The 111,210-nt window shown below is 42.4% G+C and overlaps 4 protein-coding genes and 1 long non-coding RNA gene across 12 annotated transcripts in view; 3 read left to right on the top strand and 2 right to left on the bottom strand.

Moving 5' to 3' along the window:
* Nucleotides 1-32,723: 32,723 nt before the first annotated feature.
* On the bottom strand, nt 32,724-35,672 carry s1pr4 (sphingosine-1-phosphate receptor 4). The gene is made up of 2 exons (XM_053847284.1): nt 35,623-35,672; nt 32,724-34,950 (listed from the first exon to the last, which is right to left on the bottom strand). Exon 2 carries the CDS (start codon nt 34,868-34,870, stop codon nt 33,662-33,664), a length of 1,209 nt encoding a protein of 402 aa, XP_053703259.1. The 5' UTR covers nt 34,871-34,950; nt 35,623-35,672; the 3' UTR covers nt 32,724-33,661.
* Nucleotides 35,673-39,365: 3,693 nt separating this feature from the next.
* Nucleotides 39,366-88,749, top strand: LOC128758674 (unconventional myosin-IXb). Of its 8 annotated transcripts, none has more exons than XR_008414535.1 (43): nt 39,366-39,678; nt 55,296-55,514; nt 55,687-55,906; nt 56,444-56,953; nt 66,657-66,751; nt 69,178-69,240; nt 69,821-70,138; nt 71,445-71,574; nt 71,642-71,731; nt 71,805-71,921; nt 72,018-72,152; nt 72,781-72,902; nt 72,981-73,122; nt 73,194-73,389; nt 73,768-73,843; nt 76,247-76,360; nt 76,971-77,010; nt 77,186-77,308; nt 77,394-77,474; nt 77,549-77,659; nt 79,147-79,272; nt 79,365-79,514; nt 79,604-79,764; nt 79,837-81,024; nt 81,096-81,165; nt 81,244-81,362; nt 81,862-81,980; nt 82,274-82,461; nt 82,909-83,016; nt 83,096-83,266; nt 83,335-83,376; nt 83,459-83,570; nt 83,636-83,709; nt 83,829-84,021; nt 84,109-84,237; nt 84,358-84,463; nt 84,535-84,666; nt 84,739-84,862; nt 85,272-85,322; nt 86,448-86,563; nt 86,653-86,789; nt 86,890-86,977; nt 87,443-87,590. XR_008414535.1 is itself a non-coding variant. In XM_053864913.1 (43 exons), exons 2-43 carry the CDS (start codon nt 55,360-55,362, stop codon nt 87,955-87,957), a joined length of 6,852 nt encoding a protein of 2,283 aa, XP_053720888.1. In that variant the 5' UTR covers nt 39,366-39,678; nt 55,296-55,359; the 3' UTR covers nt 87,958-88,749. The 8 variants fall into 8 exon arrangements, 7 of the variants coding, with proteins under 7 accessions (XP_053720888.1, XP_053720896.1, XP_053720905.1 ...); XM_053864913.1 differs by lacking the exon at nt 86,890-86,977 and having other exon boundaries at nt 69,821-69,920; nt 70,038-70,138; nt 87,443-88,749; XM_053864921.1 differs by lacking the exons at nt 76,247-76,360; nt 86,890-86,977 and adding an exon at nt 74,148-74,240 and having other exon boundaries at nt 69,821-69,920; nt 70,038-70,138; nt 87,443-88,749.
* A 381-nt stretch (nt 88,750-89,130) lies between these two features.
* use1 (unconventional SNARE in the ER 1 homolog (S. cerevisiae)) lies at nt 89,131-92,493 on the top strand. The gene is made up of 8 exons (XM_053886826.1): nt 89,131-89,260; nt 89,738-89,787; nt 89,887-89,965; nt 90,037-90,189; nt 90,276-90,291; nt 90,365-90,395; nt 90,468-90,630; nt 91,287-92,493. The coding sequence occupies exons 1-8, from the start codon at nt 89,162-89,164 to the stop codon at nt 91,467-91,469; spliced, it is 774 nt and encodes a 257-aa protein (XP_053742801.1). The 5' UTR covers nt 89,131-89,161; the 3' UTR covers nt 91,470-92,493.
* A 9,209-nt stretch (nt 92,494-101,702) lies between these two features.
* LOC128752436 (uncharacterized) lies at nt 101,703-103,871 on the bottom strand. The gene is made up of 3 exons (XR_008413669.1): nt 103,615-103,871; nt 103,214-103,317; nt 101,703-102,107 (listed from the first exon to the last, which is right to left on the bottom strand). It is a non-coding gene; the product is annotated as an uncharacterized LOC128752436 (long non-coding RNA).
* Nucleotides 103,872-105,829: 1,958 nt separating this feature from the next.
* The window catches only part of insrb (insulin receptor b), a 54,089-nt gene continuing 48,708 nt past the window's right edge, over nt 105,830-111,210 (top strand). The window contains exon 1 of the mRNA XM_053854806.1: nt 105,830-107,021. Within this exon, the coding sequence (XP_053710781.1) occupies nt 106,931-107,021 (91 nt within the window). The 5' untranslated portion in view covers nt 105,830-106,930. The remainder of the gene's footprint in view (nt 107,022-111,210) is intronic.

The raw sequence follows: 111,210 nt of genomic DNA, 5'->3' as shown, positions 1-111,210 counted from the left end.
TCCAGTGGCGGCAGTGTATAGTCATGTTCTCCCCCCCGGTGAAGAATGCTACGGCGGGCGGCTCAGATTCAGGGCACACCAGCAAGAGGTGGCGGCCATCATTGAGAGCATTGTGATCACAAGTGTAATGACCAGTGTGGTTCAACGTCAGCGATGGAAACATCAGCGTGTCGTTGTGACTCTCTTCTTCATCACCCCTGACTGAATTGAACAGCCTCCAGACGTGTGGTTGATTTCCACTGTCAGAACAGTTCAGCTCCAGACTGTCTCCCACCCAGCGCAGAATAAAGTCCGTCACAACATTAACAAAGTAATGTTTCAGTATGTCACACCTGTGCAGGTTCTTCTCCAGACAGTAGTAGAGGAAGTCATCAGGAGGTCCGCTGAATGTCACAAAGAGAGATGACGTGTTCTTCACCAGCTGGAGCCGGTGCACTGAAGATGTTTCATCATCTATTAAAGTCATTTCCCAGTTTCCTGTTTTCTGGTTCTTATATTCAAAGGCCCATTGGACACTCTGGTTTGGTCCCATACCAGAACAAGTCAGCTCCACTGTTTGTCCCACGACGAAGAACACTGTTTGCTCTCTCATCTTCCGGTCGTCACAGATGAGGAGAGTGGAGTTCCTCTCTTGCGTCACGTTGCCCTGGCTCCAGCACTGCTCCTGGTACTGACCCGAGTGGGAAACATCTAGCGTGGATATCGAGTAAGAGGCTTCTCTCTCCAAGCTGGAGTTCCAAATGGGCTTCCTGTCTTCGCCAGTCCACCTTGAGATCAAGCAGAAGTCAGCTGCTTGGTCGAGGATGAACTTATGAGATCTCCCTGCCCCCTGGATGATGGTCCCCAGCAGCAGCACCTGTACAGCCACAGCCATGACTTTGTCTTTGTAAGCGGGAGTGAGCTCTCACTGCCTGTTAGTCTCATCTGCAGACTGGCACCAACGATTCATGTAGCAGGACATGTTCATGATAAAGATACTAAAGATGCTCTGCCTGCTGCTTCCTGTTGGCCTTATCAGGTGTGAGGAGTCGGAGGTGTGGAAATCACCATGAACTAGTAACAACTCAAATGTTAAGAAGCAAAGATGCTTGCTAAATTAAAAGATAAATGAGATAGAAAGGATTAAAAAGAGTGTTATTTAAGATCATCTGCAAAAAAGACAGAAACTGTAGGGAGGAATAGATGAGGCACAAATAACGGTCACAATCCACCTCACAGACTGAATTACTCCCAGCAGTTTTTGCCAAAACAGAACTCAGGGTGCGATCCTGCAAAAACCTGTTTTTCATGCATGTACCACAGGACTGCAGCCAATTTGAATCAGTGCTTGTAGATACATAATAATGCAGGATGCTTGGACACATAAATGGCGTTACCTCAATTGGATTAATCTCAAAGAAGGGAACAAAATATTCCACGACATTGTTGGCGAGAGGCTCATGTGCAGAGCTACAGATGAGGATCAACATCTAACAGACGTCCTGTGATTTTAGTGGAACCTCCTCAATGTCTACATCTACACTACAATGTGTCCAGACTTTACACTGTGTTATCTTTTTGTCAGTCCCTTCACCATACCAGCGTGTAGTAAGATGACATTTAAAAAAACGTGCTTGCTTTGGCGCTGTATACATCAGCGGTGGGCAATTACATTTCCTCAGGGGCCACATTATATTCTATAACTGCTGTGAGGGGCCATCAAGACCAAAGGCAGGGGGTGACGTAAAAAAAAAATGTTGACGTAGTGGTAAAACTAAATGTGAAGATATTATGTGTGATTATGAAAATACATCATAAATGATACACATAAAAAATGTTGATTATTTTATTTAAAATGTATTCCATTGCAAGAGCCTTGTTTGTGTCTCACACATTACAGTTTTCTATCGATGTATTTTAAGGGACAAGAAATAAATAAAAGAAAATTAACTGAAAAGACAAACAATTTAAAAAAATTATGTTATGTTTCAGTTGCACTCACAATGGAAACAAATGGTCATAAAATTACAATGATCAGTTTTATAGTTTTGCGCTGACTCCTGGAGCGCCACATAAATACAGTCAAAGGGCCACACTATACCCAGGTCTGATCTACAACAATGTCCGGTTGTTGTGGGATCGGCTGTCAGAACTAGTATTCTAACCACGGACTAAAATTCTACAGAGTGGACTCCCACAACATCCTCTGTCCATACAGGTCTTGGATCCTTTTTCATCCACCAGTGAGAGTTTTTGCAGACAACAGGCATCCGTTGCCAAAATGCATGTTCCCTCCTTTATACGTCACCACAAACTCGGCACAGGTTTATCGTCTCATTGTAGCGCTCATCGTAGACACACCTTTTGACCAATCATGAGTGACTTTGACAGAAAAACAACAAAAGAAAGAAAGAAATCTAGCTGACTCCCCGTCATTCACTTTAAACATCCCTCTCTGAGAGCCTCTACCTGTGACAAATACCATTTCAACCAATGGTGAAAATGCAGGTGTCATACTTTGAACGTGTGAGACCTGAGGGTGAAATAATACTTAAATAATTACAAATAATTGTTTACTATTTAATGTTAAATCAAAGTAAAACATTTACAGAATTTACAAACTATTTGCTAATAAGTGCCTTTTTATAAAGGGCTTTTAAAGATTTTGAATGCTGTGTGCCGTAAGCGTCGTTTCCTCTGACGCTGGCTGCACTGAGGAGAAACATGTGGGTTTCCAGCTGATCAGTGATCCACAAAGAAAGCAGTGACGCACCTCTTTATTAGACGTCATCTTTAGTCAGCAGTCTGGTTTCATGCAGTTTTATCAAAAACCTTTCTTCTCGAGTGCACTAATAGTTCAAAGTGGACATTCAGCTGAGTGACATATTTCAGAGGCTGCCGACTCACTGCTGGCATTAGCGCGCTCAAATGTTATTTGATATTTTGTTAACAGAAAACTATTGATTGGCGCTGCAGAGATACTGAGTTTAGCTTCCGTCCTCTCATTTAGTGAAATGGAATATAGCTGAGGAGTACAGTTACCGCTCAGCCAGTCTGATGAAATTAGGAGATGCTCACCTAGCCATTTGTAGGAAATGGAGATTTGGGTATTATACCACCCTGAAATAGGTTTTTATGTGGAGCTTAGCCTTTAAGCTCTTGGAACATGGGAGATGATGTAAGATTATATTGCAATTTTCAAAACTCAGAAAACAATGGCGTCAGTAATAGATTTGTTATATTAGGTAACATTTAACTTGAAATTAAAAATCTACTATATATATATATATATATATATATATATATATATATATATATATATATATATAAATTACTATCGTGATTTATTGTGCCATTGTAAAACTGATGCAAAATAAACAATATTATGTCCATCATTTGATTCAGGAAAATACCAAATTCCTTCAAATTGAAAAATGTGGCTTCTTGTTGCAAATATTCTTATGCGAATAAACTGCGATTAATTGAGATTAATCAATCACAAATTTTGTAATTCATTAGATTATTGTTTTTAATTGAATCCCACCCCTGTATATATATATATATATATATATATATATATATATATACAGGGGTTGGACAAAATAATAGAAACACTGTAAAGCTTTTTTTAGGTTTAAGGTGTATGTATATATATATATATATATATATATATATATATATATATATATATTTTTTGGTCATAATATTCCTAATCAGATAATTTCTTGTTACACTGTGTCATTACAATTCTTCCAAACTTGGTCATATCATTTACTTGAAAAAAAAGAATTATGTATTTTGGCTCAGTGCTGCCCTCAAAGGGAAAATGCTTGGCGGCCATATTGGAGTGTTTGATTCCCTCAAAGTCAAAGTTATTTTCCTGTACAATCGGGACCATGGAAATCAGTAATGTATGTGCGATGTGAGACACACAAAGCTCATGTTAATGTCTCAGCCAGACCTTCTTCCGCCGTAGCTTCCACTTCTGTCTGGACCTGCCCATGCAGCTCCACAATGGATGCTTGTGCTCGCCCTGACCTTTCTCCCTCACCCCTCAACGTCTCTTGCCCTCAACTCGGCGGCGGGAAACGGCCTGTGCCAGTCGACTAGATAGAAAAACAAATTGCGGCAGGTTGGAAGTATGCAGCGTAGGCGAGAGCTGTTAACGTAATGAACTGGCCTTCATGGAAACACCAGGCAATTAAACTCCCACGGTGCCTCCCTGTGGCCCGGGCCCACTGAGTGACGGGAGGCGCTCGGGGACGCGCACGTGAGGACGCTGACGGCAAGAATAGAGGCATTCAGTGAGGCCAGCGCGGTAGGAAGTGTGCTGCCTGTGATTGAGCTTAAAGGCCAATTAGTCAGGAGGCCACGGTGTCCCGAGGTCAGGGCGGGCCTGCGGCAGAGCCGCGTGGCCATCGCTCACACTCGCCCTGTTTGTTTGGCTTGTTTGGCTGCCTGATTGCTGGCTGATTCGAAGCCACTTTCACGGTCCTTCAGATGGAGGGGAAGAAAACCAAAGCCCAGACCGAGTCAACTGTCAGGTGCTCAGTATGTTTTTTCATCTGGGTTGTTTTCCTAGTGCAATGCTTTTTTTTTTTGACAAGCCAACTCTATATGAAGTTGCTCAGAGATACTGTCGCTGTGGATGTGGTTGGACTTAGACAGCAGTTCTCAGGTCCAGGTAGGGAGGACCTTCGCTCACCAGTTGGGGAGGAATGGACCGTGAGATAGGTTCAATCATTTTGACAACTCAGTCACACAATCATGGAAAAATCGTCCAGACTGAAGTAGAAGACGCTTCTATTCTCACCATATGTTTATTTAAAGCTCCAGCTATTCACTGTCAGATCTTCATCTGATCAATATTCATGTCCAGATGGCGGCTTTATTGTTTCTCTTGCACACATTTGCACCCTCAAAACCGAAGCACTCAATGGCTGGTTTTCAGTCCGCTTCCATTCATAGGACGGGCCAAATGATTTTCACTGCTTCAGTCGAGGCTTATTTACCAATTCCATATCCAATGGTGTTTCTTTTTTTTTATTTGAAATTAGTGTGAGAAAGAAGAAACTTTGGACTTGACCAGGAAGCTCTTCCCTCGCTCTGCACAGTAGCCTCAAACTCAGACCCATCTGCTTGCCGCATGCAGGAAATGAAGACACCGTTACAAAAGCTGAGGGTGTAGAGTTCAAGTCCTATAAATGAGAAGGGATCCAGTGCGTGAAGTCCGAGGGTTCCAGCATGTGAGGCGACGTGCGAAGAAAAAAAACGAGACATGCTTATCGCAAAGCTGCTTATATGAGGGATTCCCTGGAACACATGGACACAATTGTCACAACTTTATTAGACACCCAAACCCACGTGTCAAACCCAAGGACCAGGGGCCGAACCCAAACAGACATGCAATGTTAAGCGGCAAACAGCAGTGCTGCATTCTGGAAGTTGAATTCAATGCTAACTTTGGCCTAGTCATCCACACAACTCCACTCCCCTTCAGAGGTTGATGAATGTCTTTTTACATCACCCTGATGATACTTGACCTCTGTTGACTGCAATTTCTCATGATCCTGATCACCTTTATCGATTGAGTCAATAAGGTTCAACAACTAAATAGTCTGTTGGCAGATCTTGCATCATCTATCAAACATAGAGTCTCTTAAAATAACCATTCCTAAACACATAAGCAGTCGATTCTGCTCTGAGTGGAGGAGAAAAAAACACAATTCGAGATTAAGGACCCACAAAAAAAGTTGGCCGTGCAAAAGCTCATTTCACAATCAAATAGAAAAGGAGTTATGACCTTCAATATCAGATCTGGTAGTGTTTGCTCAGCAAACACTGATGGTGAAAATGTATAAAGCACATTTCTTTCGATGTTGCAAGGGCAGTGTGTTTCACTGGAATGTCTGCACATCTGCACAGTGTGTGTCTGTGTGCGTGTACACAAGAGGAATTGCGAGAAAAATCTGACGTGAAAGAGTAAAAACGTCTGAGATAATTTGGGTGTAAGTAGTGAAACCATAAGTGCAGAGTTTACAAAACAACCCAGCTCCACGCAATATCCCTCTTAGTAGCTGTCAGTGGAGGTGATTTAATTTCAGCTGCTCTTATTCTGCTATATAGAGTTTAGATGGGGTTTAAGGAATGAATGAATCACACGACTAGATGAAGTCACACTCACTTTCCTCATGGAATATGGCCTCAGTCCTAATGGTGTGTGGCAGCGAAGCACCTCTTTACTTCACCACCGAATCCCAGATGTGGTTGTGACATAAGATGATCCCACAGAACCCTTCAGAACCAAGAACATCTGGGCACCCTTCAGCTGCGAGGGCCACCGAGTGCTCGCAAGAGACATGGATTAATTTTTATAAAAGCTCTCAGGGCCTCTTCACTATATTGGCTGCGTAATTATAAGGGTTGAGAAGTTCATTAAAAGTGGCATCTTGTTTTTGCTTACCAAGGTGGGTGAATTAAAACGCATCACGCAGGTAACTCAGGTTTCCTCCGACCATCCAATAAACAGGGACATACAATACAACATACAATACAGGGGTTAACTGACAGCTCTGAGTTGTCAGTGTTTGTCTTGCTAGATCCCCTGCTTCTCACCCCGACTAGCTGGTTTGGCTTCATGGCCCTCATGACCCTTTAAAGGGGAATAAAGTGAAATAATAATAAAAGGCTTTCACTCTCATCGTATGTTCACACCAAATGCAGCTTGGCGACGCTTGGAGTAGTTTCTGGTTCCCACCACTGGAGCAACTTCCCCCTGCCGATAAGCGTTAAAAAAAATAGATCAGTCAGTTGGAGGCAGGTCTGAAGTTAAGCAGAACTTCAATGTGTGGCCCTTATTACTATTTTAAAAAAGAATTGCACACCAACGTCTCTTGGTCCCTCACATACTTGAGAAGTGCCATCAGCTTGGTGAGTTGTGTGAATAAAAGTGTTCACGTACTGCGACCAGGTTCTTTTCCCCTCCCTCCCCTGCATATGTCACAGTAAAATCTGAGCTCTGATTGGTTCATGAACCAAAACTTGCTGCCAGTACTCACACTTTTCAATGTCAGAGCTTGGCATGTCAAATATTGCTCCATGTCGCACCCCGCTCCCTTATTGTGGCACGATACCTTGTAACCTTACCTACCTTGTGTAAACCCAGAACAGGGTTTCAAGTGTTCCCGATATGAGTTCCCAAAACGGCGTATGGTCGATTTAATTCTCTTTATGTCAAAGCACCACCCATCCCATGAACAACAATACAACTTGAAAATATGCTCCAGAAGTCTTTCCAGACATGAATATTGACTGGTGTGTTAGGGGCTGCATCGACTCTAGATTTGAGCTTTTGAGTAGTTATTAGCGCTGATGTATAAGAGTAAAGTGTGAACTTCAACAGTGAACTTCAGGAAATTCAAGCAAAATTTCCCCCTCAGGATCACATAGTCCTGAGAGGAGCAGTGTAGGATCCCTTCATTTCTCAGTGTGCCGCTCCTGTAATGCAATACAATCAAAGGTTTAGATTTCTTTCCTTATTTTTTTTTGCAACTGCCCATCATTGTTCTTTTGTGATTCCGTTTGATCTGCTCCAGTGTCTTCCTTAAACAGAACAGAACCACTTTTACAAGACAAGATATTTATTTTTAAATAATTCTAATTAAAATAAGTCTCCACTTGCACATCGACAGTTAGAGAATATGGCTCACTCTGTGTGCCCGCTGCTTGCTGCCCTACCACCTACCTGGCCACCGCTGCGCCCTGGTGTGTCTTCCAGATGTGGCATCCAGAGAGTGAAGAGTTCACTTAATCCACCTGGATCCCGCTTCTGAGCCACTCACACATCCAGATTCTCCATCTGCTCCTCTTCTCAGACTCGTCTTCCTCTTGCCAGCTCCTGTTTTCAATGCTGGTCCTTCTTCACTCACCTTTGTCTTTGTGAATCCTCACTTCATCCCTTATTAAGGTCACTATTGTCATCGTAGGGTGGACAGACCCTATAAGTGTGGATGGCATGGGCATGTCATTGATGCAATACAGAAGCGGACATAACCTTCATCAACTCACTTTCTTTTTCCCCCCATTGTGACCCTTGTTGTTCTTCTTCATTTGGTGTCAGTCCCTTCAGCTCACTCAGGAACGCTGTACTGTTACAACACGGATGTCGTGTACATCCTTGTCCACTGGACTGTGTAGACAATTATAAACCTAACAGTCTCTGTCTCTGAGAGGTAGATATGTTCTGGGTTTCCTGCACATCACCTTAGACAGGGTGATGGTCAGAAACCATCCTAAAGTGAAATGCTTTTGGCTTTGGGCATACGGCCAGGAACTCTGTTCTGCGTTGGAGTCTTCAGGTGGTTTTGGAAGGATTGTGCGGACCATCTTTTGGACCTCAGGACTCTGGTGTTGTGTTGGCGCACGTCCTTGTCTTGGAGCAGGTATCAGCTAAAAGTCAGATTTGTATGTTGTGTGGGATGACAGGAACTCCGACCTAATCCTGCTTTTAGACCTAAGGTGATCACATCATCCCTCAGTTCTAGACTCTTTTCTTTGCAGGCTTTTTATCCTCTGCTTCACCAAGACAAAATAGCATCCCAGATGCATTGGCTGTGCCCAAGTCGGGCCTTAAGATGTCAGGCCCATAAGTTTGGGCACCCCTTCTATGAAAGCAATGCTATGTCAGCAGTGACTCAATGGAGGACATTTGCAGGTGCATTAACAAGCCCCCTGTATGTATTATCAATACTTCTTGGTGGTCCATGAAAAAAAAAAAGTGTTGTGTCATAGTTGCCTTCAGTGAGAATCTATGATGTAAATAGTTGTGGAATTTAAGAAAACCCACTGAATGAGAAGGTGTGTCCAAACTCATGGCCTGTACTGTATATATATTAAATTCTTCATATAAATAAACCTGCTGACTCACCAAATAAGAAGGCCTAGCGTCCCTAATGCCTGACATTAAAGACGAGCTCTGTGAAAATGTACACATGTGACTCTCGTTTCAACCCAAGCTGCGTATTAACGTAATTCCTGTGAGGAGGAATATAGGTGGAACTGCACCAGAAGGACCCGTGGGCATAAGGCTTCACACACAATCCTTCTCTTTAAGAGCTTCCAGCTATATGTCTCCAGAGTTTTGAGGGAACATGTGCATCCATTTTCACTCCCAAAAGAGGCATCCGTGTGTATTTTCATGCTACTTTCCCACTTTATGCGAAGTTTACCATCTGGGGAAGCGACAGAACTACTCCTCTCTCTCTCTCTCTCTCTCTCTCTATATATATATATATATATATATCTATATATATATATATAGATATATATATCCTAAAAACAATTTTACAACAGGGCAAATTTCAAGAGAAAGACGTGGAAGAAGACGAGCGCTCTGGTTTGCTCTGGAGAATTGTAGGCAGGAAAACTGGCATCTGCCTCACGAGACCTCCCGAGCTGCATAGTTCACTTGCTGGTGTTTCTATTCTCTGGGTGGTTTGAGCAGGGTGGCCACATAACTGGCTGCTTGTCTGAGTGATTGTCTGTAGGTGCAGACAAGTGTGTGTGAATGTTTGAGCGTGTGTGTTCCCGCCTCCATATCTTGCGTAGGCTTCTTTTCCCGGCACAACACCAGGCATGGCATCTTGACTGGCACAGTGTCTTCGGCCCACCCTGCTCGAGTCAAAGACCAGCAGCCAGAAAGTCTGTCTCGCTCAGCTGGTCATCTTCTGACCTCTCCATTTTTTTTCTTCTCTGTGGCAGCTCATGGTTTAGCACAGAGTTCCTTCAGTGTGTCTGTCTACACCAGGCAGTATAAAGCATCAGGACTGTTTACTATGAAGGAGTCAGTTCAACATGAAAGATTTACATTGTTTTCTTTGAAAATGGCAACAAAAGGAATGATTTTGGTCCACATAAACCCAAAAGTTGACACGGATGAAAGCGATAGACTGAGAGTGGAGACCAGTTGATAATTTCAAGTTAACTCTGCAGGAGCGATTAAATGAGATTCAATTCTTTTATCTATTGACAGTTCTAAAACTGAATATGTCAAAACAATACAAGTATGACCACAGCTATGACTGTATTCATCCGCACATCACACATGGAAAAATCACATGGGTAGAAAACTAAGTGAGTCACAAAACTATGATGAAATTATTTCTCAAAATTTAAAAAAGCATATTTAAATCTTTCACTTTAAACACTCCCAATTGGTGATGCAACTTGAGTCTGTAGCCATGAGTGCAGCAAAAACAAAGCAAATATTCCTGCTCGACTCATTGCAGGCCGGAACACTGTTGTATAATACTTCCTTGGACCGTCTTCAGGATTTTTCTCCGATTGTCCCCGGCTGCTCCGCTCACTTTCACATCATTTGTTTAGTTTCCAATGACTCAGTGGCAGTTTTAACTATGAGCTCAGCAACGAGGAAAACCGGGCTCATAAAGTCTAATTCTGCTCAGCGAAAGGACAGATCACGCTGATAAAGTCTCTCTGAGTTATGGGAGGGACAGACGGCTCCAAGAACATTGCAGCCGCTGCAGTTCTGGCCCTTTAAACGACGTTTGTAAGATACTATCTGGCGTCCAAAAGAACACAGCCGCTTAATGAATGTTGGTTATGTCTGGACATCTAATACTCTTTGAAATAGAGTCTAATCTTTCCTGCTAATGATTTTAAATTCACAGTGGAGAGCAGCAGAATCCAAAGATGGGTGTGATGTCTTTGTTTTTTTATGAGCCTCCAATAGCTGCTTTGGCTTCACTTTATCATCAAAACCATCTTTGAAGAGCAAATGACCAGTAGAATCTCCAGTAGTCTCATTTCGATCATGGCGACTCCCAAACCCCCTTTTCAGAAAGAAAAAAGCAGGGCCTGCCTCATGAGCCTGAAAACATCCCCTGCTGTAAATATCTCACGCTGCTTCTTTTTCTATGTGCGGAAGAAGCTGGATCTTCGACTAGAATATCTCACGGACACATGAGCTCCCCATCACTCAAGGCTTTCTAAACAAATGCAAACCGATCCCGACCAACACACGATGGAAATGTTTGGACTCCTTCTATGATCTATACATCAGACTTGGATGTGATGAACTCTGTGTTCCATCAAAAGTCAGATCCGTTTACCCGAACATCGTAGGTTAAACAACCAAGACACTATTGAATAAAGATGTTGGCCATAAAGAAACATCCCGCTCGTCTGATCCAGTATAGGATTTTGTTTCTCTATATGTTCCCTTCATTTTCAAGAGCCAACTTCTCAAGCTGCAATTTCCAACATCATAGTTTCTCATCTTCTAAATTGTTTACAGGTTACAACATACACTTTTTTGTGGCTCCCTGAGTTAGTCTTTCTCAAAGTAAGATTTTATTCTCCATCTGGCTCTCTTTCCCCACTGGGTTCACAGTCACTATGCAACGTCAGACGTAAATGTCAAGTGCCACACTGCTGAATTGGGCCAGAATATAAAGCAGACTGCTCCTCTGCTGGGTTTTTGATGGAGGGGTGGGCTCTGATGACATTTACAGTCACATTATGATGCTAAAATACACGTTTATATATATATATATATATATATACTTTTTTTTTAGATTTTTACAAAAAAATTGCCTGAATTTTCAACTTTTTTGATTCATCTATTTGTATGTCAAACTCGCAATATTTTTGTCATTGCCTTATTAAACATTTTGCCTCTCTGAAATCTGGTGGCCCTAAAGGTACTACAACTTAGATATTTATATGATGTGAGCATTCAAACAATTTATTTAACACAATAGAAAGCATCAGGGACAACAGAAAGGGAACATGAGGGTGCCACCAAACTGGCAAAATGAAACCAAGAATAAAGTAGGAATCAGAAAGCAAAAAGTAAAACCAACAAAATGCACAGGGCAGTCAGCACACACTCATGGAAAATACACTCATGTGTTGTCAATGGACAGGTGTAAGCCTTTAGTGAAGAACACAGAAGAGACGGGACAGGAAGTAGACCAGCAAAATAAGGCCAAAACAAACGCAGAACATGACATAACCAGAGTGTTTCTAAGCTTTTGTAACTTTTTGTCATGACAGTGAGCTAGTGTCGTGGTCAAGACCACATCAACAGAGATCAAGATGAGAGAGTATCAAGACGGCAAGCTATTTGGAGATCAAGAACAAGATTTGATATTTGGAGGTTGAGACAGAGACAAGACTATGACAGTATATATAAGGCGTCTTAACCTGAAATCCAGAGTCTGGAACCAGACCGAGACTAGGTACAAGACCACAGTGAGCATGTCAGGGCAGATTGGGGGGAGGAGTCTCTCCACAGTTTGGAATGGTGGATATGGCCGCGTCAAGATTTGTGGGGAATTTTATCCAAAGAAAAGGACTACCGTGCTATCGGCTTCAATCCAAAATCATTGAAAGGACGGGGCCACTTTAAACCGAATTGTGACATAAAACACCCTCATTATTCACCATTAAATTCCCCAGTACTTTGAGAGTGACACTGTAGTTTTGAAGTCATGATCAGGACGGCATGTGTTTACTTGCAGTGCTCCTGAAGGTAAAAGCTGGTCGGATGAAAGTTGATGCCATTAAGAGTTTTAAAAACTAGCCTTACCATTAACTGAAATGAAATGGAGCTAGTGCAGAGATTTTAAATGGGACGTATGAGAGCGTTAATATTTCATCACGGCATCCGTTGGACTGTTTGTTCATCAATATTTCCAGGTGCTCAAGGTTTTGTAAGCTGAAGTCAAGTCCGCAGTTGTTTACAACAAGGCAAACAGGACGACTGGGAAACCTCAGGGAAAGACTGTTGCTTTAAGAAAGAACTCATCAAGGAAGAAGAAAAGCTGCCAAGCATGTGTGTACGCAGACTGATAGACACTTGAGAGAGGAGGAAGAGGAGAAAGACACAGAGCGATAAGGAGAAAGAGAGACAGAGAGTGAGAGACTGAATGTTGCATTAGGCACTAAGAGCCACTGGGCTCTGCAAAGACTAATGCAATTGCTACAATCAGAGTCTCAGCGGAGGCTGTAAAAAACTCGAGGGGAATGAAAGAGGAGAGGCAGGCTGGAGGAAGGAGGAGGAGGAGGAGGAAGAGTGAGAGGAGGGGACGGAGGAGAAGTGGCAGCACAGCTTCTAGACTCTCATGCGGGCAGAAGACCTCTTGGGACAAGTGGCTTTCGTCCCGGTCTTGCTCCTCCTGGTCGCCTGTTTGAGTGAGGAGAGTGAGTCTCGGTCTTCTGTGACAGTGAGAGAGAGTGTGATCGCGGGGAGACAAGTTCCAGCAGGGAGCAGTCAGCTGGACTTCGTATCTGACCTAGGTGGGAGGAGAGCTGACTCCCCGTCTGGCACGAGTCCACCAAACCACTTCAGTTTTGAACCTACAGCCACTTGGAACCGGACTGGAAGATCTGGCAGTTGGATCTGAAATGGCACCTGAACCGTGAGCCGCTGACCTTAGTTTGGTCAGCGGGGTCCTGTAAAGAGTGATTCCTGTATCCTCGCCTGAACTTCCACCTGCTGTCTGAAGAAGGGAGGACATGAGACAAGGGTGAGTGTCCTGCTCTATTTTCTGGAGACTAAAATCACACATCCGACCAAACATGTACACAATACTTACTGATGTAGTGACAAGCCATGTGTCAACTCTGGAGCCAATAACACAGTTCTCAATTTTATTTAACTTTTTAAAGTACAAAAACATTTATAACAACAGAACTTCAGAAACAACTTGGTTAACTCTGACCCTGACATATTTTGTTGTTTTTGTTTGTCCTGTTCGTCCATCCTTTGCTATAGTTAGGGAACCACTTTCCCAGAAATCTGGTGTACGTTTAGATTATTCAACAAGTATGATATCTTTCTTTCAATGACAAAAAGTTAGAATTATGAAAAAAATGAACCCATTTAAAATTCAATGTTCATAGTGAAGAAGGACACTGTTGAGAAATCAGTTGCTTGCAAGTCTCAAGTTTCTATCTAAAGTAAATAATGTCATTCTATTTGTGACTCTTTCATGTGCCTTTCCTGTATGTTTACATGACAAACTAGCGCCATGACCGCCAGAAATGTTCACTCTTTTACGTCTAACCATGATAAACTATTCCATTACACTTCACCTGTGTCTTGTTATACAACGGAATACCCATTAAAACTCTGCTGAACTCTCCTTAAAGACACCCAGATTCTGCTGTAATCCCGCCACAGTTTGGACATGGACTTGATAAACTGACCCAGAAGTCAAGCGCACAGAGAATTTATCAGAGTGATAGTTCAAATATTTGAGAGAACTCCAAGTCTTTTCTGGTTCTGCTGAATCTGCGCGTGGTTCCCTGGTGAAAAGCATGTTTGATATTCAGATGAAAAAAAAACGTCTCACAAGGTTTGCTTGAGTTGTTTTGCTTCTTTTCCAAAATTGACACTGAAGGTATCCATTTCGGCAAAAAGAAAAATGAGTTAGGAAAAAAAAGCCATCTGAAATGCAATGTGTTTTTGAGACAATACTGTTGATAAACATCTGCACACGCTGCCATCCAAACGTTATGCTCTCTGGTTATGAGTGAGGACGTCTGATTGTGCTCCAGGGTCGGCAGATATCATCACTATTAAAATGTCACAAAGCTCAATTGCGTCCGACTCTGCTGAGCGAGCAGTGAAGCCTCAGTGAACACAACGCTGTGTGGCACGCCAGGTTTTAAAACCAGCCATTGTGGGCTGAGGAATTATGATATCTCATGTTAACTCACGCTCAAAGAGGCCCCTTACGTCCGCTTCAGTTTCAGATGGGGTCGGCTGAAATATACAAGTGTATATTTCAATTATTAAATTATAAATAACCCCCAACCCCAACTCCGATGCTAAAATACGGGATTGTTGAAGAAAGGAAAGAAGCTTATGACGCCTTTCAGCAAAAGATCAAGGTGCCGTCAGGTGGGCGGTAAAACGCTCCATGTGTGTCATTCCTTAATCCCACCCCCGTCGCTGTCGCTCCTCACCAGAAGCCAGGCCCCCTTGATGTGGCCTAAGAAGGACTCGCATAGCAAAGCCACCAGATGTGTTTGATGACGACAAGGGCGGCGTCTCTAAAAACATTTGAACAGATGTTTGCCATTCAGCTCCGGCTACTAATTTTGCTGTCAGCAAAGCTTACGCGCGGTTGTGTGCTCGAGTGTTCTGCACGTCCACCTGTGTCGCGCTACAGTCGCCTGTTGTGTAGGTGGCTCTCCGGCGTGCCACCATATGTCTTCCCGACCTCCTCAGTTCGGTTCGCTTCCACTCCGCACGACGGCCAACTGCTCTGAGATCCACTTCGGAACGTTCAAGTGCGGCGGATCACTCGGTTTCCCGCATAGATTTCCATCAAGACGACTCTATGTCTCTGCTGCTGCAATTATAGGACATCTTGAGCTTCAGAAGGCGAATGAAAGAGGCTTTGAAAAGTCTGTGGCTCTGATGTGTTTTTACTTTTTAACTAGTAAACAGCTCGACGTGCTAACGCTGGACTGGACTCAAAACACCAGAGAGTTCAGGCTCGAACCTGCACGCTGAGAAAAAAAATGTTATAGAGCAGAGTGAAACAAAGATTTCTGTTTTGGCCCTGCCTTCATTTGCCTGGTTCAGTTTTTAAATAAATAAATACATTTTCTTTTGTTTTTCTAAAAATGGTGGAAAATAAATGACACTTTTTCTAGTTAGCTCTTTCATTGGAATGTTTAAAAACATACCCAACAGAGTCCACCCCTCCATCAAATACAAAACAATTTCAATATGAAAATAATTCTCAGAAGGAAAAAGAGTTAAAAATATGAACAGCATACAGACGTAGCATAAGAGAATCCAACTTATAACGATCAATTGCATGTATGTTAAAAATAAACTTGGAACTGGAAAAAAAAACTTTAATTTTTAACAACTGAAAAAGCAAATGAATACTGTGATGAGCAAAAAAGCTAGATGTTTTCAAAGATGCTGTGATTAAACTAAAGGTCTTACATACGTTTCTTCCCATTTTATTTCAGTGAACGTCATGAAATCTGTTATAATCTGTTATATTTCTAATAAATAAAATCAACTTCCTTCCTTCTCAAACTAGTGAGACGTCACACAAATAGTTTTCAAACAACATTAATGATGTTGTTGATCATGATCAAAATATCTGTGTGACAACCAGCTCCACGGTGGTGAAGTTCACCATCAGGTTTTTCCAGCTATGTCTGGGTGTTTTTCTGTTTTCTCAGTGCTGCAGACACAGCAGCGGTAGCCTCCAATTGAAGCCATGTGTGGTGGAAAAACAGGGCCGGGTTTGTGGACCGATCGCATGCTTGCTGTGGGAGGGAGCCCGACGGTTACAGAGGTCACCGTCCAAACTCCAGCTCTGCCTTGTTGCCGCCGCGCATGCAGTTGCTGACGGGTGCATCTTTACAGGCAGTGAGGAATCTCAAGCCTGCCTCTGTCTTGGCTCCTCATTAACCCCGGTCTCGTATCAGCAGATTCACCCAAACAGCTCAGCTTAATTTCTCAGCCGTTTAACACCAAGATTAGAAAATTAATAAGGGATGTTTTGCTCCCCGATAAAATAAATAAAAAGTCAATGACGTCACTGATAAATACAACAGAATGTCAAGGGAATTTATAGAAGCTTCTCCATTCCTCTGTGTGACTGGATGAGATCTGCACTTCTGCCTCCATCAGTTTAGCATGGTGACACCAGCTCATGAATCCTTCTGCTTCCCTCGACTTCACCTCAGATATGAACAACCCTGCTGGGGGTTATGATAAAACATCAGCTGCTATCAGTTTCAGGAACAGCCAACACGCGGCCTAATGCACCTTTGCCATTTCCTCCCCGACATCATCATCGATCTTGTTCCTGTCAGAGTTGTTTATTGTTTGTTACGTCTGTGCTCCGACGATGAGGTTAGAGAGAGATAAGCCGACGTTCAAATAATTCAGGATCAAGTTCGATTTTACCTCCCAGAATATAGAAAATCCAGTTAGTGTCCCCTTTAAGAAACGGCTGGTGAAGACTGGTTTGGTTATGAGATAAGAGATGAGGTCTGATGAGCTCGATGATACAGACACAACAAGCATGAGCTCCTTAATGTTCAAGGAGTCTGTGGGGCCTATGTTTGCTCAGGACTTTCCACACGGACAACTGAAGCTCTCCTTTCTTTAAAATTATTTTTACGTAAATTTTAAAGGCTAATCATTTTTTTCAAGAATACAGTTTTTAGAATGATGTCACATACTTTCATTGACTGAACGAACTTACCGATACTTATTATGATTATATCCTGAACTAATGACACTTGAATTCAGATTTGACATTGACATGCCAGAGTGGCATGAAACTTTCTGAAACTCCATGAGACATGAAAAAGAAAGAAACATAATGAAAGACATTCTTGCTCACTTATTTGACAGACACTTTCAAGTTTATAAGAATCATAAAAAAATACTTATTTTTTTGCATTATTTTGGTTCTTTCATTGCTTATTTTGTCCTTCTCCCATTTTTAACTGATTCATGTACTAAAATGTAACAAATTGATTCATTATACTGCAATTTTTAAATGAAAAATAAAATGTTTTAAACTATTTTATCTACATTTATTGGGTCCTTTTAAAATTATTATTATTGTATTCTCCTTTACTTTCTTTTTTTAAGCCCATAGTAATACAAAAATGACATTTTCATGACAGGTGTCTCTAGTGCCAGTACACAATGATGTGGTATATTTGGATGTTTAGCAGTCAGAACGGCAAGAAAAAATCCCAGCCTCAGGTTCTGTCTGCAAATCTCAAAATGCCAGTTGAAGTTGACAGTGTGTGAGTGAAATACATTACAGATACGTGGATACTTCTAATTCATGTCATCGCTTTTCTCGAGGGCACGTCAGAAGATCCTGCCTTCTAAATTCATTGTACTGCCATCCCTTGTTGTGTATGGATTGTCGCCACCTGTGTGTCGATGACTCGGCATATTTGTGCGGCGTCATTGAGAAATGGGTGTCGCTGTCAGATGATTAGATCTGGAAGGGGATGATCCGATTTTCCAATCAACGCACCATCAGCATCAATTCCAGTAAAAGCAGAGCTACAGCCGCAGAGGCGCCGGATGAGACAGACTCCTGCGTGTGAAGCAGGAGCGACAGATTTCAGTGCCGCTTCTCATTCAATGGCCGGTCGTAGGAAGGAGTTTCAGTCGCAACGAAATGTTATTCCTACCCCGCACCAACACATTAATAAATCAGTCAAGTATCCCCAAAATATACATATTCTCAGGGAAGGTTTGAAACTAGGTGCTTTTTCTCATGATGCACGCCTTTGCTCTTCTATTTTTTTTTCTAAAACTTCCCTTTGTCATTTTTCTTCCATGTGACTGTGTCATAAACCTTAGTTTTTCTTCAAATGACATTCCAAAATTTCTGTTTATTTGCATCAGTTCATTCTGTTACTCTTAGAATATGATTTTTTTTGGTAATAGCTCACATACATACATCTACAGTTAACCAGGGCTTAGTCCTGTTCAGGGTTGTGAGGAGTGCTGGAGCCTATCTCAGTGGTCATTGGGCAAAAGGCAGGTTGTCAGTCCATCGCAGGTCACACAAACACCTCAGGGCAATTTTGTGTCCAAGCAACCTAGCGAGCATGCCTTTCGGCTGTGGGAGGAAACCAGAGTACCCAGAGAAAAACCCACACCCACCCTGGGAGAATTTGCAAACTGCACCCAGAAAGGACCCAAACTGGATTTGAACCCGATTATAGCAAATGTTTCAAATATGTTCTTTTATTCATTTAGTTTGTTTTTCTTTATTTTTTAAATAAATTTTCTTTTTCTTCAGTTTACCCGCCCTGCAAACACTTCCTTCACTCGTTTCAGCAAACACAGCCGGGTGTCACTTGCTTGAGGCATCTTTAGGTTGAATAAAGCCATCACAAAAGCCAGATATCTAGTGAAATTTTATTTAACAAAAAAAAATCTCTGATGTATCAAGGGAGGGTGAAACGCAGTCTGATGAGGATTACATGTCATAGTCAGATTTTCCATTAAACTGCTGCGTCGTGAGGCGTCACAGCTGAGTCAAGCACCCACGCCTGCTCTTGACTTCAGTCCACAGCCTGGTTTCTTCCCATGTTACCATTTGTAGGTCAACGGAAAGTTCCCATTCAAGACTGCTCTTGCTCAAGTGCACTTCAAAAGTCTTTTCGCAATTATGGGATTGCACCAGTCATCTCTAAATACCCACTTGGGATTCTGTACACACAGCAACTCAATGATAAAAGCTGTCCATTAGAGATCAACGTATGAGCAGCTGTCGAGTAAAGCTCACTTCAGGTCAGTTCAACAGTCACTGACGGAGCCTGGGATCACATCAGTGACCCACCCCACGTCGCTCCTTTTCTCCTCCACCCTTAGGTCATGTTAAAGCAGCCATTCAAAAACAGCCGAAGCAAACAAAGCCAAGTGGACTCGTGCAAGTGTCAAAGTGAGGGACACTTGCCTGTCTCTGACTTCATTATGGAGATGATGACACTTTCTCTCAAGCTGTCACTGATAATGTTATTTATTGATATTTTATTTTTCATCTTATTCTATTAACACACGGATTGGTGGGCGATTAGATTTCCTCACAGACCACTTAATACACTCAGACTGTTCTGAAGTGTCAACAAAAAAAAGGAAAGTTGACATGATGGGAACATTAAAAAAAAAAAATCAATGAAGATAAGTGCAAATATGAATTTTATATTTCATAAGATACGCACATAAATGTGAGTTGGTTGTCTCTTATTTAATTTAAAACACATTTCATAAAAAAATTCTTGACTTGTCTCATGCATATTCAGTTTTCAGTATTTTTAGTATTTTAAGGACAAGAAATACTCCCAAAATAGTTAACTGAAAAGACAAGCAATAAAAAAAGGATGTTGTGTTTCAGTTGCATCATAAGGAACAAAAAATTGCACAAAATAAAATTGTAAGAAAATTTTGGAAGTAATCACCGCAGGAGGGCCACATTAGTGCAAACAAAGGGCCCCATTTGGCCCCCGGACTGCACTTTGTAAGGAATAGACAATGTTCTCTAAAAATGATTCTTTTTGTGCATTGTCATGCACTTGTTTTCAGGCTGGCCAGAATCTAAACTCACTAGAAGCAGGGAGGAAACCTGAGGTCACCAGTTCATCAGATAAACACTCAACTTCACGCCTACGGAGGGTGTGAGTGAATGAATAGTTTCAGTTGTTCACTGACAGCAGTGTGAACACTTGGTGACAAATCCTTTGGGCACCTAGGTGCAACGTTTGTGGTTGTGTTGGTGCTGGTGCAGACACGGTGTACCAGAAGTCTTGTGAAGCAGCTCTGGAACGGATGGTGTTTTTCTTGTTTGGGGTATTTTTTGACTGCACTAACAGCCAAATAAAAAAAACAACAACTCATGGTTCGGGAAGTAAATCGGGCAGCTGTTGCAATGGTGGACTGGAAGCACGACTTATCTTTCTTTTGGACAGTGACTACCCTTCGGAATTTTGCCCGACCAGCACTTTGTCCCGGCTGCATGAATGAGGTCATTTGTTGAGCTCAGAGTGCAAACTTGCACTTTCTAAATGTGGCGACTTGTTCACACCTTCTGACGTGAGTACGATAAATAGCCTCCGTATGGCTGTAAATCATCTCACACGCTCGTACCAAATCTCACGATTCGCTCCGCCTGTCCCACAAATGGCCCCATGAGTTTGTCGCTCAGGCGCTACGCACGTAGGATGATGGCATGTCTGCAGAACTGCTCTTTACATGGTAATTCAGGGTCGTGTTATTCCCTTCATTACCACTCGTCACTCACATGTTGCACCTTGTCATTAGGGATTTTTGCCAAGAATATGTCAGACAGACACTCACCATGGTTCTCATGTCACCATTCATTGTCTTCTCAAACCAAACTCTCACGCCCTGCGAGCAAACACTGAGCCAGACATGTCGGAGGCACGGACCACTCCCTTGGATTCATGAACGTCCGCTCCAACACTTCACTCTTATGCGTCTGCCAAACACAGTCCCACACACAGGACTAGCAACCGCTCTTCCCACTCTCCTACATATCTTTAGTTTATCAACTCCACAGCGTCACTTTCAATACCCTTCATCTTCAAATTTACGTGATCGTAATTCCTGTGCAGGGAGGCGTCGCTTGTTTGTACGGGTCGGCAGATTCCTCTGGAAAAGATTCTTCATGTCTTTGCCTGAGTGCTCCACGTGCCATTTAGCTCGCACTGAACGTCTGCAATAAATTCTTTAGTAAAACTAGCTTTAATAACTACATAATATTTCAGACACACGCTGCCCTGTAGCTGTAGTTATACGTGCCCCATAGGGTAGGTGTGAAAGTGCTTAAACATTCCATTGTGTTGAGTTCTGAAACAATTTCACAGTCAATATGTTTTAATGTTGGTGTTATTATTATTTGTTTCATTTTTCATCATATTTATTTTATATTCCCTGACAATTTTGAAGTGTGTGAACGAGTGCAGACGACTGTCAGGGGTGATCTGCGAGAAGAGAGAATCAACTTTATTGCCATGGCCAGTGGGGATCCCACCAACTAGGAAAGTGCTTCCGAGTAAAGTGCTGTCAACAAAATAAAATAAAATAAAAAAGAACTCGAACGCCCCCGAAAAAAGCTGAAAAAAACATAATGTGTCAATCAGCTGACCCACGACGCGCTTTGTTATTGTGTATAACGCAGCCTCTGTATGCAGACGTGTCCAGTTAGCAACATTTACTGACTGTTTTTTCTTCATATTGAGGTGTAAAATCTTTCCTGTCTCCGCACTGGACCGTGGTAGAGTGTCACAGGGGAGGTGCTCTCGGCACCTCCGAGGCTGGAGCGCTCACTCCAGGGTTTGATGTCTTGTTGTGGGCTGGAGCTGGGACAGGGATGAGGCGAGTCTCGGACAGAGCGTGACTTGGTTTATGACTTTGTCACAGCCAAACTGCACAGAAGCGCACATTCAGAGCTGGACACGTACCGGGCACCTCTTCACTTCTGGAGAGACGTCACTCACTCGGCAACCCCTCCCACATGCAGCGGCCACACACATAGAGGAACAGCGCACCTGCAGACACTCTACATTCACTCCTACAAAAGACTATTTTAAGGCTCGGAACGCATTATTTCTTTTTCCATTAATTGTAATGGGAAAAATCGATTTGTATTTTGAACAATTCGCTTCTCGAACAGTTGTCTGGAATGGATTGTGGGTGAGAACCGAGGTACCACTGTATTTGACAGAGGCAGATCAGCAGTTGGTTGGTCTTCAGACTCACTAATTCAGGGAAAACTGAACTTTCCATCTTGGTGATCTGGCTTGGCTTCCTACAGCCGACAATGTTGCTATCGAAGCCACACTCCAGTGACTTTCTGCCCAATAATTGTGTATCCAACTCTCGTATCACTGGAGCGTCTGATTCACTGATTCATTACTGATAGCTGCGGAAACCAAACTGTGTTATCTGCCAAATAGCTGATGCTGATGGGTCTTGAAAAGCAAACCAAGCGAGACAGTTGAGCATCAGTCTGGACTTCCTTCTTCGGCAGGCCTCCCACGATCCTGTCATTACGGCTTTAACTAGCGGTGATGAAATCTTTGGGGAAAACAATAAGCAACGGCGGTGATTGAGGCGTTTCATAACCTCATCAGACAATCCCACTACTTTAAAAACTTGCATTGTTATGGTCGACTTTTTTTCAGTTTCAGTTCCAGACTATCCTGTTCCTATAGCATTCATTGTCTTAAGCTACGGCCGAGAGTTCTGCATGTACAGACCGGACTGCACATCTGCAGCCTCATGCTGACGTCGGCACTGCAAAAAACGCAGAGTCATTTCTCGAGTGCCTTAAATCGACTCGACCGTCTCCGCCGCAGGACTTTTACATTCAAAGTTATACCATATCATTAGATATGTCTTCCTCACCACCCTCTCTGGCTGTTGCTTAAATTTAACTCACATAACTCCTAAAACATCAATTTTCAGGCGCTCTCAAATGACGGGAAACACTCCAGTCCAGATGATGGCAGATGATGCCCATGTTCCTCTTAAACTGCACCATTCTGTCTTCTTTTGAGGCAGCTACAGGGAAATGGAGACTAAGGCACGAACCAGGAGAAAAGTGGAGCCTAGATGCTATTGTCCCTTAATGCCAGTTTGACATTCATTCTTCCATCACATGCATGTCTTGATTTTATTCCCCCCTTAGACTTTGCTCTGTTATTTCATCACCCTGTCGTGTTCACCACTCATCCAAAAATAGACATTTTGAATCACGAATGTGACTGTGTATTTAGCATGTCTGCTCTGTTTTTAATGCATATCGGGTCATGTGGAACTATATTGTATCCTGATTTTGTGGTTCTTGTGCTTGTTGATAACACAATCTCATCAGCATCAACCCAAGTCCAAACTTGGATAAAGTGGATTTTTCCACGACATCAAACAATTGATAACCAGTCAGGGTCAGAGTTGATGGTAGTTATTGAATAAAAATTATTATTATTATTATTATTATTATTATTATTATTATTATTATTATTATTATTATTATTATTATTATTATTGTCATAAATGTTTTTTTAGACATTTAGGATAGATAATTTGTTCAAAATATTTTTTCCAAAAATAACAAAATATTGCAATAAATATTTTCCACTTAAATAAATCAGGGGAAATTTCAATCCTGACTTAATGACGTCTCTTGTCTTTCGTTCAGGTTTTCCGTGGACGTGAGGAGCCGCGGGACGCTGGAGCCCGACCTGCTGTGGCGGGGAGGGTTCCTGGCATAGTGATTTGATGCAGAACGACAAACCAAAATCACATTGCCAGGGATTTCCACTCCTCCACAGCTCCGCAGGTGACTCATCAGTCTGCAGGCTTCAAATCCAGCGCTCATTTTTTGTTTTTATTGACGCTGGAAGTTGCTATGGAAAACACATTTTCAAGGCTTAACTTTCTGAAAACATGTCAATGCAACCGCACTGTACTTAAGAGTGTCTCGAGGTTCGGTAATTGAGTCTGTCAGTGGGATGTGTAGGACGCACATCCAGACAAATGATACGATTTGACTCCTTGAATCCTGCAGCTTCACCAGCGAGCAGTCACGTAAAGGTCTCCGCCTGCTCTATACCCTAAAACCCAGCCAGCCATTTGCTAAAGGCACAGAGCTTAGCTAATTGGTGAGCATTGATCCCTGCTATGTGTTGTTCACAGTGGCTAAGTTCAGTGCCTGAGGTGAAATAGTTGATTTAACGGAGACGATTTGTTCCAGTGAATGAAATGAACTTAATGATCTCAGATCTGTTGGAGTGAATGAGTTGAGAGATTAGGTGGAGACGCAGAGTCAGCTGCCATTTCATGTCACGTTGTGTTATTTAGTCCAGACATGCAAGCTGTTTTGATTTGGTTCGCCCTGAGCAACAAGTGTCCTGTCTTACCTCAAACTTCCACCTGGAACGGCGGCGCATACCTCAGTGTTTGGAACTGACGGAGACGTTTTGACAACTCAGTGAAACTGAATCCACTTGTGCGTGCCACGTACGCGATCATCCTCCACTCTGGTATGTTCAGACATGGCTCATGGAATTGCCTGAGAAGATTGGTTACTGATGGTCGTCCTGCCAGGGTCACCTCCTCCTCACTCAGACAGGACACTTTTTACTGTTGCCATTGAACCAACAAAAATGACAGTGACCTCAGGGCACATTGCTCACCCATCAGTTCTGTGAGCTTTAAAAGAAAGTGGAGAGATGTCACACACTCATCTTGCTGCTCTTCAGCAGGTCCAACCTCCGCCTCCTCAAGTCTATCCCAACCATCAAAAAGTGACTTCCCCGGGCTTCTCAAGGTGTTAATAAAAGTAGGCTAATACGCTGTGGGCAGATTTATCACCAAGTAAAAATGATGGATGGGAGCAGCAGAATTGCAGCCCTTTTATCCACTCTTGCTTTAAAATTAGAAAATGGATTTGGTCGTCTCTGGGTTGACCAGATTCTCAAGAGATGTGACCAGCCCGGTTTCACTTCCTTCTTTCTCTTCTCACGTCACAGTAATCTGGTCCTGAGTTACCATGCCGTGACTGGTCGTCCCATTACTCCTTCATTGTAGTGCCTTAGTTACATTGAGTTTTCAAGTACCCTTTCTTTCAGAACATCTTCAAATGAAACACCAGGACAATCGGTGTTGACAACCATGATGTCTCTTCCCGATGCCCCATTTTGTCTTACTACAGACGTCCCCAAAATGCTGGTACTCAGCTCAAGAAAACTTACTGTGGTACAAGGCACCGCTCCAAAACAAACTGCCTATCTGAAGGCCTCTGTTCCTGCCAAAATAAGGCGACAAAGCATCACCTATTGCATGATCACAGTTTTCAACACATGAAGTGTTGGGCAAAGTAGGGTTTGGGGGCCACATGCGGCCTTATGTCTGTATTTATGTGGCCCTTATGACCAAAGCTACATCAGATGTACGTTTTTCATCATTCATTACTTTTCAAATTCTAAATACAACTGTTGTAGTCAGTTATTTATGTTTACATACATCATATTTACATGTTTCACCTGTAGTTCTACTAAGATAGTCACTGAGCACTCGACAATCTTTTAATAAACTATGTAAAATTAAATAATGTACAGTATAATCAAATAGATTTTCTCTATTACAATATCATGGTGAAGTTTCACTTTTCCTTACGTTATTATATCAGTATATAATTCAGTTATACACATCATTATTATTCATTATCATTGGGACCAGACAGGAACCGTCAAAGAGCCGCATTTGGCCCTGGACACACATCATGTCCAGGTTGATCATCCTTTCAGATTGTTGTAAACGCACACATGACTTTATAACAATCTTGTAGAAATGAGAAGGGAAATTTTACTTACTGCATTTCAGTGCCATTGCCACATGACATTAGTGAGTGTTGCATGTTGCTTCCGTCACTGGGGCTGTCCACTCCCGTGCCTACTGAACTGGTATCAGTGTTTGACCTGAAAACTGGCTCAGTTCAGCAGGAACAGGAGTGGAGTCCACTGGCCAACACTGTTGATGATGCGGCGAGACTCTCAAACCTGCCCTCATGATTCAGCTACATGCGCCACATTCCGACGGTTCAGAGCTCACAGTGAACAAGACGTGTGTTTAAGAAGTGAATAGTCCACTCATTCACCTTCACTCAATTGCAAACACGTAGTCGGGGTTCTTATGGCAGACTCCTTTGAATGACGACTGCCTTTAACAAGTGACTCTTGAGATCAAAGACGCCGCCGCTAAATTCCTCTGTGCATGAAAACGTCAGTGAGATATTTTCATCAGTGACAAATTCAGGATGACATCAGAGAGTGAGTCATTGGGGCGGGAAATATCATTAGAATTGTTCATCATAACCTCCTGCATGAGAAACCATTTGAATTCTGCACAGGTTTTAATAAAATGTTAATACTAAATTGGATTCTATTGGTTTCTTTTATTTTGTGTGATTCTATGCCCTTCATTGTTTGACTGGTTGAATACAGTCCATTCTTTTTTCTTTCATCTGCCTTTTTGAGTTGTTCAATTTAATTTCTCTCAGTTAAAATACCACAGGCCTCTAATATCTTCCTTGATCCTCTTTCTTTTTAAGTTGTATAATTCCTATTCGATCTCATTTCACAATTTTATCTGTTTGCAATGGGTGCTGGTTTCCATTTTAAACCCTTAAAGGATCAATATTTACATGTTTTCCAACTCACTCATGAGCGACTCATATTCCGCATTTCATAATTTAATGTGGCTGCCATGTTACTGCAGGATGGCAGGCCGGCCCTGGGTGTCTATGATGGTGCCTGGTACACATTACAGCAGGACTCGACAGGAGAAGTACGGATGCAACACGTCACATAACTGAATCTCACTGCCACAGTTGCAAACGTAATCCAGATCGAGCCATCGAAACATAGAACAACTTGCAAGGCAACATTAAAAAGAAGGACGTTAGAGCTGGAAACAACAAGTTCTGAGTCTGAGTCTCAAGATCTTGGTTCTGACATCCAAATCTTGAAGAACATCAACCTATAAAACCTGTTTCTGTAATCTTACTAAATGTGCAAAGTTATATCAGAGCTGGTATACACTTGGTCAGCAGACACTTCTTCATTTACCTTGAATGTTGGCACTGAGAATGAGTTCAGTACCATGAAAACCAATCGTGCTCTTGCCTTGTGTACACATAAGCAACTTCAGGATAAACATGCAAAAACACCAAAGGTATTTGTTTATATCCACACGTTTCATTGGGTGTGTTCAAGATGACCAGGGTGGACGCAGCAACAATTGGCAAAGGTCAGTGCACAAAGAACTGTGCTGAAGCGGACAGTGGAACTCCAACTGAGAGAGCAAGAGGCCTACACTTGCTTCTTCGTTCATTTTTACTGAAGCTGAATATATTCTGTATATTGATTAATATTTTCTCTGTATCATGAACATTTGTAACGGATGTATTAACACATCTACACTGAGGAAGTACAGTATACATGGTGTGCACTCTGTCAAATCGAACCTCACATACTAATAGTGTAGCTTTGCGTCACCAAATACAATTTACATTGACTGAGTTCTGATTTCAATTAATTATAAGATACAAAAAAATACAAAAAGTACAAAGGTAATGAGGGCAAAATAATAAAATATTTTTTCATTTGTTATGTGACTTTTTCATTTATTTGGTGAATATCTTTGTACAATAAAAGAACATCTATGGAAAAAAAAAGTACTTTTATTTGAGTATTCTAAGGGTCAATAATTATAAAAATATGTGAAAAAGGGCATGAGTTGCTCTGAGTATACAATTTAATTAAAGATAAAATATAAACGTTAACAGCGGTTGGGAAAGTGATCCACATTAAATAATAAATGAAATAAAATGTTAAAAAAGTACAAACCAATTAAGTCAGGGAATTAAAATGGTGTTAAAACTTCATATGGGCCAGATAAATAGGAGCCACACTTTGCCGGAAGAAGTAGCCTGGTTGTGGCCTGGAAGTAGTAGTATTCTTCTCAGCCTCAGCAACAGTGATGCCGAACATCTGTCAGCGATCTGTTGAACCACTTCCCCGGACGCTTAATTGGATTATCCTCTGTGGATAAAATGACCTCACCTTCAACTTGGAGGCTGAACTTGATGGCGATTCTGCCTTTCTTTATAACCAGGCTCCTTGACTTGCCTGCCTTGGACAGCATATCTACCCACGAAGCTGCATTGCCTACAGCTTCCAATATCCACCTTACAGGACTTGGACATATAATGTGCATATAATGTGAACAACAGCAACAGTTGGGGGACAATACCTGTCTACAGTGGGAAATGCCCTCCGTTTTTGCATATCAGAAGTTTCATTCCTAGTACGAAAAAGGATGAGGGAGATGATGCACCCAGCTCGCATCCCGCTGTCTTCTGGAGGTCCAGCCTGCTGGTGGCAAAAAAAAGAGTTGATGTTTCTCGGAGTTTGACGCAAACAAAATGGAACTGAATGACTTCAGTGTTTGATGGAAACGTTTCTGGTGAGTCAGCAGCTACAGAAAAATCAACTCACTCGAAGAAACGTTTCCTGACGTCTCCGCTAAATACTGCTTCTACTTGACATGTTCTACTTACTGGACCATGTTGGCTTCTGGTTTCATGAATCAAAGTCAAAATCTGACGTAAGGCAGCTTTCATAAACCAGACTCAGGTCCAGGTCTGAAGCCTTGAGCTCTTATTTGAATCTCCATGGTGATGTCAACCCGCCTTTCATTTCCAGGACTGCGAGCTCTGCCAGATCTCATAACGTGGCTGTTATTGAATCTGATCTCTCTCTGTTGCTCCTCTATTGTCACATCAGCATCTGTGTGGTTCTGGCCCGTGGCTGTGTGGCTCAACTGTATCACTGAGTGAAGAGCTGAGAGAAAACATCTGCTCCGCAAATATTCATGAACTTCCGCTCTCAGACGCCTCATATACAGAAAATGATGGGCGAAACCTTTGAAACACTGGGGTCAGGATGGAGGTTGTGATGAAGAAGACTGTTTATCCTAAATCCTAGTGGAGAAAAAGTGTGTTTTCCCTCTAGAAGGGACTTAAATACTGCAATGAAGTGCTGAAAATGTAAGCAGCAATTTAGCCACCAGGTATTATAGGATGTATGTATGACAACTAATCCTGACTATATATGAACTTGCTGCTCTGAACCATTAACAATCTTTTTTTTTTCAGACCAGAGGTGAGCAATTGAATTTTCAATGGTTCCTCATTATAATGTGTAACTGTTGTGATGGCCTGTCAAGCCACGACACAGAAGGACAGAATTAAATGAAGATCTAATAAGACAGAAATCTTGAAAAAATACAAAAAAAAGGCAAAATAAAATAATATATGTATACAATTGGTTTTTTTTTCATCAATATATATTTTTGATTTACTAAATATTTATGGTAAAAACGTTTTAAATGTGTTAATGTGTGTACTTTTATTTGAGTTTATTTTAACGGTCAGGAAATATAACAATCTATGGAAAAGGGCATGACTTGCTCTGAGTACACAATTTAATTAAACATAAAATATAAATGTTAACAGCGGTTGGAAAAGTGACGCACATTAAATGACAAACAAAATAAAATGTAACACTTAAGTCCAAACCAATTAAATCAATGAGTTCTAATGGTGTTAAAAGCTCCATGTAGGCCAGATAAATAGGGGCCACATGTGGCCCCCAGGCCACACTTTGCCATGGTCTGCTGTGGACGAATACTCACCAACATCTGCATTTCCAGAAGGAAGTTATTTGCCAACCCACTCTGCCCTCTGGGCTCTAGTTTCACTTCTTAATCGCTTAAGTGATGCTGTATTTGCCAGAATTACAGCAAGAGAGTGAGAAAAGACGCCTGTTCCCACAGTCTTGAGCAGCGACAAGCTACTGAGCCAAACAGCTTTGTGTTGATCGTTCGTTTTCTCTTCCAGGGGAGAAGAGTAAAACAGAATCGTCGATCAAATCAGAATCCATGGCTTGAGTGAATTCAGCCCCACTGAGGTCATACGGTTCATTCAAAGTCCTCCTCCTTTACCCTGCTTCTCTGCTGCCTTGGCTGCTGCACGCCGCTACTTCACACTGCGCCACACTAACAGGGTGTTTTGAAGAATGCTCTGCTTGGTGTAATTGTGATACACAAACAGATTTTACTATCTTTAAAGCCAATGACAGGAAGGAAGGACTAGTTCCATGTTACAATAAAATCACCCTGTCATCTTCATTCTTTCTCTTCCTCCGCCACAATAAAAGTGAACATTGTTTTACACACTTGTTTAACAGGCACGCATGTGACCCGCATGCTTGTATGACAACACGTCTGCACGACAAGAATGAAAATCCGCTTCAAGATGGTAGAGTTCACCTTTACTGAAATCCTCTGTTTATGTTTGTTTTTCCAGCATATTTGCTTTCTCAGCATACTCCATCATTTTCTGGAATGACTTGAAAAAAGCTGATATTCTGACAAACTGTGCAGATTAAATATGAGGCCACGGCAATACAAAAAAGGGGAAACCAGCTAGTGGTGGAAGTGGAAAAAACATTTGAATTTTTTTGTCCGCTGTGTCTTGAGGAAGACGTGAGCTCTCCTTTCCTCTCCTCTGTGGCATCGTGACTTGAGCATTTAAATGAGGCCCCGAATGTCCCATCAAGCTGACGTGGCGCTGTTGGCAGCGTGCGTATGACTGCTCCTCCGCTGCCTGCCCTCTCCACAGACAGCACATCATTAGCTGTCTGCTCGACACCTGGAGGCAAAGCCAGCGAGGTAATTATGGAGGGCACAGCCACGTCTGCACGCAACTATCATTAACCCATCGTCCCTCATCGTGAGCCCGGGGACGGCTTTGTTGATGTAAGAGGAGGCAGTGGAGGGGACGAGTCAGACACAGGAATCGATGATTGGCACTTGATGTGTTCGCTGTCATTCCAAAAGCTAATAATGTCTGGAATTTCAGCATTTTTCAAATCACTCATCAAAACCTGGAGCCAAGCCAGGACTGTGAGCGAGACAGGTGTCGTGGAGTGGGGTGTTGCACAGTCAGTGTTCTACTGAACACTCATGAACACTCTTAAACGGACCGTCCAGTATTAGTGTCTGATGAACTAACTGTGAGCGCATTCATTCTGGCGTCTTTGAACGCGATCTTTCGGGTGCCAGGCAAAAACCTGTGTCACAGCAGCAGCAGTACAGACATGAAGGACATAGCGTTACCACAGAGGACACCTGTTGTCGGTAGGATGAGGAAGAAGACACTAAACAACAAAGATAAACACTGAGTGACAGTATACATGTCACGCAAAGCTGTATCACATAGCATATATTACCACATTAAATGAATGAATGTTAGACAATGAGCACGAGTGCTGTCAGAGTTTACTATCGTGCAATCTGACAGCAGTGGGCAGGAAGGAGCGACGAAATCGCTGACAACTCATAGAAAACGGCTGACACAAATGGCCACCACAGAGTCATAGAAGGAGCGTTCCCTGCGCCCCAAAGGACCTCAACCTCCTGAGCAGCAACAGCTCTGCCCTTTTTTGAAAGGAGCATCCAGTGTGCTGTTCAGGTGAACACCCAGGTTCTTGTATGATGCCACCCTCTCGATGGTCAGTACCAAGGATGTTCACCGGAGCAGGTGGAGAGTGTTGGCGCCTGCAGAGGTCCACCGCTAGCTCCTTGGTTTTATAAACAATATACAGGAAACAGGATACTCTGATGAGGTTGTGGGATAAAGCAAATGTGGGAGAAAGTTAATAAGGTAATGAATTCTTACAAGTGCATTTTTCGGAGATTTCTCAGATTGTCATTTCAGTTATTTTTGATGAGGAAAACTAATTTAATGTACAAGTAATTTTTCATTCAAGTCAATTAAACCATGAATGTTTCATCACAGTGTGATGAACAGTTCAATACATTATTACTTGTATCATAAAGGGGTTAAAATCTAATATATGTAAGTCTTCAAAAAAAAAAAAGAATCAGAAATTAGAAAAAAAAATTAGATCTGATTAGGGGTGGGGTTCAATTAAATAAATTAATCTAATTAATTAGAGAATTTGAATGAATTTGGTATATTACTGAATCAAATGATGAACCCATACATACATTTACACAACAAGATATTATTTATTTTGCATCAGTTTGACAAGAGCACAATAAATCACAATGGTGGTTATATAAAATATTTGTATATGTGTGTATATATATATATATATATATATATATATATATATATATATATATATATATATATATATATATATATAATGTATGTTCATTTTATTTATGTTGACCTTGACCTCTGTGATTGAAGTGACATTAATGTGATACAATCCACATTAACTCAGATGATGAGTGTGTAATTTCAGGAAATGCAATGTTCAGAGAGAAACAATTGCTTCAGTTTCCTTTTCACTGCTACGTTCTCATTTCTGACATAACATGCAGATGCTTCAGCTGACCAGAGTAACTAGTTCATCTGTAGATCACAGCGGTCATCCTCATATTTGTCCTATGAACGTCAGCCATCCAAGAGAGAAGAAAACTTGTGAGCAATCTCTGTTGATGTAGGAAAAAAAAACATTTTATTGCAGCATTACAAATATGACAAAGAAATCTGAATATGAAATATGAATTCATAGTCCATGATTGGTCTGAGAAACCAACAAAAATGTACAATAATAATACCGATAGGTTTATTTATCTAACAATGCATTAAACCATGGTCTTAAATATAAACAACATATGAAACAAATTATGACTGTTTACTAATATCATACAAGAATTTACAGCAATTCACATTTACATTCTCACACAAACAACACTTTTTGTCAAGAGCCTCACATTACTCCAATGTCTTCCTCTAGAGGCTGAACGTGAAAATACACCCGCTGGTGCGCTGCAGTCCAGCGCGACTCAAGGACATTGCGAAGGTCACAGACGAGTCGTCACATTGTTTAAAGATGCTTGCGTTAACTTGGTTAATACTATTATCATATAATGTTTATACAGTGGTGGAAAAAAAAGTTTTCAGGTGACCATTCATTGCACTTTGTTCAAATGACAGGTCTACTGAATATTATTGCGATCATGTGATGGTTTATTTATTTATTTTTTGGTTACGTTTTGAACGCATTCTCTGACAATAACATATTGAAACTGTCAAGAGTTTAGTTTTGTAAGTTGTTCTTGTAAACAATAAAAAAAATACATATCAATCATATTTGTTTGTTTCTGTATCATGCCACCTCAACTTCTGAAACACAAAAATTGTTTCCATAAATTGTCATGATAATATTTACTTTTTGCCACTGTATACGTTCACCACCTGCACTGCACTCTTCACCAGAATTTAAAAGGTATCCAGCCCAACACTATACGTTATTGACCATCAGCGTATATGTACATAGATGTATATTTGATGTTTGATTCTCCTTGAGGACAGGGCACTGAGGATGAAGAGTTATTGCAAGAAAAAAAGTCAAATTTTAAATTCTGTAGTGCATGTATGTGATCATGAAATCAGAAGTCGGTTTCTTGCAGGCATGAGCATCCTCTTTGTTAGGGAGGGGAAGACATTGTGGTCTAACCACTTGAAACTGAGAGGCAGCTGGTGGTGGAGCTCAGCCTATTTTTTTTCATGACTTTACGTGACTTTTTCAGCGTCGATGGAGGAGAGGCTACAGTCAAATTTCTGGCCTTGCTGAAGCTGTTCCTAAGTCCCTCCTTCCTGTTCTCTGAAGTGCTGCTGGTCTCTTTGGATGTGAACTTGTCTGGGCCACAGACTCCAGCCCTCAGGCAGCAGCAGCACAGCAGCTCCGCAATCGCCCTCCTCATTTCACTGCTCCCCAGAGCATAGATGATGGGGTTCAGGCAGGAGTTGAACACTGCCAGAGAGATGAAATAATCGGCCTTGAACAGGATGCCACACTGGTGGGACACGCAAAAGAAGTCCACCAGTAGGAGCAGAAACAGAGGACCCCAGCAAATCACGAAGACCCCAACAATGCAGATGACGGTCTTAAGGAGAGCCAGGGGGCGCTTGCGAGTCCGCTGAAGACCCAACCCAGCTGTCTTGTGAACGTGGCAAAAGATGGCTCCATAGAGGACACCTATTGTCAGTAGGATGAGGAAGAAGATGATGACAGCAAAGAAGATGTAGGTCTTGGAGTAGAGAGGCAGGAGTGTGGAGCATTGGTCCAGGCTGCATACACAGTTCCAGCCTATCAGAGGAAGGAAGCCGATAACCAACGCCAAGACCCAACACAGCGCCACCAAGCCGTATATCCTGTAGTAGGTCCTCCTGCCTGACTTCTCATGGTGCGACTTCATCATCGTGATGTAACGTTCAACAGCGATCAACAACAGGCTAAAAATGGAAGCAGCCAGCGCCACAAACAGCAAACCCTCCCTGAACAGCCAGAGTGCCGGGCTGAGGCTGAACGTCCGGCTGCCGGACATGCAGATGTTGACCAGGTAGGCCACTCCGGTGAGGAGGTCACTGAGCGTGATGTTGGCGACGCATACGTAGAGCCATCGTCTGCGGTGTCTGATGTGAGAGATGACCGCCACCAGCACCAGGAGGTTCTCCAGGATGATGAAAACGCTGATGAGGAGGAAGACCACTGAGGTGACGCTGAGGTGGCCCGGCGTGTTTGAGACGGTTCTGTTCTGTAGACGGCCCGTGTAGTTGTAATGAAGCAGGATCACGGAGCTGATGTTGGTGGGGTAGTCAGGGGTGCGGTACAAGTGTGGACAGGCGGAGGGGGACGTGAGCGAGGAGAGGACCTCCATAAAGACTGCTCTGTCGGGCCCGTGGTTCGAGGTCGCTAGTGTGAAACTCCAGCGGTGAAGCAGGCTATCATCACTGGTTCCTGAAAACACCACAGTTCAGTCAGTCAAAACGCTCACACCTCTTCTGTAGAGGATTTTCTCACAAGTGTCGCAATCACATTTAAAGTTCTCATTTAAATGTCTCCCACACGTGGAACTTGAGTTCACCTCACCATGGCTAGCACACTTCACACACTGAACACGTTCTGAAGTACATATGCACAATTGATATATCTTGGTGACCGATTTGAACAGCAAGCATTTTATGGCTCTTTAAACCATTCTGGAGGATGTATTAATTATACGACATGCACAATAGTAAACAATAGACTTCATATTTTAATATTTTTTCATTGTCTTTGCGACTACAAAAATACAATGTGATTTCAGAGAATCATGTGAATGTCCGGTTTCCTTTCTGGTGTTTTAAATAATTTACTAATGTTAACTATTGAGCCTATTGTATTTGATCTTCAAGTAAGTAAATCCACAAGTTATATTTATATCACAATTAAATTGCAATTCAAATCTTTGTATTGATAATTAATAGAGGATTTACAAAAGATATAAAAGCACAACGATATTTTCTACTATTAAAGTTTCTGCTAAATAACAGCTTTCATTTTTCCACCATTAATTAATGAATTACTTAATATTGTGATTAGTTTTCGGAACTTATCTCACGACCAAATATGTGAAAGTAGAGCACCTACTGTATCTGCTGCTGGGGAGACTGCACGTGAGGTGAAGCTGTTGTCGCTGACTACATACCATATTGTTTTGTAGCGCAGCATATATGAGGAAGTTACCCAAATGGTCCTCATATTGGACACACCCATGCACACACACATGCACACATGTAATGTGTTTCCTCACAAGCATAACTTCTTATTTTCAGGTTGATATTTTCCTCTTATTGATTTACTTTTTAACTAGAACTTTTGCTTACGCACAGCTGATGAAGGGGCTGATGTTTGGTTTGACAGTGCTCTCGCTTTCTCATCATCTAATAGGTGTTGCCCAAGTTCATTCCTGGAAGTGTTATTTCTCAACATAATGCACTGAGCAATTTGTAAAGATTATTGTTAAGTAATACGGATGCATGTTCTTGAAGAAATGAAGCAACCATCCCACTTTCACTGGTGAGTCAGACAGGAAGTTGGAGAATCAAGGACCCTTTGTGGTCTTCATGAGCACATATAACAGAACCTTATCATGTGGCTGGTGAAGTCAGGACCCCTGAAGACAGTAGTCAATATAAAGTTCAAAAGTTCAAGATGGTGGAATTATGTTGGACTTCCTGAATAAAGTATCTGTGTTTGCTAGAGAAAAACTTCCCTGTTGATGCTCATTTAAAAATGCGGCCGCGTGTCTGGGATCCTCTGCTCTTCACTGGACAGCATATCATCATCTGGAGAGGTTTAGGTTAGTTGGACGCACAGGAGATCACAGAAAAGGGTCAGCGCTGCTGTTGACATGCGACATAGCCTGCACATTCTCACTAGCTACCCCTGTAGGTCAGCATACAATGCACTGCTATTTTGCATTTCAAAGTTTTCTCACTGCGCTTTGTCATCACTAGAATGGCTCAGTGATTGAGAAAGAAGTTCACAGACTTCACTCACTGGTGAAGCTGTAGGTCAAGAGGTTGCCATTGCTCCTCTGTGTAATCTCAGCTCCCGGCTCTAGAGTCTCAGCAAGCAAGGAAACTGTTGGAAAAGTGGGGTCAGTATTTGACGGATGGCCTTAAAGGTGGTTATGGTTGTACTCATGCACGTGTGTGTGCGTTGTACTTCCACCTCCAAGAAGTAAGCAGGATGTTTTAATCAAACAGAAAGTGCCACTCCCTGCTTTCACACATCTGAAACTGATACGTGAACAATCACTTCACCCCAGTTTTTGTTGTCGGTCCCTAACCGTACCATACCATATTTATTTATAAGGCACTTAAAAAGCAATACAAGATTGTCACTAAGTGCTGTATAATTGTAAAATCAGGATAAAACAGACATTAACAACAAATAAATAGATAAAATTAAAAGAGGGCAGATACACGAAAAATTACAAAAAAGATCAGCTGTGCGGTTGTGTAAAAGCCAAAGAGTAACAGTGTGTTTTAAGAAGTGTTTTAAAAGTGGACAGTGATGGTGCCTGTCTAACATGGGGAGGGAGGGCATTCCATAGCCGGGGGCCACAGACTGAGAAAGCCCGGTCACCTCTCATCTTCAACCATGCTTTGCTATTGTGAACCACTCTGAATATTATATTTGGTTTTGTAATTATGAACTATTTATGTTGCAGGTGACTGATGGAATGATCTCAAAATAACTGAATTAAGACACTGACAACTGGAGAAAAGCAACATTCTGTGCATGAACAATAACAAAACATGCAGCGGTCTGAGAATTAGAATTGTAATTCTTAGTATGTATGGAGATGTTTCGTAATTTCGAGATGTTATCATGGTGCTCGCGCATCTATTTCTGTCTCAGGTTTTTGAGGTGTGGTGCTTTTAAAAAGGAAGTGGCACAGGGGAAATTAAACCTGAAGCTTGACATACTTTATCAATATTTGTTGGTGCTTTCTGCATGTTGAGCAGAAATAGAGCATATTTGACACGATTTCCCCTCTGGGATTGTAAGACTACAAATATTTAGCATTAGAATGACCAGAAGAGGAGAAATGGCAGGGATGTTTTCAAACCGCCGCCTAACGGTTGACGACGCCCTCATTCTGAAGGTGTAACTTCACCCACCCCACTAACCACAAGTAGGGCATGAAAACGTTGTTATCCAAATTAGTCAACACTTAGTGACAACGGCTGGACAGTGAAGAGGCGTGAGCTTGTCTGGGAGGCTTGTGTGAGTGGATGAGTTTGCATGGACGTGAGTGAGTGTATGTGGGTGTGTGTTTGTACGTGCATGTCTGTGTGTACTTTTTTGAGCTGTCCTTGTGGGGGCCAATTCTCGATAAAACACCTCCATGTGGGGACCTTATGCTTTGGTGGGGATATTTTTGCTGGTCCCCACGAGGTAAAGCCTCAATTACAAGGTTGTAACTTCAACTTGGTTATTATCATTAGGTTTAAGTTTGGTTGAGAGTCCAGGTTAAGATGAGCCATTTGTTTTGGATGGTTAGGTTTTGAGAGTTGACCTCACAAGGATGGAGATACAAACGAGTGTGTGTGTGTGCGTGTGTGAGCTACATAGCTTCACTAACACTTTTTTTCATTCATCACTGGCATCTATTGTTGTTGTGTTAATAACTTTCATAGTTTATTATACACTTAGGTCAAGAATTAATTGAGAGCACGACAAACCGCCGCCGCTCAAAAGACTTAAAACATAAAATATCAGTGTGTTTTTCTGCATATTTACCCGAAGTCCAATTGAAAACGTAAGGGTCACTGTCAGGCATTGGCCTTGAGGCGCCACTTCAGAATGAAAACAGAGGGAAGGTTCAACTGTTGCAATGCAACATCAGTCTTTTTACCTTTACTGACCCGTGTAGAATTTATGGGGCGGATTATGAACAAAATAACAATGTCGAAATCGTGTTACGATGAAAGTCACACGGCTATGAATTAACATGATACAAATATTTGCATTATGCTGCCACCGTGAGGTTGAGTGGTGCCGTCACTTCAATTTTAACTCAATACTCATGCGCAATTTGGTCCGTCTTCAACACATGTCCGCCAGAGATCGCAAAAAAAAAAAAAATAAATTAAAAAACAAAATAATAATAATAATTATATATATATATATATATATATATATATATATATATATATATATATATATATATATATATATATATATATATATATATATATATTTTCGACAATACATGCGTAAATACGCAAAGACGATAAAATAAATATCTGGGGAATCAAAACAATCCATCAAGATAGTGAACTCAGATACATAGATATGTTTCTTACTTCATTTATGCTGCATATCTCACAGCTGCTACACTAACCATCTACTTTTTTGTACTGTAGACCCAAATCGGAGGTTTAATGCATGATACTTGATTTAGAACTTGTTTCTGGTCCTGCTCATGGTATTTTTCATTTAAACAAATAGACATATTTCCATACGATTGAGTGGACTAGTAGCGATTTGCATGTTACATTGGGACAGGCAATAATTTAAAAGGTATGTTGAGTGACAAATATTTATATCCTAAAACACCATTGCGTCACAGATATTGGCGTCTGTCTGCCAAACACATTGTACTCGTGTTTTATTAATCTCTATGTAGACGTTCACCAATAAAACCAACGGCTTAGATGCGACGGCCACCGAGTCACCTTTCATTGTCAGAGAAGGTGTAGTACCACCCCCAGTGGTCCTGCAGAGGGCGCTGTTGCCCCTCATATGTGCGGCAGCAACAGGGTTCTTTGTACTGCAGCTTTTTCTTCAACTTTGTTCCTCCAGTCTGCCGCTGCTCTCCTGCTCTCTCAGAAGGGAAGTAGCGACAGGCTAGCCAGCTAGCTGCCCTCTCACCGCCTCCCCTGGGCGACTTCAGTGAACCTCTTAGCCTTTTAGAATCCCGCATATTCCCCTGTTTTACTCTAAGTAGGCCGTCCGAGTCGCTTTTGTCTTTCACGTTGTCGTTTTCGAAGGCGTGAAGTGAGCGTCGCCCGCCGTGTGTTAGCTTCACATCCCTCAAGGAAGCTGGAAAAGTACACCTTGGTTTGTTCTGTTCCGTTGGGGATATACTTGAGGTTTCCACTGGGACCATGCGGAAAACGGCGATGAAAGGTAGGTTTGAGTCGGTGCGTTCAGTTCTCTAAAATATGGTGACTCCCAAGCGAAGCACTCAGCTGGTGTCGCCATATGTATCACCACTAAACAGCTGAATTCAGTACGAGCTGCTTCGTTATGACCCAAACCGCCATGAATTGTGACAAAATGATTCTAAAAACATGACCTTCAAAAATCTTCTCTGACTGTCACAACAAGAGTTGAGATCCGCGGGTAGTTTGGTCAGTGAAATGCACAAATACAGAAGGTGAACATGACAATGAGGATGAAGTCAGATAATCCTAACCTTTATTTGTCTACCAGGTTAAACATACAAGACTGCAGTGCGAGCACACTGGCATGTAATAAGGCTGATATAAAAGCTGGCGAGCCGTACGAAAATAAGGGCAAGATTAAGGTGACTAGAATGGTGACTTGTATGGGTTTCCAGAGGCCTGCTGACTAACACAGAAGTCACAAGTCAATATGACCATTTGTACTTTTCCTAAACAGGAGCTCTCTTCTCTACAGTTGTGGACAGCTGAGAGTGGCACTATCACGTCTTTCTCAACTTTTTTAGGACTGAAAAACCTCCATCATTTTACACGTCGTCCGCACTAAGCTACTGCTTTGCTTTTTTCCTTTTTCAAAGCGGGATTTAGACTTTTGACTGCTCTTTCTGGAATCCCTCAGCTGCTCTTCGATGTTACAACATACAGGTCCTGAAAACCCCCCTGCAGCTGAACTCCTCATGACTAATGTCTCGCTGCTGGAATATAGTCATCGTCATCTATCTGCACTAAAAATACACGCATTTGTCCTTCAGCTTCCTCCGTCTTTCCATTTATGTGGTTGGTGCTTAATGGGTGTGCATTTTCCATGTGGTGAAATAAGCCCTTCATCTGTTTTAATGTGTTGTCCAGTATAAAGTTAGGTCACGTAATGGGACTGACAGTGGGGTGTAACTAAACATGTTCCAGTGACAGTCCATTGTAATGAGATGTGACATTGCAATCTTATTTAGGCTGCAGTGTCAATGACAAACACTTGTTTTCTTCAATAATTAAACACAAACGTGTGATGACATAGTGAAGAATAAATTATTACTCTCTCTGCATACTATATGAGCTCCCTTTCATTTACCATTAGGATAAGCGCTGTATGATTTAAAACGATCTTTAAAATCTCATGACCCTATCAGGTCAACATAAAATGATGATGATAGTAATAAGTCTCATGTTAGGATGGCTCATCTTTCAATTGCAGGTTTGATATTTCAATACAAATGTCTATGCAATATCTCTGAATCCTCCCGACTTCAGAGGGAAACCCGATTAGGGTGCTGTGAACGTCCAGTTTAAATGCATTGAACTGAAGTGTCTAAACGTTCAGGCGGTCACCAGCCAGCCATCTCCATATATCTGTTTAAAAAAGAAAAAACGGCCATATGTCCCCCAGCTAATGGTTGATATTCTGCCAAACCCACCTCAGAGCTTACACCGGCTTTGAAAAAGAAGAGGGGGAGGGTGGAACCTATTACCGCTCCAGCTCAACCTTGAGTGGGAATTGGTCTCCACATCCTGGCGGATGCAATTGTGTGGCACTGGAAATGATAATAACCTCCCATCGTGGTTGTCTTCACTTTTCCAAAGGTCTGTTTTATGATTCAAGCAATCCTCATCATCCACTTCTTTTTGTGGTTTTTCCATTCTGTATTGTTTTTGTTTTGCTTTGGTTATGATGATGATGATGATGATGATGATGATGATGATGATGATGATGATGATGATGAAGATAAATAGGAGGGTGACTATGAAAGTCTGATGTGCAACACGGGGAACAGGGACAAAGGTGTTTATATTGGATTACATTATCCTACCTTTGTTCTTCCCACAATGGGCAAATGATCAAGTGAAACATCCTCAGATGCGAGCCTGTTTTAGGCGATTAATGGCTGCAAATGCACCAGATGGATTTCTCTCTTGATATGGACAGTGTGTAAAGTAGTGTTGTAGTCGAGACTGTGAGGACAGCAGAGGTTACAGAGACCAAGATGAAAGAAGTAAGTGAATGAATGCTCCCGTACCAACACATCATTGACTGCATATAAAAAAACATCCCAAAATCCCTCTTGTTATTTTATTTTGAATTCTTGATTTTGCTCACTGTGGGCCTGTTATGAGGCACTGCTGACTTTTACAACTAATAGAACTGGTCAAGCGTGACTTTCTGCTGTGACACAACACATGAACAACTGGTAAACACCTTAAATAGCCTTGCACAGCCAATCGTTATGGAACACTATCCTTTGACAAATATCCCAAAGTAAACGCATGGTTTACAGTTTTGCCGGATGACTGATTTATCTAGCTGTAGTTCAATTTTAGGGGGTTGTGTTGCTTATCCCAACAACATTGGAGGCTTACTTTTTGTCCCATGCTTCGTGTAGTGGATGTGATGGCTGAAGTTCGGGCACCATCTGTGATGGAGAACTTTAGAAATGAGTTCATTTATACTCTTTTCCCAGTTCTGTGGTTTGGAATGGGTCGAGAACATTTGGTGTTGTTACCATTGACTACATTCAACCTGTAGTGAACAGCTTGGCAACAAAAGTGAAACATGTACTGGCATGTGTTTGTGGTGTGTTTTCCTCTGTACACTTTCGGAAGCAGCTTTGTCAAAAGGATGTTGCGTCTCGAAACGAGTGGTGGGTTGGTTTGTCCTATTCCACTGTAATTATGGGATCAAGTGACTTCAAACTTTCAGAAGGGAACATTCATGGCTCTGGTGTCACTGTGTGTGTAAATGTTTTAGTGGCCTTAAAGGAAAAAAGGAGGCAATGAAGTAGTCAACGTTAGTATTGTGGGACAGAAAGAGTCCAACTTCTGATGTGGCCCTGTTCTGTGTAGAAAGCTACATGGTGCGTTTTGCAGTCTTCCAAAGAGTTCATGTTTAAAAGTAAGTACAGAGAAACTGGAAGACGAGGCGAGACGGAGAGCTGTATTGAATCGGTTGTAAAGTCATCAATTCCATAACCTCCATAGCAACCTGGCTGTGTTGCTGTGGAAAGTAGAATTTATGGGCTGTATAAATAGACCCAGCTGTAATGATAGGGTGCAAGTGAAGAAAAAGCAGAGCGACTGTTTAGGCATGGCCTACTTTATGGTAGATTTATTTGTTGTGTTGTGCTCCATTGAATGCTCAGAAGACATCTAGATTTGGATTAATAGTTGATTAAGGTTCCTGTTAGGCCTGACAGTGGGGGGTCTGTGCTGAACCAGGAGATTGAAAGCTGGGGATTTGTTTATGACTAAATTCTCAATCGCTCATTTGTAAACAACCAAAAGACATCATCCGTCCTCCATGGAGCATCACTGTGTAATGTCCGGGCTTCTCACCCGATCTCTTAGGGAGACTGCTCATTTTGCCTGCTTCTCTGTGGGATGTTGTTCTTTTTCTGGCTACTTAAATCATGACCATGCTTTTAGCTAGAAGAGTGTCTAGTCCGATGTTTGTTTTTAAAAAAGGTTATTTATGTACATATAGATGTTTACAGCTTGTTTTTACAAAGCAGGCAGTAAAGTCAATCATTGACATGTCGTGTCTGGAGGGGAATGGGCTGGGGGTGTGGCTTTGGACACCCTGTTTCAAAATCCTAGCTAAAATGACCATGACCAGATCATGACCATGAGCAAGCATTGAAATGAATGAAGGCTGACCTGTCAAAGAGCTACACAGCTCTTACTTCACCTGAGTTGACAGCATTCAGCTTCCTCTGTACTCGAGCCACTGCAGCCTTCTCTCTCTCATCATGAGCAAACTCCAGAGACACTTCAAGTCCTCCAATTAGGAACTGCTCTTATTTTATTGACACCATATTTTCACTGGCAGCCATTGCTGTCTTTATTTTATGACACACTTGCTGTGTTGCTTTTTGAAAGTTAGTGTAATCAAGAAGTGGAGTCCGAGTCTTTGTACCCTAACAGCTAAACCCAAATTCTTCCTGCAGACTGCAAATCATTTCCCTGCTTTGTGAACAACAGAGCTGTGCATTCTTCTCTGTGTGCAACATTGTTTTCTTCTTTCATGATTGATCTTTGGGTTGCTTGCTGCTGTTCCAAAACATGTCCGTGTTTGTCGAGACTTGAATATTGCCTCCGGCACATCATAAAATATATATTTTAACAGTTCCATATGGGATCCGCATTTATAGAGCCCATAGGAGCATTTTAGTATGGTTAACTTTTGATGTGGATAGACAGTGTTCTTTTGTGGATTGCAATGTCATCTAGATGTGTGAAGAAAAAAAAATTCTTTCAGCACATTCCAGTGAGACTTGACAACATGTGCATGAATTCTGGGCCACGGGATGCAACCAGTGGCTTCAGAACAGGCGACACCTGAGGTTGCTCCTCAATATCACGCCATTAGACCAGGCTAAGGAACATCAGAAGGACAGCCTGGAGGTTGGGTTTCCCTAGTCAGTTCATTGGTCCGTTGCCTTTATTAATTCCTTTCTGTCGGTGATGTGAAGTTTGTTTCTGTTTGTTTACGGATATGGTTGCAGACTGATTAATTAGTTTTGATCTGTTTTTATTCCTAATGACAAATTTGCTTTGTAAAGGATTTTCATCAGCTGAATAATGCTATAAATATTAACAAGCATTGATAAAAAGAAAACAGGTTGTAATGCCTCACTTCGAAGATGAGCTTGTATTTCCGTTCAACCCATTGTTCGGGTTTTGTGGAAGGCAAATGGCGTCAAAACGCTGATTACACCCAATGGCTACAGATTCATAGAGAATACCTTTAGCCGACTTGATACGGTCTACGGAGAGACACAGGTTAAAAGAAGTAGGAACCGTCGACCTTCTCTCTGGGGTCTTGGTTGGCTGTGCGCTGCTCTGTTCTGTTTATTTTTGCTCTATTTTTACCAGCAGCTCTGACACTCCTGACTAAATAATTCCATCTGTGAGTTTTGTTTGATTTCACTGAGATTGTACTCTCAACAGTGTAAGAGGTTCTCAGTTTTCATCGGCTGGACTGAAGCCTTTAAAACTTGGCTCATTCTCTTTACTTGTGAATGCCCAACAAGACTGAGTTGTCCTGTAGTTATTAATTTGGTCAACGCCTCATTGAACTGCTGAAATTCTGGAGGCAGTTATTATATTTTTCTTTTCCCGAGGATCATACATCTGGTTTCTGAAGAAGAGAGTTATTTTTCTGTTTTCTCAACACTGCTATGATAAGAAGTGCCACCTTTTATCAGAGCTTCTTAAGAAACCGGTCATCAATGTCTTGAAACTCTTATCGCTGTATAATAGATGTAGAGTTATATCATGACTATGTATTTTGGCTATCTTTATGCCGTCATTTTGACCTGGTCTCAAAGGTGACTGGAGCTCCAAACCATAGATTCTGTCCTGCTGTTGAGCGATCAGTTTGTCTTGGTGTAGAAACTGCCCACTTCCATGTGTGCAACCAAAAGGATTTGAACTTTTCGTTTGGTACTGCTCTGTATCCTGGTGCCACAATGGAGTCATGTGCTTTGGAAGTGTTTTTAGAGCAGAGCAGCCCACACTAGAGAATTTGTACAATAATCACCTCTGTCTGCCTCTTTTCCTTTTCTTTCTTTTTTCCCTCATCCTGATTTTGAGCCTGCAGCTGCCACATGTCCACGAACAGCAGACTGTAGTTTGTGTATGTTTGTTCTCGGCATTCATCATGGAAGGAAGTAGTCCTAACAGGAGACCACTTGGGATCAGCACAGGTATCAGCTGGCACAGAGAGTACAACCAACAAGCAACATGCGACCACTCTATTGTTGTGTGTGCCAACTCACTCGATATTTAGAGATTTTTTATTTTTATTTATTATTACTATTCCTGACTTCCAAATTGTAAAAAAAAAAAAAAAGGACATAAACTACGTGATTCACATATCATATTTTGGTGTATTTTAGTACTTTTTCTTTTTTTAACATTTGAACACGTTGCCAAAAAAAAAAAGCGATAACGGTGATCATTTTGGTCATTATAACTGTGACATGAAGCGCTACATCCATATTCCAGATTCCTTGTGTGGAATACTATCTGGAATCTCCTGTCACCACCTTCCCCAAGGAATCTCAGACCAGCCATTCAAGCCACGCCGAGGCTTCTGGTTTAGATTAAGGTGGTTGTGATCTGCCCTCTCTGAACTGCTGTGTTTTATGCTCTGAAGCTTTTAAGAGAGAAGTTTATGCTCATCACTGATCTTAAACTTCTGTCTTAAAATTCCCCCTGGATAACCGAGATGGGGTAGAGATACATTTTCTTGTGTGAATTATACAATCTCGTCATGTAGTAAAACAGTAAAAGACCAGTATTATAACAACTGAATTTTTAATAAGTTGAAAAAAACGTTTAAAATGAGTTTGAATTGTTGACTAGGTTTTGGTCCCTGCAGCATTTCTTTGGTTGCTTTGCACGTCTTCGTACTTCCTTAAGTTTGCTCATCCATATTGGGCCAATGTCATGTTGCCCTTACAGATAATTGTGTTCATATTGGCGTCGCACATTTTCATTCTGTAAATTTATCTTCTGTTATTCTTATGCATGTGTGCAACAAACGCTTAAACCTTACACTCACACCTACCAGTGGCACACTCTCAGTCTGTTAATTTCTTACTGATGAGTTCCAGTCTCTTCCGATTCAAAAATTCCTTTTCATGCTAAAGTAGTTCTTTCATGGTCACCATTAGCCTACTTTTTCAATGTATCTGGAATAGCATCACTATTCCTCTGCTGATTTCTGGGCTCTGAATAATGTTGCATACATTGACTTTTGAACATACAGTTGACACTTGAGCTTCATTATGCCGGCATAACATTTTTTTAATGATTCTGTCCTATTATTGATTTGAGTTGCTCCAACAATTGAAATAGAGTTTACCTGTGTGGCCCAAGAATTTGAGATGACATTGCTGTTGCAAATATGAGGTTCTGCTTGTATGATTGCACAATGACTACTGACCCAGTTTCTAGAAACCTGGTGGTGGACTAGGAAGTACATTGCAGATTAGACTTTTTTTTTTATTTGTGCAGATGAGTGCTTTTAAACATTTATTGTTTAAGTGTTGTTGAATGCTGTGGAAAGCCCAGTTGTAACACAGAACACGTCCCAAATGTTGGAAGAATTGGGCAACAGCGAATCATTTAAATCGACGTGCTTTTAAAATTGATCAAACACGAACTGAAATGAGCAGAAACATTTTTTTTAACAATCAGGAGTTTCCAAATTAGACCCAGACTGAAAGAGAATAATTACGGAATAAATAAAAACCGTTGGATGTAAACCAAAGCCATTAGGTATTTCTGGAGTTAATTCAGCACAGAGCTTCCCCACTCATCCTCTCCGTGCAACTTGGCATCTGGGCTGAGTTAGAACAACACTGCCAAATGTGGGGGAGCAGAAGGGGGTGACCAGCAGGGGGGTGGTGGAAAGGCACTGAAGATTACTTTTTAGGGGACCTATGCAGAGATGTCAAAGCAAAGCCGCGACATAACAGGGAAGATGAATGCAGTGGGCCATGGTTAGGGAAGCAGTTGAAAGAGAAAACGGGCAGATGTGTGGTGAGACAGGCGGGGGGGAGGAGTAGTGCAAGGCCGTATAAGGCTAGACCTCCAGGATTACTCACCTGCTGGGAAAAGTACATAAAGTGGAAGTTTGTAAAGTTGAAATGATACGTGTAACTGGGGACTGAACTGAGATGATGGCTAGATGATACATAATATATATGTATATGATAGGTATATAATAATGAAACATGAAACCTGTTGGAGTGTGATGTTAAGCCAGTAAGCATGAATTATTACACTGCTTTTAAGTGAGGCCCCAAATGCTAATGCTTCCGCTGCTATGGCTAATATATGGGTCAAACATACCTCCAAGGGATTCTGAATGGAGAACAACGGGCTGCCTCAGTTTGTCAATATGTGGCTGTGACATGTGATATTTGCAGTGAAAGATCAATGCGGTGCACTCAGATGACCACGAGGTAATTGATTACTTTAAACCATAGTGGTGACAGTTATGTACTGTGGAGAATGACTCCCTCTCCATAGCTCTTTGGAAAAACGGCTCATGGGCCGATAATAAAATCAAAGCGTTGTTCGCAACTTGGCTTTAAATACTTACTGTGTAGTGAGTCAGTATAGAACTCCTCTTGTGTGTAGAAGTGTATGTCGTACTGTCTGTGAAACCCCAGGTTGGTTGAAGCTGTCAGGCAGAGCCGAAACTGCATGGAGTTAAAGGCATTATTCTTTCTGTCTAGGTTGTTGAGAATAGTTCATGGCAGTTAAGCTGTCGCAACTTCAGTAACAATTGTAAACAATTCTGTTGTCTCAGACTGCTGTATAAAACTGATGGTCTGCCGTGTTGATGAGCATGACGTGTTGTTGTTGACAGTATTGGTGCAGTTCATGCAGTTTCAAGCATCTGTGTTCAGTCGCCACTGCTGCTTCACTGTGTACTGGTCTGTCATAAACGATCAACATCGCATGGCTGTAGGGTATCCTCCTTCTTTTTTCCTGACTTTTCAACTTTAATTTTGCTTCATTTAAGTGTCACTGAGAAATCTCTTTTTTTCGGTTTGTCATTGCGAGCCACTGAGCCGTCAGCTCTCACGCAAGCCCTCCCCCTTCTGCTCACGCAGCAGCCGGTGAGGGAAGAGCGTGAGAATCATTAGGTAGAAGTACCCAAAGGAAAATAGAACTATTTTGGATCACCTATTCTTATAGGTGATCCATGCTGTGCCGACCTTGCCTCACTGTTATTGCCACACCCTGAAGTAAATGTGACAAATGTTCTTGGTCACGTGAGTCATGCTCACAGAGCATGATATGATGATACAAATCCACTTGAAGGAACAGATGATAATTCTGGTTACCTTCTCTTCAGTGACAGAAAGACCATACAGTGCAGATCAGATGCAGTAACTTTTCAACTAGAAAACGATGTGCTCCTAGGCTGCAGTTGTTTGAGTCTGCAAATATGTCAGAAATCGTATAAAGTTAAATCAATTATACATCCCGTAAATAACCTGAATAATCTATACCTGTTCTATTGCATGAACATGAGTACTTTGCTATTCAAAATTACTACTACTGCTACGAATAACGTATGTAATACATGTTTTTTGGAAGTCCTGAGTTGCATATTGGAAACTTGATCTACCAGCACCCTGGTATCTCTGGTGACTTCAGTCATTTTTGGTTTTTCTTATTTATTTTGCAAGTTATCTGGTGGAAATTCTTGTTAGTTTGTGTTAATATCTATGAAAAATAAATTGCAACCTCAGTTTTTTCCCCAATATCGTGCAGCCCTGATATGAATCATGCAGAAGAGATTTTTCACATGTGAAAGTTCCTGACCAATATTTTTTATAGAGACTATCCTCAGGAATCCCAATTCCTCCTGCACTTTATTTTCATTTTCGTTACTGGATTGTTGATTGAAGGAGGATGTCGACCATAAGCTTGGGCTTAGTATTACATTAACATGATTTCGACAAGTTAAAAAGTGCTCCCCTAAAGGCTAGGCTCTCCTTTATCCTCTGTCCTGAGATGAAGGCAGCAGATGCTGCTCTGTTCTGGTTTTATTGTTTGTGGCAGTCCAGCCTGGGAACTGACTTAAAGACAGGGGGAGGAGATGAGCTGTGGTTGGCCTTTTTCACTCTCTTTGCACTCATCACCTTCTTCCTCGGTTTTTGGAGCCAAGCCCTTGTGTCCTAGTTGAATTCTGTGGTGGCTGTATTAAACAAAAGATGACATGTTTCAATGGACCACATGGTCTTAGTTGAAGGGCTGAGTGCCATTTTCAGCCATATTGGCTGCGCCTGGTCTAGAGCGCATCAACCCTGAGGCGACTACTAGCTACACTAATAATCTTTGTCCATCACAAGTCCTGATTGTATTTACGAGTCCCTGTGAGCACTCTCTGGGATAGAAACACACACACTGACTCAATTTTTACTTCCTTTGCTTCTCTCTCTCTCAACGTGCCTGGAGCACAATGCTGCCAGTGCTGGCAAACGGCCAGCCGTCTCATATCCATTAGGTCATGCAGAGACAGAGAGCTGCAGTGCTGACGGATACTTCAACGGCCCCCGCTCCACTTTCCCTGGGGAGAGGAAAGGAGTCTGGTCTACAGCACTGCAGCCAGACGCTCAGATGCACCTTGAAGGAAGTGTAGGAGGATCTGTGGCTCATGTAGTATTTACAATTCAAGTTGAATTGAACTACAAAACAGATGCTCCGACTATTTACCTCATCAGACCCATAAAGACACTGGCCAGGCCATCATTGCATGCACATGTTGCTTAAACAAGCACCGTAAGAGCCGCAGCGCTGCATTTAAAAAGTACTCATAGTTATTAAGAATATGAAAAACAAGCGAGAGGCCTGGATCATAGCAACCCACCAGTCATTGGAAGTTCACATGGACATTCTAGATTTACAGCTTTCATTTAGCTTTTCTGAAGCAGATGTCGAGATTTTGTATTTGTCATCACTGAACGAGAATAACGTACACGTTGTGAGAATTGTATTCACTAGCTTATCTTTACATGCCATGTTCTCTTGCTGTGGCTAATCACCCGGATGATGTAATGACTTCTGGTGTGAATGTTTGTGAGTCACACAGTCGTGCAGGCTGATGCAGTAACAGAGATGTTGGTATACTTGCACTGTGTTGTCCACTTCCTGCCACATCACTATCCGTGTACCGTGTGTCAGTGCTGACTGGTTGCAGTGTTTGCACAGTCAAGTATGAGTCTGTGTGTATCAGTCTTGAGAGGACCATTGGAAGGTTTTAAATTTACTGCCTGTAACTTATTCTTCAGGGTTTTACGCATCTTTTAGTGGCATTATAAACTACAAAACGCCCATATAAAGGCAAAGTATTTATTTCTTCCCCAGCAAATTCTGGTCTTACGTCCCCTCCTCTCCTGCCTGATAGAACATTTCCCCCTTTCTCTGTGGGTGAGGAATATTGAGTAGGAGTTTGAACTGGAGGGAGCGAGTGAGCAAAGCCCTGTTGTCTCATTTCAAATCTGACGGTCTCTGCCAAGCACCTCCTTGCCTTACTGCCAAGCAGTGTAGTTGAGAGATCCCAATCTGTTTGTGGCTTTCATTCGGAGATTAAACTTAATGCTTTTGCTAATTACTTAACTGATATCTATGGAAAGCACCTTAAAACTACCTAATTGCGCAATTCATTTTTTCCTAGACATTACAACTGTATTAGTTTCTGAGTGGAAAAACAATGTTTCTATTGAGTTGCGCTTTGTTATTCCTCTCCGTAATAGCATATTTATTCTGTACATCCCTGGTGGACCCTAAATTACTGAGCAGCATTATTATTTGTTTATTCACAATTTTATTAACGAATTGCGCAGAGCGTAATGTACTTTGTACACATGTTTGAAAGAGCCCATTTTATATTGTATTATTCCAACAAGTCAGGTTAATTGAACCACAGTCAATAAATAGTCATATCAAAACATGTGTTTTCCTAATATAAACTGGGAAGGAAATCACAAAGAGGGGGTGAAGACAGTGACTCCAGTGGGGCAGCTTTAAAAAGCTCCACTTTTAAGGAGCTTGTTAGTTGTTAAACCCTTCTTCTGCCTGCAGTAAGCAGCTGAAGCCGAGAAGCTAAAGAATCCTCAGCTGCGGTCCTGCGGTATCTTTCCTCAACCAATGGTAAGGAGATAAAATACCAGGCTAAGCCTCTAAAGAGGACAACTGGATGACTTATCTTTGGAATGAGGGGCGTCCTTGCGGCAGATCCCCTTTGCAGGGAGGAAGCTGCATTAGCTAAAAATGTCTCTCTCTTTTTTTATTCCCACGAGGTCTTTCACACTCCTCTACCCTAGTTCTACTTCCTCTGCTTCAATACAGCTCTGTCCCCCCTTTACTTTGTCCTACTTACCTCAGCAACCGCCTCATATTTGTTGTTGTTGTCCAATACCAATTTTAAATGACTTGACGGCTTTCCTTTTTAATGATTTTCTTTCACAACGTTCTCCCATATGGATCAAGTAGTTAAAAGTAAAACTAACAACATCCAATCACAATAAGTGTTTGAATCTGGTAGGTCAAATAATCAAGTAGTCTAAGTCTACTAGTGTGAAATGTCTGTTTGTTTAATCCTCTGGTATTTATTGTGGTCATTTCGCTGACAATTAAAGAATTTGCCACTTAGAAATCAGAATATACTCTGTAAAGCAGTGCTGTCAGCTGCGATACAAAAAAAAAAAAAACACTATTTCATGTGCTGTCACATTAAAAGTATTCAGTGAACTAAATTTAACTTAAATTAAATTTCTCAAGTTCAAGTGTGTAAGTAAACCGGTATCAATTGTCGACTGTAAATAGTAACATAGATTTATCATTATGTTTTTCATTTCATCCATGTTTGTACTCAAATTGTGATATGGATGATGTATTGCAGCTTCATGATTCCAGTGCTGCATGTGGACAATATTTTGATATTTGAATTGTACATTTTATCTACACCTCTAGTCAGTGAGTTGCCTTTCTGACAAAATTACATCCCAAGTTTTAAATTATCACTTTTAAAAGGGCAGTGGTTGCCTGAAAACTGAGGAGTAAAATAGTCTTATTTGTGAAGTCTGAATGTGTTTTAACAATGTTGAAACTTCTGCTGAATGTTCATGTAACACAACTGGGAAGTGATTTTTTTTTTTTCTGCATACCAAGTCAACAGCTGCTCTATATTTGAGAGTGAAGAGTGAATCACTACTGACTTCCACGTCATTCTACCTTACACAGGCAGCAAAGAACCGTTTCTGGGCTATAAACTGCAGAGAAGGCCATGAAAGCTTGACATTTTAATGCTACAAATACTACTCCTACATGTGATATGCACACATGACTGAAGAAGATGGTGATTGATCTATCCTGGTGTACAAAGTGACACTTTTAAGCCAGACACTCTCATGATAGAACACAGTGATCGTGCTGTCTTTCGAGGTCTCTTCAGTTTTGCATGCCATTGCATTTTACTAGCTTGCATGCCTCTGGGACTGTGGTCAGCCATTCTGGCAAATGGCACATGATTCAAGTGTCTTTTTTTCATCTAGGCCAAACTAACATTGGCACATATTTGTTCCATATTTTCGTGACAAAGGTGTATAAGTGCAGTGCACATACGTCTAACAACAAATTCCACTGCGGCAATGTATGAGAATTTATATTTACATCTGTATGTCTGTTTTGTTATTGGCATTATTTCTCTTTAAGAACAAGCAAAGACCATGAAATTAAACTTCTCCCCCAGTATGCCCATTTTGCCTCCAAAGTCTGGTATATAAACTGTCCTTGCTTGAATGATAAAAGTGATCGACTATGGGGCTGTGTGCTTACAGGACCTGACCCGGGATCAGCTTACCAAAGCAGTGCTGTCTGTCTGCCATACACTGATTTAAAGCGGGTTCCTGTTTCCCCCATGGGTGGCTTACAGTTTACAAAGCATGCATTATTGATAGGAAGTCATGCCACATGATCCTTCGTCAGGCCAGCATCAACCAGTTGCTGTCTTTCCTACTCGTGCTCAGAGGAAGAGACGTAGGGCATTTGTTGAGGTTAAAATCTCGCATTCATCCTGAGAATGGTGGGTCAGACTAATGATTTGTTTAGTCTCTGCTTCGCTGAATAAGAAATACTTCATGGTGACAATTCTAGTTTGGATAATAACAACGTGAAATGCTGAACTAGCTCACTTTAAATCATGCAATTGAATATGACATCAGAAATGTCTCATCAGCGCAGCTCGATCTAAAAACCCAACTCTGGCTGAGAGCCTCAATAACCACCTCTGTTATTGAGGGTTGTGTGCATTATAAATTCAAAGTCCTCCATATTTTATCCGCTGTCTTGTGTGTTCTTTGGTTGTGCATGGCTTCTTTCCATTAAATGCGCATCCCAACTGGCCAGGGGGTGGATCGATCCAGGGTATTTGCTGAATCAATACCGAATTGACGCAAGGTACAATTGCAATATATCTCGGTCCAAACTGTGCCGCAGTAGGTGCTGGATTTTGTTCCAAACAATTAAGTTGAACCAATGAGGCGTCAGATGAATCAAGCAACCCCCGATTGACAATCAACTTTCATTCAGGCACCTGATAGGTGAAGCTGTGTGTGTTTGTTGGGTTGGAACTAAAACCTGCAGCCACTGTGGCGCTTGAGGACCAGTTTATGCGAAGATTTTGTTTGGTTCTGCAACAGGCTTTTAGCTAGGATTTTGAAACAGGACGTCCAAAGCCACACCCCCAGCCCATTCCCCTCCAGACACGACATGTCAATGACTGACTTTACTACCTGCTTTGTAAAAACAAGCTGTAAACATCTATATTTACAAAAATAACCTTTTTTAAAAAACAAACATCGGACTAGACACTCTCCTGGCTAAAAGCCTGTTATAAACATAAATCAATTGATGGGGCACCATGGTCGATTTAAAGGGACTAGAAGGCAACTGTGCAGTCTCATTTCTTGATCAGTTTTAAATGTTGTGTTTGGTAACTTGTAAATTTGTTTGCCATGTAGCTCAAGTTCTCATCATCTTTGAGTGTTGCCACGCAGAAGATTAGCTGGTGCAGTAATTGAAGCAGTTCGAGACAGTAAAGTTCCTTTCATTCGTGATCTGGTCCTTCATGTCTCAGTCTTCTGGTTCACCTGCCACACATTCTAATTGTGGAACATTTGTGAGGTTAACCCTCAACTTCTGTCTGTTTGATTTGTTCCTAGGACAATATTGAACATGATCAATATTGTCACAAGGTGTAAGCATTTCCACTGATGTTTCATATGGTCAATAACCAATAGATGAAGGTCTGTCCTTGGAAATAGGTGTAAATAAGGTCAAGTGCTAGTTCTCATTTACTGTGTTGGTTAAATCCATCACTCCATCATTGAAGGATCCATTCAAGAACCAATTCCCCCCCTTTACGCTTATATTTTAAAAATCCCAGTTGAAGTTTGGAACTGTGTCTTTGAGTTATGAAGGTTGAATTTAATTCAAATGTATTTATTAAATGGAATATTTCAGAATATATTCCCTTTCGCGTCTTTTGGGTTTTTTTTTATTTTTTAATTTTAAGTTGATGAAATGCTCTCCCGGATTTCTGAAGTTGCACAATGTACGCACGCTGTTTAATACCATATGGAGTCTCAACAATTGTTTGCCTTTTCCTCCTTGACCTAGCATCTGTACCTGGCTAGCAATATGCCATCTTTTCCCTTTTAGAGCATTAATAACACATTTACTTCTGCTCCCCTTGCAGATTTTCTTTTATTATTTAACCATACACTCTGAGGTAATCCATCACTTATTCATAATGCCATTTTTTTTTCAGTTATTAGGTTTATTTGTTGGTGCCGAATACTCATTTGTTAAACTGAAAGGAGTTCCTTAGTTGAGTACTTTATATAAAAAATAAGTCAAGAATATACAAATGAATTTCATGAATAAAAATGTTGTTTTCCCATTCATAACTTTTTTTTCTTATGCAGTATTAATCCAGGTTAAAGTGTGTGGAGCCATCACTGAATCCTCTGTCCTTCTCAGGTGCGGTGTGGTGAGTGGGAGGCCTGTGGGTGCGGAATGCTGTGGCAACTCCCCCTGACCCAGGATGAGTGTCAGAGATGGTGGTGCCGCTGTGGCAACCAATGCAGGTGGAGGAGGGGGAGGTGTGCCAGCTAACACAAACGATCAAGATGGCCGCTCATACCTGCTCCAGATTTATCCACGGCTGCCTGCCAAGTCATCCACATGCTGCAGCCTTCGGTGCGTATGCTCAGAGCTGCCGCTCTGTTCAGTGATTTTCACCATAACAGACATTTTAACAGACCTGATGCTCCTTTTTCTGGACATCTCCATCCCAGATGTTCAATGCTACCCATAAATAATTGTGTGTTTCAAAAATGTTATCGTGAAATGTCCTGCTTTTGGTCAACAGGGTGCAGAAGGATGCTACAGCAGCATCTGTGATCTCAGACGCTGCTTCGGAACTGGGGCTGGACCCTGGTCGCCTATATGTTTTGGCAGAGGTGAAGGAATGTGGCGGGGAGGAGTGGGTGCTGGAGGCCGGTGACATGCCAGTCCAAAGGTTCCTGCTGTGGCCTCGAAAAGCCCAGGAGCAGCACCCTCAAAGCCTGGGCTTCTATTTTCTACTGCAGGTGCGATTCATGGATTGAGAGAATTAAAAATTTTATGATACTCTGTCAATTTAGCATTAAAAAAGTGTAAAATTTCTATAAATGTATGTTCCAAGTACTATGTGTTTTTCAAAAATTGCAACACCAGATCTCTCTTCCTGAAGAGTTTTACACTGTACTTCAATTGACATGTTCTTGATTTTCATAACTTCATTGGTATATTTCATACATTTTTGCACACAGCAGCACATACACTAAACTAACAAGTAGGATTACTCAACAGCTGAATATAAATGACAACACAGCTCAATGGTGTGAGTGAGGATGGGGCGTAACTAGCCACCAAAACAAACATGGAGGAGACAGGAAGGAGGTGTAGAAATTTACATGTGACAAAATTTGCACTCTAGTCATACAATGTTGGTAGCACAGCAGAGTGAGAAACCTGTTGTTTTGAAATCTAAACTTAAGTTGCAAATGTTCTCAAATCCTGGTGTTGTTTAAATGTTTTAGAAATGGGCCATAATCCACAATTTTCCAATTATGTCTCTCGTACAGGAGCAGAATAGTGACGGCACGATCCATTATGTTCACCTCCCAACTCTGACCAAGGAACAGCAGGTGCAGCGGCTGGCAGCGAGGGGCTTCCTCCCTCCTCCGCAAGATGACTTTGCAGACCTTTGCAACCTCCCCGTCCTCAATGAGGACAGCATACTCAGCAATCTGCGCACTCGCTTCTACAAGAAGAAAATCTACACGTATGCCGGAAGCATACTCATTGCTGTTAACCCCTTTAAGTTTTTGCCCATCTACAACCCAAAGTATGTCAAGATGTACGAGAACCACCAGCTGGGCAAACTGGAGCCCCATATCTTTGCAATCGCAGATGTAGCCTACTATGCCATGCTCAGGAAAAAGGTCAACCAGTGCATTGTCATCTCTGGAGAGAGTGGCTCGGGGAAGACGCAGAGCACCAACTTTCTCATCCACTGTTTGACTGCACTCAGCCAGAAAGGCTATGCCAGCGGTGTGGAGAGGACCATACTTGGGGCAGGACCAGTTTTGGAGGTAAGACTTGTATCCATTGGTCCTCTATTTAATGAGATTACATTTTTCCAACGTAGTTAAAAGCAGTCTCCTGAAGACTGAGTTCTCCATGTATTAATGTCGCTTTAGATTCTCCCAGAGTGCTCCACTCTGGTATTTTTAAATCCTTTTGAAGTGTGTTCCATGATGAATCATTCCAAATCATCATGTTCCAAATCAACTGTGGCGAAAGTTGCAGCTGAGTCATAATCGTTCTATTGTGTTCTGCTTCAGTGACAAAGGTCAAACTTGTTCATGGATCCTTTCACTTTTTGACTTTCATGTGTGACGTTTTTATGAAACTAATTTCAATTAAGTGGCGACACTCTGTAGTTCTAACTGACAAGAGGTTTTCTAATTTAGGACACTGTGTTGTGTTCCTCACATCAGAGACAGAAGCACATCTGTTCAAGAAGCTCTCAGAAGTCTTGGCTTTCGGGTTAACAAAATCTGAACAGTTATGTTTGTAATGGCGTTTTTCATAGAAACATGAAGAGCCTTTTAGAAACCCATTGCCCTCTTTTGCTTTCTTTTCATTATAGTCTGCATTGTCATTGCGGTATGTTTGTGTTTGTAAAACTCGTAAAACTTGTAAAAAGCTTTTTTTTTAAAGGTCACTTCATGGGTATATGGATTTTTAAACTATACCAGACAAAGTCTAGGAAAGAAAGCTGATGTCATATTTGGCTATAACAGTCATCAGTCTTGTGTGTGGGCTGACCCAGCAGTCTGACTGTGTCACACAACTCGCTGGCTGTTCCAAGAAAAGAACTGGATCTTTCATTGTTAACCGTGTAATGGCCTGTGATTTGTTTTTGCCTGAATGTATGAATATTTCAAATGCCATCATTGTCGTCGCAAATTGTTCGTGGGATTACGTGGCTCGGAAAAATGTTTATTTCTTTTTTGTTTATTTTTGCTGCCCTGTAATAAACGTGGGTCTCCCCCCCCACTTTCACATATGGAAGACTTTACCTCTGGTCAGCCCTGAAGCAGGGTTATTATTGTCAAGTCATTTTCATTATTTACATCCCTGCCACTCTAAGTCTCTCTAATAAGCAAGAGTTCTTTGAAAGTATTGTTTCCTTGTGTGCCCTGTGCGCTGTAGACCTCCATTACTTTTATGTGACCTGTAAATGTATACCTTTAACACTATTACAGTGTGGCTGCGTGGTGGAAAAGGTTACAGACTAGTTTGTTACCCTGGGTCAAGTAAGGGTTTGTTTTCAAGGTGAGTCTAATCTGGATGCCTGTTTCAAATTTATGGTTTTACTTTGAATGCTGATGGTATTTGAGACTAATAACCTCACTATTGAAGTGAAATTAGATATAGACAAAAGTTTAGGTTCCGTACTGTGACCAAAACTTAGAAAAGAGGGTTGAATTCCACAGTGGAATAGTTTTATGGCTCCCAAAAAAGAAGACACAGGTGGTCTGTCGTACTCACTTTTCATTTCAGAAAGATTGCTGGGTCAGTTCACTTTTAGACATGGTCAAAATGTATGTTATGGAATTTGGTTTTTTTTACATCCGCTTTTAACTACAAGACAAAAGGCTGGGCATAAGCAAGCTGAAGGGAATGGGGAAACCAAGTGGAAAAGTAAAAAGTAGACATTAAATATTGACCCTTTTGTGTTGCAGTTGCTCCTTTCATGGGTATCTATTTGTTTCATGGCTTTGGTTCACAGTTTAATGGCTAATAATAGACGTTGAGCTTTTAAAAAGCCATATGTGGAATGTGGTTTATCCAGAGTGCAAGGTTGTGTTGAGAGTTCTCTGAACTGTGAAAGCTGGGTCAAGCATATACAGTTATAGAGTTTACAACCTACATTTGGTTTGAGCATTATGGCCACAAAACACTGGCAGGTACATTAACTCTAGCATAGTCTGTCTATCTCCTGTCATGTCTCCTGTCTTGCAAGACCCTCATACTGAATGCTCATCGTGGCGTTCAGCAGCTTGAGGAATATTTTGCTCCCTTGATGTCTGTCAGCCTGTCACAGTCTGATGAAAAGGCAGGGGGTGTGCAGGTTGAATAGATGGAAAGACTTCCCCTTCATCAGCAGACTTCTGGTCTCTTTGGCAACCGTGGCTCCTCGCCTGTTGACTCCCTGAAGAGAGAGTGTGCCTTTCACTTCTGTCTGGAGCTGTGGTTGCTACAAGAGACACGGAGGCTGGTCTGGCCTTTCTGTTGGAGACATTTGAGCAAATGTTCATAATGAATTTGAATCAGATTAATAAAAGCAAGAACAGCTATTCATATGTTTGAGTCTGGTTTTCATACAGTGGCTTTGAGGCATTGTGGGGAGGAGAGTTCAAAAAGTTGGGTGAAATAAGTTACTTCAGTGCCTTTCATGGCAACACCAGCCTGTCACCTTCTGCGCTCTTTGGTTCGCTGCATCTGTGTGTCACTCATTAAGGATGAGGATCAGCCTTTGATTCCTACTGGAATCATGAGCATTGTTGTTCTGGAACTAGGCCAGATTTTGGAACTCTTCAGTCTGCTCGAGGTCACTTCAGGAACCTTCGGCCACAGTCAAAGTATGCTTATGAGTCAGCCCCTTCAATTTCAGATGAATATAAAAACAAGGAACAGAACACTGCCTATCAAGAAGTGATAAACATGAAACAATGAATCAGAAGGGAAAGCTTTTGACATTTCCAGAATGTGGGACAATAAAAACACTGAAGTTTTAGAGAAGTAAATCTCTCTCCATTCAGCCGCGGTCCATCTTTTCATATGTCCGGCCGTAATGCGGGACTTGAGTTCTGGCGAGCAACGGGCTTCTTTTTATTCTTTGCATTTTTCTGTGAAAAAACTTGCAGATTTTCGTACCCTCTCTCAATGTTCAAATCTTATCTGTTATCCAACTTTTTCTGAAAGCGCTCATATAAGCCTTGGAGGTGTGCCACTCTTGTTTACATATACCTGAAATCCTGATAGCCTCTCAAGTCTTTGAAAATACTTGTGGATGTCATTTGCTTTAGAGTCCTTTTTCCCCCCCTGCTGCCTGCTCAGGTTACAGTTGTGGAAAATCCAAACGGCTTGTGCGTTTTCACTGTTTAACCTGAAGCTATTTGGAGGTGGTTCTCCAGACCTGCTTCCCATTTAAAGAAGATGAGCTCATCATGTTTGTCAAAAGGGTGTCGTTGACTTAAACTAGTATTACAGTCGGAAAAATAGGACTTTTCACTGTGTGCCTCTTTTCTAATAAAAAAAAGTCGCCCTGTAAAAAGGTCCTTCTGTTGTGAAACACACTTAGTTGAACTTGCCAGACAGAACCTTTGCTTTATTTACAAACTGGTCCAACTGGTTTTAACGTCCCTTGTCGACTTTTTTTTTTTTTTTTTTTTTTTAAACCTCCAAGCACATTCTCACAGTCACTGCCATATTGAGATATAATGTCAGTAGCTGTTTTTTGTTTTGTTTTGTTTTGTTTTGAGGACACGGCTAAACATGAATGCAGCAAATCTGATATGCTTGTGGACACATCATGTTTCTGTGTCCTAAATAATGAAAAGTTGAAGTGTTTTGGGGTTATGTATTTTGTCCGTATTAAAAAGCTCATTTTGTAAAGTTTTATTCATGTTCTACAGTATTCTATGTTCTATAACATGGTAGTTCTGTGTTATGTTTTTTAAATGCTCACTTTGTTTCTGCTGAGATCAATGACATTTGAACAGTCGTTTCTTTTGCCCCCAAATGAGGAAAAAAAGCTTGTCCAGCTTAAAGTTCAGGCAGCTTAGGAGATCGCGTGCAGGGGGAAGTGGCAGCATGGATCAGGGATTTCTTGCTTAAATCACTGGATTATTGCTCAGCCATGAGCTGTCACATTAATTAAATATTAAATGGTCTCATTATCTCCAGCCGTACATGTGGACTTCATGTGTTCTATTCGTGTTGACTCACATGTGACTGATAAATAGGCCCTACAGTAATATGATTCTGTCGTTGTCATTTCTGTGAGGTTTGAATGTAGCACAGACTCCAGTCCAGCATGGTTCAGTGGTGGCAGTTTTTGTGTATTAGTGGTGTATCTCAATGTTTGATAGACATTTAAACTTCAGAAATTATTTAATGTATTGTAATCTTTATTGATAGTCCCATTCATCGTTACAGTCATACATGCATTACAACTACTTAACAGTCTTTAAATAACAAGTCATTGTATTTTTGAGTGGCATGTATATTGCTTTCATCTTCAGAAACTGATATTAAACACTTAAGTCCTAATTTATTTTTTTACACCCAAAAGCATCAATATTAGACAGGAAGTTTCTTTTATCCGGAACCCTGTTCTACAGGAAGGCGCTACGACATGGGAGGCACAAGCAGTACTATGGTGGGTGTGTCTAGGTCTGAATTCTTTATTGTATCGTTCAGGAAGTGTGGAGGAGAAGCTGGCCACTCTCTGCACGCGTCTATTGTTCATCTCTCTGCCATATGTGGTACGACCATTTTTTTGGCTGCTATATTTGGTCCTATTAGGAGTATAAAACTGCTGGCATTGATGAGTCTACAGTCCGCAGTCTGCGCATGTGGATTTTATAAAACATGTCCTTTTCGCTGTTACATCAAGCATGTTTTTACATACATAATAAATACCACATGCTTGTACCAGTCTGTGCCTGGCCACTATGGTCACCATGGCACTGATACCACACCACATGCTGAGGACTGATGTGGTGCTCATCTAGACAAGGGTGGAGCTGCACAGAATGCCTCCAATTTGGTAAAACACCAGACCACAAGTGGTGCAAAAGTGATGCTTTTAAGTATCATCTAAACTATTCCTACTTATCTGATGTCGTCTAGCAAGCACAACTTTGAAAACTAGCGGTTGTACAATTTTTTTTGGGGTCTAAAAATGCCTATTTTCAAAATGACTGTACTAAGCTATTAAGTTAATCTTAAAACAGTGTGATGTTCATAATTGGTATTCATTTCGTTGTAGCTTAGTACCGCTCATAGCTATTTGCTGTGCAAGTTATTTCTTAAATACTTTGATGTACAGTCGACAAGGAAAGGGTTACTAAATCTGGAACCAAAGCAAAAAATACAGTCCAACATGATTAGCATTTATTGACTTCTCAGGAGCCTTCCAACAAATTTGATTCACATGACATTAAATATTGTAAGAGTGGAAACTGTTATAGTGCATTATGGTTGTTGCCGGTTGTGTCAGGCATAATGACGTTATAGTGCTGCCATCTCGTGATGTGACCCCCACCTTTGCTCTTGTTCTATGTAACTGATGACACAAACTTGCACTTTTCTTTGTACTTGGTTATTTTTTTTTAATGCTAATGTGTTGCATATACTGTATATATATATGTCAGTATTTTAGGCATGCAACTGGGAGGGGTGTGGCAGTTGTTGTGGGTGCTGTCTGCTCATAAAGGTTTTTTTTATCTTTATTTAAATTTTGTTTAAATACACAAAACAAGGCAGAAAAGGTCCAATTACTCCAAGACTTTTTAAAAATGTTGATTGATTATTATTTGAAACATGGAATGTTTTTCAATATCTTCAATCACTTTCTGGAGTCTTTCAACTTCTTTTGTTGTTTTGCTCTGACTTCATGAGGGCCACATAGATACAGGCAATGGGCCGCATCTGGCTCCCAGGCCCCATTTTGCCCACCTCTGAATTAGATATTGTTGTATTCAGTTATCACCATCATGTGATTTTACCACCATATAGCATGCTCTGAATTAGTGTTGGCTCTAAAATTGCACTCCAGACATACGTTACATACAATGCATTACTTCGACAACCATATCAACTTCACTCGGGCCAGAAATATGCTGATGTATGTTGAGGACTGATGAGTGGTTGCTGGAGCGTCTGCTGCCGCTCTTTGCAAATGTGGGAAATATCTCTGTGGTTGCTGGACTATGTTGAGTCCTCCTGTGAGTCTATCCACTGCACGGAGATGTGAGTGGCAGGCTCTTGGCATAGCTAATGGAAAAGTTTAACAGAAGATCTTTTGCTCAGCTACAAACCGGACCACTGTGTCCCAATGTGTCATTGGTGTCCAAGATCCACTTTCCTGGCTGAAGAAAATTTAGCTTTTTGACCTGCTTATGGTGGGTTAGGGGTGGTGTTCCATTATGCTCCTGCAGAATAAGTAACTTAAAAGTGTGACAATACATCTGAGAACTCTCAAACTCCTGCTCCTGCTCTTGCTCAATCTAGCAAAACAAAGGTTGAAATGTTGGGTCTCAGTTACTACTAGTTTCATTCGTATTAGAAAACTGAAACCACATTAATGAACCAAAGTAATGATGACAAAATATTGCTCATAATCCATGTTTGATATTAAGAAGGTGACGTTTGTGGTCATGGGTAGGTACACCTGGTGGTGCTCTAGCACCTGCCTTTTTCCCTTTAACCATCAAAATTACACCCAATGGGTTTCAGTATCTGACAGGGCAGTTGTTTTGAGTTCTTGTCAGAACCCTAACCTGCACCGCGGCGCTCATAAGCCCCGCCACTGCCCCGCCCACTTCCCTTCATACTCCATAGAGCAACAGTCAAACGGCTGTTTGGACCTGCTGCATCTGAATGGTAAACACGGTGTGTGTGTGTGTGCTATCCTCTTCATCCAGAATATTCTTGTCAGATATATTATTTGGTTGTTCAAAAGCACAACAGTTGGCCTTGTTAATAGTTTGATATTTGGAATAAACTCATGGTGAAATGCATTTTAAAAATATATTTAAAAAAAACAATTGACACGTTGAAGTTGATTATTTCAGTGAACTACTTTTGTATAAATAAAAGTTTCTTATTATCTTATTTTTGTTCTATTATTATAATTAGTAGTCATACTAATAGTAGTTCTACTGGTGGTAGTAATCATTTTTGCGATGGGTGCCTTTTTTTTCTGGCTTGAGCAACAGCCTGACGGTGGTGATGTCTTCAAAATGTACAAGTCATGTTAAATGGAAGATTGTCAAAAAATCCACTATAGAAAACATAATGTTGTGACTTTACGATTTGTTGACTTTACGGTCCGTGCCGTGATGCTACGGCAGTAATCTGTTTTGTTCAAGTGACCTCTTGACAAACTTGACTTTACTTAAACTTGACTTTACATGACTTGGAGACAGTTTGGTTGCAACTGTTTGCCAGTTAGTTAGTATGAGTTTGGGGCGTCAACTTCTAATATTGGCTTTGTTAGAATGGAAATATATTGGAGGGTTCTTTAAAGAGAGGCCAACTAACAATGGAAACTGTGTATCAGGGAAAAGAACCTCATGATATACTCACTGGATATGTGTGCTCTCAGTCCACGCACATGTCTGCACTTCCTCCGCCACTCTACACCGAGCTCCAGCCCCTATTTCATAAGATTTGAGATCACGTACATGCAGATTGTTCTGGCGAGTTGCGTGTCATGAACTTCCTCATACCTGCTAAGTCTTTCCACCAATCAGATTGGTTTCTGGAGGGCAAGTTGGAATTGCGGGTGATGCTGTGACATGTTTAGCATTCTCACCATCGTGTCACAGCCTGGGCTCCGGCACAAAATTCTCAGGGTTTCGCGGATTTGTCTGAAAGGTTTTTTGGATTAAAGCAAAGGCCTCACAAGCTGGAGTACATGTGCTGCCAGCTCACAGCAAACATCTGAGACAGAAACCCTCCAGTCAGAGCTCCGTATTTACCACAGACATTTTTAGATCAACACAAAAACAACTCAATGAGAAAGGTTTAAATTTTCGGTGATGCTGTCCAACTCTCAAGTTATTCTAACTCCAGCCAGAACGGACCTCTTTTCTGAAGAATGAATGGAGATTTGACGGTTGGGAAAAAGAGAGGGGAAGAAAGATGTTGTGGTGAAGGTTATGTAGACGTAAACAAGGATAGGTTAAAGAAGTGTCTGCATTTTCAACTCACTGATCTAATTTTATTCTAGAGATAATAATGCAACAGGTAAAGCCTCAAAATAAGTTCCGTAGTGTTCACCAGATAATATTTGGGCATGAGAATATGTGTGATGTTTTGAAAAAAAAGTAGGTCAAGTAATAAGACAAATCAAGGATAAAAACAGTTGGAATTTTCATAGAGAAATTTGTAATTTAATTTAGTATTGCATTTGTTATATTATTTTATTCATATTACATGCATACTACATTTTGTATTTTGTATTTACATGCGATATAATATAAAAAATGTCAAAAGACGTGTACATTTCATTGAAATTTTTAAATAGTATTTCGATTTAAAAAGTTTAACTGCACTTCATAACACGCAACTATTTTAAACTATTTTCATAGTTTTACTTTGATCGCAAAAATGCCATGTAGACATGCAGCAGTGTAGGAATACTTAGTGCAATTTAGTATCCACATGTCCTAAATTCTGTGCAGGATGGCTTGTACAACAGTAGCATCATCCTGGCTCTCACCTCTGATTTGGCATCTTGTTGCCTTGACATTTTTCTTGAGCATCTTGTACATCAAATTTATTCATGTATTAAACCGATCTGCTGGAATCTTGAACTAGTTATGCATTTTGAAATCTGATGGAGTGATTTGCTAGAGTATGTTGTAGAGATTGAGTGTCATTTTTGTATGCTCCAAAATAATCACAGTCTCCCAGTTCCTCTTCAACTTCTTTGTAAGAGACAATGTGGCTCCTATTTAACATGCACTCAGTCAACTTCCCCTGCATCGGCCTTTTGTTACATGCATCTGTAACCATGTGAGCATGTGCATCATGAAGGCTGCTTTTCTGTTGGCGTATCAATGAAGTGAACTGGGCCCCTCAGTGAAGGACTGTTGGGCTCAGTGTGCTGTTGGCGAGGGTTATGTGTTTCTGCCGGGTCTGAAACCTTCACAGTTGTTGTCCCTGTGCGGAAGAAAGTGAAAGAGATGGATAGGAGGATTTCGAGAGGAGGGCAAGAGGGGACAATGAGTTGCAGATGCTGAGATCTAAAACCACGCACATCAACACAGAACTCCTCCAGTGTGGTGTCAGCTGCTGTTTCAACACACGCGTTAACCCCTGGACCACTGACTTCAATGTGACCAGGATTTATTTTTGTTTTGGCCTTGTGGAGTTTATTGATAGATCTGCTGAATGGACTATATGCACAGCGGTGCTTCAGGGGAAAAAATAAGCTGGCTCACTGTCTTCCAGCTGGGGACGATGATGTCACATCACTTAAGTTGAAGCTTGAATTGAAGAGTTTCTTTCAACCGCCCTGCAAACATTTATATAAGCAAAAGACGATATTTATCAAGGTGGTCTATTTGCCAAGCATAGCCTGGTCTGTGGACATTGTGACTGGCCGATATGTGCAGCTTTATTACAGACTATTACACAAAGTGTTAGTAGTTAGTAGACCAGTGAGTCCCTCAATAGCTACACATTTACACCCCTTTAACTACGTGTTGATTCACAGCCCGGACACATTTCCCAAGTGGTGATGTCATCACCATTAGCCAGGAGAAACTGAGCCAGCTTACTTTTCCTCCAGCAGCACCCCTGTGCATTTGGTCCCCTGAAGGTTTCTGTTGTTGCAGTACCAGTATCAAGTCTGAAACTTTAATGTTTCCATTGGCATCTGTGAATGTTTAGAGCAATAGTCATTTACAGACTCATTCAGAGGTCACAAATGTCTGCCAAGTACCACCTAACACTGATTCGATCTTCCCCACCTGCTGTTTCTTCCAGGCTTTTGGGAACGCCAAGACAGCTCACAATAACAACTCCAGTCGCTTTGGAAAGTTCATCCAGGTGAATTATCTGGAGACAGGTGTGGTCAGGGGGTAAGTTACTGCAGATGAGCATGTGTCTATAAGGCATTCTACAATGATGACCATCAACACTGGCATCAATGACTCATGAATAAACATGTTTCATTGAGCAAAAAAAAAAAGAAAAAGAGATATTGTTCTCTTTATGTGCAAACTGTGCTGCTATTCTGATATCACCACAGCAGTACCTAACCTCCCCTCATAATCTGCTTTTTCAATGGTCATTTGTAATCGAACTATGAATTATAACTACAACTTCACCCAATATTCTTGACTTTTTAGCCTTTAAAATGTCATTGATACCATTCATACTCAAACCTTTCCCAAATCAGTCCTTTCCTGAACCACCACATCCTGATGACGTGTACCGTTTTTATATCTCACCAAACTCAGAACGGACTCCTCAGGAGACAGTTATACACATCTGAAGATAATTTGCCAGATAAAACAATACCCTGTACATGTCAACCAATCAGGACGCATGGTAAGACAAACCTGGAAGTGGGAGGACTGAATCTGTAAAGGTTAAAACTCCTTCTTGGATGCGCATTTTCCCCTGGCAAATGAATTAAAATATCTTCAGAGATGTATAATTGTCTGGCAACGAGTCCATGAAAATGGAAATGTTCCAAACATTTCTACACATATAAACACACCATAATGTGAGCTGTAATAACTAAGCGCATGTATCTCATAATTTGTCGCATTAGCAATGTTATGTGCTTCTGTCAGCTCGGCCCGCAGAACTCTTCCTCTTTTCTCTTTGGTGTTAGTGTTTGTAGACTGAAACTTTCATGCTGTTTTGCTCTTCCTTATTCTCAGCAGTCAGACTCTGGTTAAGCCGTCTGTCCAAGTCTGGTCAGTTGTGTCACTTCCTCATCTGTAAAAGGAAGCTGCTCAATGCTCTTACCATGTAACACTTGCTGTCAACAACATTTTAGCTCAGTAATAAGACTAAAAGTTAGATTGATGGCTCCTCCTAATGTGCTGCTGGAGCAACGTTGATACATGGTGACAACAAAATTTGATTTAAAACTGGTAAAAGATGCACACAGAGGGGCTGGTGAGAGCACATTAAGCACCCCAACCGAATTATCCACTAATGACACACAGTCTAATTCTGCTATATTGAATTGCTCACCCGAAGCTGAACGTCTAATCCAATCAAGAGAGGTGGTTTTATTTGCCTGATTCATTTCTGTGCCATAAACAAAATCCCCTTAACCAAGGAAATACTTTGTATTTGGACCCACAGATACCCATCTAAGCCTCTCTTGGTAGATCTGCTGCTTCTGTCATTTGTTCAAGGAGCATCCCTGCAAACACTCAAGACACAAACGCACAAGAGTAACAAAAGCCAGGCTGCTTTTGTGCTTGGCTTGATTTCCAAGTGAAGTGGCTCGCTGGCAAGAGATCTTTGGGGGAGCAGAACAAAACACACACTTACTGTAGTGTCGTCAAACCATTCTTCAGTCCAGAGTTCAGCATAATTGGAGAATTGGAATGTGTATTGAATCACACTAAAATGTCAAGAAATGCATTATTTAAATTGTTTCAATAAAATGACAGAGCAAACATTGAAAGCATCTCCAGAGGTATGCTGTTTCTGCAGCGTGGCAGTCCTTAATAGAGATATAAAGATATAAAGAGAAGTAGAGTGCAGTTCAAAAGACCAAATCAAGAATTCATTGGATTATATTAAAGATTTAACGCTAAGCTAGAGAGACTGAATCTAGCTAGACACAACCTTTCTGATGACAACACAAAGGAACATGAAGAAGAATTGCATTTATTTTGGGGTTGTAAAAACATCCTTTTTTGTCCGGACGTGAAAGCCCTGCTTGTTATTAAATGAGAGTGGGATCGACTGACCTAATGTGATTTTTGGATGTGGCAAGGAATCCATTTGTGCTCTTTGGAAATCATTATATAGATCCAGAAATAGACGAACTGAACACCCCCTGTCAAAGCAAACCAACTGTTACTGGTTTTAGTTCAGTCTCACTGAGTGTGCCGTCGGCATACATCAGAGGAGCAGCAGTTTCTCATATTTGGTCTGCACTTAAGTGCATCAGTGGTTCAGCAAGTTTAACAGATGGGATTCGACAATGTCTCTCTCTGCATGAGTCTATTCTTAGTGTGTCACAAGATCAGTGTCTCTGCCTGACCATTGAAGCCGTAAAGTCTGATTTTGGATGCCTTTTATTGCACTTAACGTTGTGTTTCCAAAAGAACATGTTTTAGAACCTGCAATTAAAAGAGTGCACATCTGTTGTGCTAGTTGCTGCATTGTGTTTTGTTCACACTTTCATTGTTGCAGCTGCCAGTCCCTCTTCCTATTATTGCCAGTCTTTTTTAATTGTATTGCACATGCTACGCTTTGCTAACTGTGAGTGCTCAGAACTAATTGTGTTCTATTTTTGGTCTGTCTTTTTCAGCGCTGTTGTGGAGAAATATCTCCTGGAGAAGTCTCGATTGGTCTCCAGAGAGAAGAATGAGAGGTACGACGGCACCAAGTGTTGACCTTTCACCCCTGTAGCTCTTCAAAGAACACTTGAAAGCATCTTTAAAGAAATGTTGCATTTAGTTCTCAGATCACAAGTTCATGATAAAAAACTTAAAAAAAAACATTTGCAGCTGTAAAGATAACTGAGTCGAATATGAGCCCCCTTTTAATCACTTATGTTTACAAACCATCATGGTTAATAGAATGTTTTCAAGAGGACGGTGTAATCTACAGAAGTGCTTTCTCTTCGAAGCGATTGTTTAGTAGTGTGGAAACTCATTAGTTCTGTGTACTCTTGTGGTTTGAACACGACCTTCCTAAAGGAGATAACAGAAGTGGAAACCACATTACCTGAGCTGCAAATACCATCCAGTAATCATTAGCTTCTGTCACATGTTTACACGCGTTTGTATGTGTTGCCCCTCTATTAATCCATAAACCTTGGTTTCCACTATGAGAACTGTTAATTAAAGATGATACATTTGTGGAACAAAGTGTCCAGTTCATTAGGGGAGGCTTATTCTAGACGTGCATGTTATATGGTGACCCAGCTAATAACCTGCTATTCTCTGCAGGAACTACCACGTGTTTTACTACCTGCTGTTGGGAGCTTCGGTGGAAGAAAGGAAGGAGTTCAAGTTGCTGTCACCTGAAGACTACTTCTACCTCAAACAGGTACTTTGGTTGTTCAACACCCATAACCCCAGATTCCTGTCACCGTCCTTCTATGTTACAGAAATCGTATTTTTGTGTGACAGATGGCTTCTTTATTTTTCATTCTCTTTTTTTAAGCAAAACTTTAAGATAGAAGATGAGGAGGACCTACATCATGATTTTGAAAGACTCCAGCAGGCTATGGAGATGGTTGGCTTCCTTCCAGCTACAAAGAAACAGTGAGTGAATCGTGTGGCATAGTTCCCTCCCCCCAACACAACAGCGGACACGGATGTTGATTTTATTGGGAAGGCTCTTCTTTCTTTATACTGAGCAGCAAACTATGATAATGTGAAAACATGCTCTTCAAATTATTCCAAATGAGTGGAGGACGTGTTTACATACCAATAACAGGTGGCGCCTTTGGTCATCATATCCAGTTTTAGACATTGGTTGAAGGCTACTGCTGCCACCGGTGCAACTGAGGTTACCGGGACCTAAGAGGACAGGTGACCAGTGGTTGACAAATTTCTCTGTGTCATTTGTTATCTGAGCTTTAAACAACGTGCCAGACTCAGACACTCTCTTGTAGTTCTGACTCACCGTCACACACCCACAATTTGACCCCAAACTAAAACTGACAGAGCACTCTGTGACGTTACAAACACAACCATGTTCTACAGAGTACAAGCTCAACAATCATTGTGCCTTTTTCTTTGTGAGAAAGTTACAGCGCCACTCAAAGGACTGGCATGTGTACTACATTGTTTTCAACCTGTCAAGACTTCTGTCACACCAGTAGTGTTCTTGCACATTCTGTTGTTATCTCGCATTTTGTTATTTTGTTACTTTCATTATATTATTATTAAGTTTCAAGGCTGTTCCCCTTGACTAAGCGATTTTCTGTGGCACACCTTGGAGGTGTTTTTATGCGACTTATAGTTCTGATGATGGTTACAGGGGACGCTTGAACGGTCCACCCACCATAGCGCTTGATGATGATGGTTATGTTGGTGAAAATTTAAGTTAAATTGATATTTTTAGTCGAGACTTGATTGATCAGAGAGTTAATATCACTTTGCATTTACTTGAGCTCTCTATCTTAACTGATGTACACTGCACTGTGGGTATGTTCCTGAGGAACTCCAGTTCTTCCGCTTCTTCTCTCAGGTTTCGCAACCCGAAATGTGTTCTGCTGAACAGCAATAAAACATATTTATGAAAATATAATTACATTTTTTTAATCTAGATTTGTTTTATCTGAGATGAATAAACTCAATATTTTAGAATTTTATAGAAAAAAAATACCATTAATGATGTAGTTTAAAAATCTTTTTTTTTTTTTAACTAATTTTCTCACTAATAATTTTCACAGTGTTATTGCAGTATAATGCTGCACTTGTACATATATTTTATCATTCTCTTTTTTCCCAAGCCTTTTTATGTCAAACATTTCAGACATGAAATTACGGTAAATGGCATTGTGTAATTTTAGCGTTTTGTTTGGTCTGTTAGCACATTGATCGACTATGTTTTTGCTTCCAGGATTTTCTCTGTGCTTTCTGCCATTTTATATCTTGGCAACGTGACCTACACTACCAAGTCGTCGGGCCGAGATGAAGGGTTGGATGTGGGACCCCCAGAGGTCTTAGCTACTCTCTCAAACCTGCTAAAGGTAATGTGGAATTGTGTAGCTTTTCCTATCATGTGACCTCTGTATTAACAGTCGTGGGACCTCTCAGGTTAAAGAAGAGCTGCTGGTTGAAGCGCTGACTAAGAGGAAAACAGTGACAGTCAATGACAAGCTCATCCTGCCCTACAGCCACTCAGAGGTGGGAACTAGTGAGTTTCTCTTACGCTATGTAGCATCTCTTAAAATGTCTGGATCTTGTCTCTCAACATCAGGCAATCACAGCCAGAGACTCCATGGCCAAGTCTCTCTACAGCGCACTTTTTGACTGGATCGTTCTCCGCATCAATCATGCTCTGCTCAACAAGCGAGACATGGCAGAGTCTGTCCGAGTGAGGAGCAACCTAGCCACCCCATGAATAATGCACCTTTTACGCTAAGATGTTCTTGAATGTACTGATCAGCGCTGTCTTGATTCTATCCTCCAGTGCTTGTCCATTGGTGTCCTTGACATTTTCGGCTTTGAGGATTTCGCCACCAACAGTTTTGAACAGTTCTGCATCAACTATGCAAACGAACAGCTGCAGTATTACTTCAACCATCACATCTTCAATCTGGAACAGGTGTGTTATCTGCATGATTACATTTTTTGAAAAACGTAAAAAAACAAAAAAAAAGTTGATGCTTTGTGGGGAATTTCAATTATTCTATGGTTAGTAATATTAAAGGTCAAATTTGAGCAGAACATTCATGGTATGTTTTCTACAATCATTTGTCTTATCAAGTGCATCTGTGGAACATTCTTGTTCGGAGTGTTGTTTTGGAGCTGAAGCGATAACGACTGTAGCCATCAAATACAATGTACATTATAGGTTCTGCTTTTCTGCTTTTTTTTTTTTAATACTCATTCTTGATCTTACTTATTATTCCACGTTTTCTGTCTTCTTGTTCTTTCTTCTTTTCACTTTTCCTTTGTTTATCATCTTCATCCTTTGTGTTTCTTCTTCTTTGTTGTCTTTTTTTTCTTTTTGGCTTTTTCATCTTTTACCTGAATTACTCTTTTTCTATTTGTTATCATCAGTAAATCCAAATCCAATAAACCTATGTCTTATTAATGCAGTCGGGTATATGTTTTTTCTCTGTACAGCTCTGCCTTTACACTTATTTCAACATCTATTTAATCGTACCTCTGTAATTGATCATTTTTTCTGAGGCCATCACCAATAACAAAGTCATGTGACTGTTTTACAGGAGGAATACCAAGCTGAGGGAATCACGTGGCACAACATTGACTATACAGACAACGTCGGTTGCATCCACCTCATCAGCAAGAAGCCAACTGGTCTGCTCTATCTGTTGGACGAGGAGAGCAAGTAGGACCTCAAACAATAATTATTGAAAAGGAATAGCATGTGAGTCAAGTTTAATTGAACCTCTCTCTGTACTCCCAGTTTTCCCCATGCAACTGATGAGACCTTGCTCGCCAAGTTCAAGCAGCAGCACCAGGGAAACAAATACTTTGTCCCGACAGCAGTCATGGAGCCAGCGTTCGTGATTCAACACTTTGCTGGCAGAGTCAAATATCAGATCAAGGTTAGCTCCAAATCCATTGGAATCAGTTTTTGTAAGCAAGTCAACAAGTTCTTTCTAATTCCATTCTCCAGGACTTCCGGGAGAAAAACACAGACCACATGCGTCCTGATATCGTTGCACTATTGCGGAGCAGCGATCGTGCCTTTGTGCGGCAGCTAATCGGCATGGATCCAGTTGCCATGTTCCGATGGGGAATTCTGAGAGCAACTATCAGAGGTTTGGCTGCTTTCAATGAGGCTGGCCGCTCCTGGGCTGCCAAAACTTCAGGTACGTTGACATATGTCGTTTTTACTAGACATTTACATAAATATTCAGGACTACAACATCCACACAGAGCAGATCATCCCAAATGTTTATGTTTCTCAAACCACAACAGCTGGTCTCGCATCTTTATGCATTTATACATTTCTCGATTAGCATGCCTGAAGGTCAGTCAGGCCAGGAACGTGGGGCTTTGAAGGATTTCTCCTCGCTCTATTTTTTAACTCTCAGCCTTAGCTCAGTGACGTTGGTGCATTTTTATGTGGATTATCAGGATTGCAGAAGGAAAAATCCAAACAAAAATAGTAGTTTGGCTGTTTTTGCTTGATCACAAGCACTCAACTCCCATCTCCCTGTCCATCTTTCTGTCTAAATGTTTTTTAGGTGTCATCCGTCCAATCTCCAGAATTCCTTTAGGAGAACTCCAACGCTCCAACACTCCAATAGAAAGGATGTACAAGTAAGTGGTTTTAGAATTTGGAATCTGTTTATCTTTTTGTTGGGATATTATAAACTCAAGCGTTTTTCTTTTGAGGATGGCAGTTTCGAGAGTCAGTCACAATCAAGTAGCAGTGTTTTTCTACCTGCACAGATTTGATCTTAACACACTCATGACCCCTTCTGATTTCACAGAGGACTTGATTGAATATTTTTCTTATTCTGCCGGCGCATCAGTGAATGTCCTTTATCTCCTCTCAGTCACCCAACCCCTCCTTACACCCTTTGGTGACCATGGTGTGTGTGCGGTTTTCTCCCTTCCACAGAAGAGCTTCTATGCTCGATTTCTACTTTGATCACTCAGAAGAGCGCCCTCTTGAGGCCTTCGAAGACATCTTTGCTAGCTATGAGAGTAAGAAGTAAGTGAATTGAAGGAGAAAGGATTAAAAACATCAAGCCAAGCAGGAAGCAAAATGTGATGAATTTGGGTGATTCAAATGTGCTTCTTCTGTTCTGAGATGACTCTTTATTCAAATATTTGATGGTACACAGAAATTGCTGCGTATTCAGCTCATAATGTAATTGGTCTCTTATGTCCTGTATGATGACCGGAAACTGGGTTCGCTTTTTGATTAAAAGTGACGTGAGGAAAATGTATAACTTAGTTCTTAGATACCTACTTAACATCGAGTCAAAACAAAGAAGTTCGTTCTTTGGTCTGTCACTGGCCCACAGGAATGCAGCCTGACTGTAGTGCAGTGACGTAGATGGGACTCTTTTCCCGTAGCAGGTGCTGTGGTTCTACTCTGAGCCTATCATTGTTGGCTGAGCTTCTACTGTATTCTCTAAGAGAGACCCCAGGCACCTTGCATAGAAACTTAGACTGGATTACTGTAATGGTATTATTGGGAGTTTTCTCAGAATAGAAAAAGCCGCTAGAATCATAAGGGCCTGAGCCTGGATCCCTAACCTCCTGATTTCAGATCAGATATGATCGTGCTTTAGTCAAAATCACAGTATCCTGATCTGTAATCAGTGAGATGTGGAGGTCAGTTTCAGTGTCAGTCTTTGTGCCACCCATTCCATCACCACCTTACTTCTTGTTCACTCTTGGTAAGTACAGAAACATGTTGCATGGACAGGTCTATAAATTAACCTCACCAGATCCAATGTTGAATGTTGCACAAGCCGCAAACCAAGAATCAAAGGGTTCCTACATCAATTCACAGTTTCTCAATGGTGACTGCATGAAGTCACTTGTTCTCATCGATCAGAAGCCCATCCCTGCATGTTCACCATCACTGTGGTAACAGTGGACACTTTCACTCTGATCTTAAACCCCACCTTTTGTCCCTGTCGAGGGGCGCATAGCTGAGCTGGTTGGGTGGTTGAGTTCTGCCAATCAAAATGAGAAGACTGTTCAAATGCAAACATACGTGCTGTACACATATGAATAGATGAACTGACCGTTCAAATTGCCATGCCAACGACATCCTTGTTGCTGCTGAGCTCTTTATCACAGTCACATCTAGCTATTGTTACCTGAGCACACTTCTCCTGCAATCTGAATAAAAGAAGAGACTCTTCCGCTATGCCACTTCCATTTGTAAACAAACCGACATCTGTTGCCTAGCAACATGTCCCTACAAAATATATTACATTATTACATTATTCATTTCTGTATTTTGTTTAATATATTTGTTTCTTATATTAACGTTCACCCGCTGCTCCTAGTGGGCTTTGTTTATGGTGCGTTTGCTGTTGATGCTGCAGCTCTGGAGCTTCTTCAGTTGCCGAGATGGATGGTTCGGAAGTTAAGAATGAATTTACTGGTCATGTCATGTGGGGTAAAATGCACAGGGACACAAAAATCAGCCCAGACTTGCCCAGACAATTGGCTGCATACATGGACGCGGAACTAATCGTCATTCAGAACAAGCCAAATCAGGTCATTTCATTCTGAAAGAGGAGTTCACCTGAGTCACTTGCTTTCTGATTCAGTATTTAGTCCGGTTTGAGTGGCCCATGTAAACGCTGCTATTGTTTGCTTTTATTAAACTGTGTCAGGAGGCAGTGTTACTGAGTTGTATTGAGAACCCTTACCTGTCTTTCACTGTTGGATCACTATACGACTCCAATTGAGAGAAGAGATGTGCCTTGCATGGATTTTACTCCAGCTAACTACCCAGTCACTGTTGTTGTTTTCTAAACTGTGCTGAAAGATAAGTGTTATAGTGAGATCATATCAAACCCCCAACTATTCTGCACTTGGGTATCTGGTGGTCTTCTCTTCTCAGGCATCCTCTTGGCGGTGTTCTCTCTGAAGTTTCCCCTTCTAACCTGTATTTTCCTCCTCAAAAACCTTTCATGTTTTCTTTCTTTCTCCCACTTCCCCTCGATGTGTCTGTGTGTGGTGTGTGATTAGAGACATGCATGCGCAGATTATCAGCTCCATTAAGAACTTGCAGCTGGATGGTGAGGACCCCCGCAAACTTCTGCAGTCCTGGGGTCGCCTCCGCTTCCCTCGACATGTTCTCCAGTGAGTCTGCTAGCAGACCTGGTGCCGGATGCTTCAACTCAGACATGGCAGAACATGAGCTTTTCCTTCAAGATGTAGACTTAACCAAGTTAGCATTAACCGCTGCAGTTCTGTTGAAGAGTTTTGTCTTGCGATCTAATACAGTAAAAGTAGAGTTGCACTCAGCAGAAGATATGCAATCTGTTAGTCGATACTGAAGGCTTGGAACTTTTATTAACACCAGCGTCATTAGAGGACTGTGCAAGCATGGGAAGTCCTTGGAAAATACGCCCTGTGGCCTTCAGCATGGTTGACATTTGCAGACAGTTTCATAGTCTTGTTGTGATAGTTTGGATTTAGGTAATGATGATAGCAGTCCAGCATGCAATTTCTATTTGCAGGGATAATAGCACACTTTAACTGCAGCACTTTCTTTTATTGCTAACATCCATTTCATCACTGCCCCATGTCCGCTCGCAGTCCACACATCCCGCTTTCCACAATCCTTAACCCAGCACGCTGCATGAAGAAGTCGGTTGTTGCCACTAATCACACGCTCCATCATCGCCATCCGTTTGATGCTTCCTGAATATGCTACTCCAAACACTGACAAGTCCTTGTCCTTTCACAGGAAAAGCAAGAGTACAAAACAGAAGCAGATCATCCCCAAGGTAAAGTCATCAGCCTGTACTGAAGAAAAAATAAAGTTGAAAATTACTTAAGGAATCAATTTGTGCTAATAAAATAATTGCATTTGTCCTGTCAAAGGTTGATTTCAAATGAGATTATGAAATGCATTGTTATTCTTGAAGTGCTTGTGTTAAAGTAAGATGCCTTCCGTTGCAGAATCTGTTGGACTCTCGCTCTCTCAAGTTCATTGTAAGTCTAACATTACATGACCGCACCACCAAGTCTCTCCTCCATCTGCACAAGAAGAAGAAGCCTCCCAGCATCAGTGCCCAGTTTCAGGTGACATCACTGCTCATGAAATGGCTGCGAAGTCAGAATCCTCCTTGAAAAAAAACAACTAACACCCCCACCCTTGCTTCCTCAGACCTCCCTGACCAAACTCTTGGAAACTCTAAATAGAGCCGAGCCTTTCTTCATCCGGTGTATCCGTTCCAATGCTGAGAAGGTTTGTCTCAGTCCGTGTTTTTCACCTTGCTAACAGGCCGATTCATGAGAAGTTCTATGCTTGTGTTTGAGCAGAAGGAGATGCTCCTTGATGAAGCCTTAGTGGTGCAGCAGCTGAGATATACTGGGATGCTAGAAACTGTCCGCATCCGGAGGTCGGGCTATGGAGCCAAATACACATTCCAGGTGATGATTTTCCACATGTTCCGCCCCAAACAAAAGACTCCAAATCCAAATGTATTTCATCCACACATTAATTATCCCCTGTATGACCCTGAATTCTTGAGCCTCAGGTCTGTTGCTGGATCAGTGATGCTCCCCGCCCTGTTTTTAAATACTGTCGGGTAATTGTGGCAGTCAGTAAACTGAAAATGCATTGGTCCTATTTAAGTGTGTTGCCCTGTATGATTGAGGTGTATAGATAGTTTAATATCCATTATTACTCCCCGCTCCATCCTGTCAAAATACAAGCTCTAAAGTTTTAAGTTACTGTGGTCAGTTAAACCAAAATAATCAAGTTAGCCATAGTCATGGCTGTGGTTTGCTCAAATAATCGCTGATTTAAAATACAAAACAAAACAAAATGTATTTGTTTTTGTTACTAACTGGTTCGTGCATACTTCTTTGTCAAAGTGCCTTCTTCAGTTTTGAATACACCTGCCAGTTGTCATCAGGTGTCTCTGTTTGTCAAATTGTCACCAGAAGCCAGAAACTGGTGGTTTCCTTCTCCTTCCTCCTCCGCTGCCCACTGCCTCACTTTGGTTGATGTATTTGTGTTGTATCCTCACTACACTAGTTCTTGCGACATGTTCCTGTGACGACCTGAATGGTCCAGTTAGCTGTTGCACCTGTCACCTTTGAACAAGAGATGACAAAAGATAAAAACGCATATTTCTTGCATTTTCGGCAGAGCAGTGGCTTTTAGCTAGGAGGGCGTCTGGGCGTCTGCATAACGCCCGATTCTCGACCAAAGCTTCATCGCTGGATGCCGCCATATACCAGTGTAATGTGGCGGCTCCTAGCTAAAGGCCTGGCAGAGCACGGTTTGTTGGCCCTTTCGCAACTTTGCTAACGTCCGTTAAAAGATGCCAAAAGATCATACTTCAGAGTTGTTGTAAGGACAGTTCATCGCCACAGTAGTTGCACACAAGTTGGTGTTGTGCAGCAGTAACGTGGCCTCTGTGATTGAGGTGACATCTGTGCTCAACCAAACAAATCATCCGCCTCTCATCAGTCTTTTGATGAGTTTATTTCAGACTAAACAGAGTCGTGAACAAATCCACCTGATGGTCGATGACGTTATTTAGGGTTACTTAAATTAGAATGTGTGAGTAGTACACAAGTGTCTGGATTTGTCCCTCAGACTTAAACAAAGTCTTTCAGTTTTAGTTTAGACAATATAAATCCTCTTTCAGGGGACACACTCTCTGGCAAATGCAGGCATAAAGAATGAGACTTGTTTGAGCTTTTCTTCTGGAAAATAAACTCAGTTGAGTCAGTGTTCAACTTGAGCATTTAAATCACTGTCATTTGTTTCACCTCACAATTACATATTTTGTGTGTAAGGCCCGAGTCACCCATGTATTAAATGTTGACGTTACTATCCAGTATTTTCAAAGTAGACACTGATACGTTAATGTTTGGAAACAAAATATTTTTTATTACTTTCCCAGGAATTCTTGGAGCAATTCAGGGTTTTACTGCCAAAGAACTCCACTGCATCAAAGGAGGACATTTCGAAACTGCTGGATAAGAGAATGGGTCTGGACCCCACCACTTACCAGATTGGTAAAACTAAGGTAGGTAGACCTCAGACTTCACGGACTTCACAAAGTTAGGCTTTCATATTCACTACACGTTCTCGATGTCACGAAATTGTGTTTCTGTTCAGGTGTTTCTGAAGGAGTTGGAGCGACAGAAGCTGCAGGACACACTGCACAAGGACGTCATGCGGAAGATCATCTTCCTCCAGCGCTGGTTCAAAGCTCGACTCCAGCGGAAAGAATTCCTGGACATGAGACAGGCAGCCATTGTGATTCAGGTAAGCTTGTGGCAAATTAGTTGGTTTGAAGATCAGAATGAGTGTTGTTTTAGCCAAATATTCATAGTCAAACATTTCCATCTTCTCAGCGGTCATGGCGGAGGTACTGCATGGAAGAACAAAAGCGCAGTGCAGCCACTGTAATCCAGGCTCTCTGGAGAGGCTACAGACAGAGAAACTTGTATCATCGACAACGATCTGGCGCCACCAAAATACAAGCCCTGGTCAGAGGACACTCTGCACGAAGGAGGTAACATAGGTCCTTAGATCATATCTGACATGCTTTATGATACAGAGTGTAATGATTCTGTGTCTGTTCTAGGTGTCACTCCATCCGTGAGATGAAACAAAAGGAGGAAGAAGAACTAAAAGCGAGGCTGAAGGCAGAAGAGGAGGAAAGAATAAGAAGAGAGGAGGAGGAAGCAAGGAAGAGGATGGAGGAGGAAGAAGAGCTAAGAAGACAGGCAGAAGAGGCGGAAAAGAGACGAGCAGATGAGGAAGCTGCTAGAAAAGAGCTGGAAGCTGAGGCCGAGAGGAAAGCAGCAGCAGCAGAGGAAAAGAGAAAACTGGAGGAAGAGACTAGAGTTACAGAGGAGCCACAAACACGAGAGGATGTGGATATAGAGTTGGTCACTGAGGAAACCTTGGAGGAAAAAGTCCCTGTTCAGCCCATAGTGGAGGTCAAAAGAGAGACCGATGGAGACATTGATACATCCGTGTACGCTGAAGGAGATCAGGGCGGGGATGAGGAAGACTGGCCACATGAAGCAGAGGAACAGGTCAATGGTGAGCCATCTGATGTGGAGACTAGCGGTACTCTGGCTGAGGCTGGACCTCAGAAGAACATGGAAGAAATGGAGGAGCATATAGAGAGCCAAACAGGACACACAGATAGTCAAAGTGATCTTCCTTGTGATGCTTCTGTCTCTAAAGAACTTGAATCTAACTTGCCCACTCAGGTGTCAGATATGAATCGGGCCACAGACTCGGCACATTCAGAGCACAAAAGAGTCCGGCCCCAGAACAAGGGCCAAATTTCCCGTAGTCAGGAGAAGAGAGAGCAGCGGCGAAAGAGAGGCCTGGAGCACAATCAGAGAGAGACCGAACGAGCCGCCGCCACAGTCTCATCTACCTCCAGCACAAGTAAAGCTCAAGTGTCCCCACCCAAGACAAAAAGCCAGGACCACCCCAAGCAAAAAGAGCGAACTGATAGCAAGGAGTTGGACCAGTACACCTTTGTTGCCTGGAAAATGAAAGAGGACAAAGGTGAAAAGAAAGAGGCCAAAGCTTCCTCTGCTGTTCGTCCGACAACACTGTCTTTGCAGCCTGTTGAACCTTTGCTTGAGAAAAATGGTTTAGGGGACAATGCTGGAGCTGTGAGCCTGCAGCGACGTCCAGGAGCCATCAAGGAGAAACCGGAAAAATGGAGGGCGAGAAGGAGTGACGGGGAATCTGAAAGCACCAGCCCACCGTCGTCTCTAAAAGAGGATACCAGGAAGAAGCATCCACTGTATGTCTACTTCCTCAGAGTACCTTCTAACAAATCCTGAGGAATTACATAAAATGACCTTTTCTCTGCAGGACCACTTCCTCTTCAGTGGACAGTTTGTCTCCTCGCTCAGAGGGAGCTAGTGCCTTATCATGCAAAGAGGTACTTGTATTCTGTAAAACATTTGACAGTTGTTAACACAGAAATATCGAATCGTTAACTTTCATTTCTGCTTCTTAGTTGGTTCCCTCCCCTGAAGGTCTGGCAGAAGGTCACTGGGGAGGCTCTTTTAGGAGAAGAAGCACAGAAAGCTTTGGTCAGCAGGACTCTGCGCACTCTTTTCCGTCCACGCCAGACAGGTGCTGATTCTTGTACAAACTGATGATCCTTGTTCGTCTGGTGGCGTAAATTACATTTAAATTTGCTGTGGTGGCCACACCACAAAATAAAAATCATCATGTCTTTCCTGGGGAAAGTGCTGGGCGTTTGTGAAGTCAAGGACAGCTGGTCGTAGGTTTTGCATGAAAGGATGGAGGTGGTGGTGGTGAACACTTATTTCCAGAAGAGAGAAGAATAGAGGATAAGTTGGAATGTGAATCTGAAGAAGATAGGTGACTGTAAGGCGGTGGTGTCTGGCAGCACAGGCCTGTAGAATGAGGCTAGTGATTTGGGCAGAGCCCAAATTATATGGTGGACATTGTTGCAGGAAGAAAGGAAGATACCTTGCTAAATTTTTCAACTTGATGTGTCTTCAAAGGACATAAACCAATGAAGAAATTCTTTCATGCCAAGCCAATGACATTCCAAACTAGCAACAAATTCCTGGATGAGATGGAATTCATTTTCTTGTTCCTTCAGGCCGGGTGGTTTTTTCAGTAAGATCTTGAAGAAGCGACCACACAAAGAGGCTCAGACACCAGACAATGGAGAGGTGACATTCGCACAAACGCTCAGTGAAAGGCCACCAGGCTGCGATGGTAAGCAGTTTTAATGTTCTGCGAAAACACCCTGGTCTTGTCTGTGTGTCAACTGGACAGAAGTCCTCATCCTTCCATCATGCTCATCGAACAAAGCTCACTTATGCTGTTCATACTGTATTAGCGCTTTGTTGCTCTGACTCAACTCAAATCCAGAGTAACGCCACTGCTTGCTTTCAGAGAAAACATTGACTTTAGTGGGAGCTTGCTCTCTCAAAACCAGTGTTCTCAGGCTTTGCACCTCAGCTGTTTTATTTCTGACCTAACATTGTGCTCCTCCCTCACATCTCTAGCGACAGGGTATCCTTCTCGACCCCTTTCCAAAAGCCACAGTGACCACTCTCTCAAAAGCTTGGGTCGAAACCCCACTATCAAGATCAGCCGAGCTACTCGGGTCTCCAAGCAGTGGAACGCGTCGCTGGATCGAGAGATCACCAACGCTAATGAGCTGCGACATCTTGACGAGTTTCTTGGCAACCAGGTGAGATTACCAAAGCATCCTAATGCTAGAAGCTGTGCAGGTTTTGAGAGGGCAGTTTCCATGCATCTATTGGACAAGGTCTCTTTTTTTATTCACTCTTTTCACCCGTGCGTTCCACCACCACAGCCGGTCTCAACTGCTCTTTTTTTGTGTGTGTACTTTAAAGTAAATAAAACGCCTGTGATTTTATCAGTTTCATGTGGCTCAATATTTTGATGGCATGAAGCTTGTTTGCCTGTAAAAATCCACGTATTAGCCACGTCGTTGTCAGGTTGATTTGTTTTTATTTTTGTTTGCTTCCTCCTAATTAAATTTCACTCCTCTGGCTGACACAGTGGTATTTTGGGATCTTTTTTAAAGCAGAAGTCTCGATGAAACATTTATCGCAGCTACCTTTCAGTCAATATTGTGTATGCAGAAAAATGAGTCACTGTGTTTCCTCTTAAGGTCAATGATTTCCGCTCCAGAGGGAAGTCACTGTCGGCCACAGAGGCCATTTTCATGACAGCCACCATGCAGTTCAGAGAGACAATCAAAGCCATGTATTCTCTGCCAGTGAGTTTGCCCGTTCATCTTGTGCTCTTAAAAGGCATTTGAAACGCCACCATCTCACCCGCTTTTGCCACCACTCCAGAAACCCACAATAGGATACAAAGATTTGATGGCCAGCTACCAGAACAAGGTGATCAACCTGGCGGGGAACTCACAGAAAGATGAAGTGCAGCTTGTGGTGAACCTGTTCCAGTCGGTGCTGGACGGCTTCATCAGAGGAGAGATGAAGAAGGAGGAGGTGGAGCCTGCCAAGGTAGATACACCACCATTTGACCGCCATTGAAAAAAATGCACCATCTGACACCTGGCTGTTTCTTGCAGCCTGCAAAAACGAGGAAGAAGAGACGAAGCAAGGACAAAAGCGTGAGCAATCTGACTTGCATTATTATTGTTTTTGAAAATTTCAACGATATGCATGTTTAATGATTTAACATCTTCTCCATAGATGGAGAGTCCCCTGGACCACGTGTTCGTCCACTATCAGGTCAACATCATGCAGTCATGTGACCAGTGTTCCTCCTACATCTGGGGCATGGAGAAGGCCTATATGTGCAATTGTGAGTTTGGTAGGGACACAAAGGGGTTGAATTCAGACTAATTTAATTTGTGCTCATTCCTGCAGATTGTAAAATGGTTTGCCACAAGAAGTGCCTCTGCAAAATAGTGACTGACTGCTCCACCTTCAGTGCCAAACGGGTATGGTTTGCGGAATACACGCTGAGTTCAGAGACCTCTTTCTCAAGTCTAACCCTGTTTTAAGATCCTGTTTTATTCGTCATGACTGATAATGGATTGTTGCTCTTGTTTGCCCACAGTTTGACGAGGAGTCAGGGGGTCAGCACTTCGGGGTCCGAGTGTGTCACCTGGTGAACGACAAGAGTCCAGTCCCCATGGTTCTTGAGATGATGCTGGAGCATGTGGAGATGCATGGACTCTACACCGAAGGCATCTACCGCAAGTCGGGCTCAGCCAACCGCATGAAGGAGCTGCACCAGCGACTGGAGTCCGGTCAGCTGCTCACACCCACCTGCCCACCAGGTGGTGGGTGTTTTTCTGTTTCACTCTAAACCTATTTACTTACATGATGTTTTGTAGACCCAAATGTGGTGTGCCTTGAAGACTATCCCATCCACACGGTGACAGGCCTGGTTAAACAGTGGCTCAGAGAGCTGCCGGACCCTTTGATGACCTTTACACATTACAATGACTTCCTACATGCAGTAGGTGAGTGCAGCCACAAGGTGGTGTTCGCGCTGCGTACAATAATTCTGAATGAAGCCGCTGCCTTTTTAGAGACAACATCTTGAGTTGTCTGTTGTTAATAGTTGTTTGTTCATTTCTCAGAACTGCCAGAGAAGCAGGAGCAGCTCTACGCCATCTACAAAGTTTTAGAGGAGCTTCCTGCTGCTAATTTTAACACCCTGGAGAGGCTCGTCTTTCACCTTGTCAGGTACCGGTCGCGTGAAACTTTCATGGTGTTAGCCATCACACTGTGAAGAGTCAACTCCTGATCGCTCCCAGGGTTTGTAAAGAAGAGGCTTCCAACCGCATGTCACCAAATTCTCTGGCCATCGTGTTCGCGCCATGTATTCTGCGCTGCCCGGACGGTGCTGACCCACTTCTCAGCATGAAAGACGTGGCCAAGACCACCACGTATGGCTGTCATTTCCTCACAGTTGTAAAGTGAAGATTTTTTTTTTTCCCTGACCCAAAACTTGTCCCCAGGTGTGTGGAGATGATCATAAGCGAGCAGATCAGACGGTACAATGAAAAGATGGAGGAAATCGAGCAGCTCGAGTACGCCGAAACGCTGGCCGTGAACCAGCTAAAACTGAAGAGGCAAAACACGGTGAGAACTGAGGCTGTGCCAGGTCACTTTAGGATACCCCCATACTCCGAAACACTCATTTAAAGCGTAAATGGAAACGTTGTTCTGAGACTGTTTAGTCTGACTGCAAATTCGTCTCAAAAACCAGAAGCATCTTCATGACATCTCACCATTTAATTTCTCAAATTACGAACTTCAAGTCATAGGTAGAGAAATGTTTATGCACAAAACTCTGAGCTGATGTAGGTATTAGCGTGTTCATTTTGTTAATTTCTTAACATTATTTTCAGTTATAGTTCAATCTCTGTTTAAAGAAATCCTAGTTTGGATGTAACCTAATCAAATACATAACTTGTCTAACAACTGTGTCTTTTTACAATGTCGAAGTATGTTAGAGTAAATGTGGCCGATGTCCCTTGTCTCTCTGTAGCACTTCTGGCATTTACCTCTCAGGTTCTCAGCTCCTTACAAAGGAGTCGTGGTATGTATGATCGCCGTGGTTCTGTAGGTCCGGTAGTGGTAGTGTGCAGGATACATGCATGACTTGAAAACCTGTCGGTTTTCATCCACCAACCCTTGAAACCTCATTACTAACTGGTCGTCGTCTGCATGTTCCTGGTCATTTGGTTCAGATATGAAACAAATGCACCAAAGTAATACTTTTTTTTGCTCCCATTTTTCATGAGTCAGTTTTTCCAATTTTCAACCTTATTTTCATTGAGTAAGGTTGTTATAGTGTCCAAAGAAAGCTTGATATTTCTGACAGAAACAGCACATCCATCCATTGATGTTTTTCACGTTTCATGCTGTTTCTTGTGCCGCCCCAGTGTGGAAGTGCTTCTGCAGTGACCTGTGGATGGAATATGTTGCTACACACGTACATATTTTTACCTACCATTAAAAGCAAATACATGTATGTGAATTCTTTAGGAACTGTGATCCTATGTGATTGCGTCAGTAGTTTCTCTGAGGTCTTAACAGCAGTGACCACCATTATTGTGCCAACAAAATAGGGGCACCATCAATTGTGTGGATGACCCCAGATGACCTCCCCCACCTTTAGCACAAACCTCCATCTGGGTGATATTTGTTGTTTGTATTTGTGTTTTACTTTTAACAGGTAAATGTTTGTCAAGTTAATAATGAATGATCCAATACCCAAGAATGTGTTGTGATCTTGGAAACGAGAAGATGCGTGCTGGGAGCTGCAAGCATGTCAGAAAGTTGGGTGCCATTCTTTGACATCCAAGCATGTGGTGCTCAGAGTAGAGAAGAGTCTAAAGATTCTTCTTGAAAAATGGGAGATAAAAGTGTTCTGTCGACTTCAAGAAAGTATTGGATCATTCCTATTTCTCTGAAGGACTCAGATGTGTGCAAGCGAAGTTTGATGTTGGTACTTCTGGTTGTGGTGGTTGCTTTGTTGCGAGTGAGAGGTTCTATAAAGTCTTCAAACCTTTGGTGTTGATGAAGGTTTTGCTGTCGTGTGCATCCAGAAGTGGCCGATGCATGAACACCCGCTTTTCTCTTCTCCCACTAACGTTTGCCAGCATAGTCCCGTTGTTCTTCCGGAATGAGCTGAGTTCAAATGTGTGGCCTTGTTTTGCAGATGCACGAGAAGGTGTGCTCTGATCTTAAAGTGGTTCCTGAGAACGAGGCGCTGGACTCCGACACTGAGGCCGAGAAGAATCTGGTGGAGAGGATCAAGTCCATCAAGCAGGAGAAGTAAAATTCAGTTTTATCTATGCCTTCATTTTACCATCATTGCTGGTGTTTCATTCACTGACGCTTCCACGGATCCCCCCCCCCTTCAGAGAGGATCTCGCCTGTCGACTTCCAGATATGGAGCAGCCCGGTTCAGACCAGGAGAACCTGGATTCAGAAGCCTCTCTGAGCTCAGAGAGTCTCCTGGATGAGCAGCGGGCTTCAGCCCTGTGCTCAGAACAGGACGGTCAGTATTCCGCCTCCTCTCCTCCCCCTACCTGTTGCACTCAGCTGCGGGTTTCTGACCGGGCCAATGGGCGGGGCCCTTCCTTTCTTTTGTGGTGCAGGTCTGGACCAGTGATGGTGATGGGAGTGGTGCCATCTGTTCTATTGCAACGCAGGTTGGAAGAAGTGCAGCACAGTGTGTGTGTCTGTGTGTGTAGTTTTAGCATGCATGTCTTGGTCCCAATGCATGTTGAAACATTTCCTTTAGTGGAGTCCTTGAGACCTTCAAATTCTTTTGAACTGAGCGCCAGAACACCAACTGATTTTTCATATGCATATGTGGGACTCCTCACTTGACACACACACAAGTTTGTTGTGTTGGTCCTTTTGAGCCACATGCAACAGTCTAAAAATTGATTGGTCATCCCTTCACCTTGGCAATGAGTATTTGGTACACAGCAGCAGGATGCAATATGGAAGATGGGGAGGTTGGTGGTCTGCTGCTGGTGTGAGTGTGTTTCAGTGATGGTGGGGAACAAATCAGAGCTCCATTGTCTCTACTGCGTCTTGTCACTTCTCTTTCTAACAAAACTGCATGCAGCTGTTTTGGCACACTTTGTCAGTGGATCCTTTTGAGAAACCCTTTGATCTTCTCGTCCACTTGTTGTTTTGCAGGACTCTGTGGCCCTCACACGAGAAGATACAGACCTGCCTGTCCACCTAAACCACCCGACCTGTCGCTGCGACTGAAAGTCCCTGGTGGACGTGTCAGCAAGCCCAACCCGACCCCTACCAGCTGCCCTTCTTCATCCTCAGAAACGCTCAACTCTTCCCTCAGGAACCCTCTCCAGCGTCGCAATCCTGTCATCCCAAACACCGTGAAGCTCCCATCGGGGGTCGTGCCTGAGTCTCCAGGCTCAAGTAGCGCTCAGACCTGCTCGCCGCCCACACGTCGAACTTTGATAAACTTATTGAGGAGACGAGAGCAACAAGGGCGCTGCAGTGACAACACTCAGTCAGTGTATATAGACAGTCCTGAGAGTGAGTCCATGTTGAGTTTGTCCTCTTGCTCCACCACTTCATCCTCCTGCTCCGTCGCCATGGTAACGCCCTCATCTCAGGATGCGCACTCGCAACCTTGCAGACGTTTCTCTGACCCAGACATACCTTACATGGATGCAGAAGCTTGACCAGGAGCAAGAAGACGGTGATGCCTTTCCTGCGAGGAAACTGATCTGATCTGAGACTGATCTGTTTGCTGGAACTGCAAATATTTGATGTGTATGACATTAAAAAGCTGGACAAGATGTTGCCAAGCACCTTTTCTATCATTTTAAAATATGATTTCCAGTTTGGAGGTCGACTTGACTCGGACCTAACGGAACAGTAGATTATTTTTTATGCATTTATAGTTCAAGGAAGTATTGCAGGTTCCAGATGCACTTTTCTACGTCCAAGTTGTCCCTAATGAACCGGTGACACCAACTTGCTCAAAGAATTCTTTTTACAGCTTTGGCTCGTGCCTTCACGTGTGACTGTTTTGAGCAAAACTGTTTGTCCTGTTCTTGGTTAATAGTGGGGAGGTTTCCAGTTGAACGTCCTCCACAACTTTCCATGTTGACCTTTGACTTGCTGCACAGCCCTCAGATTCTCATCGCAAAGGGAAGCAAGAGTCGCACGCGCCACTTTTCCTTTGTATCAATAGAAACTGTAAACACAGCCACATTATCAGACTGTGCCAAGACGTGTAAACTCCTCACCCCAATTTGTTGTCACTTAATGGACCCTCTGCTCTGGTCCGGTCTCTGCTCAAGTCCAGCTGTGGTCTCCTTTGATTTACTTGTAGTACTAATGTTTCTTTCCGACTGCTGTTGAATGATGTCCAACTGGGTGGTGATGATGGTGTTGTGTGTTACAGAGTGGTTGGGAGTGAATGACGTGAACTGTTAGTATTAACATGAAAATACAGATTGTGATGCTTGTTAACCCGAAGTCTTTGTCTTTATTCGCAAAATGCACTTTTAAAAATTACTTAACCTACAGTGGATAGAAATAGTATTTTGCATAAGTATTCATTGCAAGCATTTCTGTTTTCAGAAATAATACAGTCACTTCTGTTCATGAACATAGCAAATCTATAGTGAATAAATTAGATTTATTTGATTTAATGCCACACCTCTCCTTTATTATTAGTAAAACATTTTATATATCTTACATCTCAAATATCTTAAATCTCAATTATTAAAGTAATTAATGCGAGCTTTCAAGTTGCTATTAGCCATAGATTAATTTCAAAAGTAAGTCATGACAACGCTGAACTGTAAAACATGAAGCCGTCGACGTCATCCTTGTGCTATGACGCCAATCTCCCGCGACGGTCCGGCATATTCCGCTATGGCTTCGAGATTAGAGATCAATTTTGTTAGGTTGCTGTCTCGCTGTGAATCTATCGCTTCAGAGAAGAGAGGAGAGACTGAATGGCGACTGGAAAAGGTAATTCCAAGTGTTCGGGTGAAGTATCAGGACTTGAACGAACTGAAATACGACGAATTCTTGCGACTCTTGTTAGCCGCTGGCTGTGTTAGCCACGTCGCCACTGACAGGACTGACGCTGTTTTTTTGCCTGTTATTTTTTTCAATTTTCCTTGTCATATCAGGCTGTATGCTCGTTTATAATCTATAACACGTGCATCTTACTAAAATGCCATTTTTTCCCTTGAAAACCCGTACAATTCGTGCTATAAAAAAAAGCTGCGGAGGCTATAACGAACACAAAAGCTGTCAGTCTATATACGTTCTCATACTCGATAGTTTTCTACAATGGAACCTATATTTTTACCACTGTCAAAGCCGCGGTATCGCACGTGTGTCGTTTAGAATTTGAGAATCTGGTTATTAAAGTTGTATTACTTTAGAATGTGATGTGAAGGAGTCTCGACTGGGCTCTAACGGTGTGTCGCTTGTCTTCAGTATGTTGGTGCTCTGGAGGAGATGTTGGCGGCTCTGCGGAAAAGTCCTAGGTACAATGTTCAGTGGACTTTGTTCAGCAGGATGTTTGGCTCCTTTAAAGGAAGTAGTTTTGTGTTCATTGTTCTTCTCTTGTAATGTGTCTCTCCCAGCAAACCCACACCTGAGATCCTGACTGAATATACAAGAAAAGTAGATTTTCTGAAGGGACTTCTGGAAGCTGAGAAGCTGGTTAGTGTGTAAACGCTGTTTAAACTCTGGTTCCGTGGTTTGGCAAACTTGGTCACTCTTCCGTTCTGCAGACCTCTGCTACTGAAAAAGCGCTGGCGAACCAGTTTCTGGCTCCCGGGAGAACACCCACCATATCCACTGAGAGGATGCCTGCTACCAAGACCGTCCACATCCAGACCAAAGCTCGGTGCACAGGAGAGATGAGGCACGAGCTGCTTGGAACGGTAGACTCCTCTCATGATATGAAATAATATGAGATGTTGAATTTGATTGAATGTTTTTCTCATGATGTTTTGTTTGTATCCATCAGGGTTGGTCAGAAAAAGGTGAGAATCTTTTAAAGCTTTCTTAAATGTGATGTTCATTGTCTGACCTCTATTGTTCCGCTGTGTTTTGTAGGTACCTCTGAAGCAGACCTGCGCAACAGAAGGTAAAACAGCACTGGCTGTGCATTATCAGGCCAATGTTGTTGCTTGTCCACTCACCACCTGACCACATGCAGAGGTTTACCCCTGGACGAGCGCCAGTCGGCGGCCGAACTAGACGCCGTCCTGCAGCATCACCACAACCTGCAGGAGAAGTTGGCAGAGGACATGCTGAACTTGGCCCGCAACCTGAAGAACAACACACTGGCTGCCCAGAACATCATCAAGCAAGACAATCAGGTCACTGTTCTGCTCCGTTCATTTTAAAAACTCCTTTGTTTTTTACTTACCCTGGACCTTTTTGTAGTGAACTGGCAGCAAACCAAGATTATATTTTGCCCATATGCCAATATTTTTCAAAACATTATTTCAAATATAAATATGTGCGACTCATTTTGTCATATCTGCTGGTGATATTACCACATGAATTATTGCTATTGGGATGCCTGTATTGAACACTGAGGTTTCACAAAAACACTTTTTCATCCTTTGATCTGCTTATAAATAACCAAGTCACACTGATCTACCTACCTTTAGGCAGCTGACACACAATCAGTGAAGCATCTTCAAACTGCAAAAAAACAGAAAATATATAAACAGCATGAAACAGCTAAATAAAATGAACCCTAAGCTAGTTTTGTCTTAAGTCTGACTTAACGTTTCTTCACATAACTCTTTCAAAACATGGGGTTGCGTGAGTAAATGGATCCATATGATATTATTATACAATGCAAATACAAATACAAAGCCTGACGTGAACAGAATGAAATGGCATGATAGAATGAAAAGGGCTTCACTGTTTTGAAGCGATCATTTCTGTTCAGAATGTGGGTGTGACGTTGTGGATCAGTGATTCGCTCCACTCGATGACACGACCGTGACGCTTCTCTCCACAGACTCTGGGGCAGTCGATGCGACAGGCCGACCTGAACTTTGAGAAGTTGAAAACCGAGTCGGAGAGGCTGGAGCAGCACACCAAGAAGTCTGTGAACTGGCTGCTGTGGCTGATGCTCATCCTGGTGTCCTTCACCTTCATCAGCATGATCCTCTTCATCAGAATCTTCCCCCGCCTCAGATGATGTCACCGCCAAACTGCGTTAGACCCACAGGACGTTCGTGCATCTGAACCAAAGTGGCTCTTCAGCACAGGCCACCGCGCGATTCAGGACGTCGAACAGACATTTGAGCGAAGCCGTCTGCTGACTGCGAGTCAGAGCCTTACGTGACTTCACATCCGTCACTGCTACAACCCTGCGCCTTTTACTGACAGAGTAAAGGAAGCTGTCCAACACCGAACAGAGGATTCACTGGTTCACTAGGACCTAAAAAGTCGACATTACTATTTCATGTTTTTATGTTGGTGAATTGTCATCATGTGTGATAGAAGCTGTCGGTGCAGAACTAGTGTTTTTAGTGGATCGTGTTACCCAGCAGGCAAAGGACACTGCAGTCGGATGGTTGTGAAGAGAATAATAAGGGAGTCAGGTTCACCTTAGATCATCATGGATATTTGGACTGACTCACTTCACACACACTTCAGTGCAAAACGATTCCAGTAGATGTTCAGATCATATTTTGAGGTCATAATTAATTCATTATAAAAAGTTCTAAAAGGCTACATTCATATCATCAAAGTACTAAAAATAATTTAAGTGAAAAAAATTATAACATATAGAGAAAAATGAATAATAGGCTAGTCTTGATGGTGGATTTTCTTGAGAAAATATTCAACAAAACTAGTGATGCTCTCAGTGATGATTCTGCACAAGAAAAGGTTAAGTAATTGTCGGGGAAGGACTAGTTTCACAAACCTACTGCTTCAATGCACAAACATATTTTAGGGTCAGCTAGCATATTATGAATTTCGAAATTTGGTAAGAAAGGAAAATGGAGGTTGATAAATCAATTTGTTGCGAGGCAAACATTCCCATGACAAAATGTGGAGTGGTCATCTTAACTTGAATCTGGAAAGTCTTTAATCCGGATCAGGTCCTGGTGTGAAAGGGAGTCTGACATCTTCGAGAGTGTTGTGTCGAAACGTGTTCACTTCCGGTGTGATGACGCGTGTGTGTGTTGTTCTTGTTGCGTGTAATAAATGTGACTTCCGACTGTTGAGCTCCGCCTCTTGTTATTACGCTGCCGACTGCAGTTGCTCCAAGTGTCCTCTAGGTGTCAGTCCAGCTCCAGGATCAGATACATGGGTGAAGTCGAGGCTGTTAAACTGTTGCAATGTCATAGTTCGGAATGGGATTTAGCTTCGTCAATCTTCCTGGCAATGAGTTAAACTTGTGTTGTGCCCTTTTAGCAGCTACCGCTGGTCTGAAGAGTCATGCCGAAAGCAAACCGACCTAAATGGTGATGTATTAAGTTCTTTCAGAGGTTCTGTCTGCAGACACACAAACAAATGGGCTGCAGATGCACTCAGAGAGGCAGGTTCACATTATGTGGGTAAATACTGTATTGTGAGTCAGGTGCAGCCCGAAGATGGAGCAGAGAAGATGTGATCTCAGCCCAGTGAGTCTACTTTTATCCATCAACACTTTAAAAGCCAAACCATTTTTTTCAGAATAATATCAAGACAAGATGGGAGGAAGTGGCCACATGGTCACTGCAGAAGTGTTGACACATGAACCAGGAAACGTGTGTAAAAAACGACGGTTGCTGGGGTCAAAAGGTCATTAATAAGCAAACCTAATCGTTTATTTTTAAAAAGTATTTCCTCTATACATGTGGTCATTTAAGGACTAAGATGCTTTACATTAGCTGTATAAAAAAAGGCGAGTCAGCATGTCGGGCAGGTGAACATTGGTTTGGGGTCAGGTCAATCACGCGGGTTCTCAAACAGACGGAGACATACCTGCTGTTTGCTGCTCGCCGGAGCTCTGTGAGGCTGCTGCCTGCCCGGGCCTGCCGCTCTGCCTCTGGCCCTTCCTCTCTCCCTCCATGGTTGTGGCCCCACCTCACGCTCAGCTGGGCTCACACCCGCTTGCCTGCCCGCACGCTGGGTATTTTAGGAGCCCAGGGGGGTATTTCTCCTGCTGGAAGCCCAGGTATGCAGGCCACCACCAGACCGAAGGAGCTGGTGTCACAGTCCAGAATCGCTGTGTGAATCACAGCTGTTTGGCTTCTCAGACGCCCGCATGACCTCATCGCTGCTGCTGCCGCCACTCTCATGTTGTTCAGGCATCATCTAGCCAACAACCTGCGGCTCCTCACATCCTCAGCCGACTGAGTGAGAGTCATGTGCTCACTACCTTTCTCCTGCTGGAGCTGACTGTGCTCCGTCTGCGACACTGTTTCCCACTTTGAACAGTGGAGCCATGTTTGCACCAATTATAGCGTTCAGCGATAACCACAGGTGTACAGTGGTACCTCGGTTTTTCGAACCACAGGTGTACAGTGGTACCTCGGTTTTCGAATGTCCCGGAGTTCGAACAAATCGGAGTTCGAACAAAAATTTTGAGATTTTTTTGCTTCGGATTTCCAGGGTTTGATGTCCTGTTGTGGGCTGGAGCTGGGACAGGGATGAGGCGAGTCTGGGACAGAGCGTTACTTGGTTTATGACTTTGTCACAGCCAAACTGCACAGAAGCGCACATTCAGAGCTGGACACGCACCGGGCACCTCTTCACTTCTGGAGAGACGACACTCACTCGGCAACCCCTCCCACATGCAGCGGCCACACACATAGAGGAGCAGCGCACCTGCAGCAGACACTCTACATTCACTCCTACAAAAGACTATTTTAAGGCACAGAACGCAATATTGCTTTTTCCATTCATTGTAAAGGTCGAATTGTAAAAATCGATTGAGATTTCGAACAAATCGCTTCTCAAATGGCCATGTGGAACAGAATGTGGTCGAGAACCCAGGTAACACTGTATTTGACTTTGATGTTGAGCCGTCTTTGCTCAAATCTGTTGGTTCTGGGGAGCAAAGCTCAGTATCTCTCTGAGAAGCCCATCATGGACTGTGTCTGATGATCCTCACCTTCATCCTCGAGGCCCCATCTCTGCCCTCAGTTCAACAGTTTCATGCTCTGGACCTTCCAGCCACTGCAGCTACAGTATGAGCCAGCCTCAGTGGAGCATAAGACCCTGCTGCTCCTGGATGGTCCACGAAGTCCTGCTAAATCTCCTCTGCGACTTGATTTGATCCAGGATCTCCCAGCAGGCCCCGGCAGAGATCTTCCGCCGCTTCCCACAGTAGGAGGCCTGATCCAGGAAGACGACTGGAGCTGCAGAATAAAGGAGGCTAAACTATGGAGGTTGGAGAATATATATATGTTCCAAATTGTTTGCAAGTTCGTCTGGAACATAACAGATCTTGTGTCTCCAACTCACGATAATGCATTCCTGCATCACCCAATATCATGTAAATATCACCAAATGTTGTATTTGTCTGTGGGTCCTTGTGGTTCGGAATGTTTGCGCTAACAAATTGATACTACTCCCGACCACTAAGGGCCGCTGTTTCCGGGTGGACCTGACACTGGCACCTGTGGCGTAGAGGGAGAGCTAGAGGGGAGTTTATTTTGTCTTTTCCTCCATCGTTTTTCAAAAAAAAAAACAAGTGTGATGGTCGTGTCTCCAGGTGTTCCTCTTGTAAATTAAACCAAGAGCTGTCCTTTCTCCCCACATCGTCTCGTCTTTTATGTTTCTCTTTTGAGGCTGAAGAAGGTCCGAACCATGACAAAGGCTTCTGTTGTGACATGATCCACACGGTTTGTGACTCGTGGCCATGATCGATCCATGAACAGCGGCCTCCTCCTGGGAGAGTGAACCGTGGCTGTTTGTTTTCAAAGCTCGTCCGTCAGGTTTCCCTCAGACTCAGACGCTGAAGGTCGACAAGGCTGTGTTGGCAAATATGCAGAAATAGATTCTTCCCATTTGATGGTTTTTAATAGACAGACTTGTTGATGGAGGCTGTGAGCGTGGGCCACTCCAGCGCTTTTGTTTTCGTCAGAGCGAGCGTGAAACTGTCAAGGTCCGGGAGTGAGACCTTGCATACTGTGAGGGAGAGTGTGAGACCGGAGCAGGCGAGGATCACGCACGTGTTATTCTGTGCCTCCTCCGTGCTGCTCCCCAGTGCGGCCCCCCGAACACCAGAGCAGGTGCAGGACCTGCGTCACAGCGATCCCAGCAGTGAGCGTGTGTGTGTGTGTGTGTCTTTCCCACTTTCCCTGAGCAGCCCTCCCATGTTATATTCCAGCCATCAAGTGCAGCTTTGTGTTCAATAATGCAGCAGAAATGAAGGCACAGTGTCCACGTCTGAGAGAAAGGTTCCTCTCAAGGACAACTTGGACGTCACTGCTCTGATAATTTGTCCTCTGGGGGCCAAAACAGCTGGTATGTGATTCAAAGAAGGAACATTGTCTCCAGCCACAACAGCACATTTGAGCCCGGCAGAACCAGGAGATAGCTCATTTCCCATGGAGCAGGAGGAGGAGGTGGAGGAGTTCTCATCCTCCGTTTCTGCTGGAGACTGAAACCCCTGCTGCAGTGGGAGACCCAGCGCTCACCTGCCTCCTCTGCATCCATCATACTCCAGCCAGCACGATCCATATGTTGCTGCTGGCTGGGTCGGCCGACTGACTGCAGCGTTCAGCACGCAGCCATCGATCTCCAGCCTCTGCTGCCTTGTTACCCGACGCAAGGATCAACATTTGTCTTTCAAATCTCTTTGAGCTCCAGTTGACTGCAGGTCACAAGCCTTACAAAGTCACTACGCGTCGCATCTGACGTTGAGCCACACAATGCACTTTAATAAAGAATATTTCAAATGGACTTGTGAGGAGAAAAGAAATCTCACCTAAACAAAAACACTCATATGTTTATGTTTTGTTGATGGACGCTCACACATGCACACACACACACGTTTGTATTTCTGTCCTTCCCCAACCTTAAGCCTAACCATCCAAAACACATGGCTCACCTTAACCAGGACTCTGAACCGAGGTGAAACCTAACTATAATGACCTAGTTATTTTTGAAGTTTTAAGCCTTAAATTGAGGATTAGACTTGTTATGTCCACGGCCAAATGTCCTCACAAGTCCATGTTTTTCCCCCAGAATTGGTCCCCACAAGAAGAGATAAACCAATCCCACACTCATACGTGCTTAAATTTCTATCCTTGTTGGGACACTATGACTCAAACTAATGGCTAACCTAAACCATCCTCACAAGAATAGTGTTTTGTCAAGAACTGAACAATTCCATGCTTTCTCCAGCCTCTCACTCTAAACCTAACCATCCAAAACAAATGGCTAACCTTAACCAGGACTCTGAACCAAACTTGTTCCCAATTATAATAAACTTCTTTTACTGACCTTTTAATGATCTCAGAACCTTATCAAAGATTGGTCCACACAAGAATATTAATATATCTACACACACAGTCTATGCCTTTATGTTTTGTGGGGACCTCACATTGACATTTTACGCCCTCCTCCAGCCTCTCACCCCGACCTTAACCTCAGTTTAATCCTTTAATTTGAGGCTTAAACTAGTGGGGACCAAGTGCTTCCAAGAATTGGTCCCCACATATAGCTATGCAAGGACCACACGCATACAGCTTGTTCATCGACCTCCATCTGAACTCTAATACTCGCTGTCCTTCCTCCGTCCACAACTTCCTGGAGTGTGTGAGAACATAAACAAACAATGTCTTTGTTATTGTCTCTTGTTCCAACACTTTCACCCGAGTTATTCAGCTTCAAATGTGTTTAATACCTTTTCTTTGTCTATTCAACACCTAACTCCAGCTTCTCCTCCATGTTTACTCTCTCTGCAGATCACTATATCATCAGCAAATGTCATGGTCCACAGAGATTCCTCCCTCACCTCGTCTGTCAATCTGTCCATCACCATAACATTCACCCTTCTGTTTTCTATTCACAGTTTTTCATATTTAGTGTCATTGGATTGATCAATTGAAAAAAAAGCTTCAATTCTTTCAAATGTTAATATGTTGGTAGCATGACATGTCACTTGCCTATTTGGCGGCCATTAGAAATACATGAAATCATGTCTGGCTGTTATTGTTAATGTCATATTTTCATTTCATTATTTTATTTTATTTTATTTTTTTTAATCATCCTCAGCTATTGATAGAAAGCCTCCTCCACCCAGTGACCTAGTCCTGCTGAGAGATTCCGATACCTTGGCTAGATTGTTTTGTAGAGTGACAAAACCTCTGATGTAAAGGTCCTGCTCTCTGCTGATGCTGAGCGAGCAGAGGGCAGGTCTGGTCTGAGGTCAGCCCAGGTGGAGATGAAGACTGGTGCTTGTTGAGCCTCTGCTTCCCTGTAATTGCTGCTGTCGTGTTCAGTCGGCGAGTCTTTGATCCAGCTGACCAATCACTTCTCACCTTCAGCAACATCCAGGACGGCTGTTGCTTTCAACTCAGCAGCCCGCGAGTCAAGATAGCTTCCCTTGTTTTCTTCATCTTTCCAGGACTTGGTTGCTTCACCTCAGTCTTTATTGTCTTGTTTCACCTCACCTGCCGAAAGAGACGGAGCTGAGGCTGAGGCGAGGCGAGCCTGGTGCACAGCTGAGGTCAGACCCACGGCCACTGCTCCACATCACTGTGCATGAACCTCAATTGGTTCCTATAGTAACCATTTAAGTGATAGAGACTCTCCCAGCTTCAAGTGGTGCTGGACAGCTCATGATAGGATCCGACCGAGGTCCCGTGACAACCCCAGAAGTTCCTTCTCTCTGTACTGAACTGTCAATGTAAAGTCACCATTCTGTAAAAATACATTTATAATAGCAATAATACAGGAGTGTGGCTCACTGCGCTGATGGCGGAAGGTTCTGATGGACCCACATTTTTTTCTCGCCTTTGATGTACTTTCACTGTAGATAAAGGTTAGATCCAACCCCTGCCAATTGGCCTATTATCTTAACTTCAGATGCAGGAGAAGTCACTTTTGGTGGAGATTTGGTGTGAACATGCAGTGTCAAATTTTAGGAGACCATTGTGTGACTAATGTATTCATGTGTTCATGCCCAATTTTGAGTTGTAACCACCACATCTGGCTGGAGAAACAATCTAGGACCAGGAGAGTGAGGTGACATCACTACACTGGCTTGGGAAAGATTTGGTGTCTTTGTCTTTTTCTGCACTAAAAGTCATCTGATGCTGACTACATTGGTGAAGCCAACACTCACCTGGCACCAAATAAATAATATTGAATATATAGTTTTTTACCGAGGGATAACGGCATGGTAATAGTGAGTCAGTGACTTGCAACCTTAACCTGTTCAGTGGCTTGGAAAAAGCCATGCTTTCCTGCAAAAGTGTTCACAGAAGAGTCCCAGCGTCACAGACTGTGATGCATTCATGGAGGAATCTGCTCAGCTTTGACCGCTAAGCGCCACGGTTGCTGGACCACCGAGTCCTCGCACAGAATCCCAGTGTTGCTTTAACCACATAATTCGTTCTCATCCCTGATTAAACTGTTTGGATGTTCTTTTGAGGGACATTTGAACTCGGCGGAGTCTGCAGGGCACAGAGGGCCGTTGCCAGGTCGACAGTGTCACAGGAATCCTGGGAATTTTTATCCGTTCTGATCTGCTCTCATAAGTTGCTGATTGTACATGAGATTATGAAGCGAGGCGAACACTCCTGAATCAGGATCAACACGTCTCCGTCCAGGCCACGCAGCTGAGGAGAACATGCCGACAAACGGAGGAGAGGGGTTTTGTGCGAACAAATAATCTGCGCGAGTCAAACTGCTCTCAGCATTTTCTTTGGCATGTTTGCGGAAACTAATGAAATGAGCTTAGAACTCATCCAGTTTCCAGTCAACTTCAAGTCCGCAAGGCAGCGTGGCATCACCGGAGCGGTGCACTCTCGTGTCCTCGGATTCTGATGGGAAGTTGTGTGTTTCCACCGTTTCCCAGCACTCGAACCTCAGCGTCACTTTGGGACCCCTGACCTTGACCTGACCTTGACCTCATGTTGGAGCCGTGGTTTGCATCTCTAATAGTTTCTGAGGTTTCCATCCCAAAACCGTCGGGAGTCTGATGGCTCCATGATCGTAACATGAGCAGGGTCATCATGGGGTCAATGTCCTGGAGTCAACCGACAATTTCAGTCTTTAGAGGCTTCATTTCCATGTTATGTGGATTGTATCTATCTATCTATCTATCTATCTATCTATCGTTCTGTCTGTCTGTCTATCTGTCTGTCTGTCTGTCTGTCTGTCTGTCTGTCTATCTATCTATCTATCTGTCTGTCTGTCTGTCTGTCTGTCTGTCTGTCTGTCTATTTATCTATCTATCTATCTGTCTATCTATCTATCTGTCTATCTATCTGTCTGTCTGTCTGTCTGTCTGTCTGTCTATCTATCTGTCTATCTATCTATCTATCTGTCTATCTATCTATCTGTCTGTCTGTCTGTCTGTCTATCTATTTATCTATCTATCTATCTATCTGTCTGTCTGTCTGTCTGTCTGTCTATCTATCTGTCTATCTATCTATCTGTCTATCTATCTATCTGTCTGTCTGTCTGTCTATCTATCTATCTATCTGTCTGTCTGTCTGTCTGTCTGTCTATCTATCTGTCTATCTATCTATCTGTCTATCTATCTGTCTATCTATCTATCTGTCTATCTATCTATCTGTCTGTCTGTCTGTCTATCTATCTATCTATCTATCTGTCTGTCTGTCTGTCTGTCTGTCTGTCTGTCTGTCTGTCTATCTATCTGTCTATCTATCTATCTGTCTATCTATCTATCTGTCTGTCTGTCTGTCTATCTATCTATCTATCTATCTGTCTGTCTGTCTGTCTGTCTGTCTGTCTGTCTGTCTGTCTATCTATTTATCTATCTATCTATATATCTATCTGTCTATCTATCTATCTGTCTATCTATCTATCTGTCTGTCTGTCTGTCTGTCTATCTATCTATCTATCTATCTATCTGTCTGTCTGTCTGTCTGTCTGTCTGTCTGTCTGTCTATCTATTTATCTATCTATCTATATATCTATCTGTCTATCTATCTAGCTTCATTTTTTAATAGTTCTTTTTTTGGTACAAATAAAACACCCCATTCCTCATTGCCTCCCGTGCGTGTCACTTGATATTCTGAAAAAGTCTGCTCCGTAACTCCCTCTTTCCCTCTCATCCTGTCCACCATGGGCCTGGTGGCCTCCTGCTGTGGCTAATCACTTTGCCAGCCTGTTTAAGTGCCAGACCGTTTTGTGCCACCGGTCGAACGGTCAGCGTCGCTGCCTCCTGTCTGGCTTCGCGAGTCACTACCACACCTAGCAAACCAACCCTCTTACAGTCCAGACACATGGAGTTGATGACTTTGCGTAGGGCTGAGAGGTCCAGGGTGTCCCCCGCCTCTCGCCACCTGCAGATAGTCTCATGACCCGGTGACCCTGAACAAGTGTAATACAATATGAGTGTCTTTGTTCAAAGAGAATCTCGGAGGTCGGGGCAAATGTTATTCTGTTCTTATCACATCAGTTGTTTTCAGCACAGAGTGGATCACTTGAGGGCACTTTTGGGGGGATAACTGAAGGAGCACATTTACGTCTGTACGGCACAGAGGGGGTCAGGTCTCAGAAATCCGGGCCTTTTATTTGTGCTCTGATCTGTACTCTAAAATGGCCCGTTTCTTCTTCCTAAATTTGTCTTGGACAGCACAGGTTTCAGTGGACAGTTGGCTGGTCTCTGTGTAGCTCAGTCACGAAGCAAGAGGTGCTAGTTGAAAGCCATAAACGTGATTCTATTCTATTGTTTTTAGCCTTGTTGTGTTCCAAGTAGATATGAGAGCTGCTGTTGCTCCATCTCTGAGGGGAAGCAGGTCCAGCCTTCCTGGAGCCTGTGCCACCCCTGGAGTCAGTCAGGGAAAATATGTTGTCTCACAAAGGAAGGGAGGCATTTGCTGTGATTAAATGGAGTTATTGTTATCTTTTTTATACTTTTTTGTTTTTCAATTAAAATGAAGTATAATTCGAGCTTCTTTGATTGTTTTTGGTTTTTGATTTCAAAAGAAAAAAACAAGTTAACCTTCTTCTACACATGCCACCACATAAAGGTCGAAACCCCAAAAAAAGAAGAGAAAAAAGTTGGGATAGTTACATGAATTGTTTTTATACATAACAACCTCCAGTCTTGCAAGTTTCTCCAGTGTCCATTGAAGTTGAGGTCAGTCCATTTTCTCCAGGTCTCTGTGAACAGCTCTTCTTTCAGTTGAAGTAGAAAGGTAATTCTTTCCATGCTGTATATTACCCGTATAATATTTAACCATTCCCTCACAGATGGCACATCTGCTTTGAACATATCTCCTTAAAACCTCTCTAAAACAACTCATCCAGTTTGTTCAAGCCATATTAAAGCCACACCCAATCTATTTCTATCATTGTTTTTGGTCAACTTTGCCAGCATTTTCTAAAATAATTTCGATTTTTAATGATATTTTATTGATTGATGGTTTTATTTGTAATTTTAAGCGTTTCTTTATGCGTTTCAGCTGTTTTATTAATTTCTTTTTTTTTACAGTGAAAATTATCTGTATTTCTTCTCAAGTAATTTGCATTGAACTTTCATTCCTGTTTCCATCGTCCTCCACCGAGTAGGATCAGCAGCCCAGGACTGAGCTGGTCCTCTTCACCAGTCTGTCCAGCCTCTTCCTGTCCCTGTCCATAATGCTGCCCGCGATGCCATCACAGTGTCATAGAAGGTCCCCAGGAGCCTTCCCTGCACCCCAAAGGACCTTCTATATTACCATTAAGATGAATGAGGGCAGAATACAAGAACATTCATTCAGGGAGTCTGAAACGTGTCTCCGTGAATTCAGCAGAAATACACCAAAACCTGTAAAACCAGAGAGGATTTGAAGAAGCTGGCAAACTTCAATCGCCTCCAAACTCATGAACTACATGGATGATTCACCAAGAGGAACAACAAATATTTACAGCAAGTTGTTCCTACTCCAGTTTGGCGACTCGTGAGCCTTGATGATTCATTAGGGTCAGGTGTCAAAACCCAGAAAGTCGTGAGGTGTTTTTATGTGCCATAGCCAATAAATAACAGCAAGCTCAATAAAGAAGAAGGAGTTGTGAGCGAGCTTTGATGTGGGCTTGTTACCCAGACCACCGTGACACGACGGACAAGAGGAAGACGATCTTATGAAAACAAACGCGTAGTGATTCAGGAAGAATGAAAGCTGACAACGCGGGACTCAAGCATATTTTGAGAAGCCACGAGCAGCAGGACCGATGGAAACCCAACTCTATGAGGAGATGATGGGAGCAGACAGGGGCTGTGAATCCTCACTAAATTCTCAGTAAAGGAGGAGGTGCGAGGTTGGTGTGTGGCACACCTCTGGTTTTCCATCACCCAAGCCTACTATTTCCTGTGGGCCTCCATCAACCACCAGGAGGCTCTGTAAAGATGGTGGCTTCCAGGTCTGCACTGTTCACTCCCTCCATGAAAGAGCACATAACCATCTTCCGTCCTGCCTCAGAAGACTTCATCTATATAGTCAAGCTTGACTTTTTGGGCCGCCACAAGAGTCTCATCCTCTTACGGTGAAGTGAATTGAAGGTCACATCAGGAATATGAATGTGGACTGGAAAGATGACAAGTGATATCCCAGGTAAAGCTCTAATCCCTCATCCATCTATCACGGCAAGTGACGGCCGCTGTCCTCTCTGTGACCCTCCAGACCCGGTGATGAGCCGGGATCAGAGAGAAAAACAACTGTTATTAATGCGGATTATTTACGTGCGTTTGTTTGGTCTGTGTGCGAGATTTTCCGGATCATCGCAGGGTGTATCATCGGAGTGTTGTGCTGGACGCACCGTTCTCCTGAGAAGCTTTATTCATCCTCATCATGGGCTTAGTGGGAGTTATTGTTCTGGACCAGCACTTCCAATGTCACAATGGCTCCCTCTTCCTCAGTCGCCTGAGCAGAAAACACTTCAGATCAGACAGCTGTTGTTCAACTTAAATAAAGCAGTATGATAAAAGATATTCAAGAAAACCTTTAATGTGGAAGAATACAGAAAAAAGCTAAGATAATATGCAATATTATCTTAATAACTTATTAATTGGTTAATATTGCATGTCATAATTTTCTTTAATTTAAAAACAATAAGACAAACAATAAATCCTGTAAATAATAATAGATTATCTGGATATTTTTCAAAACAAAAAAAATACATTTGAAGTAAAGAACATAAAAAGACAAAGACAAATTCACCTCCTCACTGGTCACGTGGCTGTGAGAGGCAAAGGAAGGACATCAAAGGTTGTTCCGTCACTCTACACAAGAGAAGGCTGTGAGGTCATGTTCCAACTGAAGAGGAGGATAAATGTTTCAGGGCCTCAACTTCGGGAACGGCCAGTGCCAAAAGAGTAAATCACTAACACAGAGAGCTGTTTGAAGAGGATAATCCAGGAACACTTTGTGTGTTTAAACCCTGGCCGTGGTGAACAGTCGACCTCTCTCACACCAACTTCCTGCCTCCACAGGAAGCTAGTAACTGAGTCAGGACCACAAAGGTAACAGGATTCATTCAAACATACTCATCCAGTCAGAGAGACCAATGAGGAGCCAGTCACTTCACTTTGTGCTCATGCTAACAGACTGTTAACAGACAGAAGTATCCAACTGTTGGGTTTTTCCAGAAGCTCTATTGATCTGTGGTGACTCTCAGTGACCCTGCTGGTTCTCCGTGGAAGCGTCTGTGCTTGTGAATGAACAGCCGAGTGAAAGAGAGATGGGCAGAGTCAGGACATGACACACACTCTGGTTACAGAAACGGCACATGACAAGTGTGGGCTGCTGCCAAACGTTGGCCTACGATGAGGCGCCATTCAAGTCAACCCTGAAATAAGAAAGGACGGAAAAATAAATGTAGTTAATATATATATATATATATATTTATTCTTGACTATTATTTCAGAGGAAGCATTGTTGTGTTGTGTCTTTTATTTTAGCTGAATAAGGAGATAGATATCACAAATCACAGGTAGTAAAATCATCACAGCCTCTTCTCCTGGTGCTTGGCTGGAGTTATTTTTAGTGCCGCCTACTAAATCCAGGAGCCATAGTACAGCAGATCAGAAGATCGAGAGACTCATAATTCAAAACTCCAGGTAGGTTCACGGGTAAAAAATCCATTCATTCACTTGGCTCCACGTCTAAGGGTCAAACAGATCAGTAACCGAGTTAAGACATGAGGCCTATGTGTGTGTGCGTCAGAGGCCTGTGTTTTGACTAGATTCCAGAGTCCTTCAGACCAGTGACATTTTATCTCACAGAGACCTCATTTCCTCCGTTCACTGGGTGACAACATTCCGCAGGTTAACAACATGCTCCAAGCTAGACCTCTGTGTCCCCGTCCCGCATGCCAGCAGAGCTCCATGAGAACTGTGTCTGGACTCCCAATGTGTTTCCCTGAATGGCTTACAGCTCTCAGGTAGCAGGTTTGCGAAAGCATGGAGGATGTTGTTTAGTTAACAGGGAAACGTTCTATCACAGGAATATTTGCGATGCAAATGTAGAGGAACAGCCTGTGTACCTTCACCGATGCCGGCAGGTACTTGACTTCCTGGCTGCAGGGCTGGGGCTGTGACTCATGTTGACACTGACGCAGTGAAAGTGAGTTTTGCCTCTTATTGGTCTCCCGGATGTGTCTTTGGGGCAAGTGAGTTTTATCAGAGGGCGTAGGAAAAAAGCGCGATAAAGCAAGTAAGGTCTGAACCTGAAATTGAGAAACAAATTTTCAGGTTCCCCGGCTGGAGCTGGGAGGCAGGGAGGCTAAATCTATGGACGTCACCAACATGTAGTCATTTTGTTTACAAGTGAGCGGGAGTCGAAACACCACGCTGAGAGGGCTGCACTCTGGCTCGGGAGTGTCTCAGGATTCTTTGGGAATAGAAGCAAAAATAGCACGTTCACTAGTACAATGAGCTATCTGTGAAATGAGCCTTATATGGATAGAATAGTAAAATAACATAATAAAATAACAATTAGCAATACACAATGCACATACAACCTGGCTATATATATATATATATATATATATATATATATATATATATATATATATATATATATATATATATAGATATATATATATATATAGATAGATATATATATATAGATAGATAGATAGATAGATAGATAGATAGATAGGTAGATAGATAGATGTTGCTATTTCACTATTTAAATGTCTATACTGTATTTCTATATGTCTATATCTCGAATTTTGAAATCTTCCCACCCGGTGTTCACGTTGATGCCGCTCCTGTGCTGTGTTTACGTTTAAAACCGACTGATATGAGAACGCAGCGCTTGAGCGAAGACTCCAGGTCCTTTCGTTGACCGTTGAGTAAGCTGTGATCCGCTCCGGGTTTTCCGGGGGACCGCATGCGGCCAGGCTGAGGTGACTGGCAGGACTTGTTTACTGGTGAGAGACTCGGAGAGAGAGAGACGGAGAACCTGAGGGAGAGCAGTCACCGATCGCTACGGGAATCCAAGTTTTTATACTTGTCCCGTCTTTCTATGTCTTTGTGCGACCCCTTAGCTGCTTCGCGTGAGACTGCCGGACCCGGTTTCGCGTGCGCTCCTTCCTGCATTTTGAACTCAGCGATTGACCGCGGGTTTGTTTTGGATTAGCTTGCTAGCGTTAGCTGTTTTCCCCCATCAGCTAACGTTCATCCGAGAAAAAGACAGGCGGCGTGGTGGACTTTTCCTCGCTTCGTACCCACGCGTGGACCGTACGCTGCCGCTTTTCCCAGCCAGCTCACATCCCGGCTCGGATCCAGACTAGTGAGCACCACCGTCCAACTTGTTCTTTGTTTTCTTTCGCTCGTTTTTATGCCGTTTTGTGCGTGTTGGCTGGCCGGCGGCGTGGTGGAGCTCCGAGTTCACTGGAAGGTCGAGGTGGAGAACGCTCCAGCTCTGTATCCTGGACGCAGGGTTTTTCCCGGACCTGCTTAAAAAGACGATCTCTGGAGCCCACTAAGACCCGAGTATCGTCCGTGAACCTGTGGACTGGATAGAGGGAGCCAATCCTGCTGAGACCCACAACTGTGACCCACGCGTGTTGGATAAATAGCCACGTTTTTAATCTACAGTGCACCCGCTTGTGATTCTCAATGGATCCCCCGTACACCCTGGAGGGACCTCCAAACTAGCCCCGGATATATTGTCTCTGCCACCACCGACTGATCGATTGCAACGTCAGCACACAGCAGATGGACGTGGACTGTCAGCTTCACGTATGGAAAATGAAGATTCCTACACGCACGTGTGCTGCTAGAAGTGAAGATCACGTTATTTAGTGGTCCGAGTTTCACTCACCGCACCTGAACACAGGCACTTGACAGGGAAGCCTCGTATCCCCCCCACCCGAGTGGGAGTCAAGACTTCTGAATCTCAGCCTGATTGTTTTTTTTATCTATATATTTTCTTTGAAAAGAAAAAAAAAAACAGTTGACAGCTGATTTTTTTTGTGTTTTTTTTTTTTTTTTTTTTTTTAAACCGAGGAGCTCATTTTCTAACCAAGATGAGGTGGACGATGAACCTGCGAGCACAAATGGTGTTTTTCATCATTTGCACTTGTGTTATTTACAAGTGTGGACTTACCAACGGAGAAAGTGAGTATTGCAATATCTATATTTTATACTTGATTGCATTTTGATTTATTTGATTTAGATCATATTGCAGTCGTCTTAACATTGTTTACAGCATGTCGATTGAAATTCATGTATGCAGTCGTGAGTAACACTATTCAAATGGATATAGGAATAAATTAATAATCTACGGCGGAAAATTTGCACTTTTTGACGCTGACGAAAATATAAACAGGCGACGTATTGGCGCGCATGCGCAGAAAGCGACCCGAGCTCATGTCGGTGGTGAATTTGGGTTACGGGCTGCTACTGTAAGTCTGATCATCGGACGGAGATGTGTCTCCAGCCCCGATATCCAGGGACTCACAGAGCTCCGTGTGGTCGCCTCAGCCCCGGGGACAGTCCAGGGGCTGTGACTGGGCGAGGGTGGCCTGCTGCAGCGCGTCTACACTGGGAGCAGCAGGATGAGCCCGGAGAGAGCGCTAGGCCTCTCATGGCGACTCTCACACACCCAACAACAACAACAACAACAACAACTCTGCCGCCGCTCAGCCACTCGAACGTAAACAAATTAGCCGCTTAAGAAGCATCTTGACTGGCGCGGTATTAGTCCACGGTCGCTGCGTGGCAGAGTATATATACGAACGTTGTTTTTATCAATGACTCCACGCGTTACAGTCGAGTCATGACGTGTAATCCAAATAGTGCAGATGGTTAATGATCCTGGCGTAAACTTTGTAATCACTTTGCGTGTCTGGCAGATTTGTGTAGCGGCTCGTGTTGTTCAAGTCATGCTAGTTTATGCCTCATAGTCTAGTTCATATATTACTTGCGTTTTGTTCAGCTTGTCAGATTTTACTTCGCATTGCCCTTGTTTTCTATCACTATTGAACATTTCTGTTTCAGACTGTTTGAGCAATTTTTATTGGATCTGATATGAACGAAGGTCAATATTGACGTGTTCACCGTACCAGCTATGTTTTTATACTTCAAAAGTCAAACACATATATCTCTATATATCTCTTCATCATCCACAAAATAAGGATTTTTTTTACCAATAATGTCTCAACAATTTTGTACCAAGTTGAATACAGATTTACAAAACATTAGGTTGCAATCTTGCTTCCCTTTCTTTTTCAAAAGCCTATACTTTATATATCTAAATATCTAATGGGTTTAGCGTGTGATAAGACTTGTGGGACAAATGAAGGACATCTGATCTTTTTATTTTCTGGTACTGGAACACATCTAGAGGAAAACAGAATGATTATGTTTTTTTTCAGTTACCTTGTTAGATTTGAATAAATTATTTAATGTTCAGAGTGAAATAGAAACACATGTCCTTTTTCCTCCAAAGTTGGTAATGGTTTTCCTGCAATTCTACAGTAGTTTTATTCAATATATTGGATTGGAAATACGTTTCAATGTTTGGTTTGGTTATTGCAGTTGAACAGATCGATGTGATTTTAAGGGTAATCTTGTGTATAAAGAGTGTTCTTCATCATCAAAAAACATGTGCAGGAGTGGTGTGCAGAAATGAATAATAAGCGCTTTGTGTGTCTGAAGCAAACACGTACATTTGCAGTCTACATGCTGTAGGAGCCAAAATGGCTCCTGGTTGCCAGGTTCAAAGGAAATGTTCTGGCCATTTTACACAGGTCATGTATGCAGACAGAACAGAGGCCCATGGAAGGGTCTTATGAGACTGGGCCGCCCGCACCCCTCCTCCCATCTTGTTCCTCCTGTTGTTCTGTACCTGTGTGTCTCGATTCACACAGTTTTCTGGGAAGTGCCCGTTTTTGGCACGTGGAAGATGATGTTGATGCCTGAGGGCGGTTGTAGAGGCAACAGCCAAAATGCTTTGAATATTTCATTCTGAACACACATGCCGCTTGACATCTTCAGTCATGGGAGGAGACGACCACTTCTGATATGTGACAGTGATCTTCTGACTCAGCCTTGGAGAATGCTGTAAAGGCTTTTAATAAGGTGTCAGTTCATTTTGACAGCCCTGTTTGTCGCGCTTATCGGCAAACTGTTTTTCTGAAGTAATTGCTGAGCTGTCTCTTGGTCCGACGTGAAAAACAAGTTGTGCAATTGGGAGCTGGGCCCCCTTCATGTTCCTCTCAGGCTTGTAAGCACAGCTCTGCCGGGGAGGGACGGTGTATCCCTGCACATGTATGTATTCACAAGACGTTCTGTATGTTTTCCACCGTCTTAGCTTCTGTAAACTTCTACCGCATTCTGACCGCGGCAGAGTGGCAAAGTTTTCTCGACAACTTCCACTACGTCTCCTGTGATAGTCCAGCTCCCCTGGATATATTTAGGCTGTTTAATTGGGCAGAAATGTTAAAAGCATTCACCGTTTGCGTGGGAAGTCTTTTTGGATCGCGAGGAGCTCTTCGTTTTCTGACACTGCCATGGATGTTGTGGTATGTGTTTGAAGTGGCCCACCGGGAAGGTGCCTGTTCCCGTCCCACCATGTGTGCACGTCCGTCAGTGTGTGCCCTGGCCTCCATGTGCTGTCTGCACCATCTCATCTCTCAGCCCCTGACCGGCCCACTTCCTTCCGGACAATGCATGTTTTCCTATGTGTCTGCATGGGGCTGCACATGAGAACAGTTTGTTCTCAAACACATGGCTCAAGAGTGGGCAGGGTGTTAGCTGCACTAGCTAGATAGCTGCTTTCCCCTCCCCATTCTCACAAATGTGCGCACACGTCCGACTCATTGAAGTTACTCCACTGTCTTTATTTTTTAAGGAAATAATCCAGAAAGATTAAAAAATTTCCTAGTGTTTTTCATGGTCTCACATGACGGCACAGATGACCAACTTGTTCCTTAGTCTGGCACCAGTCAGACTTTTAAATACATGTTTCCAGCACAGTCGGATTGAATTTCTCCTTGTGGGACCAGGCTACCTAATTGGTTACTAGCGTGAATAAGCCTGCATATGACATGTATTTTAAAGAGCAGACCTGTTGATCTGCGCTCTGTTACCTTTTAAGGTGACTTGGAAGAACACAGAAGAGCACATTTTACATCCTTAATGGGCCTCCTTAAAAGGCGGAGTCCTCAACTATTGGCAAGAAAGGCCAGACATTGTCATACTCCTCTTTAAGTTGACAAAAACAGTTGAAACACTGGGAGGAGCACAAGGTTGCCCTTGCTTTCTTCCCATCAATATCAGCGTCCTTCCATGCAGATGTGATTAACCATGAGTTTTTGCCTGAAAACAAATATGGCGCCCGATGGCATGAGAATCTGTGAATTCCGATAAAATTCCGCAAACTCCTGGGAAGAAACCAGTTTGACAGCACTACGATTAGGGCACTATACAGGGATTAATGATCAGAAATTTAGGGCGTCCCCAGAACACCCCTCTTGCTAAAAAGCCTGGTATTCTGTATAGACAACTTCTGGTGCCCTGTAGATGAATCTAAAAACGCTCATTCTTCAACTATCTAGTGAAGAATGCACTCGGACTGTGACAAAGTGTTGTTGAAAGTATGTAATGAGTGTGGTTTTGACTACTGAAATGTGCGTTTACACTTGCTGAGTAGCCAACAGACACCAGGATCTTGAAGTCAGGCTTCAGCAGATCGGTTACACTTTACACCAATATGTACGTCTATAGGAAATCAGTTGTTTTGAGACCGATACTCGTATTGCTTTCAACTGGCCGATGTCTGTTTTTGCTCTCCCAGTCAACTTTACATTGGCAGCTCATGATGGGACAAACAAACACTGGCTGACCTTTGACTTCAGTTAGATAATCCTTTCAAGTAAACACCTGTGCTGCACATATACTGGTTTCTGCTCTGTTAACTCTTTCTCTGAAATATATAAAGTTTAATAAGACAATCATGTTGATTTGGTTCTTACTTCTTTAGTGTCTTTTACTTATTCTATTGAGAATCAGGCTCAAGTATAGGTCCAAATTCTAACTCTACCTGTTGCAGTTCAGGCTGTAGGATATCTGGATGAGTTGAAATTTCTTATAAAATGGATTACTACATATTTGAAACAGTGAACTCATTTACACTCTGCAATAAAATGTAATCCGACATAATCTCTCATATGAAATATCTGCGTTCTGAGCGTAAGAATACAAACCTCTTTTATGGTTACATTTCCTTTATTTGTTATGGCATGTAGTTTGCATATAAAAATACACTATGATGAAATAGTGAAGTCTTTGCAGTAATGAGGCT

The sequence above is a fragment of the Synchiropus splendidus genome, chromosome 1 (genome assembly GCF_027744825.2).
Source record: "Synchiropus splendidus isolate RoL2022-P1 chromosome 1, RoL_Sspl_1.0, whole genome shotgun sequence".
Lineage (NCBI taxonomy): Eukaryota > Metazoa > Chordata > Actinopteri > Syngnathiformes > Callionymidae > Synchiropus > Synchiropus splendidus.
This window is presented reverse-complemented; position numbering and strand designations above follow the sequence as displayed.

Coding starts and splice junctions, on each gene's coding strand:
- s1pr4 (XM_053847284.1), bottom strand. CDS start 34,870: ATGGAGGTCCTCTCCTCGCTCACGTCCCCCTCCGCCTGTCCACACTTG.
- LOC128758674 (XM_053864877.1), top strand. CDS start 55,360: ATGAGTGTCAGAGATGGTGGTGCCGCTGTGGCAACCAATGCAGGTGGA. Junction 79,765..79,836: donor GGACACTCTGCACGAAGGAG/GTAACATAGGTC, acceptor TGTCTGTTCTAG/GTGTCACTCCATCCGTGAGA. Junction 81,363..81,861: donor TTTCCGTCCACGCCAGACAG/GTGCTGATTCTT, acceptor TTGTTCCTTCAG/GCCGGGTGGTTTTTTCAGTA.
- use1 (XM_053886826.1), top strand. CDS start 89,162: ATGGCTTCGAGATTAGAGATCAATTTTGTTAGGTTGCTGTCTCGCTGT. Junction 89,261..89,737: donor CTGAATGGCGACTGGAAAAG/GTAATTCCAAGT, acceptor GCTTGTCTTCAG/TATGTTGGTGCTCTGGAGGA. Junction 90,631..91,286: donor TCATCAAGCAAGACAATCAG/GTCACTGTTCTG, acceptor TTCTCTCCACAG/ACTCTGGGGCAGTCGATGCG.